The sequence below is a fragment of the Oryza brachyantha genome, chromosome 5 (assembly GCF_000231095.2).
Source record: "Oryza brachyantha chromosome 5, ObraRS2, whole genome shotgun sequence".
NCBI lineage: Eukaryota > Viridiplantae > Streptophyta > Magnoliopsida > Poales > Poaceae > Oryza > Oryza brachyantha.
In genome coordinates this window covers 13,158,747-13,300,852 of record NC_023167.2, presented here as the reverse complement: position 1 = coordinate 13,300,852, position 142,106 = coordinate 13,158,747, and the positions used below count along the sequence as shown (strand labels likewise).

At 39.3% G+C, this 142,106-nt stretch overlaps 13 protein-coding genes, 1 long non-coding RNA gene and 1 other non-coding gene across 17 annotated transcripts; 7 read left to right on the top strand and 8 right to left on the bottom strand.

The window, feature by feature from the left end:
• The first annotated feature begins 4,262 nt into the window (after window positions 1–4,262).
• Window positions 4,263–7,988, top strand: LOC102708058 (uncharacterized hydrolase YugF). The gene is made up of 7 exons (XM_040524369.1): window positions 4,263–4,284; window positions 4,566–5,040; window positions 5,289–5,400; window positions 5,499–5,592; window positions 6,594–6,771; window positions 6,860–6,929; window positions 7,346–7,988. The coding sequence occupies exons 1-7, from the start codon at window positions 4,263–4,265 to the stop codon at window positions 7,688–7,690; spliced, it is 1,296 nt and encodes a 431-aa protein (XP_040380303.1). The 3' UTR covers window positions 7,691–7,988.
• Window positions 7,989–20,724: 12,736 nt separating this feature from the next.
• LOC102720052 (NAC domain-containing protein 35-like) lies at window positions 20,725–23,394 on the top strand. Its single transcript, XM_006655269.3, has 3 exons — window positions 20,725–21,188; window positions 21,340–21,614; window positions 22,463–23,394. The coding sequence occupies exons 1-3, from the start codon at window positions 20,855–20,857 to the stop codon at window positions 23,111–23,113; spliced, it is 1,260 nt and encodes a 419-aa protein (XP_006655332.2). The 5' UTR covers window positions 20,725–20,854; the 3' UTR covers window positions 23,114–23,394.
• Window positions 23,395–30,994: 7,600 nt separating this feature from the next.
• LOC102719772 (pentatricopeptide repeat-containing protein At4g14050, mitochondrial) lies at window positions 30,995–35,740 on the top strand. 3 transcript variants are annotated; one of them, XM_040523785.1, is made up of 4 exons: window positions 30,995–32,895; window positions 33,266–34,356; window positions 34,457–34,689; window positions 35,403–35,740. In XM_040523785.1, the coding sequence occupies exon 1, from the start codon at window positions 30,995–30,997 to the stop codon at window positions 32,819–32,821; it is 1,827 nt and encodes a 608-aa protein (XP_040379719.1). In that variant the 3' UTR covers window positions 32,822–32,895; window positions 33,266–34,356; window positions 34,457–34,689; window positions 35,403–35,740. The 3 variants fall into 3 exon arrangements, with proteins under 3 accessions (XP_040379719.1, XP_040379720.1, XP_006655331.2); XM_040523786.1 differs by having other exon boundaries at window positions 30,995–32,907; window positions 34,457–34,684; XM_006655268.3 differs by having other exon boundaries at window positions 30,995–32,907.
• A 6,354-nt stretch (window positions 35,741–42,094) lies between these two features.
• On the top strand, window positions 42,095–47,661 carry LOC102719493 (MLO-like protein 1). Its single transcript, XM_006655267.3, has 14 exons — window positions 42,095–42,474; window positions 42,566–42,623; window positions 43,227–43,450; window positions 44,386–44,502; window positions 44,596–44,650; window positions 44,861–44,961; window positions 45,162–45,236; window positions 45,311–45,399; window positions 45,501–45,550; window positions 45,672–45,712; window positions 46,201–46,410; window positions 46,502–46,569; window positions 46,786–46,846; window positions 46,949–47,661. The coding sequence occupies exons 1-14, from the start codon at window positions 42,340–42,342 to the stop codon at window positions 47,192–47,194; spliced, it is 1,530 nt and encodes a 509-aa protein (XP_006655330.1). The 5' UTR covers window positions 42,095–42,339; the 3' UTR covers window positions 47,195–47,661.
• A 1,463-nt stretch (window positions 47,662–49,124) lies between these two features.
• LOC102707772 (guanosine nucleotide diphosphate dissociation inhibitor 2) lies at window positions 49,125–54,347 on the bottom strand. The gene is made up of 13 exons (XM_006654349.3): window positions 54,151–54,347; window positions 53,523–53,585; window positions 53,293–53,376; window positions 52,844–52,951; window positions 52,531–52,703; window positions 51,455–51,566; window positions 51,137–51,217; window positions 50,739–50,801; window positions 50,548–50,649; window positions 50,262–50,386; window positions 49,928–50,138; window positions 49,767–49,841; window positions 49,125–49,553 (listed from the first exon to the last, which is right to left on the bottom strand). The coding sequence occupies exons 1-13, from the start codon at window positions 54,235–54,237 to the stop codon at window positions 49,500–49,502; spliced, it is 1,338 nt and encodes a 445-aa protein (XP_006654412.1). The 5' UTR covers window positions 54,238–54,347; the 3' UTR covers window positions 49,125–49,499.
• A 9,518-nt stretch (window positions 54,348–63,865) lies between these two features.
• Window positions 63,866–64,480, bottom strand: LOC107304265. Its single transcript, XM_015837511.1, has one exon. It carries the CDS (start codon window positions 64,395–64,397, stop codon window positions 64,005–64,007), a length of 393 nt encoding a protein of 130 aa, XP_015692997.1. The 5' UTR covers window positions 64,398–64,480; the 3' UTR covers window positions 63,866–64,004.
• A 1,117-nt stretch (window positions 64,481–65,597) lies between these two features.
• On the bottom strand, window positions 65,598–66,406 carry LOC121054538. Its single transcript, XM_040524551.1, has one exon. It carries the CDS (start codon window positions 66,295–66,297, stop codon window positions 65,956–65,958), a length of 342 nt encoding a protein of 113 aa, XP_040380485.1. The 5' UTR covers window positions 66,298–66,406; the 3' UTR covers window positions 65,598–65,955.
• Window positions 66,407–71,043: 4,637 nt separating this feature from the next.
• Window positions 71,044–75,268, bottom strand: LOC102707492 (RPA-interacting protein A). Its single transcript, XM_006654348.3, has 6 exons — window positions 75,003–75,268; window positions 74,485–74,580; window positions 73,628–73,841; window positions 73,310–73,386; window positions 72,205–72,315; window positions 71,044–72,108 (listed from the first exon to the last, which is right to left on the bottom strand). Exons 1-6 carry the CDS (start codon window positions 75,063–75,065, stop codon window positions 71,947–71,949), a joined length of 723 nt encoding a protein of 240 aa, XP_006654411.1. The 5' UTR covers window positions 75,066–75,268; the 3' UTR covers window positions 71,044–71,946.
• A 2,573-nt stretch (window positions 75,269–77,841) lies between these two features.
• On the bottom strand, window positions 77,842–79,935 carry LOC102707214 (thioredoxin-like fold domain-containing protein MRL7L homolog, chloroplastic). Its single transcript, XM_040524205.1, has 4 exons — window positions 79,066–79,935; window positions 78,535–78,616; window positions 78,320–78,431; window positions 77,842–78,220 (listed from the first exon to the last, which is right to left on the bottom strand). The coding sequence occupies exons 1-4, from the start codon at window positions 79,734–79,736 to the stop codon at window positions 78,099–78,101; spliced, it is 987 nt and encodes a 328-aa protein (XP_040380139.1). The 5' UTR covers window positions 79,737–79,935; the 3' UTR covers window positions 77,842–78,098.
• Window positions 79,936–80,665: 730 nt separating this feature from the next.
• LOC102719209 (protease Do-like 10, mitochondrial) lies at window positions 80,666–84,817 on the bottom strand. The gene is made up of 8 exons (XM_015837264.2): window positions 84,313–84,817; window positions 83,701–83,946; window positions 82,947–83,142; window positions 82,612–82,871; window positions 82,244–82,371; window positions 81,636–81,839; window positions 81,439–81,489; window positions 80,666–81,301 (listed from the first exon to the last, which is right to left on the bottom strand). Exons 1-8 carry the CDS (start codon window positions 84,800–84,802, stop codon window positions 81,041–81,043), a joined length of 1,836 nt encoding a protein of 611 aa, XP_015692750.2. The 5' UTR covers window positions 84,803–84,817; the 3' UTR covers window positions 80,666–81,040.
• Window positions 84,818–105,303: 20,486 nt separating this feature from the next.
• LOC102718930 (LOB domain-containing protein 6-like) lies at window positions 105,304–110,075 on the top strand. The gene is made up of 4 exons (XM_040524319.1): window positions 105,304–105,562; window positions 106,214–106,679; window positions 106,787–107,210; window positions 109,799–110,075. The coding sequence occupies exons 2-3, from the start codon at window positions 106,230–106,232 to the stop codon at window positions 107,174–107,176; spliced, it is 840 nt and encodes a 279-aa protein (XP_040380253.1). The 5' UTR covers window positions 105,304–105,562; window positions 106,214–106,229; the 3' UTR covers window positions 107,177–107,210; window positions 109,799–110,075.
• Window positions 110,076–124,185: 14,110 nt separating this feature from the next.
• TRNAV-CAC lies at window positions 124,186–124,259 on the top strand. Its single transcript has one exon. It is a non-coding gene; the product is annotated as a tRNA-Val (tRNA).
• A 1,124-nt stretch (window positions 124,260–125,383) lies between these two features.
• LOC102718653 (G-type lectin S-receptor-like serine/threonine-protein kinase At2g19130) lies at window positions 125,384–129,150 on the bottom strand. Its single transcript, XM_040524368.1, has 2 exons — window positions 128,967–129,150; window positions 125,384–127,729 (listed from the first exon to the last, which is right to left on the bottom strand). Exons 1-2 carry the CDS (start codon window positions 129,148–129,150, stop codon window positions 125,466–125,468), a joined length of 2,448 nt encoding a protein of 815 aa, XP_040380302.1. The 3' UTR covers window positions 125,384–125,465.
• Window positions 129,151–130,303: 1,153 nt separating this feature from the next.
• On the top strand, window positions 130,304–133,973 carry LOC121054397. The gene is made up of 3 exons (XR_005811770.1): window positions 130,304–131,672; window positions 131,765–131,841; window positions 133,712–133,973. It is a non-coding gene; the product is annotated as an uncharacterized LOC121054397 (long non-coding RNA).
• A 2,039-nt stretch (window positions 133,974–136,012) lies between these two features.
• LOC102706941 (obtusifoliol 14-alpha demethylase-like) lies at window positions 136,013–138,496 on the bottom strand. The gene is made up of 2 exons (XM_006654346.2): window positions 138,026–138,496; window positions 136,013–137,216 (listed from the first exon to the last, which is right to left on the bottom strand). The coding sequence occupies exons 1-2, from the start codon at window positions 138,494–138,496 to the stop codon at window positions 136,155–136,157; spliced, it is 1,533 nt and encodes a 510-aa protein (XP_006654409.1). The 3' UTR covers window positions 136,013–136,154.
• Between the last annotated feature and the right edge of the window lie 3,610 nt (window positions 138,497–142,106).

Genomic DNA, 142,106 nt, shown 5'->3' with positions numbered 1-142,106 from the left:
CCTTCGGAAGTTCCGATCAACCTTCAAAACTTCCAACATTCAAAAGTTTTAGTCCCTTCGAAACTTCTAACTGTAGCAGGGCTACTAGCTAAATAATGGAAGTGCAAGCTAGCAAACAACAATCACAAGTCAACAAGCACCATAAGTACAATGCAAGCAACAACTAGAGTACGAGTGACAACAAAAGCAAAGGTAGAGTGAGAAATACAGAGCTTTCACTAAGGTTTTGTACCAAAACTTTTTACCGAAGTTCCAATCCTAGAGGGGATCCTACTCTCTGTTGAAGAGCTCACTCGAGTTGGGTTTCCACAAACCCTAACCTTGGGGTTGCAGAAATGCACCCCCTTTACTTGGTGTGTCTCTTTTATGTCGGAGGTGAGACCCAACCTTCATAAACTTCTCCTTTGGCTCACCACACATATCTCGCTAGCTCAAGGAGTGACGCCTAGTCATCTAGATGTCCTGAACTACCAAGAGTAAAAAAAACTTCCAATGAACTTCTTAGGGATGAATATAGTGCTAAAGAAATTTCTCACGAAGTCAACAACAAACACTCAAATCAACTCAAAACCAACCACTCTCACATTCAAATCCAAACTTTCAAATTTATGAAGAGGAGAAAATCATAGAGCAAAGCTTGAAGTGAATTTTAAGAAATCAAGTCAAGAGCCAAAATGATGAAAAAAGTAGCAACAACCCTAGCTTTAGGGGTGACGGGGATATTTATAGCCCTTTCTCCAAATCTGCCCGTTGGGGACGAATAATGCTTTCTTCGGAACATCTGTCCAGTTGAATTACAACAACCACTAACACTTAGAAATTCAAAATCTCTTTTAAAAAACAGCTCTTTGGAACTTCTAGTGGTGACCACCGAAACTTCCGGGCATTTTACAATATTGAAACTGCCGACCATTTTAGGTTAACTTACAGAATTGAAACCAAGTGACCAGAGCTCTTTGGAACTTTCGGTGGTCACCACCAGATCTTTCATCCATTTTACATAAATGAATATGAGGTTTCCATGTCCTTTGGAACTTCCAGTGGTCACCACCGGAACTTTTGGCATTTTTATAGAATTGAAATTCAAGGGCAAATGATCTGTCTGAAACTTTCGGTCATACTTTCAGAAGCTCCGGTCAAGACAACACAACTTTAAAAAGATTGCATGAATCACATTTCAAAAGGTATTTTCAAGCATCGGGCCCATTCCTAGATTTCATTACAATACCCCTCTTTATAGTATGACATTCCTCGTTGACTCAAGATAAACACACAAACATCTCAACACAATTTTACCCTTTTTCTTTTCTTTTCAACACAGGCAATGCGATGACTTCGTCTTCATGAGTACTAATCTATCATTCACAATCTCATGTAAACATTATTCATTGCCAATTGATTAGCATTAGTCACTAAAACAATTTGGGGGCCTAGAAGCACTTTCATGTCCAGTTGTCCGCATAAATCTTATACCTCTAGCTCATGTTCCCAAATTTCCCCTTATCTCCCCTCTCCCCTCGACACGAGGTTTTTGTTAGTATAGTACAAATTGCTATGGCTTTTTAAAATTATGTGTTTGTGTTGACAATTTTCCCCTTCTTGTTTTCTTATCTTACTACCATATTATATGTGTGTTGCATTAGGATTTTAATTAAATAAAATTATCATTAACCCACTATTACAATCTTTTTTGCATATATAATGTATATATTTCCCCCAAATTATCATTGTTTCTCTTTGCATATAAAGTAGAGACTTGGTGGAGGACGACTGACATGTGTGCCCTCTACCACCTCTTCTATGAAAAGATAAGAGTTGGTAGTGGGGTGTTGGTCGATTTACCAACACCACTGCTCTTTTTTAAAGGAGTATAGTATATACTAGGGATCTTGCTGGTCAGGTCCTTCTTGATGATGTATGCATTGTTGTAGTTGGGTATGGGGCATGTAGTTGCAGGGTTCATATCTCTGTGCCTGATAAAATAATCTAAATACAAACATATTTGCAAAATTTTGTATTTTTAAACTCTTCAGGTATGTGACAAGGTGTGGATCTCAAATCCCCTCCAAACCTAGATCCTCCCAGAAGTTCCACCAAAACCCTTGAGTTCACATCTCAAGTTTGAATTTAAATACAATTTCAAATTCTCAAATATCTCATTACAAATATTCCTTATAAAAAAAATTAGAAAGTCAACTGTTCATTGAAGTCAAATCCTCACCTTTTTTCCTGGCCCGTAAGGCCCCTTCTTCCCCTTTCCTTCTTTTCCCTCACTTATGGCCCACCTAGGTATCCCATCTTGTCGCACTAGCTCAACATGTGTCACCCATGCATCCGCGGATGAGGTGGCTCATCTTTCAGTGCACCAGGCTACGTCGTCATCTTACTCCTCTAGCTCTCCTCCCATATGCCACATTTTCGATTGAAGGCCTAGAAGGCCACGCCAATCAATACCGTGAGCGGTCACACTTCCTCACCTGCACCTATACCTAACACTTGTGTCACACCCAAAGGCCATCCTAGCGTCATTGTTGTCCCCAGGAGCAGCATGCCACACTCCCCTGTTGCGAAGGCCAAAGCTTCACAGGCACTAGCATGCTTGTGATGCTTCTCCATCACATCACATCACTACTTCTCCATCGCTTTGCAAAGCAATTCACGAAATGGATTAAGGTGTGAGCCTCTTTCCAACAACTTATAGAGCACACTTATAACTTCTAAATATTTTCCAAATACTTTGTTTGAAAAATAAAATCAAACTTTCTTTGACAACCCTTCCATACCACATATTTCCCATGACTTGCTAAATACGTCATGTACTCACACTTACTATTATATCCTCTACCCAGAAGTATTTGAGAATGAAGATCCAATCATTGAAGAGTTCCTTCAAGGGCAAGTTGCATACGGATAACTTTAGGGTTTCGGGTTATCCAAGACATGCTTGTGGGTTTAGGTCTAGCTTTTCCTTATGCTACCATATTTTGCTTTATGCTACGTTGCATGCATGAGCTCTCTAATTTATCAAATAAATAAAAATAGGTTTGGCAATGGTCCACTGAGATCTTGTCTATACTAGCTAGATTCCTGGGACTAGCACATATATGCAGGTAAAGACATTCCCGTCATGTTAGCCTACATATTGGTTAACAAGATAGGTCACTGCATCGATAAAAGTCATGTCGTAGTAGTTCGATTCACCAAAAATATAGGTATTGACTATTTACTGTGATAATTATTTTTCCAATGAGTCTTTATATTACACAATGATAGATTTTATGTGATTTTTCTAAGTACACTGCATGGATATAGAACCATAACAATAAAAACTATTCATATTACACCTTTTTTATGTGTATTTAAAATCTATCTCATTCTATGCTTAATTGCAAAGCCAAAAGTCTATGTAGCATTAGCACAAGCATGTTGCTAGACTGCTAGTAGCTTTTAAGTCATTTTTTGTCCATTCTACCCCAAAAAAAAATATCACTCCACCAGCCTCTCACACCGAACGGTCAAATCGCTTAAATAGTTGGTTAATATTGGCCAACCTGCTTCGCTTCCCAAAGCATGGGACATCTCACTGTTCATTCTTTCTCCCACACTCATATATGGTCACCTGGTAGACTATCATCCTCGCGTTGCTGCTGCTTTTGTCGTCCAACTAGAGAGTAGAGAGGAGTGAGTCATGTGGTCGGTCAAGGCTAAAGACTGGCCTGCCTTTCCATGTTTTTGTGGGCAATGGAGGACAGTGGCTAGTGGGCTAGTGGCACAATCGTATGTAGATGATGACAATTGCAGGCAAATGACATCGGTTGCTGATACTCTCCCTGTCTTGTCAACATAAATACACAGATGGTAAAAGGCGAACTATGGTTTTATCTTGTTTAGGCTTTGAGCTGAGTTGAAGGTAATGGTATTGATCGACTATCATTTGCTCGTTATCTTAAAGCATTTTCAAAAACTTGTAGTGAGTTTATCTTAAAAAAATATTAGGCATAAAAATTACACACTTCTCAAACGAAAATATATAAATGAATTACTTGTATTAGGAACACATATGTTTGTCCCAAATTTAGAATACAAATTAGCTAAATTTAGAAATGTGTGAATGTTAGAAATGCATTTGGTAACTTATTGCAAATATATTTTCTAGCTTAAAATTCTCAAAATTTAATTTCAGAGATTAATTTAGACATTTCGAGCTTAAAGATGTTCTTGTATTTGTATGGTTGTATGGCTCTAGCTGAAACCCGATAGCGATGGCTGACGAGCTAAAACAATGTCTTGCCTTGTAAACAATCCTAATGCATCGAGCCGAGCAAGCCAAGATTTTCATGCCCCGCGGATAGGGGTATAAGTGGGCCGACCCGTGCTTATAGGCCAATTAAGTGGGTAATTGTCTATAAGCGGGTTTGCCGGTCGGCCCCTTGTACCCTTACCCGTGAGGCAAATTATAAGAGCCGATCGGACGGCCCAGGTTACACCTGCTATGGGATCTCATGCATTTTGCTTCAGCAAATGCAGAGCAGGAGACGGATCCGTGTACCGTGTCCACCAGTGAGACTGGGTAGAAGAGAGGCACAAATCTCAACACGTACTCCTCTCCATCAATGGTGGATATGAGCGAATCGCGCGGCACCACCAACGCGAGCCGCAGGGGTCGGTCAGGGTGGATATGGCCGCAGCGGCAGCGCTCGCCGCCCACCACCACCACCGCCGCCTCTCCTCCTCCTCCCCGGCGGCGAGGTCAGGAGCACTGCACCACCGCCTACCCTTCTCCTCGCCACCGCCTCCCCGACACGGCTGTTCCTGGGGCGCCCGTGCTCTCAGGTGCGCCGCCGCCGGCGATGGAGGCGCCAGCAGCAGCAGAAGCACGGTGGCCCCGCCACCCGCGCCGCCGTCGTCGCTGGAGGAGCTGTACCGGAGCTGCACGAGCTGGACTTGGAGAGGGATGCGCGTGAACTACCTGGTCCGCGGGGATGGCCCGCCCCTGCTGCTCGTCCACGGCTTCGGCGCCTCCGTCGGCCACTGGCGCAGGTGAGCGTGCGTTCTCACCGGCGATCGTCTTCCCCGGCGGGTGGGTTGATTGCAAAGACGTCGCCTTTGGGTTGGCCTTGCACTGAGTTAGCCACAAAAGACAACCTTTTTTCTTTTCCAAATTTCGAGCTCACCTCAAGATCGATGATGCCGTCGTGCTGTTGCGCACGCAACGTGCTCGACAGATGAACCTGTCAACCTGACAAACATCCAGTGATGAATTCTTATGAAACAACTCAAATTTTCAGGAATATTGGCGTGTTGTCTGAATCCTACACGGTGTACGCGATCGATTTGCTCGGTTTTGGCGCGTCAGAAAAGCCTCCTGGATTCTGCTACACGATGGAGACATGGGCTGAAGTGAGTCCTCGCTTGGCTAACTGATCATGGTCCTTGTGTGCTCCAGTCAGGTTGATGCCGTAGATTTCCTGAAGAATTTGCTTGTATCTCGCGTGCAGCTGATCCTGGACTTCTTGGACGAGGTTGTCAAGAGGCCCACGGTGCTCGTTGGCAACTCTGTCGGAAGCCTTGCATGCGTCATGGCTGCCGCAGGTTAGACATCACCAACCGAGGCAGTTTCTTGCGAGAATTACTCTTCACACTGTGGTTTATTTTTGGTAGCTTATGGTTCCTCAGAAGAAAGCACTGTGCAAATGATGACTGGGAGATGGATTTCCAGGAAATTCATTCATTGATTGCATTCCACATCAAAAAGTTTGAAACAATATGATAAGATGAATCAATATGGGATATATTACTCCACAAGCATGCAAGTTTAAATTCGACTTTTGTAAGTTGTAACACAAATAATAAACCAAATTGGAACTAGTATGCATACATTCAAAGTTAAATTTGTTATTTTTGTCAAAACTTGTAGAAGTCGAATTTAAATTTACATGTTTGTATGGTGATATATCTCATTTTAGTCTATCTTGTTATATTTTTTTAATTTTTTTATAACTATTACGATGACATGTAAGAAAGGAGTAGATATCCAACCGAATAATAAAAACATTTTCCCCTGATGACTGTAGCATATAGCAGATGCTGTTGTTAAGAGTTAAGCTGTTGCTCAATGGATGAACTTAGATGTTCATGAAGTCTAAATTCTAATTAAGAACTTCGCTTGAAACTAATGTAAGAAATATGCTTGAGACAATCCCAAGACATGTTTAAACCACATTATTTGGAACCGACCGACTTGAAAAAACACACATTAGTTGGGTGGCTACAGCTGGTTTGAGAGAGATATTTTGCAGTTGCCAATTACTACTATATACCACCATAAAGAGTACGTAGTTGCATGATGATATTGTAACAATGTTTCAGATAGGAGCTTCTTAAGCTGGTAAGTCAGTAGATGCTAGCCAACTAACCAAGAGAGGTGTACGGATTCCTCACAGCCCAGAATCAAGGAAAAGGAAGCAACTTAGGAACTGTTCTAATCAATTTTAATCTATTGTTTTCTCCAATAGCAAGCAAGCCTAACTATATAAGCTTACTAAGAAAACAAGAAGCGATGAAATTTTGTTTGTTCAACGATGAATCTCCAGAATCCAGCAGAGACCTTGTCCGGGGCATTGTCCTACTGAATTGCTCGGGTGGCATGAACAACAAGGCCATCGTCGATGATTGGAGGATCAAGCTGCTCCTGCCTGTCCTGTGGCTGATCGACTTCTTGCTGAAGCGAAGGCGGATCGCATCAGCGCTGTTCGAGCGTGTAAAAGACAGGCATTGCATCAAGCTCCTCACCACAGCTAGCTTTTCTCCTTACCCCTGATCTTGTAGTGTGCACTGACACCGGCAAGCTCTGAAACAGGAACAATCTGAAGGACATCCTGCTCTCCGTCTACGGGAACAAAGATGCCGTAGATGACGAGCTAGTCGAGGTAATTAACCACATGACTTTCCTCCCCAAATGCCATATACTTCAGAATTTTTTAATTGAGACAGTTGAATTTTAGATTTTATGTTTGACTCTTCGTCTTACTCAAATTCTTTATCGAAATATATAAAATTATAAATAATAGTAATAAATCAAATTATAACAAACTAATCAATTATATAAATTTGGGTTAAACTTACCTCCAAAAATCAGTGGCGTCAATTAAAAAAAACCGAAGTCAGTGCTGTCAATTAAAAAAACCAGAGTCAGTGCCGTCAATTAAAAAAAATATAGTACGATGGTTTGGAAAGATCACGACTTTCCGAACTGCCGCAGCCGAAAAGCTTCAAATTTCACCTGCGTCTCTGAAACTGGGAAGAATCATGGCTGGTGCGTGTTTGTGATGTGGTGGTGGCGCAGATCATCAGGGGGCCGGCGGACGGCGAGGGGGCGCTGGACGCGTTCGTGTCGACGGTGACGGGCCCGCCGGGGCCGAGCCCGATCGCGCTGATGCCGGCGGTGAGGGCGCCGGTGCTGGTGCTGTGGGGGGACCGGGACCCCTTCACGCCGATCGACGGCCCGGTGGGGAGGTACTTCTCCGCCCTCCCAGGCGACCTCCCCAACGTGACGCTCCACATGCTGGAGGGCGTCGGCCACTGCCCCCACGACGACCGCCCCGACCTCGTCCACGCCAAGCTTCTCCCGTGGCTCCACGGCCTCCCCTCCTCCGCCGCCGCGCCGCCGCCGCCGCCGGCGGCGGCTTAATGCGGCATCCGATGAAATATATTGCTGACGTGTACAGGGAAATATATTAGGCCCAACTAAATTTTAGAAATGAAAGGAATAAATTCATTTAAGATTACTTAACTTGTCAACGAATCTGATTTTCATCCTCCGAGAAAAAACTAGATATAATAAGTCCCTCAATTGTTAGAACCGGTACAATATAGGTACCATGACGGTTTGGACAACGATTTTAACTGATGTGGAGTCTACGTAACTAATTTGACTCGGTCTTCATCGCTTATATATCATTTCAATTCAAAACTAATAATAAAACTCATGGGACCCACCTGACAGTTTCACAACATAATGACAATAAATGGTGTATGGGCCCTCCCTGTCATTCTCAGTCCCCTCTTCTTCCTCCTCTCACCCCCATCTCCACTGTCTTCGTCTCTCTCCCGGTCTCCCCTCTTCTCCCTCCTCTCGCCGGCGGAGATAAGGACAGTGTGAAGGGCGCAGCCTCCTCCACTCCTTCCCCCGGGCCTACTGCTGGCGGCTGCTGCCCCTTTACTCGTCGGTCTCCGCGCATGCCTCCACGAGGACGGCATGGGAGTTACATGGGAGTTCCACGACCAGGTTCTGCGTCACGAAGTCGACCAGCGCGAACTCCCCTCACCGCCGCCGCTGCCGTCGGAGTCCGTCGACAGTCGCAATGTCTCCTCGTAGGACAGCGCCGCGGCGAGCGCTACGCCATTCGCGAGGACGTCGAGCGCGCTGGCGAGGCCGAGGCCGACGCCGCGAAGGACACGAGGTGCGTCGCGCCGCGGCGGCAGTACGGTGCGCACCCATGGACGACTACCGGGGCAGGGCTGCCGGCTGCGAGGTGTGGCAGGAGGCGGCAAAGCTTGTCGCGGGGAAGCCGATGAGGAAAGCGGGTGGAGCGACGGCCTCCGCCGCTGCAGCCGGCACCATGGCTTCTTGGTTGAGAATCGCCTCATCGAAACCTCCATGGTAAATCAATGCATTCCAAAAGCAGATTGAGGCCATGAATCCTAGTGAGACGCGACAAGATTTGTTCAAGTAAAAAGCGAGCGACTGCAATTCCACATCACGGGACTTACATGTGGGTTCCATTTTTTTTTTATTTTCTGTTTGCTGCCTAGGACTCCATGTCAGCGAAACCATAGACACATACGTGTTTAGACCCAATCTGTACGGTTTTGTATAATTTAGGGGTGAATATTTCTGGTATTGGGGCATAGGGATGTCTCGTAGACTCGATGCAAAGTTGAAGGATGGAAGGTGAACTTGTTCCCCAATGAAAATAGGTGTTGCTATGGGCCCCCGGATGTGTGGCCCTCTTGGGCCTGGTCCTCAGATAGTGGGCCCGATCCGTTTAGGCCCGCTCTCACTGATTTGGGTCGAGATCCAATTTGGGCCACGTAAAATTTGTATCCAAATTAGCCCATTTTGGAAAGCATTTAAATGAATTGGCCCATTTCACATGTGAAATTAACAGTGTCGTGAAAAACGGAATACGGATGTCGGACGGAGAGGGTGCCGTCAAATGATTAATCGGAATACGGACGATTAATCGAAATTATACGAAAATATAACGTTTATATTAATATATGTATACATTAGTATTACTGTTTCTTTTGGGGATATTTAAATGTCTAAGATCATATAAAATAGATGTATTTATACCATTATTAATTTGAGCAATTATAAAAATAATCATGTCGTGTAAAGGCTAGAATTTCATTCTAAATAATAATATTTTTAGTTTATTTTTATTATAAACTGTAAAAAATATAATGAAATATAAATGGTAGTAAACATAGGCACACATATAAGTATAATTAGTTGCCAATGATAGAAATGTCAAACATACCAAAATAAAATGTATAGAGTTTAGATAGGTTAGCTATTGTGGCGGGTGATTTTTGTATTTGTACAAATTATGCGGACGATTAAATGGAAAAACGGATGATTAATCGCTAAATACGGAAATTTAACGTTCATAAACGTAAAATGACGACCGTATCATCGATACGGGACGGTTTTACTACCGTCACCGATTAAACGGCCGAGTCGACCGTTTTCCACAACACTGGAAATTAAAGATAAACAGATTAAATAGTACATCGTGTTAATGTTAATTTCAAAAAAAAAACGAAGTCCGTCGAAACTCCACAATACCAAAATCCACCAAGGGGTTTGGGGGAGCTTCTCCCAAAAGCTGCTTCTGCCAGAAGCTGGCCTAAACGGTCCACAACTTCTGAGAATCTGTAGTTACAGATTTTGAAAAATGAACTAAGAATCCAGAAGCTGGAGAAGCTAGTTTTAGGAGCTTTTCCAGATTCTTAGAAGCTGGCTACCAAGTAGCTGCTTCTCAGAATCTAAAGCCCCCCAAATAGACCCCAAAGCACAAATAGACGGACATATTCGTACCATTTCCAGACCTGCAGTGTCTATATTGCTAGCCCTATCATTTCGCTTCTATTTTATTTGTAAGCTTAAATGATTTAAATTAAAATTTTAAATTAGAGTTGCTTTTAGAGTGTGTTTATTATATTTATTTTTAGCTTTTGTTTTTAGATAGATAAAAACATGTACATAAAAGATTTATTATATATTTTTTTGTAAATATTTCGTTTGATTTTTTTAAGAAAAAGCAAAACCAGAACCGCCTACTAATAAAAGACACTACCGTTATTGCTTAAATGCGAGGCTATTAATCATTACAACATATACGAATACTCCTTAATAATCTACCATAATCTACTTGCTCTCTTTTATTGTGTAGCTATACAACTCCTTAATAACCTAAGAATGATGTATTTTCCTTACTGCTATTTAAATGCAAGTTTTTTTTTCCCTTTTTTCCTTTTAAACAAAGGATAAACACAAGTCATCTTGTTTCAACCAAACTTAATTTTGCTACTTTCAATAATACACCATGGTAAGTGACGGATCCAAAAGAAATATTAAGAGGGGCTGGACGAGAGAGAATTGCTTCTAGCCCATCCTTCTTTTCAGTAATACTAAAAATTTTATTACGGGCTAAACAGAGGCTTCAATAACACAGAGGGACTAGAGGCTGAGGTGGTGGATCCGCCACTGACCATAGTTATTTAGCTAGTTATACCAATAATGCCAAGAGGTATGCATGAGTTGACCTTGGGGCACATAAAAGTATATATAAATCATCATGAGAACGTACGGACGCGTGAACCTTTTGCTGCAAAGCAGTCGCTCCTGCCAGATCGACACAGGCCCACAGCCTGGGCAGGCGGGCAGCCTCACGAAGCACACACCATGCATCGATCAACGCAAGAGAACATGGATGACACTGGCACAAGTCAGCGCGCGCGCGTCGCACATCCGCCGGCCGGCCTGAGCACCTAATTTACGCATATATTTATAAGTTAAAATTTAAAGTTTTAACTTTAATTTTATTTTATCAAAGTTTATTTTTTTATATTAGATTTTAGATCACTAGAAATATATATATGTAAAACTTTTATTTATAAATTATATTTTTTGCAAATATATTGTACAGTTCAATTAAAGGGAAGCTAGGTGGGGGTCGCTGACCATGCATGCACACGGCGGTCGGCCCCGCTGCCACTGGTAGGTAGTACTAGCGACCACCGCCACCGTACGAACAGGGCGCCAGGCTTGTATACGATCGAGCTAGCGGCCTCACCGCTGGCATTTAAGTAGCTGTTAGAATCTAGTAATTTTTTTGGAAAAATTTCTTACATGTTCTTGAAAATTTGTTCAGTCTTTTATCTACCCCTGAATTTTACCTCATCCCTCATATACTCTTGAGATTTTATTTTGATTCCCTCCATTTCCGTTAGTTGACCATTAGTTGAACGTTAAATATTTTTAAAATGACTATATTACCCCTATTATACATATGTGCTACCTCCTCGATAAATTTTCATGTGCAAAAATAACTTATACTAAAATAAAAGGGATAAATCAGTTAATGCTAAACTTAAAAAATTAAATTTATTTTTTAGAAAAACATTTTTTAAAAAATATGATTAAACCCACACATTAATTTTAAATATGTTTTTTAGTTTATGATGAAATAATTTCATCCCTTTGTTTTTAAATGAATTTTTCACTGCATATTCGTTAAAAAGTAATTTTCAAATTTGATGGAAAGCTTGATTTGTTTCAAATAAATATTTTTAAATTGTTAATGTATATTTTATTTTTAAAAATATTTTAATAATTTATCTCTTATTGTTATTCACGACCTAAATAATTTACACGTCAAACATTTCTAGCTTTAACGATATACCGAGGACACTAAAGTCATTTCTACAATAATTAACGGTCAAACTAACTGTCAACTAACGCGGAATGGGTATGGAAGAGATCAAAATAATAACTCAGAGGTATATAAGAGATCAAGCAAATCTCAGGGGCATAGAAGGGATTGGGAGAAATTACAGGGACATATAGGGAATTGGCCCAATTTTTTTAGTCTCTTGTTATCTTGGATGTTTGAACGTTAATTAAGAGTATTAAATAAGTTAATTAGGAGTATTAAATAACTTAGGGAAACAACAGGGTGTAAGCGCCAGTTTCACCAGTAATTAACTGATGGGACGAGGTACAGTTTGTAAATACAAGGTTATATCCATGTCCACTGACATATGCCAGTGTTTGTATTAGCATTACTATTACGAGAGCCCTAGCTTAATTAGCTTGCTAGCTACAGCAATTACTATCGCGCGGTCATGCAGCGACCGAACAGGTATATGAAGCATGTATTCTATTGCGATGTATAGGTACTAGCTCTCTCTCTCTTCACATCTAAGCGCAAAAACATATTTATATATGTTTTCGTTCTCATCAAGTAAAAAACGCATATTGTATACATAGTTACATCATTTATATAAAATTTAACGGCACATGTGTTTTTGCTAGGTAAAAGTAGAAACATGTTATTTTCTTTATATTAGACATGAAGGGAATAAATACACCTTATGGTAGAAATTATATGAGATATGCACGTGTAACTGATGTAATTATATTAAGAAATAATTGATTTATAGCGCCATTTAATTTTAATGTCCAAAGTAGTAAAAGAAACACAGATGAAGACAACTCTACTTAATTTTTTTATATCTATGTCATATTATTTGTCCCATGTTATATATATCCCCTGTTTGTAAACTTTTTTCATATATGGCAGGCTGGGTGGTAAATAGTTTAATTATATATTGAAACATTTCCCAAAACATAATTTGATGACCAATTTTTATTTCAGCAGTGTCACCAATGCGAAACAGCCTGCTTAATAATATAACGCCCTCGTCTTTTCGATTCTGCTTCTACTTATAAGCCAAAATTTAAAATTTTAACCTTAAATTTAGAGTTGATTTTAAGTTTTTTCCATCAAAGTTTATTTCTAGTTTTTCTTTTATATAACTTACATATATAAAGTTTTTATTCATAAATTATCTTTCGTTTGTAAATATGTTGTTTGACTTTTTCCATAAAAAACAAACAAGCACTCTCTAAATCAAGTATAGACTTATGGCCCATTTGGGAGATCTTCTAGCTGTTACATCTACTCACAAAATCTTTAGAAGTCAGAAGTTATTCTAAACAATACTCAGTTTCTAATAATTTAGAGTTATAGAATTAAAAAATAAACTAGAAGCTAGAAATTAGGAAATCCACCTTTTCTAGATTCTAAGAATTTGGCTTCTCACTAGCTACTTATGATAATATTAAGCTCTCCAAACAGACCCTTAGTTTCAGTACATACAAACGTACCGTTCTAACGCATCTTTTTACTGAAATATACATATTATTTCAGGCATTTCATAAAAATGCACTAAAAACAACACGCCATATAAAACCCATGCAATAGTACTGCCTGTAACTTCCGAAATGATTATTGTCTGCTTGAAAGTATTCGCGAATATCCATGATATATGGAAAATCACGGGGTTGAGTGAGATCTAGAGAGAAACAGCCGGACAAAAGTCAAACGGATCGCCAGCTGGCTAGCATCTCCTCTTATACCTAAACAGAGTCGCATGACATATCGATCGATCGATCGAGCATGCATGTGAATATATATGTGATGTGAATATATATGTCATGTGAATATATATATACACACACTCAAGATCACACTCACACGCTGTCGTACCATGTATCATTTTCCATAGATGTCTAAAATTGAATTTAGAAATGTGCTAGAAAGCATGTTACTAAATACATTTCTTATATTTACACATACCTAAAATTAGCTTTCTATATCCTAAATTTAAAGCAAAAATACCAGTTCCTAAGAGCATCTCCAAGAAATGTCTAAAATTTATCTCTAAAACTGAATTTTAGGAATTGGGTTAGAAAATATATCTCCAACATGTTATTAAATACATTCATAATATTTACACATGCATAAAATTAACAATCTGTATCCTAAATTTGGGGCAAATATGTGTTCATAATATAACTTATTCAGTTTTAGAGTTTTGTTGGAGGAGTGTGTAATTTTTATGCCCAATATTTTTCTGAACAAACCCAATATAAGTTTTTAGAAAGTAAAATATTAGCATTCTTTTGGAGATGATGATCTAATACAAGTTATTCAGTTTCAAGTCTTTTGTTGGATGAATGCATAATTTTTATGTCCAATATTTTTTAATGAACCCAATACACAATTTTGGTAAGTAAAATATTGCCATTCTCTTGAAAATGCTCTTAGTTCCAAAATATGAAATAATTTCATAATATAAGTATTTTTAATCATTGTATATTTAATTTACTGTGCTACATGTCTCATCAATTATTTTTTAGTTAAAACTCTTCCCACCTTATCTCAATCTCAGTGTCCTCCCACCGCCATTTATTTCTTATTTGTTGTTGTGCACACCATAGTATTTTAATTTTAATTCGTATTGAATAACTTAGAATTTTTAAAGTAACTCATAACCCTGGACACATATACACGTGCTAGCAGAGAAAGTGGTTGCATCGTCCATTGACCCGTCAGAGAATTGAAGCATAAGTAAATAATTAAAAGTCTATTCTCACACATCCTCATGGTTCGTGAAAAACTTTGATTTCTGTACTTATCCTCCGGAAAGTAAATATGAGACGTACGTACTACAGTACTTTTCCTACCGAAACATGAAAACTGGTTTTAATGAATATATCCCTCGAGATGTTGTGCCTTAGAGATACAATATGGCACAGCGTGATAAATTAATTGAGCGAATATTCTTGAGATTTTATAGTACCATCTCAACCAACCACTCATTTATTTTTTTACGTAATATCACTTCTGAGGACAATTTTAATAACAGAGATGGTACTTCTAATTTTATTCACGTAAGGAACATATAAAATATACTAATAATATATTCGTGCATTATACCATGTCCATACAACTGATGATGGACGGTACAAAACAATAAAAATAACTAATAATATAATGCACATGTTCATAGAGAAAACAAATGATTTCCTAATTACAGAAGTAACTTGATTTTTTCTGGGTTTTCTAAAAACAACGTTTTTGTATGATATGAGATGAGAAGGAGAACGAACAACTATAGTTTAAAGTAGGAGAGAAAATACGACACATATACACACCACCTTTACACTAGTTCTGATATACTAACTCCAATCATTGGTTGCTCAGTCGACCAGTTCTCTTTTTTTCTCTTAGAGCTTGTGTAGAGGTAGCTCCTCTCTTCTCTTCTTCACCTTAACATCTAATAATTCTATAAGACATCTTGGGGTATTAGCTAAGAGATCCATTACCATCTAATTCTATAAGACATCTTGGTTGTATTTATTAAGAGACTCATAGTACTTGCTTTATCGCACCATTTCATTCCTCAACCAACCTCATTTAACAATTATCATAACAATTATCATAACCATTATTTCCTTCATTTTTGATCCATGCAAAATGTTAGAAATCCTTTTATTTTTGAGACAGAGGAGCCGGATCCAATCTCCACCCGTGCTAGAGTGGGCTTCACGCCGCTGCGCCGATCTCCGTCAGCCCTCTTCCCTCCACCATCTTCGCCCGCACTCCACCACACCCTCCATGCTATCTCGCCACGTGACGCCGATGATACCGGTTGATACCATCCGATTAGGAGGTCATAATTTATCCCGTTTGAACGAGATTCTGTTCTGCCGTTGGCCTGAGTCAAAAGGTTATTTTTCTCCATGGAAGAAAATGAGACGATATATGACATAATCATAAATTATCAATTCTGATAGTAAGTCGGTACAATGATACGTTATTTATACAAAGAAATATTGTACCATGCTCATGCGTTTGTTGATTTCTATGATTAGCTGGGAAGTCACGGGCTTCACTAGCTTCTCTCTCCCCACTTATATATGATACATGAGTCCGTACAAGCATGATGCATCGATCTATGCACGCACAGGATCGATCACTGCCCTAACCTGTACGTTGTTAGCTTGTTAGAACGTTGTCTCTTGCCTAATTTATGCGTTGCTACTGTAACACTAATCCTTGCATGCATGATATGCACATACGTGTGTCGACTTCTTTTGCGATCAAATGATGTCGATCTCTTGCGTTTGTCAATATGTCGGAATAGTTCCATTAGATGCACTATTTTGAAGAGTGTTATTCATTGAGAGTTTAATTTTCATTTGTCATAGCATGGCACGTGCATTAATTATAAGCTAACAATGGTACGGTGGTGAAGTTGTTTGAGCATGAATTCACCCAATAATTTTAAACATAGTGGCACCAATATATTACGCATATGTGGATGCGCTTAATTAATTACAATAGGATTTTTATTGAAACTATAGGGAGTTGCCGCTATTCTCTATTTCTTTGGGCATGTGTTAATTAGCCATGGGTGTATTCGTGGGTGTGATGGCACTGTTCATATACAGTGGTGCGTGTATATATGTCTTGGGATGTGGTTTCATGCTTCACGTGTAAAAACTTGCATGAAAATATTAAAGTGTATCAATGGTTGAGATTAAAAGATAAGCAATATTGTAAAACTTATTACTTAGGGGCAGTTTCGTTCTTAAAAATATGTCTTTAGCCCAACCCAAAAAAGAAGTGCAAAGCTCATGATCTCACCACGCATGTAGTACCGACGCTCCTCTCACGCAGACGGCACCGGTCAACGCTACCTCGTCCTTCCTCCAGCGAGCAGGTTTGCGGACATCGCGCGCCCCCTTCTTCCTCCGGTGAGTAGGCCCGCCGGCGCCATCCTCTTTCTCTGCACCGCCCCCTCCTTCCTCCGGCGGGCAGGCCGCCGCCATCCCCTCGTGCAACTTTTTACACGTGAAGCATAGAAGCACATCTCATTTATTTTAACGCAAAATTATTTGTCGAAATTTCAGACGTTTAACCAAATCTTGTTTTAAATGATAATTATTTCCCACAAAACGAATGTCAACGCACTAGCTCTGAAACCCTGCATGGATAGACCTGTAAATAAGTTCACTCAATACAAGTCTCATATTCCCTCAGTCCCTCTGTTTCGTAATGTAAGTCTTTTTAGCATTGTCTAGATTTATATGGATGCTAATAAATCTAGACACATATATGAATTATACACACTCATCAATGAATAAATTTAGACAAAGTTAAAAAGACTTACAATATAAAACGGAGGCAGTAATTGATTTTTGGCCGCTTAATGGTCACCGGCACTTCACCAGCCACACCGCACGCATCAAGAGGAGCTACGGATCTATCATCGACCCCCCACCATGCAAGCATGGGACACTACATATGCCCTGATGCAGTAGTGATAGCTGCCGTCCGGCCTCTTCAATTCTTTCATGGACCACTCGATCGATCGATCTCTCTCTGCACATATGAGCTAGCTACCTAGCTGCATGACTTCATGCAAATGCATGCACACATGTACCAATTTAGGTGTACAGTTCTGGAACAGAAGCTGGCATCTGGGTTCTCTTGGTTGGTGAAGATAAAACATGAAAAAATATCTTATTCTTTGTACGTATGTAACAGTATAAACGATAAAATTAACTATTGTCAAATTCAAAATCTATGCGCTTTTATATAAAAACTATTTTTTTAAAAAATATATAATTTAATTATTTCGGAAAGTGGTGCACTTAACAACTGAAGTAATTTTTATGGCCCAGCCTTATTGCTGTACACGTCGCTTTGTTGATCTGCTGCCAGCTTATCTTCACTGTGCTGGTATGTTGGTTGGCATGGTTATGTGCAGTGTGACGCCAGTGCTTGGGAATGTCACAGCTAGGATCACAGTGCCAGTGCTGCAGTGCCTTTCTTACCTAGAAACAAATGCATACCAGCAATAGGTCCAATAAAATGTGTGCCAGGGTAAATTTTTGGATCCATCGTCCATGCACCCATGCACCCGGCCATGCACCCAAGTGAATCCAATATAATAAATCGAACCGTAAAATAAAGTTAAAATATATGTATAGTGGTGTTCTATGTATCACTTACTTAGAAAAAAAAGACGCGATGAATATTAGCTGAATTCATCAACGACTACTATCAGACTGTGTTCTTGAAACAAATCTCTGATCCTATCATCTAAAGTCTTCAAATAGATTTGTAATATACGACTGAAAATCTCTTTTTTTAGTTCCTTAATGTTTTGCTCCACCCCTCCGCTTCCTCCTTCCCTTCATGCTTTAACCCCCCCCCCCCTCTTTTTCTTGTAATATTTGTTTCTTATAATTTCGTTAATAATATTTAGGTGGGGCTACTCGCCCCCAGTGACCACTTCAAAAAAAATATTAGCTAAATTCCGCACATAATTTAATCACATTATCACATATAGTTTACTATTAGCTGAATCCTAATATTTTAAGACGGGGTAAGTAGTTTAGTAATTATTGCTTTGATTTATAAAAAAATAGTTGAATTTTCTATAGAATTATAACGATCAGCCAATACTATAATAATTTGGACATGTTGTGGTCGATGGCATACAATCAATGATAGGTAGTGACTTTCCTTTTTCTTCAAGTAATTACTTTGATAATTTCCATAACCTTAAAATTAATGTGGTGACTCCTCTTATCCTTCTCTTAATAATATAGCATATGAGCTTTTATGTTTCCAGATGCATGCAAATGGAGAGAATTTTAGGCAACCTTTGGACAGTCAAGATGACTTCAAGATTCGTGTTGCTACAATAGCGACCACATATCTCCTCCTCTCCATCTCCACGTACGCAGCCGCACCGAATGAGTGTCGGTTCTATCGCCTCCACTGGCACCCACGCCGGCGAGCCCTGCCCCTCCCCATCCTTGCATGCTTCCCTTCCCCGTGCACCGTTGGATTCGTTGCCACAGACCACCGTCTCCTAACCAATGACATATTAGAAAACAATCGGCAAATAAACGATGAACACAATAGATCAAACACAAAAGACACGAGATTTAGTCAACCTTTATACGAGCACAAATGAATTTGGATTATAACTCAACATGACATCCCTCGTTCCTGCTCTCCTGCTCTGCCAACCCCGTTCACCGCTAGCCTAACACCCCCCCCCCCCCGCAACTACTATAGTTTTCTCCTGCTCTGCCAACCCCGTTCACCGCTAGCCTAACCCCCCTCCCCCCGCAACTACTATAGTTTTTTTTCTAAAATATTGATGTTGTTGCCTTCACTGGAGAAGGGGACCTCATCTTTGTTTCCACCACCGTCATCTCGTCGTCATCAGTGGTGAGTCCCTCCCCTCGTCAGTCTCTCCCCAATCCAGTGCATGCTAGGTCGAAGGTGACTGAAATTCCTGGCAATTACAGTCACCTGAAATTTACCAATTCATGTAATAAACATATAAACCGTCGGTCAATTCTGGGCGATATCAGACAACTTCCCTTTCCATAAGCAAGGTGTGAAAGGAGAAGATTTCCTTTTCTTAACGGAAGAGAGGAAGGTTAATCCTGTGAAAAAGACCGCATCATTAAACCATAACGTGACTAGAATGTTCAATTCACAAATTGATGGAAACAAAATATACACACAAGCATCCATTTCAAAGACCTGGAAGCGGCAACCGTCCAAGCTTGTACCCTTCTTGGCCAGTCTCTTTCCCCTCTTTAACTCCACCACTTCTCATCAGTCTCTTTCCTTGCTCTTGGAGGCCGGGGCCATAGGGTCCTCTACAATGATATATGCACGGTCCACCTAGCTAGATGCAACTTCTCATATCAATGTATGGTGTAGCCTTCTGTTGTAGCAATTTCTTCTATATTAACATGTCATTGGTCAGTACATATGTACTGTTTTTTCGCGCCAATCAGATGGTATATTATATATATATATCCAAGCTACCAATTAGGTTTACACCCCCACCATCTTTCCGCTTATATATGCTTCTGCTTATAAACCAAAATTTGGATTTTCTTTCGTCTTATGGTATCCTGAAGAAGTTCTAGTTTTAATTTGTTTGTTAAAAGTGCAACATGGAAAGGGTTGGAGTTCAAGTTGATCTGTTGCGGTTCAATGTGATGGATGACGGCTTAGTTTATCCACCCTTTGGATCTTGCATGGAATACGTTCTTCAAAACCAGAAAACTTTTGCTAAAGCAACAAAGCTACACATCACATCAATGCTTACCACCACCAAAACATTCATTTTCAAATACTCTTTTCAAAGAAATCCTGAACACATGTATTGCTGTTTTATACTACATATTACTAGTTTAAATATATTTGTACCAGGCTACCAGTATCATAATGGATTAGAGGAAAATAAGATCAACAAGACACAATCCATTTACATATCTACACATTTATACACCTCAATTTAATTATATTAATAGTATTGCTACCCTAAAGAAACTCCGGCTAATCATTTACATTTTGCAGAAGACCAACTACAGTGTAGACTGTAGAAATCACCAAAATATAATTGACACAAAAGAAGTACTCCAATTAGTTAACTAATTAAGACTAAAACCAGTGTATCACTAACCAAAGCCTCCACTCCGGTATATATCAAGCGTGCAAACACCAACCTCTTATCCTCTCTTCCCCACCCACCTGCACTTGCTCCCCCCCAAAAATTCTCTTCTTTTCTCCAGCTATAGCTTGCTCCGCGCTGCGCATCGCCGCTCGCGATTGCCCTAGCCACCTCGATCTCCTCCCGCCGCCGGCGCGCGCGCTATGCCGGTGACGACGACATGCGTGGCGGCGAGGGAGAGGGAGCCATGAGCAGGGACGTCGCGATCGACGACGGGGTCGGCGCCGGCAGTGTCGACGTGACGTCGACGGCAGCCGGGACGTCGGGTCCGGGGGAGGAAGCGGGCGGCAGCGCTAGCGGCACGGAGGAGCAGGCGGCCGGCGGCGGCGGCGACTCGCACGAGAACGACCTGGTGATGCCCGGGTTCCGGTTCCACCCGACGGAGGAGGAGCTGATCGAGTTCTACCTCCGGCGGAAGGTGGAGGGCAGGCGCTTCAACATCGAGCTCATCACCTTCCTCGACCTCTACCGCTACGACCCGTGGATGCTCCCCGGTACGCACACGTGCATGGTCTCCGTCTCGGCCGGCCACCGGCCATGCACGAGCTCTCCAAGCTTGCTTGGTTGATTGAATAAGCTAATCAATTGGTTAATTTGGTGATCTATCGATCTGCGCCTCGATCTGTGCGTGCGGGCGTGCGTCAGCAATGGCGACGATTGGGGAGAAGGAGTGGTTCTTCTACGTGCCGCGGGACCGCAAGTACCGGAACGGCGACCGGCCGAACCGGGTGACGGCGTCGGGGTACTGGAAGGCGACGGGCGCCGACCGGATGATCCGCGGCGAGAACAGCCGCCCCATCGGCCTCAAGAAGACGCTCGTCTTCTACTCCGGCAAGGCCCCCAAGGGCGTCCGCAGCAGCTGGATCATGAACGAGTACCGCCTCCCGCCGCCCGCCGCCGACGCCGATCTCTTCTACAAGGTAGCTAGCTATCCAGCCAGCTTGAGGAATTCCGGCCACGAATCTAGCTGGAGTATATTGCAGCTAGCTAGGGTTTTGGAAGAGCTAAATTTCGCAGAGTTCTTGATTACTCTGTAGGGGGATTATTCCAGCCTTAATCTCTTTTTTTTTCACTTTGCAAATTGAGCTCCAGCTTTCCCCATTATTTGTTAGTAATTTGGTATATTTGGTGTGTGGTTAATCATTCGATCGATCTGCCGTATCTTTTTTTGCGCGGTGCTTTTACTTTGGTCGCATGATTTGTGTGAGTGTGTGAGATGGCCGGCCCTTTTTCTTTTCAGATCTATGAACTAGGGTTTGCTTTTTGCCCCCTTTGGTTCTTTTTGGCATACATATGGACATGAGCAGAAGGCAAGAGCTATCCCCATTGAAATTCTCCTAGCTAGATACCACTTCCATGCATGTCCAGTTGGTTCTGCAAAAGTTTCTTGTGGGTTCTGCATGTGCAAAGCTGAATGATTTAGCTCCCCACTTTGGTAATAACTTATTCAGATCTGAACTTAGTTGAAAGCATTAAATTTTATAACCCCTCTTCACTTCGTTTGATCTGTTGCTTCTTCTTAATTGCAATCCTACTAGGCTATAATGCTACACTACAATTATCCGTGAATGCATGTTTCTCTCTCTGATGTCGGTAGGTTTCTTAGAAATGTTGCCGGCAAGAATTAAAGTCACTGCTGATGAATTCTGTTGAACCATTGCTTAATTACCTCAACTTGTAGGACTTTTCAGTATCTTTCTTCTTAATTTATTTGGAAAAGAATTAAATTCCGGGTCGCACATTTTCAAGCTGTGATATGATCATGCAGTCAGAGATCTCGCTCTGCCGCGTCTACAAGCGCTCCGGCATCGACGACGGCCACGGTCACCATCAGCGGCCTTCGGGCAACACTGCCGGCTTGCCGGCTCGCCGGCACAGGTCGTCACCGTCGACGTCGTCAACGCCACTTTCGCCGACGCAGCAGCTGCCCAGCTTCCACCAGCTGCTCCAAGGCGAGTCGTCGTCGTCGTCGTTGCCAGCATCGGCCACGTGCAATGCGTCACAGCTGATGCCGCCCCCTCCGCCAAGGCCTTGCGCCTACACGCCGGCGATGGGCTCGATGACCGCCGTCGCGCCGGCGCCGACCGAGAGCGCCGCCGTCCTCGCCTCCACGTACTCGCTGCTGAACATGGCGCCCCATGCCGCGGTGGCCGGCAGTAGCTCCACGTCCATCGACGAGCTCAGCACGCTGGTCGGCCACCACAGCCATGCTGCCTACGGTAACCACCCTGACGCCGGAAGCCACCACTTCCTCCCCTTGCCGGCGCCGACGTCGCAGTTGATGCCACAGCTCGGCACAACGCTGCCGACATCGCCGCTGCCCGCCGTCTCCGACAAGCTCTGGGATTGGAACTCGGTCCCTGATCACACGACGGACAGAGAGTACAAGTATTCTTCTGGTTTAAGTGATCCCAAGTAAAAAGCTAGCTAAGCAGGCCTGACAGGATGATGCAGATGCTAATCCCAATATATAGCCCTATCTATTCAGAATTAATTTATCAGTGATCAGTTTTCGTAGCAGCCGCTACAATTAATTCACGGTTAATTCTGAAAATTAGCAGTGTGTAGGCTACATATATACCCTTCAGTCACTCTAGAAATATCATATATATCATGCAGTATAGTATATATATGACCAACAAAATGACGATAATATATAGGAGATTGTAAGGCTAAATACTCAGTTTATTAATTAATAATCCTGAGCAACATTTCTTCTCTATTGATTCCATTCGTTTAACAATTAACAATTCCACTATTTTGCATTGGCTCACATTGCTAACACACAATTAGATCGTTAATTCTTGGTAGGATTATATTTTAACAGCTAACCTTAACGGCGCATGAAATAATGTATGAATGATTGGAGGAAGACTAGCAGAAGCAGGGCTTGTTTTTTTCTGCATGATTGGGAGGAAGACTTGCAGGGAATGGATGCATCTGCATGTCAGATAAAAGCATGCAGAATGTGCACACAGGAATTGTGTTTGTGACAGAGAGGTGAGCGTTGGCATTGAGCATATATGCATGTGATTATTGCAGTAGCTTTTGCTCCCTGCCCATTTGCATTGTGTTTGTTCATTGCAAGAAACTAAGCTTGCATTTTTGTCTGCTAATATTGCCTGGAGAAGGGAGATTAAAAATAAAAACCGAATTAATACAAGATGAACAACTCTTCAGGTTGCCATGGTTTGTTAATGCTGAAGTTGGCTACAATGCGTGGGTAAGATTTCATGAGATGACTGCCTATAACTTGTGCCCATACATATGTCTCTATTTGATTGATTGACAAGACAATCTACTGGAAAATGATCTAAGGACTAGCTAGTTTGTTTTATGCATGGGGGTGAATAGAACCGGTCATGCATATGCATTCTGGATGATGCTCTAGATTTTGGTCGTACCGTCTCCTCTCTGCAAGTCTAGGATTCTTATTGTTACATTAGGCTGTACTGCTGGTACCATGTGAGATGCGAGACAGCTATTTGAACACTTAGCTTATACTCCTATAATCCTATCTCAGTTAATTAAAAATTTCAATAGGCTGTATATATATAGTTTATTTTCGGTTAGCTAATTTAAAAGCAAGTTTAATGGAAGAACCAACCGTAGGTCTATTTTCAAGCTAATGTGTAATGTTTGCTCCATTATTTTCCTTGTACCTCTTTCTTTCACTTATATATTTAATGCATATATCTTAAAGCATGTGTAATATTAACTTTTGCATAAGAGTCATATATTCTTTTTTTTTATTTCTCATTTTCTCTATATAGGTTTATAGTTGGCTTATAAGTAATTGTTCTAAGCTACGTACTACCTCCTTCCCATAATAATCTCATTTTTTTTCCATGTCCAACGTTTGACCATTCGTCTTATTTGAAAAATTGGTGCAAAAACCAAAAAAATTTAGTCACGTATAAAGTACTATTCATATTTTATCATCTAGTAATAATAAAAATATTAATCGCAAAAATATTTCAAATAAGACGAATGGTCAAACGTTGGACACGGAAAAACGAAAAATGAGGTTATTATGGGACGGAGGTAGTACTAGGTAGCTGAAGCAATAAAAATCAGAATTATATGTCTAATTATTTAATTAGCTTATAGCTGGTTAATTTCGTACAGCAGGATTATTTTTAGCAGGAAACCAAGGACAAACTGACAAACTGAAACATGGGATATGGAGTAGAAATGTGTAGTAGGAGTACTACTACTGTAGTATATATCGCCGCTCACACACTTACGGAGTACTATTACTCTTTTGTACTCCCACATGTTCTGGAAAACCTGATCCACCGCAGCTCATAATAGCACGCACAGTTAATTAATGCTGCTATATACTCCTACTCCTCAGTGTATCCCCACCCACCAAAAAGAGTCAAAATTTATGTACAGCAATATGGAAAGCAAGGAACAGAAAATAATAAATTATATGATAATGAAAAAAAAGCAAAACCATAGGGTGATGGAAAAAAACCAAACAACATATTTCAAATGAAGAATAATTTATAAATAAAAATTATATATATATATATTATTAGCAATCTAAAAACCAATACTGAAAAATAATCTTCGGTAAAAAAACCTTAAAATCAACTCTAAATTTAATGTAAAATAAATTTTAGCTTATTAGTATAAGCAGATGTGAAAAAATGGGGTGAATGTTTTGTTTACACTGTCAGATCAATATGGGGAAAGAAAATGTGAGTTTTGGCTTGGTTATATATATAGGAGCATATACGTTGCGGTCATGCGGTGCACACAGTGACCATCAGGGTTCCCGGATTTTAAAACTAATGCCTATCATCAACTTTAGGACATTATCTTAACTGTGCGTAGATAACGCATGTGAGGGTCATGTACTGTGTTCAAATGTATTATCTCAGGAAATATATAGAAAATGCAAACAGAATGGTATATATACTGTATGATTTGTTTTCTCATATATAATGTTTACACTCTGTCTCTCTCACTAGTGTCTCCGCAAACAGACCCGGGAACTCTCAACCACAATCATCCTTGCACGCTAATAAATAATAATAAATTGACCCCTTTTATACAGATTGAAAACTACAAGCAAAACTGGTAAATAATTCTAAAACTATGCTCAAAATTCAAAATAGATTTAATTTTTTAATGCGATGATGTGATTTTTCTTAATTCCATAGCAACGTCCATGGCATTTTGTTAGTGAATGAAACGTTTTACACCGATCATTGGAAAGTACGAAGATCATCGCTAGTTTGACGGACCATATATAATTTGTTAGATACTTGGTTTGGTACACGTGGATTATGTTGAAAGTGCTATCTTAATATCATAACTTGTTGATTTTGTAAAATCATTTAAAATAGAACAAGTTGTTAATTTTAAAACTTTGACGTCCTAAATGTTAAATATTTATATAGGACCAAAGGGAGTAAAGTATATATATTCCCCATTCACAACTAAATGATGTTTTTAACTCGTTTAAGTCATACCAGACACATAATTAACCACTATATTCTAATCCAATACTTTGAGAAAGTATGATATTATTATGAGTATTTGCCATGAGAAGCTTAGATCTACGTACGTACCTACACAACATTCTGATCTCTTTATCGTAAAAAGACTTCATTTCCGGTTATTCAATTTTTCCAAAAGAATATTTAATTTCTACCTTCTTTCACCTGTCCTCGGTCCATAAATCGACAAATTTTATTCTTCTAATACTCCTTATTACTTGCATGTTAGTCTGTTACCTCATTACCTGTCACGTACTTCACACAATACTATAATTCTTATTGATGTCTTTTACACTAGCCACTAAATTTGGTAATGCAAATGCATAACCAAAATCGCTTACATTTTAGATCAACTCTGCTATACACACGACTATGCTATACGACGTGTGTACGACGCATGTACGGCGTTAGATAGCCCGTGCACAGGTAACGTCCTTGTTTTCTTTTTGTGCACAGAAAGTATAACGCCGTCGATAGTCGGACGACAGTCAGACACATGGGTCGTATGTGTAGCATTTTCGATTTTGGATAGAGATAGAAAAAAAAGTAGTCATTCGGATAGAAGGAGTAATAGGTAATGGGTTGGCCGAAATCATCATTGCACTTATCTATTATGACGCCATTCAATCAGTCGTTCTTTTTGAATATTTGTTGTAGAAATAAAGTTTTGTAGTTTGATGTAATGCAAAATTAATTATTATACTACATCTTCTTTTTGAATATTTATTTTTCTCAAATCAAAATATGTTTCATTATTGCATCTAATTAATTAATTTTGTATCAATGATAATTAGGCTATAGCCTATAGGAGGAACGGGATACTAAAATGCATTAGTTAGGGTATGTTCAAAGATAAAGCATAGAATTGACTCTGGTCTTATCCATATCAACAACAAGAACTCATCTTATAAGGATATCTATAAATGTAGAGTAGGTATGAATTTTTTATTAATACAACAAAATTATTTTCATTATTTTTCTTTCTTTTTTATCAATCTCATGTAACAAAATTTCCTTAGATAAATTTCCTTTGCCATACATAGTTACTATTTTTCTCTTTCCTTCATATTATCATATTTGCTTACGGGATGATGAGGATAGTCAGCTAATAATCACCTTTATGCATATCTTAGTTGGTCGGTCTAACAGGTGCACTGCTACATGGTATGCAATGGATACCTGGCCAGATATATGTTGAAAAACCAATCATTTTTTATAACAGGAACTCATCCAGGAAAAAAACCAAATGCATGAAAATTCATTTTCAGATCAAAATATTACATACTCATGCGAGCACTTGATGTGTAGATCGAGTTAGCTTGCGAAATTTTCAAGACCGAACTTCACTATGTACTTACAAACAAATAGATAAGAAATAATTCTTTTGCATAAAGAATTCCAAAGTAGGTTACATATATTTGTCTTTCCCATATTTTTGAAATCCATGCGCTTATTCTGTAAATTTGATCTTGGAAAATTGCAAATGAACCCTACCGAGATTAACTATTGTGGATGAATAAGCAACGCGATCTATTTTTTAAAAAGATGTCACAATTAGCCTTTTTTTCCCATATATGTGCATTAATGGACGCAGATTACGCCCTTGATCAAAGGGGGCAGAAAAGCATTGCCTCCATCGATCGATCATGAGCTAGCTCGAAATATTGAACGAACTGGTCCAGCCAACGAACTGATCATGAGCATTTGGCTAACATTACGATGATGATGAGCACCACATTTTCCTTTTAGCTATATATATGGAGCCCACTGATAAAATGATGATCACAGTACTGCATGCACACCAATTAATGGCTGAAAAAAAGGAGGATGATGGCCGCTATCAGATGCTTGAATTCAGGGGATCTGATCGAAACCCATCAATTGGATGTGAATCCCAGGCCCAGATCGAAATTAAGACGATAAACAATTAATTTACAATCAAATCCTGATATAGTGTCTATTTTTATCTGTGGCTGTACTGCTGCACATGAAGAAACTAGCTGCAGTGTTTATGTAAGTTCAGAATTCAGATCACTACAAAAGCTTCCTGAATTAACTTCTTTTGGTATCTGAATTATTTTCTCGTTGTACGTACGTACGTACGTGGTGCAGTTCGTGATGGGCGGCGACAACTTAACTCTGACAGAAACCTCACAAGTCTGCAATGCTGGATCTGCAAGCATCAGGGTGGTCGAGCTCCGGTCCAAAAACTATGCTCACGAGCGTCCACTCTCTGTCTGCTGCTGTGCAGATCCACGTTCAATTCCAATCAGTCTTGTAGTTAGTACGTACTACTGTTCTGCTAATAAATACTCCTCAGCTTCAGGTTTTCCGAAACAACATTACAGCAGAATAATAATGCAAAGTGTTGAACAAGTTAATCTGTAGATCAACCGGCAACATTACACTCCCGAATGACTGAATTTGCCTAGCTGAAAAAAAAAAGTTGTTTTCAGCAAGAGAGCTGGAAGTAGAACTTTCCCTTCAGAGTTCTGTTCCCAAGTTTCTGCAGGAGAAAATGCTACTGTCCTGCGTAGCCTGTTGATTTTTGAGACTAGAACCGAAACAGAACAGGCTCTGCGCTATGTCATTCATATATGCTTTTCGGCGTTATCAGTATTGGTTGAGTTTCTCAAACAAGGTTCACCTCTCTCATGTAAATCCTGTACACTGTTCAATAACAGAGAGAATTTTCATGTTACTGGATATTACAGTACATGCATGAAGACAAGAGAGCATAACAGCACAGATGTACCATCAGTCTTTTCTCACAGCATGTTAATGGATATATGCAGAATTGAAGCATGCATTGTCATCAGATGAAGAAAAAGGTGAGCAGAACACAAGGCGTTATCCTGCTGAGACGACAGAAATATTCTTGGAGCAAACCCCACAGCTTAACAGAGCCAGTGGTAAGCAAAGCACTGTTGTGTGTCTAGATCGAATCCAGACAAGTGCTCTGCTATAGTGATATATAGTCTGCTTGATCGATGCATGACCATGTGCCAAAACTGGAGCTCTTCGCAATCTGGTATATGTATATGGCATTCAGGTTACGAGTACATATAAATTCTCCTCCCTAGCTTCTCATATAATTTGACACGATATTATAGCCTTGGTGAACTTTAGAAATGAGATGAGAAGAGTCGACATATGAGGAGGAAAGTGTTCCTGGCCTAATTGCAAGAATTCACTACCAAATAGATATCAGACCTTGGACTTATCTGATGAACTTATATTCTTGTAGTGAATCTGTCACCCACTATCAGCTCTCTAAAATTCTGACATGTGAACCACGGTATATTTCCTCTCTAGACCAAACCTAGCAATAAAAACATCTAATTAAGCTCTAAAATTTAAAATAGATTTTCTCTTTTGCAATATATCAATGTGATCTTTTTAATTCCATAACCATGTCCGGGTATTTTGCTAGTATAAAAAAACAAACATATAAATTGCAAACACTTTCAATATGATGATCTATAATTCCCTCTCGCAGGAGCTAGCTAAGAGAAGCGTGCTCCTCAAATGAGATTGAGTGTGCCTAGCCACACAACGTGTTTGTCAAGATTTTTCTTGCTTTAATTTAATTTAGGCCTCCTTTGATTGAAGAAAAACATATGAATTTTTAGGATTGCAATCCTATAGAACTTTTTTCCCTAATAGACTGTCGGAAACAAATAATTGAATTCTATTAAATTCCTATGGAATGTCTCATTTTCTACAAGTTTTAAAGTAAAGTTAGCATGAGGTCTAACATCGTAGAAACATTCCTTTTAAGTTTATTTCTTTACGGTTTCCTGTGTTTTTCCTACGGCCTATATATTAAACAGACATTAATGTATTTTTCTATGTTTTTTCAATTGTTTGTTTAACACGTGCATTCATGTCAAATCATATGTCTCTCCTATTCCCACATTTTATGAATCATACATTCAAAATGGGCCCTTAATGTTCCATACCATCTTACTTTGTTGGTCGAGGCTTTTTTGGAAATGTTGGGATGGCTAGAAGGAGCTAGCCATCCAATGAAATTAAGACAAGATGAGCCACGTATTTATTCTAACCCTTCATTTAATCCAGGCGGGCGGAAGGTTAGGGGTTCAGAATTTGAACCCTGGCTTCAGGGTGCACCAACGAACACCTTTGCCAACTACGCTAGAAGTACATCTCAGTGGAGGCTTTTTTATTCCCGGGGAAACAAAATGACGATCTATTGATCTTGAACACAAATCATCTAAAGAAACCTAATGAGCCAGGCACTCACAAGTCAGCTCAAGGATCATCTCAGCGCTAATGAGCTTAGCTACTAGCTCGGCAAGCTCGTTCAGTGACATAGTAAAAAAAAAAAAAAACCACGGTGTTTGCTTAACATGAGGTGAGAAGGAGGACGAACGACTCTGCCTTTAGGCAGTAGAGATATGTTTGAAAATCAAGCCCACCCCACTAATCTGCTCCTTGCTGACAACAAGCAAAACTTCCATGCGGGAGCTGAAAAAAAAAAGTCATCTTTTAGTTTTTTAATGGAAAGGACAAAACTTTGCAGATAAAAAATAATTAAGAAATAAAACTTTTATATATGTGTTTAGCTATTAAAAAAGACTAAAAATAAATCACAACAAAAAAGAAACAAAATTTTTGACTTACCAGCATAAACGTAAACATAAAAAGTGAAAAGAAGAATCGTGTCCGTCCATGGAGAACGAATGGCTCAGATATCGAGGAAGGCAGTAAGGCACCAAGCAGCACGGCTGCACGGGACACGCACGGCGGGGGACTAGCGTGCTCAGATGCTCTCTCCGGCCGCCGCCGCCGCCGTGCGCGCCGCGGCGGGGTCGCCGGCGGCCGTGCGCGGCGCCCACGCGCGCCTCCTAAAGAAGGGGCTGGCTCACCAACGTCCGGCCCCGGAAGCCCTCGTCTCCGCCTACGCAAAGTCCCGCCTCCTCCCCGACGCCCTCCACCTGTTCGACGAAACCCCGCGCCGGAACATCTACTTCTACTCCTCGCTCCTCGCCGCCGTCGCACAGTCTGAATCCCCCGCGCTCGCTGTACCGATCCTCCGCCGCATGATCTCCGCCGACGCCCTCCGCCCCGACCACTTCGTCCTCGCCTCTGTCGCCAGCGCCTCCGCCAGGCTCCGCAGCCTCCGCCTTGGTAGGCAGCTGCACGGCCAGTTCGTGGCCTCCCCGTACAGCGGGGATGACGTCGTCAAGTCGTCGCTGGTCGATATGTATTGCAAGTGTGGCATCCTCGACGATGCCAGGAAGGTTTTCGACAGTATGGGTGCCAAGAACACCGTCGTGTGGACTGCTCTTGTTTCCGGGTATGCGTCGAATGGCTGCAGTGACGAGGCTTTGCAGCTATTCTGGAGCATGCCTGTGCGCAACCTGGTTGCATGGACTGCGCTCATCTCAGGGCTGGTGAAGACTGGTGAGAGTGTCAGCGCGGTGGAGCTGTTTGTTGAGATGAGGCGGGATGATGTCGGGATCGATGATGCATTCGTTATGTCGATTGTCATTGCCGGTGCTGCAGACCTGGCTGCTTTTGTGCTGGGCAGGCAGTTGCATTGTTCCGCCATGAGGCTTGGGTTCCTGTCCAGCACGATTGTTGGGAATGCACTGGTTGACATGTACTCGAAATGCAGTGACATACACTCTGCTAGAGAAGTATTTAAGGGGATCACATTCCATGACATGATTGCATGGACAACAATGGTCGTTGGAGAAGCACAGCATGGTCATGCTAAGGAGGCATTAGCTCTTTATGACAGGATGGTTATTGCAGGAGTGAAGCCCAATGAGGTGACCTTTGTTGGGTTGATCTATGCTTGTAGTCATGCTGGTCTTGTTCAAAAAGGGCGAGAGTTTTTTGAGTCCATGAAGCGTGATTATGGCATCGATCCTGGGTTGCAGCATTACACATGTTATCTCGATCTTCTTAGTCGCTCAGGCCATTTATTGGAAGCTGAAGAGCTCATCACTACGATGCCATATAAGCCTGATGAAGCTGCTTGGGGGGCACTATTGAGTGCATGCAAGAAGTATAATGATGCTGAAATGTGTATCAGGGTTGCTGATAAGCTACTAGAGCTGGGGCCAAAAGATTCTTCCACATATATCTTGTTATCTAATGTCTATGCAGTGAACAGAAAGTGGGATTCTGTAGCCAAGCTTAGGAAATGTATGACTGGACTGAATATAAGAAAAGATCCAGGGTATAGCTGGATTGAAGCTGGAAGAGAATTCCGTCTGTTTCATGCTGGGGAAGTGCCATTTGATGTAAGGGAAGAAATTATGGGTTTTCTTGACGAAATGGTATTGGAGATGCGCAGGAGGGGTTATGTTCCTGATACTAGTTCTGTGATGCATGACTTGGAAGAGAATGAAAAGGAGCTCCATCTCTTCTTGCACAGTGAGAGATTGGCTGTTGCTTTTGGATTAATCAAGTCTCTGCCAGGGTCAGTGATCCGGGTGGTGAAGAACCTTCGGGTCTGTGTGGACTGCCATACAGTAATGAAGTTAATTAGTGAAATAACCCAAAGAAAGATTGTCGTGCGAGATTCTAGTCGTTTTCACCATTTTAAAGGTGGAAAATGCTCTTGTAGTGAATTCTGGTAGGTCTGTGCTCTTGTAGTGAATTATGATAGCAGGTCTGCTGGTGCCAGTTGTGCTTCCAGTCTTCAGGACTCTAGGTATTGCATAAGGTATTTCTTTTGGAGGTCTACTTTGCAATGTCTTCTAACTTATTAAGGTCTTCCACAAGTTGGTTATATAGTCATTTTCTATTTATGAATTATGTGTTGTTTCAGTCCTAAAAAACAATATAGTCAACCTGTTTCAGAAAAGTAGAAACGAAATTAATCCATGTCCTCCTGTTTTCTCCTTGTACATATGCATTACTTCTCCATTCCATACTATAAGATGTTTTGGGTTTGTTATAAGTCAAACATTTTCAAGTTTGACCTAGTTTAAAAAAATGTAGCTGCATTTCCAACACCAAATTAGTTTGATTAAATCCATCATTGAAAATATTTTTTATAATATATTTTTTTGACGTTGTAGATGTTGCTACATTTTCTATAAATTTACTCAAACAAGTTTGGTTAGGAGAAAGCCAAAACATCTAATATGGAGCGGAAGGAGCATATGCTAAGTGATTAATCATGGATCCATCCGCATGGATTTAAGGGAAAGCGTTGGTGGAAATTTTGCAGAGGTGACAATGGCAAGAGTGTTATCTGTAGCTACCTAAGCTCATATTTATATTCAGGCAGACAAACTTTGAAGTTGACAAAGTGATATCTAACATAAAAGATGATTGCATCATGCTTGGAATCTATTTCAGCAGTTGCTACAGTGATAGGAGCAGAAGATGTTAAGCACTTCTCTTTCTGTCGTTCTCTGCTTTTGGGTTTCAGTAGCCTGGAAGGCTGGAACTTATTGTCCCTCGTCCTTCTCTAATGAATTTTTTTGTACACTTCTGCAATATGATCCATTTAATTTTCTTGATTTTACAGGGAAGATCCTTTATCTGGGAAATCTATGTTATCTTCCATGCTTAGCTCTATTGTCACCTTTCACAGTTGCTTGATTATGGCGATACTAGCTTTATAATTAGTGACTTCATTGAACTTGACGCCTTGGTTCCAGCCTTCCAGAAAAATGGTTACAGTACCTATTCATGGTGCTAACTGCCAATTCAAGCTTACAGAGGCCGTTGGAGATGCTCGTATGAGCTTTGTTGGTGCTTGGAATTTGAACTTCATTCTAGCCGAATTGATTATGATAGTTTCTTCTTGCGCTTAACGCTTGCTAGGATGGTATATGATGATTACACTACATATTCGTCCACGTGATCTAATCAACAGAACAGCATGGGATTTATTTTGGCTAGGATATATCATATTATGCACTTATCATGTGTTTTGTTTGAGGTATACACATATATGCTGTGAGATCACATGAAGCAGCATATGGGAACCTCACTCCGGATTATCTGCAGGACCTTCAGTAACGAGGCCTATTGTTACTGAGTGTTGATGCCTTGGAGAGTTGATGTATAACGGAAGGTGAGTTTCTGATTTTTTGGTGATAAAAGCCATTATTAGCAGGGGACCTCTTCCTCTTCCACAACACAGAGCATCCTTACTATGGTATGTTATGTTCTAAAGTCTAGAGAAGTCCCATGTGGAACCATATATTTCATCTGAAAATGATAACATGTTGGCTTGTTTCTGCTATGTTTGAATGCAGAGCTCTTGGATTTTGCTGACTTATTGGAAAGCCTGATTGTTCAGTGTTGGAAATTCACAGCCAACACAGTTGGAGTCGTAATGTCACCCATCGACATACTCATCGACATCGATGTGTTTCTCTTACCGAAACAAACACGCACTGAAAGTCTGAAACGCAGTTCTGGACTTCTGGCCATGACAAAGAATGGCACGGATAGATGAGGTTTCTTGTATTGGAAATAAAACGGTAAGGTAAGAACTTATTTTTCCCTCTTCCTTCTCTGCCCTCCTCCAGTATGATCCATTTTGCTTGATTGTTCAGGACATGCTCCGAGTCAATGTTGGTCTGGCACTATGGCAACTCTCATGCGTCCTATTATCAGCTTTCACATTTCCTTGATTATTGCGTTATTATCTTTATGATTAGGCACTTCTCAGAACTAGATGTCTTGTTCCCAGCCTTCCAGAAAAATTGATTACAGTACATATTTGCCAATTGCCCCATGATCCAATCGACATGATAGGAAACATGAGAATTATTCAGGGTTTTAGTAGGATATTTCATATTATGCTCTTATCTTGTGCTATATGTACGAGTTTAATACATACTCCATTTATTCCAAAATATAAGCATTTCTGGATTTAAATATTGTATCGTAATATTAGCATTCCTGCGGTGATTCTCATTATTGTTATCACATCATTGATTTCCTAACCAATTAGAAGCTTGGAAAGAGAATCTACACCATTCAAATTTTAAAAGTTGACCAATGAAGTGATTAGAAGGGTATCTTTTGACCAAACCTTAATATTTCCTAAACAATATCCAAAATATATAAAATGTTTATATTTTGGAACAATAGAGTATGTTTTTTCTTTTCCTTTTTATTTGTGCGAGGAGTTCTAGACGTATCTATATTTTTTTTCCTTTTTATTTTGGAAACTTCTGATCGGATTGTCTGCAGGGCTATCAGCAAAGAAACCTGCTTAATTTCACTGAGTTTTGATGCCTTGGGGCGTTTCCAAGAACCAAGATGTCAGAGCAGGTCGTTGCACAAGGGAAGGACATTTGCTGGACTTTTGGGTCCTCAAAGCACACAACATGCCTAGCTGATAGCTCAGCGTTGAAAATTCACAGCAAAACAACGTATGGATGGAGTTGTAAACCGTGAACATTTTTCTTGGTAGGCCTTGACTTAAGATCAAGAAGAGACCTTTAAAACATCGTAGCATTTACGACTCGTAGTATTTGGTACTAATAAAACACATAGGCTGCAAGTCCTACCTTATTAACATTGAGGTTGCCCCAATTTTTTTTCTTCTATCTTTATGCTTGTATGCTAAAATTTAAATTTTCGATCTTAAATTTGAAGTTGATATTGGTGTTTTTTTGCTTAAGTTTATTTTCCAGTATTAGCTTTTAGATTGCTAAAAATATGTATATAAAAGTTTTATTCATAAATTATTTTTTATCTGTAAGTATGTCGTTTTGCTTGTTTACAATCACCTCTTACTGGCGGGGTATCTTGTTTCAAGACCTTTGGCCATAAAGACAAGGAGAGTTTCATTATATTAAATAGGGCTTTTATGTCAATGTAGTAACAAGTTAATAGAGAGATGGAATATGTTTTATCTAGAGGAAATCATAGTTACACTATTACAATGTAGCTAAGTAGAATTTCTCTTGCATGTATTGTTTATGAAGCAGCAAAATAAAACTTATGTATTGTAAGAATTATTTCAATCATCAACTAAATATAATGTTACTTATATAACACCATTGGAAATAAGAAAATTAATCCATTTTCTCTCCCAGAAATATAATGGTCTGATACACCATGGAGATAAATGTAAAGGAAAGAAAATGGTACTACATTCATTCTAAAAATATAAAAATTATCAAAACTTTCTATATTTTATGACTGAAACAGTAAGTTGTAAAAATAAGCGAAGGATGCATATACTGCAGTGGAAATCCAGGGGGGTGGTTGATAATGATTTATGAATAAAATTTGTATGTAAATAATCTATAAAAAAACAATAAAATCAACTCTAAATTAAAGATTAAAAATTATACCGTTATTTTTTTCATTTATGCTTATGCTTATAAGTTAAAATTTGAATTTTTAACCTTAAATTTAGAGTTTATTTTGGAGTTTTTTCTCGTAATTTATTTTTCAGTCTTGGCTTTTAGATGGCTAAGAACATAAATATAAAATTTTTATTTATAAATTATTTTTATTTATAAATATATCGTTTCGCTTATTTCTCAAATAAACCAAAAGATAAACACCTTAAATTTTGGTTATGATAGTAACAGAAGAAAAAAAAAAGACGAGTCTGCTAATATATCCATGGGCCACAGCTCCACCTCCACTTGGCTAGCTGTCTGCCACGTCACATGTCTCCAATCCAAACGGCCTATTTGGATATTTTAGTCACTCGTCAGATCCGATATTTAGACGTTAATTATGAGTATTAAATATAGACTGATAACAAAACTAATTATATAATAAAAACTATTTCATTAGATAAATTTTTTAAGCCTAATTAATCACGATTAGCAAATGTTTACGGTAGCATCACATTCGCTAACATAGACTAATTAGGCTCAATAGATTTGTCTCATGAAATAGTTCAAAGTATGAGGTGAGTTTTATTAATAACCTATATTTAATACGTTCAAATATTCGATGTGACATGAAAAAAAAGTTAGAGGAAACAACACCCCCCTAAATTGGACTTTTTTTCAATAAAAAGTTTCTATATAAAATTCATTATCCCATCTTTCTAAAGTAAATTATCAACTTTATATTGATTAATTTCATTGTTTATAATATTAAATATTTATGAAAAAAATAAGCTTTCATCTTCCGTGCTTCGTCCATAAAAAAACGCAGCAGCTAAAACATTGTCTACGTGGCGGCAGGCTGAGACTGACATCATGGCCCCACCCTAGCGACCGACTCACCGTCGTCACCGACCGTCTCCGAATCGCGAGGGAGCCAGAGACTATCGTTGTCGTTTCTCTATAATTCCTTCCTTTTTATAATCTTTTTACTTCCAAGACACGTCTAAATTAAATCAAACCTCACGAAATCGTAGCGTGTTACGCTGTACCGTACCTGCACCGTGTTAAATTATTTCGCTTACGCTCATACTGATGAGGTAGTAACACTGTTTTAAAAACATAGGAGCATCTCCTTTCTCAAAAAGAATAATCAAATGATTTTTTAATATACGTATTCTTAGCTATCTAAAAGTTAAAACTGAAATAAATTTTGGTAAAAAAGTCTAAAAAATCAGCTTTAAATTTAAATTTAAAGTTTAAATTTTAAATTTTAATTTATAAGCATAAGTATAATAAAAAAAGATGGAAATGAATGTGTATGGATAAGGATAAGCATAAGCATAACCGAGCTTATGACCGAATTGTTTATGTGAAATCAGTAATTTCATCAAGCTCATTGCAAAAGGTATTATAATGGATGAGCGTGATACACACCAAAAATTTGTAATACTAACACGAGGAAACGTGGAGCGTGAGTGACATTTTTCTTTTCAGCGTACGTCGGCTATAATTTTGCCGGAGAATGAGTTGTGACGAACTAATTAAACGTCCAGCTACAATCAAATCGAAGTTTGGTGATGTGTGTCTGTGGTCTGATTGTTCTATCCGATAAGATAGCTAATACAAACCTATTTAACATCGTTGACTTTTTAATACATATTTGATCATTCATCTCATTCAAAAAATTTACATAATTACTAATTATTTTTATATCATTTTATTTATTGTTAAGTATACTTTTATGTATATATAACTTTACATATTTTAAAAAAATAATTTGAATAAGACGAATGGTCAAACGTGTATAAAAAAGTTAACGATGTGGGATGGAGGGGGTAATTTCTAAGGGCAGAGTTGACGATCGGGTTACCGATAAGCCTGCTAATGGACTGCAATCTAATCCAAATCCACTCCAATTTTCTCTTTGCTAATTAGTCTATCAAACCAACTGCATCGACCATTCTTCGTTAGAATCCAATTCAAACCAATATAACTTTAATTTTAGCCCAACCCATACTAAATCATTTGGTTAAAATGGATCTCATCTACTCTTGCATAATGGATGTACTCATTTGGTAAGTGTAAACTCAAATATAAAACTTTAAAACTCACGTTCACATTATAAAAATTTATCAAATTTGAATGAAATGGAATGATTTATTATGTATAAAAGCAACTTTGTGTAAATTTTGATCAATTTCTATATGTGGGTCCCACATATGTCTATTCTCTTATCCATTAGCTACCCAGTTAAAGGATCCATTTGCTCTTCACGGGTTAAATCCATTTAGAAACTGAAATCACCTAACCAAATCCAGTCCATACCAATCCATTTGTCTTTATAACACAATCCAATCCAAACCATTTAAATTAACAATCCATTTGCACCTAACAAAAGACAATCCAAATTAAAATCAATCTATTTTATCAATTTTCATCCAACCCACCAGCAGGCCTAGTTACCGATCAGAAAGCCAAGTGGAGCGAGAACTTTTGCTAAGCTCTCCATCCCAAAATGAATATAGATACTTTATATTTGAATTTTATTTAAAATATAACTATCTAAGAAGTGCAAATTAATGGTAACTTTTACTTCCTTTCTCATGAAATAAGATGGTCGTTGGTCAATCTCGTTTGTTTCAAAATAAACTATCTTTGAGCGATTGTTATATCAGAGGTTGTATAATTATAAAGATACAATACACACTAGGAAGTAGGAAACAACAACGCGCTTAAGCACTGTATGACGAGCTAATCTACTAGAAGTTGACTACAAAATTTACCTACTTAAAAGAAACCTAATTGTTTCTATCGTCCTATCGTCCATCACGTAGGATATCACGCGTCCAACGACTTCACCCATTGATTGTGTGTTCATCGTCACACGTCACAAAAGGCAAACGAGTGCTTGTGAATCATGCATGGTCGCACTAATGTTTGAGGAAACTAGAAGAGGTAAGATCGAAGATTTTCTATTTTTTATTTTTTATAGTTGTTTAATGATAGGACCTATAGAATTAATTACTATAAAGTTTAAATATATTTTTAAAAAAAGGATGATGAACTTATTTTTTTTATATACTCAATTCGTTCTATATTATGAGACCTTTTGGATTTTTCTAAATTCATCCATACATCAATGTATTTGTTTTTTATACGTGTCTATATTTATTGGCACATGAATCTAGATAAGACAAAAAAAATCTTATAATATAAAAGAAAGAGAATATTTGTTTATAATTATATTTTGTTTAGTAGTTCGAGATACGTGTGCTCAAAATATACGGGTTGGTAACTAGCAATAGCAATAGAAATAAGCACATATCATTTGTTCTCGAGTACGATGTATCAGGTTGATGTTATTGATTGAGTTCCCTACAACTTTATTATCTTAATAAAAAAAATGTATGTTCTCACGTAGACACCAACAACAAAAACTAAGAATTATTTTGCTAGTCTAATAAAACACCAACAATTGATTTCTCAGGGACGGATACACGGAGTTGACGATCAAGTTACCAATCGGACCGACTGTGGCCATGTTCGTTTGGTGACGTTTAAACCAGATTTTTTTTTTCGACGCGCAAGTTTACTTAAGGCGTTTTTTTAAAAAAAATATTATCAGAAAATTGCATTAAAAAGTGAAATTAATCTATTTTAAAATTTTTATAATCAATAATTAATTAAATATATATTAATCTATTAGTTATTTCCCCTACTACTCCTTATATTGATCGGACCGATAGGACATAAATGATCTGACTACTAAATTCAATTGTACCCGCACAATCGACGGAAATAAGAACAAAGAGTAAAGTGCACCAGCGGAGTGCACCAGCAGTCCCTAAATTTGCGTGTATGTGTCATCTAGGCCCCTGAAGTCTCAAAATGTATTTTTGGGTCCCTGAACTTGTCCGAGGGTATTATATAGGTCCAAACGGGCTCCGACCCACTTCATCCGCTGACGTGACGTGCCACAGTGACGCCTACAAGAAGAGAAGGAAGAAAAGAATAAGGAAGAGAGATACTGACATGTGGGACTCATATGGCACCACCAACACGTAGGCGGCACCGTGACATGCCACGTCAGCGGATAGAGTAGGTCGGAGCCTATTTGGACCTATATGATACCCCCGGACAAGTTTGGGGACCCAAAAATACATTTTAAGAGTTTAGGGATCTAGATGACACATGCACACAAGTTTAGGGATCGCTGGTGCACTTCACTCTAATAACAATGCACCCAATTGACCGATTAAGGCCACGATATTCTTTTCCTACTGCTCACCTAGATGTTCTTATGTTTCGTAGGCATGTTTTTCAAACTACTAAATATTGTTTTTTTAAATTTTATATATAAAAGTTGTTTTAAAAATCATACTAACATATTTTATAAACTTTTACAACTAATAATTAATTAATCATGTACTAATCTCTTATTACATTTTCTGGACCAGATAACAATCTTTAGCTGAACGCAGCCTAAGACCCCAGAATTTATGTCGGAATTTTGTAAAATTTAAATCCTACGAAAACTTTTCCAATATAACTCTTTGAATAGCTGAAGTCCTTCAAATCTATAAAACTCATAATAACTATTGGTGGCGATACGAGAACCAAGGTTACCCGTAAGTTAAGTAAGTAGTTAACTCACGGGCTCACAGTGTAATATAACTTAGGAGAGCCTCACGTCACATCGGATGTTTACATACTTATTATAAATATTAAACGTATACTAATTATAAAACTAAATGAGAGCTAATTTACGTGAAATGATTTGAATTCTCAACCTTAATTTAGAGTTAATTTTTAGATTTTTTATCATAGTTTATTTTTTAGCATTAGCTTTTAGATCACTAATAATTTTATTTATACTTATATATATATATATATGTTTTATTGATATAAATATTTTTCGTTTATAAATGGTTTCGTCTATATGTGAATAAGGTCGCGTTTAGTTTCCAAATGTTTTTGAAAGAGAGATCACATCGACACGTACGGTCACACATTTGAAGTATCAAACATAGTCTAATTATAAAACAAATTTCAGATTCCGCCTGGAAACCCCGAGACGAATCTTTTAAGTCTAATTAATCTATCATTAGTACATATTGGTTACTGTAGCACCTGTGGCTAATCGTATACTCCCTCCGTCTTTCTATTTATAATGTTTGATCATTAGTCTTATTAAAAAAAATTGAAAATATTATTTATTTTGTTTATTATTAAAAATAGTTTAACTATTACTTATAAATTTTTATATTTGCACTAAATTTTTGAATAAGACTAATGGTTAAAAATGACAAGTGAATAGTCATAATTCCATATAATCTACGACTGAGTTGAGTACTAATTAGGCTCAAAGGATTCGTCTCACGATTTTCTCCAGAATTATGTAATTAGTTTTAATGCTTATATGTATGTATTTAATGTTTTATTTAGATGTTAAAAAAATTCGATGTAACGTTTTTGGAAAAAATATTTAGGAACGAAACAGGGCCTAACCGAAAAAGATGGGCATCATTATTACCCCGGTTTACTTTGCCAAGTTCCACCCGGCACATCAGCCGCAACAACACGGCAGCAAAGTTCCAAAAACATCGCAAAAAGAACGGCAAAAACGCATCCTTTCTTCTACTATACCACTACTACTACTGTACCACAGCGAGCAGCCGCGTTTTTTTTTTTTTCCCTAGCGGTTTCCGGTTCGCCTCCGGCCTCCCACCGCCGCGGCGCTCGCGATACGCTAGTAACGTCCTCGCGTCGCGTGCTCTCTTCCCTCTCGTGGCCGGCCGCCGGGAAGGAAGAGGAGGGGACGGACGGAAGCCATGGCGGAGCCCGGCGGGGCGGAGGCGGAGGCGGCGACGCTGGAGTTCACGCCGACGTGGATCGTGGCGGCGGTGTGCTCGCTCATCGTGCTCATCTCCCTCGTCGCCGAGCGTTGCCTCCATTACCTCGGCAAGGTACGCCACTTGCTCGCTCGCCTGCTGGCTGCTTCTTCGCCTCCTTCCCCGCCGTACGTGGGATTTGACGCTTTCTTGGTTGAGAGTGCAGAAGCTGAAGAGGAAGAACCAGAGGCCGCTCTACGAGGCGCTCCTCAAGGTCAAGGAAGGTGAGACGAATGCTTCCATTTCTTGCATCTTTTGGGTGTGAATTGAATTGAAATGGCCAAGAAATTGAGTAAAATTTGGAATCGGGGTTGCCGTTTTTGCAAAGCGTGGGGCAATCTCTGCAGAAAAGCGCGTTTCTTGCTATTGTCCCAGTTTTTGCTTATGCCCGGGGTAAATCCGCAGATGGGTGATGCTTGTCGGATCTATCGTCAAAATGGAAAATGGCTTCTTTGGTGCAAACTTCTGGTTCCTTGTTTTGATCCCATCATGATTCGGTGGGTTTGGTGGTGTATTCCTCGTACTTTTCTTGCTTAGGATTTCAGATTTATCTACAGGGTCAGGATGCGTAGTGCCAAAGTCTAAAGTTGGTTGAGTTTGTTTGTTCTTTCAAAAAAAGAAGAAGTTAGTTTCTTTGTTTTTCTCTTTTCACCCCTGTAATATAGCTTGACTGCAAAATTTTATGAACACCAGTGTTATATATATTGTGCAAAAAGATGGTTTGTTTCAGTTTGTGATAGAGAGTGTATGAATCTACTGAAATACAGATGCACAATACATACAGTGGAAGTACATCTGAACTTTTGTTTTAATTGTTGTGTTTGCAGAGTTGATGCTTCTTGGGTTTATTTCCCTGCTGCTGACGGTGTTCCAGGGTCTGATCCAGAAGACCTGCATTCCTCCTCGCTGGACTATCCACATGCTGCCATGCCACAAGGCTGGTGAAGTGGGCGCCACTAAGGAGCACGTTGCTGCTGCTCAGATCATTGGCAGAATTGGGAGGCGGTTGCTCAGTGAAGGTGGAGCTGGGGCAGAGCTTTGCCATAAGAAGGTGATGATCCATTGGACCATGAATTGGAACAGTATTTATTATTCCTATCTGTATTCTGTAACGTGTTTCATTTTGCTTAAGCCTCGGTGGGATCTGTTCTAGAGGAAAGCTGGTTAGGCACCGTACCTTGACGATTTGTGAACAACTGAACATGCAAGTAACTAATGTTTTGTTAGACTAGATGGCTAATTTGCCCCAAGTTGGATAGACTAAATGAACTTGGGTGGTTTTATTTATTGTTTCAGTGGTCTTTTTCAATCATAAAAACTTGATGCCACCATGCATGTTGGTCTGTTTGTCTTTCACGTACCCATCCACTGGGTACTAATGGCATGATTATTTCAATCTCCTGTGTGGAAAGGGTGTAATGAATTTGACAGGTAGGTAACCGCACTGGCAAGCAAGCATGGTAAATTTATTATCTTTGTTGAAAATTATTCCCGCTTACCTATTAGGCAGGTGATAATCTTATTTAAATCGAATTGCTGATCAAATATCTGTCCTTAAGAACACTAGGAAGGTATATGGGTCTCATCATTTCGCTTCTGCTTATGCTTATAAGTCAAATTTTAAATTTTCAACCTTAAATTTAGAGTTGATTTTGAGGTTTTTTCATCATAATTTATTTTTCAGCATTTGCTTTTATATTGCTAAAAACATGTGTATAAATATTTTATTCACAAATTATTTTTCATTTGCAAACATGACATTTCACTTTTTCCATGAAAAAGCCAACCGATGACCTTGTACTTAAGGTCTTAAACTGATTAAAATATTCAAATAACCCAGTCCTAAGTGTCGCTAAAAGTATTTTGCTTCTTAGCATATTTAGGCAGAAAAAAAAACTATCATTAGGATGTTCTGCTCATGCATGATAAGAAATTTCGAATTTTCTTGATAAAATGTTGTATATGAATTCTAATGTTTTTTAACAGGGGAAAGTTCCATTGCTGTCCATTGAAGCTATACATCAGTTGCACATTTTCATATTTGTTCTGGCTATCACACACGTTATTTTCAGTGTTTCAACTGTGCTTCTAGGAGGTGCTAAGGTAAGCCACTTGTAAGTTGTGACATTCTTGCACCTAAGCCGCTGGACCCTGTTTTCCATTGTTAGCTGATCTCTGCTGTAATCTATTATTTAGATACACCAATGGAAACAATGGGAGAGTGAAATTCAGAAAGGTTCTGCGGGAAATGGTACTACACCATATTTTTCATGTTTGGCTGCACTGATACACTTGAGGGTTGCAGAAATTTTCTTTTCTGTGAGATTTGATGATTTTACATGAAAATTTTATCTTCTTTCAAAATCTGTTTGAAGCTGTGGATGTAATTGTCTTCCTTGTCTAGAATTTTTTTTGAATCCTGTTTATTTTCCAGGCTGATAAAATCATTTGAAAATTGCAGGTCAACCAGGGCCTGTGAGGGTGACCCATGTGCGTCAGTTTGAATTTATCAATGATCATTTTAAGGGCATGGGCAAAGATTCTAAAATATTGAGCTGGCTTGTAAGAAATGCATGCCTTGTGCTTTTTCTACAACTTATGTTATGCTTTGCTCTATGGTGCAAAATTGCATGTATTAGTCAAGTTGGATTACATATTTACATATCACTTTTTATGCATATGTAATTTATGATTATGTTGGTCTAATTCTTAATTAATTACTAACTATTGGGGGAACTTATTGTCCTTTTCTTCTATTTCAGCATTCTTTTGTTAAGCAGTTTTGTGGATCAGTTTCTAAATCAGACTATGCAACAATGCGTCTTGGCTTTATCATGGTAAGCATTTATTCATATAAGTCATTCATGCGAAGTTCTCTTGTTTTTAAATTTGGGATCTTTTTGGATTGCAGACTCATTGCCGTGCAAACCCAAAATTTGATTTTCATAAATATATGATGAGGGTTTTAGAGTCTGACTTCAAGAAAGTGGTTGGCATAAGGTAAGCTAAGAGTGGTACGCATGCCCATATTTTCCTTTTAAATTCAAAACTGGTTTCAATATACTTATTAAACTTATCGATGCTGTGTCTATTCCTTTCAGCTGGTACTTATGGGTATTTGTTGTGATCTTTCTCTTGCTGAATGTCAATGGTATCCTCTCTTGAAAGCACTAGTGCTATTTTCATGCAGACTATTCTTTCCAAATTAGTTTGTCCCTTCTTTGGATTTAGCTTCTCAAAACTATCTTATGCTAGTTTTTGTCAAACTGCAGGTTGGCACACATACTTTTGGATTGCTTTCCTTCCCCTTATTGTAAGTGCATTTGAAATATTTGTTGTTAAATCTGGTTTTTTGTAAAAGTTTTAAAGATCAGTAAAGAGGGACCAATGAATACCCTCTTTTAAGATGTTGCCAGTCACATTTTGACATGCTGTTATGTGAGCCCTTTGAGCTTTCATTTTACCATGGAAATTAAAACTTAAAACTCCATTAATATCTCTCAGTTTTTGGATACTTGTCACCGTTTTGTCCTCCCAAATGCATTATTTCCCTTGCCTTCATTAATTCCTCCCCAACGTTTAAGAAACGTTTTAATCTAGTTGGATAAATACCAATTTTTACCTCGTCAACCTAGCCGTGATCAAGATACAACTACTTACTGATGTTTTGTCCAAATCATTTTGAAGTATCCAGTAGAAATATACAATTATATTAACATAGCCTGAAACAGTGGTCCCTACTCGCCAGAGAAAAACACTCATGGTCTTATGGGGTCTCCTCCATTTTGATACTCATTGCAGCTTCTACTGGCTGTTGGCACTAAGCTGGAGCACGTCATAGCTCAGCTAGCCCATGATGTGGCTGAGAAGAACTCGGCAATTGAGGGTGATTTGGTCGTTAAACCATCAGATGACCACTTCTGGCTTGGGAAGCCCAGGATTGTCCTGTACCTGATCCACTTCATTCTCTTCCAGAACGCTTTTGAGATTGCATTCTTCTTCTGGATACTTGTAAGAACCGTGACACATCATCTCTGAAGTACATCTCGGTTAGATACAATGACTGATCTGTATACATGGCTTACCCTGCTTCCTTTCCTAGACCACATATGGGTTCAACTCCTGTATAATGGGGCAAGTTGGTTTCATCGTGCCAAGGCTTGTTATCGGGTAATTTATACATTCCTTAGGGAAATTTAACTATTTGCCACATTTACATGATGAGTGGCAATAGATTTGCCACTCCTCCCTCACTGTAGCTGTGAGGGGGATTAAGAGGATATGGCAAATAGTGACAAAAAGTTAAAAGTCTCACTTTATTGCCTTAATAAAAATGTCCAGCATCAGTATCTTTCCATAACTCTTGCATCCATCCTTCATTCTCAGGGTCATCATCCAGCTTCTCTGCAGCTACAGCACCATGCCTCTGTATGCGGTTGTCACTCAGGTATTCCACTTTTTCTTTTTTTAAAAAAAAGAAAAGAAAATCAGTGTCCTAAAATGTTCCTAACAGTCACAAGATCAATGAACCTTTTTCTTTTCTCCAAAGATGGGGAGCTTCTACAAGAAGGAGATCTTCAATGATCACATACAGCAGGGCGTGCTGGGCTGGGCACAGAAGGTTAAGATGAGGAAAGGACTCAGGGAGGGCGGCGCCGGTGCCGGTGCCAGTGCCGGCGGGGTGGCCGCCGAACCGTCCGACGGCGACGGCGACTCGGCGGGGCCTTCTGTCAGGATCGAAATGATGAGAAGGGCAGCGCGGGAAGGCAATGATGCCGGTAGAAGCATAGAGTGATGGGGCCATGGGAGCCAGTAATGGTTACAGATAGTGACATTGCTGTGTTCTAGCTTTTGTTTCTCAATGTAGGATGTGTATGCTGTTCTGTTCCGTTGTGATTGGGAACCTGGAATGTTGCTGCGAGTGTTCATGTGCTATCATTTTTATAGGTTAGCCGTTTCACCGTGGTGTTTTCGGGTCTGGATACTCTAAGTCATTGACAGGTGGACTCGGTCCGGTATAACGGATGCTGGGTTTAGATCCTCTACAGTACTGTCTCTATAGTAGTCATTGACAGTAAACCTGGTCCAATATATCAGATGTTGCCATTGTACCGGCGGTAATGCGGAAAATCTGTCAATGACTGCTACTTGTATTAAAGGGGTGAGGTGAAAATATGATTGTACACAACAGCACAAATAGCTTTAAGACCCCACTTGAAAGGCGTTTCAATGAAACAGATTAGTCACTCGATTATTCTTGTACATTGTACGCCGTATAATTATAGAGATAAAATCAAATATTATATATTATATGTAGAATCGAAGGAGTTGAATGAAAGGAAAAACCAATCAACTAAATATTATATATTATATCAGATGCTAAATATTATATATTATATTAGATGCTGGGTTTGAATCCTTTTACAGTATATCTCTGTAGTAGCCATTGACATGTGAACCCAGTCCAATATATCATATGCTGTCATTGTACCAACTTATAATGATCATTGATAAATAGTAGTCATATTTTACACTCAAATTTTGTTAGAATGACAGATACATTACAACTTACGTGTCACCAATCTTTTAGAGTTTTTAAAAATGTTTATATAAGTAGGAAGCAACTTAGATTGATTTGAACATCAATAATTTAAAGTTAAATAGTCATGGAAAAATTGAAAATGTTTTAAAACTTTGATAATATTGTCATATATAGCTCTAAAAAATTTATCTTAAAATTCATATTGTCATATATAGCTCTAAAAAATTTATCTTAAAATTCAACTTGTATCAATAATAGCAACAAATAGAAATATTATTTAGTTAAGTGAACTATTTTCAATAGTTTTAAGTATAAAATAAGCTAAAAATAGCTTAACGGGTTAGGTACTCCAATGAATTAGTTTGAGGATTGTCTTTAAATAACTGTTAAAATTCAATGAACATCATCCCATTTCTACATTTTCGTAGTGCTACATTTCAAGGGGTACCTGACTCCTGACACGTAGAATCGGGAGAACAAACCTATGGCTCGGACACGCTTAAACTACACGTAAAATTTAGGATAGAGGCTATGGCGCACCAATTCCAAACAGGAACATATTCCGAGTAGGAAGTAGAAAGCAAATCCGGTAAAACACATGTTACCAGCTGATGCCAGAAGCACCAGACTGCAAGTTTTTTTTTTTTTTATTTGGTGGGGGGCGGAACTAGAATCTGGAACCTTGAAACGCAAGGTAATAAGAGCCAACAACTCATCATCTTATCCTCAACTCATCATCTTATCCTCTGTTCTGAAAATAGAGGGAGACTACAAACAAAACGGTCATCTAAAAAAAAAATTTTCATATTTGAGTGATCTCTCTCCATCCTCTAAAGAGATATAGAGGATATCATATATAGATGATCTAGTAGAGTACAAAAGAGATATGAAGGATAAAACTAATTTAGATGATCATCCAAATGAAAATATAAATGACTAAATTTAGATAAGCTGAGAGCATTCCTAACAGCTCATCTATCATATCCTCAATTCTGAAAATAAAGACTATAAATTGAGTTTCAACAGAACAGCCATCATATTATCTATTTTTAGATGTCATCCATATTAGGAGACAGAACCTTCATATTTAGATGATCTCTCTATTAGATAATGTCATATATGAATGATTTAGTGAAGTACATAAAGATATGAAGGATAAAACTAATTTAGATGATCATTCAAATAAAGATATAGATGATCAAATTTAGATGAGCTGTTGGGATGATCTAACACAGCATTGCAAAAACAGTCATACAAAAAAAAAATACCGACAGTTATGATACATTAGTCGGAAAGCGCCCCCCAGTCATCACTTCACTGTGCACACTGTTTACACCATTCGATCATTACTGAAGTAGCAAATAAAACCACCATCGTTCAGTCATGTTTTTTAAGCAACAGTTTTGCATATTACTCATAGCAACAAACATGCTACCGCCAGAACACTGAATATAATCTGGAGCTCGAATAACATCCCCAGTCATTCGTTATGGTCTGTTCTGTGGTGCTCACCAAGGAATAGCAGTCTCTTTGAATGATTGAATTTTGATTTTGGAATCTAATATTCTTCAGCGGCACTGGCAGCACTCAAATCGACACTCAGATCAACAGTCTGCAAGGAGGGAAGAATTAGAAAGGAAAGGATAGAATCATAATTGTACAACAAAATAGCCAATGATTGGCATTTAGTATTTATAAGATGACATGTAGGTAGAGCCATTAAAAAGTAGCCTCCAGACATTAGTTTTTCATCCTCAAAATATAGAAAATACTAACAGTGCTAATCAGCTTTAATTTCTAGTTGAAGAGAGGAAGAGTGTCTTGCCTTTCCGGTGATCATTGTATACATGTTAAGAACGTCCGTCACCGTTGTCTCAAAATGTGTGGTGGCATCATAGCTCTGCAGAGAGAATAATCAGAGATGTTTTTGTAGTCCAAAACAACAAAACTTAATGCTCATGTGCAAAATCATATACTGGAACTTACAGTTGAGACAAAACAATTATCAAGAGATGGCTCATTCACAGGTTCATATCTATCATATGTATCAAAGAATAGCTCATCTACTGGACCAAGTAGATCAATTCCGGGCTTTAGCTCAGACTCTGGATTGTCAGTCTCTGCTTCTGTAGACACAAATGCAATGAACTTCCCTTTTGGAGCGACATTGTGTGTGTATGAGCAACAGAAGACATACCTAATACGCGAATAACAATAGAAATGTCATAAATGGGGACATAATAAATTATTAGAAAAGCACTGGGAACGTAAATCTAGTAATACATCAGATGATAATATTTGAGATTGTGAAAGGCCTCACATGTCTGACTTGCGTCCAAGTTGTTTCTGTGGCAAAATAATCTGGACTGAGTGAGACTCATTTGTGCTTCCGATTGGGTGGCTCATAATAGCAATAGCACGTGCAACTCTTCCTATCTTCCTAACCTGTTAACAAATGTATGCATAACATCAAATGAGGTTGTAGTTAATAGAACTTCTCAACAAATGAAAGGGCAGAAGAAAAAAAATAAGTAAATTCTATTGTGGATGTTTTGAGATGAAGTGTCATTTAAATGTCCTAAAAACATATTGAAAGAAAAATTAACCTTGTTGGGTAAGTAGGAAGGGTCACAAACAACTTTCTTGCATTTTGCAGTTTCACCTTCCGATGTAACACCACAGACTTTCCCTTCCATATCAAATTCAACCTAAGAATCATGTATGACATGCCAAAAGAAGTCTTATTTGATTGCCATCCAGATGATGCAGGTCGTGACTAGGTTGATGATAATCGTACCTTGCAGTCTGGCTTATTTAACATGTAAGTGCCACCATAAACAGCACTTAGACGAGCAAAACCCTGTGGAATAAGCATTCTATATAATCATCTTAAAAACATGCAAATCAAGTATACCAGGTACTCCCTCCAGTTCCATTATTCTCGTCGTTTTGAACAAGAGTGTGATCAAACTTTTTAAACTTTGACCATTAATAATCTTTAAAATATTTAGTTTGAAAACACTAGGATACCATGTATATATGAGTCTTAAAAATTACTTTGATAAAAGTAAATATTTATTTATTTTGTATATGTTTTAATAGAAAATCACAACATTTTGAAGACCGTGTCATTGTCCAAAACAACAAGAATTATCAAACAAGAGGGAGTATTTAATTAAAATAAATTTGACTAACCTGTGGCAGCTCACCCAGCCCATACAGTGGATAAATATAAGGTGAACCCCCTTGAAAGCGTGCAAGGGACTCTGCATATAGCTACAGGCAGATAGATAACTAGTAATTAGTAAATGTAACCAACCTCCATGAAGCAAGAATATTCACACGACAGAAGTGACATAGCTAAAAGAGGAACACTAATCACAGCTAAAATAGGGATACTAGTAACAGGGAAATGAATTTGCCAAACTAGTACAGCCTGAAGGTGTTTTAGAGAGACAATAATGTGATAAGAGCAGACTATGAGTCATCTACCAGAATTTGAGCAAGACTTACTTTCATCCTTTTTACAGTATCAATTGCTGGATCATTTAGGTAACGGTCATCTCTATGAAGAGCGAGTGCATGGCCAATGAAATCCACAGTATCATCACTTAACCCATATTTTCTGGAAAAGAAAAGGCAAATGTAAACAGAGTTATTTATGTGTAAAAGGAGGTAACAAAAAGCTATAGATCCTTTCAACATGCAGAAGGTTGAAGGCAAATCAATGATATATTCTGAGGCAGCAAATTTCTCTGCTACTTTCACGAAATAATGCTTTTTGTTTTGGAATGCTATCACTAGAAGACAACTAGAATACCCATCAGGAAGTAATCTTCTTAGAAGTTACAAAAGGAGCCAATCTATATTTAAGTGGGTCCACATTAGGCAAGACACGCGTACACAACACATTAAAAATACCGCAAAATTAATATTTTGTAGCAAGGACCATATTGATGTGACACCCTAGATTCCTCCAACCCATGCCCCAACACTTATGATTCCTCCAACCCATGGTTTCTACATTTCATAAGCAGCACCGAGGAGGCTTGTAATGCAGTATAGCACATGGCAGATAACATAAATGTGTTGTTTAGTTCAATAATGCAACAGCGGTCATAAGTCATAACTTAATGCTACTTTGGTTTCTGCTATGAAGGATTGAAGGTAATTGCATTCAAAGAAATATTTCAGTCGTATCAACAGTTCTATGCTTTGTACGTGCAGACTGCCACGTACGGATGTTGCAAAAGTCCACATATCAGACCCTTCTACAGTTCTACTCGATGGAAAGATGGAACAATGATTGTTCGCTTTGTTATTTCCTATTAACCAAACATCCCATTTATACATTCAAGTATGCATTTTTTTCCCCTTCAAATGAACTTTGGTTTCACATATGCATCGATTCCCACATACCATTGTGATATTTGACATTTCATGTCCGTATTAGTGCATGTATAGCCTACAAAACTACAAAAATACTTCCCATCTAAGTGTGTTCCAAATTTCCCATTTCCTTTAGAAACAGGAGGTATGGACTACTGAGAAAGGATCAAATATGTTGCAATAAGCACCAATGTACTCACGCTATCAGTTCTCTAGTTGTCATTGTAGTAAGATCCAAGCCTTGATGTGTTTTTGGATCAGCTTCATCGTAATCTTGGACGTAAATGAAGAAGTTCCTTGCTCTGCGTTTCTCAAAAAGCCCCATCAAAGGGGACTTCAGAGCCTCCATGTCAGTAGCAGGTACCTTGTGAATCTGATTGACAATGAAAATAGAAAAGGATAAATTACACAGCTAGCATAGGAGTAAGACCAGAATATAGATCTAACAACCGCTTCCAGAAAATATTAGAGGAAATGTGATGCTGATGGTAAGACATAAGCTGAAGATATTACCTTCCCTTTGCTGAAGACATAGCTCCCGTCAACAGCTTTGAATGACAAATACTTTGTTACATCAGTGTGAATGAGGGTCCTAACCAATGTCCCATTTGCCATCATAAACTGTCCAGATAAAAGAACTTTAGATAATCAAGCAACAAATAACATCAGTATGCTATTCATGGAGCCTAGTAGTGTCCACTTGTAACGAACCATCCGCCTATTGACAATCAAGTAATGAACAAAATCTAGATTGTGGACTTCAATTTCCTTTTGACTACACATGGGATTTACATAGTTTCTAAATCAGTGAATCAACACATGTTTCAAGATAAACACACTGCACCATCATGGGGATCTTTTTATGACATCACCACAAATATGGTACCTCATGCCCATTCGCCACATATGTTACATGCTACTAAAGGTAGAATTAAGATTTAGATGGGAAGTGACTGTTGTACCTTTGGGACCATATCCACATTGTAATCTCTGCTTGCACCCAGATGAGCTGGTGGTTTGTCTTCTCCTCTAAACCTCTTCCACAGCTATTCCAAAAATGAATTGAAAACCAATGTCAGTAATAAACAAACAAAGATAGAATTAAAGGATCCATGATAACATAAGAATTCCTTCCATAGTAAACAAATATAAAACCTCTGCTATTCAAAATTAGCTTATTTGAGTTGCTTGCCTGGTTAAGGTTGAGCGAGGTGGAATCTCCCCCATAGTAGTCATTTCTGTCCATGTGCAACACCTGCAAAACCATCACAAGCACATCTGTTAGATCTTGCCGTGAAATCCATGCTATAACTCTGCCGCTATTTTTAAGCGGGATTTCCTGACATAATTATGCCGCTACTTTTGAGCGGGATGCCATAAAAGAGTTTACGGCTACTGATGATAGGTCACTATTTACAGTATTTGCTGAAGCCAGCATATGCTACTCAGGCACGCAACAGAAACTAGATATCAGTATCACTATACGGAGGCAAAACACTCACGATTCATGCCCCAACACAACGGAACCACCACAACCATGGCGCACCTACCTACCGAAATGGGGCGCCCCCAAGCCACGATCTGTAGAGAATTACCATCCCCCTACGCTCGGGGAGCTCGGCAAACCATCGGACTACCAACCAAACAGCCTAGATCAAAAGGGCCCCGATCTACGAGAACAACGGCCTCGCGCTGCCGCGATCCAACCCGCACCGATCGACGCGAGCTACACCCGAGCACCTGATCCGACGAAATCCGAGCACGGAAGCTTACGGATCGGCGGGCAGGGCATCGCCCCCTACCCCCCACCCCCTCCTTACCTTGAGGCCGTCGACGGAGAGGAGGCCGCTGAGGATGCACTCCTTGAGGCCCGTCCCCAGCACGATGACGTCGTACTCCTCATCCATGGCGGCGGCGTAGCGGGCTAAGCTTGGAGTAGAGCGAGCAGCAGCAGCAGCAGCAGAGGGAGCAGGAGCAGGAGGCGGCGGCGAGGAAATGGGGTTGACGCGTGCGGCGAGGCGGAGGAGGAGGAGCGCGGGGTGGTATTTGGGGGGGAGGACTCGATCGAGAGAGAGAGAGAGAGGAGAGGAGGTGCGCCGATGCGATTCCGATCTTCCGGAGCACGGCACGGCCGGCGGTTTTGCGCGCAGGCCCCTGCGGATACCCGCTATTTGCCGCTCTGTTTGGTTCTTCTGCCTTTTTTTTCCTTTTTCTTTTCTTTTCCGCTGGATTAGGGCACGCACGCCGGCGTGCGGCGTGCCACCGCTCACCGGTGATGATGGATGGATTGATGGCCGTGATTTGCTCTCGGGGAGGGGGGGGGGGTGTGTTTTTTCTTCTTTTTGGTGACTTCTTCGTGGAGCCTGGAATGGGATTGCTGGGCTGCGTTTAGCCGGGCCAGAGTTGGTATCCTTCTAGGGCCAGGCTAACTGGGCTGACTCTCCCTCGTGGGATAAATTTGCTGATTTTATATTTTCTTTGTCGTCAAATTGTTTAGGTGGATGCTCGTAAGCATAACATATGAGTCTGTCTGAATCAATTATAATATATCAAAATGTTAAATAATTGAACCCTAATTTAGTCTGTTGGAGGGCATAAACAATGTTGCGTGAGATGTCGGTTTTTCAAGGTAAGAATGACACGGAGCGAGAGAAGGTTGTCTGGGACTACCTATATATAGTATTTGACAAAAATATATCCCATAAATTTTAAATATAATTGAGTATATTATTATCTGTTATTAACTAGTTTTACTTTGTATCATCTTCAAACCTAAATTCTTATCTTGAATTAGATAAATTCACTATTGTTTAGTTTAAGCTGGTTTAAATAACCTATTCAATACATACCAACCGTCTCGAGATCGCATTGACTCCAGTATAGCAACTAGCCCTCCTCATGCAATTAAGATGTTTGTCAAAGGAAGTTTATATATGGATATAAAAGATGGGGCTATTATATAATTGATCCTATTTTGATAGCTAACTACGGATTTGATTTTTTACTTTACAGATTTGACCCCAGTTTTTAAATGCGAAGGAGCCGTCTGACTCTGTTCGGTTAATTAAACATAACGGTGCTAAAATGAGACATAAATGGACATTTATACCTTTACATATTTGACCCTACTTTTTAAATACTTATTGCACATTTGGCATAATTTTATACACCTATCTCTTTTAACAAATAATTTAATTGTAATATTTGGTTCATGTTTAATATTTGAGACAAATTTGTTTGATATTTGACTGAAGTTTGATTAAATTGACAAATTATAATAAAATTTCAGGAATCTCCAATCCATTTCATCAAATTTATAACACTTGACTACTGCAAAGTCATGCAACTTTAAAAATTCACAGACAGCTCAGGAAACTCCGATCCATTTCATCCGGAGCTCCAGATCTGCATATTATGCAAAGACCAGAACTGCAACCAGAGTTTGAACATTATGCAAACAAGACTGATGAGGAGCAGTCAGCTTGTCCATCGATCAACTCCACCACCGCCGATGAGGAGCACGTTGGAGAGGAAGCACACATCCACCGGCTCGCCCAGCCTCGCGTCGACGCCACCCGCAGTCGCCGCTGCCCGCTGCCGCCCGCCGCCGTCGCACGTCGCCCGCCGGCTCGCGCAGCTGCCGAGCCTCGCGCCGCCGCCGCACGTCGCCCCCCCCCCCCCCCCCCGGCTCACGCAGCTGCTGAGCCTCGCGCTGCCGCCGCCGCCGGAACAACCCTCTGCCTCCAAGGATCTGACTCATCTGAAAAGATAAGGGACTAGATGAGAGGGCAATTTTGTCTTTCCGTGCGTCCCTTTCTTTTTTTCTATTTTTTTATTATGTTTTCTCGCGGTGCCCTAACACCAGGGTCAAACGGCTTCTTCGCATTTAAAAATTGAGGTTAAATCTGTAAAGTGAAAAAAATAAGGTCAAATCCATAGTTAGCTTTTAAAATAGGATCAGTTATGCAATAGCCTATAAAAGATAGTTGGATGGTCTAAATAAATAAAAAGTAAATTTTCGAAGTCAGAAGTAAAAAATGATAGATTTATAGATGATCTAAAATGAACTTGGATCATAAAAGATGACATAAAGTCATAAACTGCTATTTACTCGATATAACCACAACTACAACCGTAAATTACAATGTAACTAGAACATACTCATTCCGTTTTATATTATAAGACTTTCTAAGTTTGTTTAATTATATAGTTTGTATATGTGTCTAGATCTATTAGTATATATTTGAATCTAGACGAGTTTAGATAGTCTTATAATAACATGCATCTTGCATGGAGATAATAAGTGTTATGCAAATGTGATCTGTCATGGGATCGACTCCTGCATGCACAACCTTTTTGGAATCTTTATTATCATGCCGTCACCATAAATCTCGACCCATATCTAATCAAGATTGTTAAGACCGTGATCGTGAATCAAAACAACGAGTTATAGTATCATATACAAATCATAAAATCGTATAAACATAGAATAACCTTAATTATTATCGTAAAGTCGTAAGACCGTACTATAGAATCGAGACCGTGACAACCTTAACATCTAATGGTAAAAAAAAAAACACCTCCCAACTCAATCTTTATGCAGCAACTTCCCCACACATAGCACGACTAACCTTGATCTAATGGCCAGCACGAATCTTGGCGCACATCCAACAGCCCAAAAAAGAAACACAGATTTCTCCGGCCGCACGTTAAATAGTAATTCCCGTTAATTAATTGATCCGTTTATTAAACCACTGCTTATTATGTTTTTTTTAATTATATCCATGCCATTATAAATTTGCTAGTTTTAAAATATGACATCACTATTCGACTAATTGTAAGGATGGCATTATAATTTCAGAACGATTCGAAATATGTCACTTTATACCCTTGCGGTGTATTTTTTTTAAATGGATCATATTGTCCTTCTGATGTTCACTGCGCACTTGGTATGTACAAAAGGCAATTTGGTCTAAAAATAATATATCTAAAATAGTTCTAAAATTATAATGGTATGTTTACAATTAGTCGAATAGTAATAATATATTTTAAAACTAATAAATTTATAATGGTATAAATCTAATTAACTTTTTTTTCCATCGTGCGCACTGATTGATCCTCTGATTTTTGATCAGCGAGGGCGAGGCCGGCCTTACCTAACCTCGCGCGCGACCACGTCGTACGAGCCGAACGAGAGATCGAGAGCGACACGGCCCAGTGGCGCCTCGATCGCTACCGACGTCGACACTACCGAGCCATGCTGCGTGCATGCACCTACCTCGTCCCGGGGCCGCCCGGTCCAATCCAACCCTCCAACTTGGCATGCGCCGCTTTTTCATTATGGTTTAGGTGCCGCGTGAAAAACCATGTCTCCTTGTGTGGAGGATACGTTTTCTTCGTCATTTTTTTTTTGCTTTTGTTTAGGAATGGAGCATCCCAACAGTTCATCTATCTCATCCTTCGTCCTAGAAATAGAGGATGAAGAGTAAAATTTGAGCTCCAGCAAAACATCTATCACATCATCTATTTTTGAATGTCATCAATACTAGGAAAAAGAAATTCTATATTTATCTCTTCAATCCTCTAAATAGATATGGAGGATGATATATATATAGATGATCTGCTGAAGTACAAAAGATATAAAAGATGAAAGTGTTTTAGATGATCATCCAAATGAAGATATGGATGACTAAATTTAGATGAGCTGTTAAGGATGCTCTTAGAAGTCAAATTTTGATTTATTTTATTTTATTTTAAATTTGGAGTTGATTTTAGTGTTTTTTATCATAGTTTATTTTTTAGTCTTGAATTTTAGATAGGCACGAATATATATTTTTTAGATAATGGATAAAAGATTCCAGCCTTGACTTCAAATGAAGGTACAACCACTTATTACAAAGTTTATAGTTTCTTAACACACATAAATTTGGCCTATACATAGAGCTAAAAGCCCATCAAGCAAGAGAAAAACAACGAGGATCACTAGAGTAAAGCATTATTCAATTCTAGTTCTAAATCTCCAGCCAAAATGTCCAAACACTTGTATAGCCAAAATCTCTAACTTCTAACATGCAATATAGATAATTTCTTTGTTCTCTTCGTTATTTTGTAGGATTGCCCACCACTGCAGCAAATATATCGCTCTGAAAAGAAACTGCAAATATGTTTTTGCAAGGGATTTATCAAAAACCACCTCATTCCTGCTTAACCAAAGAGCCAAGCAAATTACAGATGCTCCTATTAACATCAGATTTTTAATCTCCATACTCTTTCCACTCAACCAATTCCCTCCTAAATCGTCAAAGCTAAACGGCGCTCTTAACCCTAAAGATATTAAAACACATCTCCATATATTTTGGCATAATTTTATTTAAAAATTATTTTCGTTTGCAATATATTGATTGTTTTTTTTGCTGAAAATGTCAAATGATCCCCCCTTCCCTTTATGTATTCACTAGATCAAGTCGACTTTTATCTTACATAATAATAATTCATTTAGTTTTAAAAGTACTCCTTAGTTATTATAATGCGAATGTCCTACCATCTCGCGCGACGTGACCGGTTCATTGATCATGGTCTTCATGGAGAGGTTGTTTGGTTGTTAAAGATCACGGAGACAGGGTAGTACCCTCCAGCTCTTGCCCTGTCTGGCTGCACGTCCATCGATCGATCTCTTCGAGAAGCCAAAATATTCGGTTCATGCATCGTGGGTACGAATGCGAACACACGCACGTACGCGCCGTGCAAGCTGCTCCAACCAGCCTGCGTCTGGGTAAAATTCCAATAAAATTATTTTATATTATAAAACTTTTTAACATGATCTAAATTCATCAGGTGTAGAGGCCGGTGTCCTATATTAAGTTTATTTTTCAGCAATACTTTGACTCTTCGTCTTATTTGATTTTTTACGATTAATATTTTTATTGTTATTATATTGTAAAATATGAATAATACTTTGTGTGTGGCTAATTTTTTTAATTTTTTAAATTTTTTAAATAAGACGAATGATCAAACATTGGACATATAAATCGAAAAATAAAGTTATTATGGAACAGATGCGGTATATAATTTATATATATGTGTTATTACGGAACGGAGGTGGTATATAATTTATATATATATGTCTGGATTCAATCTAGACAATGGAGAGTAGATGAAACGTTGATAGCGGTAGATCACGAAAGTCGCCCGACCTGCTCGAGAGGTGGCTCCGCCTGCTGGGTGTTGCACGACCGGTACTTATCACTCGTAAGAAGATTGAGAGCATTATTGGAACTACTAATCCTTTGGTAAAGCATTCTCTGGAGACACATACCCGTTTGGTTTGGTTAATTGGACACCATCCGTACGCGCGTGTTTATCTTGTTTACCGCGCTTGTTGTGCACTGAACAACATACTGAAGAGCAAGGCCATCGTGCCACCGATCGACCACATGAGAAAGCAAACAGCCAGCAGCGCAATGAATCGACTGTGCAAAAGCAGTTGTAACGCCACACCACCAACCAGTGTTTGTGTGCGTGCGTAGCTCTGTACATATATGTGGCCATAAATTCCTCGGATACACCGCCCCTTTGCGACAACCTATATTTTCGTGTTTGCTTATACTTATAATTTGAATTTTAAATTTTTATCAGATTTTAAAGATTTTTATCATAAGTTATTTATCATCGTATATTTTTAGATTATATATATATTATAAATTCTTTTTTATTTATAAATATAATGTTTGACTTTTTACACGAACGGTCAGATGATAAGCCTGAATAATACTCACTCTCGTTACACTCCTACTCAGGGGCGGATTTAAGGGGGGCTAGCAGGGTTCTAACCCCCCTACGCGCTGGATTCTATGTGGAAAATAGAGAGGAGGAGAGGGGAAAGAAGAAGGGAGAAAGAAGAAGAGGGAGGGCTAAAGGTGAAAGAAGATAATCAGCCTCTCCAACTTTCGGATCCTATATCCATCACCGCTCCTCCTGGCTGATAGGCTGATACTGCTGTGACACACTGAAGATCAGCTGACACTGGGTGCACTGCACCTGGCCCTCCAAAATCTTGATTGTTTGTTGCCATTTAACTCAACATGTCCAAGTGGGTACGACATACACAGGAGAAGGAATTGGCAGGAGAGAGAGAAACAGAGACATCACTAGTATCTTTCCTTGGCCATTGTACCATACTTCCATATCATATTCAGACATCAAAGATTCAGAAGGCCTTCTTCCTATATGTTCTTTGGGGGAGAGAGCGGGTCGCTCGCGTGGCGTGGAACGTCGGTGACATGGAGGAGAGGAGGGTGAGCGCCTCGCCGGCGGGCGGAGGGGAAGGTGGTGGCGGCGACGAGTGGGAAGCGGCGGCGCGGAGGCGGAGGGAGCCGGCGGCGGGGGCGGGGGCCGGGGCGGCGTACTTCACGGCGGAGCTGACCGTGCTGTTCGCCTGCCTGACCGCGCTGCTGGTGTTCCTGCCGCTGGTGCTGCCGCCGCTCCCGCCGCCGCCGCCGACGCTGCTGCTGGTCCCCGTCGGGCTCATGGCCGTGCTCCTGGCGCTGGCATTCTTGCCGGCCGACGGCCGCCGGAGCAGCATCGCCTCCGACGTCGCCTCGTCGTGCCTGTGAAAAGAGCGGGCGGGCCGGGAGGGATCAGGCTCGAGCTCTTCGATCGATCCTTTGCTGATGATTTGGTTAGCTAGTTTGTGACTTTTGTTTTTTGTTTTTCTTCTTTCGTTTTGCGACTTGTCAAACCCTCATACACATGTAGTGATCCATAGTGACCACGAAAGGTGTAACCTTGTGAGTACTTAATTAGGTGAGGTGACTAATCGATCGAGTTGTACGTAGGGTTCGCGTTCACGCAATTATCACGATGTGTCTTTCGTAAGCCGGTATGGTTTAAAAATTATGTGTGATTTTATAATTTTTGAAAAAAAATTGATAACATCCGAAAAAAAAGTTATGGTCATATATCATACGTTTTTTCACGATTATTGATATTGTCATGCTACCGTAATTATCGGCATATATATCATGATTATCAATATTTTGTGAAAATCGTACTAATTATCGTCAATAATATTGCGATAATCGGCACCGCTCGATTTTCCTTCCAAACCCAGGGCAGTTTCACTCAAGGTCTTAAAATTCAAATTTACATGGTTTTGGGTGATTATCACAATTATCACCATATCATCGTCTCGCAGTTTCAGAAAAAAAAAAAACGATACTGCAAAGCGTAGCTGTAAGCACGTAATCAAGGCATAGAACTAATTTAACGAATTGAGCATGATTCGGTTGGTTAAATTCGTTACAGTTGAACCTACGAAATCCTAGACTTGGTGCTCATATTTTCTTGAGATTTAATCTGAGAACACATTATGTGCATATGTGCATACGTTTAGTAGTAAACGTGTACCTACGCTACATGAGGATAGGCCTCCAAATTTTCATTTCATTTTCACATGTACTAAGGTGCCTAGGATGCTCTCACATGGGGTAATTGTTTAGGTTTTTCATAAAAAAGTCAAACAGTATATTTATAAATAAAAAAATAATGTATGAATATAACTTGTATATATGTATTCTTGACGATTTAACAGCCAATGCTGGAAAATAAACTTCGGTGAGAAAACCTCACAATCAACTCTATATTTAAGGTTAAAAGTTTAAATTTTGTCGCAAAAGCAAAAAATATGAGGGCGGGTCCGAGGGTTTCATGATCGTGCTCCTGGCTCCTGGCACTGCCGTTCTTGCCGGCCGGCCGCCGGAGCAGCATCGCCTCCTCGTTGCCGGAGAGGGACTCTCTTCAGTTTGATTTGCTGTTTTGGTAGCTTTTGCGATCTTTTCTTTTGCATTTGGGATGGACATTAATTGTAGCTTTGTGACTTGATGGATCTTATACATGTGTACTGGCCAAAGGTTTAACTTTACTTAAGTACTCCCTCTAGTTAAAAAATGAGTACAACTCTATCATTTGAAATTCGTCAAGAAAAACGTGAGCATTAATTTTTAACCTACAAATATTTACTGACCCATAAAAATGAGTGTATTTTTAGCACATGAAGAGTACGTACTAGTGCAGCATTTTAAATAGAGGTACCAGTAAATATCACAGGAGTACTAATCTTATACGGTTGTTGCTAAAATTGCACTCTGTTGGAACCGAGTACTTAATCAGGGGTGAGCTCATCAATCCAGCTGCAAGGATCTCTATATCTAACTTTAACGATGAACGCAAGCCCTTGTAAAACGAAAGAATCTGTTTTTCACTTTTGTTTGCGATTATAAGTCAAAATTTAAATTTTTAATCTTACCATTATAGCTAATTTAAGTTTTTTTATTATACTTTATTTTTTTAACCTTTTACAAAGAACATATATATAAAAGTTTCTTTTTTTTCTTTGGAAAAGCCAGGTGATGACCCTAGAAATCGAAAACCACATACTTTATTTTTTAACCTTTTACGAAGAACATATATATAAAAGTTTCTTTTTTTCTTTGGAAAAGCCGAGTGATGACCCTAGAAATCGAAAACTATACTTTATTTTTTAACCTTTTACGAAGAACACATATGTAAAAGTTTATTTTTTTTCTTTGGAAAAGCCGAGTGATGACCCTAGAAATCGAAAACCACATATACAACGAACCAATCTACAAGAATTTGGTTCGTCCTGTGCTCGTTAATTCAACCACCCAATCTTAATCGACGCATGCATCAAATGGGTTTAAATATTACTCGAATTGGATGACCGTATGCATCGATGAGGCTTAACATTTCCTCATCCACGAACATTCGGTCATCCAATCTTAGTTTGTGATACACATGCGTCGAGGGTGCGCATGGGTTTTGCACCTGCAAACATTCAATGCCATCCAATCTTGATATGATATGATTGAATGCTTGCATTTGGGAGTAAACTATCTGGAATTCAAATATCTTGTGAATCGTTCTGCCATCCAATTTCAATCGGATGGTACACACGCACCAGAAAGTCGATACAGGGTTAAAATATATTTCCCGCAAATCATTTAACCGTCCAATCTAAATCGGACGGCACACACACACCAAGAGTCTATACGTGGTTTAAATATCTTTCATGCGAATCATTCTACCATCCAATCTTAATCGGATGGTACACACATCAAGACTATATGTAAGGTTTAAATATCTTTTTCGCGAATCATTCAACCACCCAATCTTAATCGGACGATACACATGCATCAAGAGTTTGCATGGGGTTTGAATATCTTTCCCGCACGCCAATCTTAGTTAGCCGTATGATAAACATGCATCAAGAATCTGCAAGGTTTAAATATCTTTCTCGCAAATCATTCAACCATCTAATCCTAATCATACGATACACTTACATCAAGAGGCTTATATATGAGATTGAAACATTAGTCCCACACTTATTTAGTTGGATCAATCAAATAGCAACATACTCCTCAAGATGAGATGAACCTAAAAAATTGGACCCAAATAGTCACAAATCAAGATCAATAGAAAACCTTTATGCATTAATTAGGAGATCCAAATATAGCGATGACACCTGATAAAGATATTATTTATTATTTTTCAATTCATTATGAACCCTTCAAGATATCATATCATATCATAAACCAAAGAGCACAACATGAGTCTTTTAGAAATCCAGCAATAGTACGCATAGAGATCGGTTCCCATACTAGGAGCTAGCTCGAGAAGCACCACCTTCGTCGTCCTCCTCGACCTGTGGTGGCTCAGATCCTTCCACCTCCTCCATGACGATAGCAGTCTCTACATCTCCTCCCCCCTTCTTCTCAGGGAGGGCAACATCATAGGTAGCTCCCCCGCCACCTCTGCGTGCATAGATCTTTCTCTTCACAAAGGCTCCCATACCGTAGCCAGGTTTGATGGATGCATAACGCCTGACACAGAGCTGGCCAACAGCGACCGAAGCAACCGTGAGGGTTGCGATAATCGCTAGAGCCACGATCACCGATCCGTAAGAACCACCAATGCCCGTGGCAGCACCTCCATTATGCGACACACCTCGTGTCATCATCAATGGTGTTGGAGGCGACAAGAAGGATGCCATCCTATCTCTTCCTTCCTAGGATCCCCAACAAGCTAACAGGGGGAATTAAAGGCTAGGTTTGCACATAAGATGAAGCATGCATATGCTGTTGTGTGTGATGAGATGGGATATGCTTCCCCTGGCTACCCCTTTAAAAAGGAGGCTATAGGGGTATAACAGGAAGGATAGGAAGCTTCTGGACATCATTACAGAATTGCCCTGGCAGTGTAGTAGCACAAAAGCTGGCCCATCGACCATCGTCGGATGAAGATCTAACGGTATCAGCAGCTAGCCTCTTTGCGTGCAAGCATACACTTGATCGATTTCATCTCGATGACCCAAAAAGGAGCAAAAAATTATTAAGCTGAGTAAATTACGCATATAGGGACAAAATAATATAGCTGTGCTCTTTAAGACTTTATTAATACGGTTTTGCATGCAGCGGAATTTGTACTGATCTGGTGGGGCCCACGCGACCATGCCGTTCTCCTCCTCCCTCCCGCACCCTCGCATCGCACGCTGGTCGCTGGTCCCCACCACAGGTGTGCCGCCAGAAGCCCAGATTGGCCCGTCCAGGCCCAACACCCTTGATGGGCCGAACGGGCGGACCAGACCGCTTCGTTGGGCTTCAAATTAGACGGAGCAGTGGAGGCCCATATGTGAATGGACAAATAGATGAGTTCGGGTGGGCCTTATCTGTTTTGGACCAGAAACATGGGCTGGGCCTGCTCTGCTCCACCGGAGTGTGCGACTCGTAATTTGCTCGGTCTTTCTCCGGGTGATCGTGGCAGCGTATTTGCGAATACAGAATAATTTGTAAATAAAAATTTTATACGTACGTTCTGGATAACAAACAGATGTTATGAAATAAACTTTAATTAATAATTTTAAAATTAAATCTAAATTTAAGTTTGAAAATTTAAATTTTAGCTTATAAGGATGGATAGAGACGAAAAGTTGAGGTTGGACCCCTGCCCACGAACGTGCTTAAGCTCATGGCCTCAATATTCAGCAAAATTTTACCAAAATTTCAGCTTTGGCTAGAAAGTTCAGGCCAAAATCATCGCACCGCCGAATTTTACCGAAACTGTGAGAGGAAAAATCCATTCTGATCTTTCCTACCCATGCCATGATTAGCGTAGCGCAGCACAAAGAAAAGCAACTTGTTGACGCAAAAATTGAATCCAACTCCAATCATGCGATGATTACCACACGCTCGAATCATGCTACACGTCTCAAAACCATCAGGAAGCTTGCTTGAGATCAAAGCGAGTGCCAGACAAAATTTCAAAAACCTCTCGCGTATAACAACCAGCTGTAGTTACAGTAGAATTAATAACCACCTTACTAATTAGTTTTTCTATCTGAATTACAAAAAAAAAAGGAGAAGAGAAGAGAGACGAAACACGAAATCGAATCTGCACCTGTTTTAATCGATCGATGGAGGTGGTATTCACAGCGAGTGTTTTCATCGCGATTTGACCACGACGAAGCAACGCAACAGCAGCGCTAATCCTAACCGAGGAGCAGGAGAAGACGACGAACGTGGGGTGACGTACGGCTACCTCCTGCCTCACGCTCACGCGGCGCCGGCGCCGATGCAGGAGAAGACGCGGACGCTGCGGGCCTTGGGGAGCGCCACCCTCAGCCGCCGGTCCGAGGAGAGCCCCACCTCGCCGGCCAGCTCCTCCAGCGACCGGTTCCTCCGGTGCTGCTCCTGCTGCCGCTGGCCCAACGCCGACGCCGACGACGACGCCGCCGCAGAAGGGTGGAGCGGGGACCGCACCTCCTGCTCCAGCCACAGTCGCCTCTGCTCCGCGTCGTAGAGGTCCACGCCGGCGCCTCCCGGGAGGGGCTCGCCGCCGCGGCCGCTCCGGCGGTCCTTGATGGCCCTGTAGAGCAGCGGGATGAGGCCTTCCATGGCGCGCCGCCCGCGTCGTGCAGCGAAGCTGCGAGGTGAGGGTTGGTTGGTTGGTGGGAAATGCGGTGTTTGGCTTGGGTTTGGTCTGGTTGGGTTGGACCAGGTGTGCCGTTTTTATACCAAGGTCCTTATTATTATTTTTCATCCATGTGCAAATTGCTTTTGGCATGCTTATCGAAATGGTACTCCGTAGTAGACGATAAATTTTAAAGGCATTTGTAAATTTATCGCTGGTTTTTTCCTTTCAGTTTTACAGGGATATAATTCGAACGATAATTTCTAATGATATTTTTTTAATTTTTGTGGTAGTTTTGTAACAATAATTTGAATCAGTGGTAAATACATGATTGTTCATTAATATTATTTTTCTTTCGTGTTTGAACTATAGCTTTATGGTAAGCACCAAAATCTAAATTAAGAAACATGAAAAATCTTTGAGTATTTCATGTTCAAACTAATCAATGTCGCGGTGAAAATGTTGAATATATATATATATATATATACACACATTATTTGAATAATCCCCTTTAATTATTAACGGCGTATTTTTGTTATGCACTTCTATATAAATCCTTTTGACTGGGGTTTTTGCTCGCATGTTACGGCTTACTTCTTCTTGGCTTGCTGACGCTGCCCCCATTTGGATCTTTCTGGGATGGCACACTGGGATTGGAGTAAGACATGAATGAATTGAATTGATGGATGCGGTTTCTTAGGTAGAAGGAGCTGAGATTTGGTCCGAGCTGGAAGATGATTAGTTGGACGACTTCTTCGGTTAAAGGATATGGCAATATATTAGGAGACTATTCAAAAAAAAAAAAATCGTTGCTTGCGTACGTCTAATGTAACAGAGGTACATCCATTGCTTGCCGTAGCAGCTTGTAATGTGTAGGACACCTGATCTGGTTTTGTTTTCTGCATTTTTCTTAGTAATTTAGGGGGTGATTGCTTAGCATTTTTTAGAAAAACCAAAAAACATATTTACAAATAAAAAATAATTTATAACTAAAATTTTTATATACGTGTTCTTCGTGATCTACAAGTCAAATCTAAAAAATAAACTACAACGACAAAACCCCAAAATCTACTCCAAATTTTAAGTTGAAAATTTAAATTTTGGCTTATAAACATAAGCATACGCAAAAAGATGTGGCATACAATTGTGCCCATGTACAATCCAACTGCAATATTGGAAAATACTTCATAATATTATCATTTTATCAGGATATTAGATATGGTACACTAGGAAATTAGTTATTAAAATTGAATTTTGAAGACCAAATCGACATCGAAAATAACATGCCTTTTTTAAAATCAGATGGAGTATCTTCTAAAAGGAAAAAAAACTCCACAGAGCTGTTCATCTTTTTCATGAAGAAGACTACTCATTCTACTCATAATTTCAAACAAGAGATTATAAAGCATTATATAGCTTCATCAGCCACTTGGAAGAAAAGAATGATGCGTGGAAGAAGCAACCTAAACCAGGAGCAGAATACGGTAAATACATACATCCTACACAAACACATATACAGAATACAACCGAGCTGAGGTAGGTATACTCAGGGACGTGTGTGAGTTAGTTAGGTGGTCAATCCGATGGATTTGGATCCCATGCAGTCTATACTGTGATTGCAACTTATGCAGTCTGTTTGATCTCAATTCAACGGCCCAAAAAATTTTACGATACTGTTCATGCGAAAACACTGTAGCATAGGCACTGTAGCATAGGTACTGTAGCATCACATAGTGGCCTTTGGTTGAAAAGATGAACGGTTGAGATCCGATGCAGTTCTTAACCTGCAGTTGGTATTTTGACACCGGATCTCAATCCCAATCCGATTTGCATGATGCATGGAAGCTTCTGCAGAGAGCCATTAATAACTACTCCCTCCGTCCCACAAAAAATCAACTTTTCGATTTTTGCGTCGAGCGTTTGACCATCCGTCTTATTTAAAAAAATTTTAAAAAAATTAGTCATACATAAAGTACTATGTATGTTTTATCATCTAATAAAAATAAAATTATTAATTGTAAATTTTTTTAATAAGACGAAGAGTTAAACATTATATCTAAAAACTGAAAAATTGATTTGTTTTGGGACGAAGGGAGTATGAATTAAACCTTTTGTATGGCAGAAGTACATAAGCTGGATACATGTAGGAGTGCTTTGGGGAAGATGGTGGGGGTAGGCTGACGACTGACGACCCGGCTGGCAGGTTGACTGGGAATAGGAGTAGGAAGAACAAGCTGACCAAAAAAAAATGCCAAATTGGCATGCCAAGTGTGGCCGCCATGCATGATTTGGCCTTGACAGTTGACACCTAGTCGTACTACTATTCTTCACCAGGTGGAATAAAATAAAATAATTCTAAAAATTCTCCTATGAAGAGCAGGGATATCATATTATCCTCATTGAAGGCTCCTTTTCTTTTGTTTCTATCCATTCATCATAACTTCTCTGCAGTTCCTTTCTTTGCCTTTTCTTTGCCTAGTGCTAGTGCTGTATGTGAACGTTGGTTACTTCATATATTATTATTATTATTATTATTTTGCCGGACCGGCTAAATAGCGGGCCAAAATTCTTAAGATTGAAAGAAGAATTTACAGAAAGATTATATTTTGGAACAACACATCCCTGCGACACAATTTGTACTTCGCAGATATGTTAAGTGGTTTTGTGTATGAAGGCCTTCCTTTTCTTTCCCTACTGTAGAATTCCAATTGATTGTCAGGACTCCTGTCTCCTGACCATTTTCAAGTTCAAGAGGAAAAGAGAAGAGTTTTTTTATGGGTGCTTCCATCAATATGCCAATATGCTTGAACAGTCTCCTGCTACAAAATGGGAGCATGGAAAAGAACTGGCAGGAAGAATCGTGTAGGGCTCGGACCTGTGTCGTGCTGCTTGCTTTGCTAGTCAATTCTGATAACACTGAAAATTCTGTAGAGATCTTGTTCATTTGCAGTCACTGAACGCACGAGGAAACTGAAGTAGACTGATCTCTGCACATACTCCAAAATCTCCAATAATTAAGTACGTAGGACGGACAGCCTGTCCCTGATGGCATCTTGACTGAGACCAGTGCAAATTAACAGCAACATCGCGATGATCTGATTGATATTTCAGCCGTATTAGCAGCACAATTGTCTGGTCCTGGCTGACTGCCTGGATCTTCAGCATGTGGAAAAAAAACATCTCTCTTCTCTGAAGTGCAGGGACATTAGTGATCAAGACAGAAATCAATTGATAATCCGAAGTTTGGTTCAGAAGCTGATATTAAATTTAAAGAAATTGATTTTAGGATCAGTTTTGGGTTTCTTTTTTTGTTGTCACTTTCATTACCCATCTCTCTTTTCCTGATTGTTAAGGAGGCATGTAAAATTCAACCTAAAATTATTCTTCAAAAACAAAGTTTAAAGATCCAAATCGCTTTGGAATATAAACTCTGCAGCTGAACCAAGCACATGTTATGCTGCTTATGTTCATCTATTTCTTCACTCTAGTAGTAACTGTCACCTTTTTTGAGAAATTCTAAATGTTGGTGCTGCAAGTGCAACTGTGCAAGTGGTGAGTGTTGTCGACCTAGCTAGCTAGTTCCAGATTATTTTTTGGACCAATATACTCTTTTTTTTTCGACGTTTCAAAAGTGATGGTATACTGCTATGTATGATCTCATATTTCACTTGTCTTTGTTGACTGTCTCTTGTGCTCTTTAGTCTTTACCCAAATTGGTTTGAATGATGTCACTATGTTGAAATTGAGTGAGTGAAATTTGCATTGAAAAAAAAAAACATCTCAATGGAGGAATTTTACTAGGAGAGCTAGTTTAGGATGAAGTGAAGAAATCCCCATTTCCACTACTTACATGTAAGATTTTGGCAACGTACTGAAATTTATTCGCAGAATTTCTTAGAAACATATTCAAATGTTTGCACACTATTGGACCCCCACGGACTGAATTTTCTGCCTGGATTTGGATGCATTTTTCCGCTAATGTCACATATGAATCTCTTATTATCCTGACACACGATTGGAGCCCCACTGGTTTTTCACTTTTTTCCTAATCATGAAGTCATAACAGTTAATAGTGGAGCAGTTGTTCCAAAAGAATACTATAATGTTAAACATTATATGGTAAACAGCCATACTATAATCCCAACGAATGCTTCTTCCTCCAAGGAAAAGATTGCTTTTTTTTTCTTTTCCTTTTTGTTTACCCATTCCTCCCTTCCATCATCAGCTAGCAAACTTGACTTTTAATACAGATCTTGACAATGTTGTTTTCTATAACCACAAGGTTAGGTGATTCTCACCAGGGAAAGACAAAAGTAAATGGATAAATTCATCTAGGACATAGTCGTGGATGACTTGGTCGCGTCGCTTTCTCTTTCCCTTGTTTGTTGTAGTGGCATTACACTGTCTACCTAACCCAAATTCATAATCAATTCACTGTGCACCTCCCCTAAATTGAAGCAGTACACTTTGATTCAATCAAAAAAAATAGTTTGTTTTGAATCTTTCAAAAAAAAGGTTTGAATTTGAAAGGATGTATCATGGATGTCTGTTGCTTTGAATGCACAACATACTTATTGATTGATGCTCAAACTAGCTAACTTGTATATCGCATAATTTCACGGCTCAGCTCACAGCTGTATCATGGAACATGGTATGTTGCTAATTGCACAAAAGCTGAAAAAGAAAACCACTATAGATAAGAGTCGAGTCCAAGTGGTGGTAGTTAAGATGTGGCTATCAAGATATATCAAAAAAAAGTTTTCTTGCTGAATTACTCCCTTTCCTTGATACATCAATTACAAGAGGAACATGTAAACAAGACAACTGTATGTACCAAAGGTATCAACAACATGTTCCTAGTTACTTTGGATGCTACTCCATGCTTAAGGTATCCTGCCAAATTTAAAATCGGTTTAGTTGGCATCAGCAAGATTATTATAACTATGCTTTCCTGATCATGTCATTCACCATTCTTCATGTCACCACTAACTCGTGTATGGAAGATGATTCGGTATATTATCTTATAGAGAAACTGCAAAACCTCCAAATCATCAGTTTGAAAGGAAAAAAAATTCCGTCAGCCATGTTTGAGCTCACAACATCGTAGGATAATCTAGTTCATATTACTGACTGTTTCATGTAAGTTAGGCAACAAATTGTTGACCAAGCTCATCTGGCTAATTTACACTGCACTCTTAACTCTTCACGTTAAGAAAAGAATAAAACAAGAAAGACGTACATGGCACTACATATGTATGACTCTTACTTATCGATCACCTTACCACAAAAGGGGTACATCCGGGCCTGTTTGGAGAAGCTTCTCCCAGCTGTAGCTTTTTTCAAAAACTGCTTCTGCCAGAAACTGCCTTAAACGGTTCATAGCTTTTGGGAATCTGTAGTTATAGATTCTAAAAAATGAACTAAGAATCTAGAAGCTGGAGAAGCTGAGTTTATGAGCTTTTCCAGATTCTCAGAAGCTGGCTATCAAGCAGCTGCTTCTCAGAATCTAAAACTCCCCAAGACAGGCTCAGAGTCCTCCCTTGTGAAAGTAAATGAAAAAAAAGGTAATCTTCTGGAAGTATGGACACGCTCCCTACACTCTGTCATATAGTCTTCATCAGCATTGTAGCCATTTATATCACAACATCAAAAGTGTTGCACTCTTCGCACTGTATGTAGAGGGCAGTCAACTCAAACATAGTCTGTAAGCAGAACTTGGGTGCTGATTTGCATCCTCTATCTAAGTGATCCATATGCACATTAGCCAATCTTTCCCGCAAGAATTCCAGGTTAATCTGATCAAACAGTAAGTTATAAATTTTGGTACAATCATGTTATGAAAAACGATCTGAATGTGTTGGAATACAAACAAAGTTGCCAACAGGAACTACCTTATCTTCTCCAAGGTCTAGGCGTAGTTTACATAAAGTACAATATATGAGATTATGTGTTTCTCGAAGCTCTCCTTGTTTGCAAACTGGGCACCAGAGCTTAGGATTTGTCTGGTATTAATATAGCATACATTAAGAATTTGTTCAGAACAAAGGGGGAAAAGACATTATGGAAGAACAATAGATTGATAGGAAACTGAAGGCATGAGACCAACAATGCTGCATATTCTAAACGACAGAACACAGCAACAAACAATACCACCCTGTTCTGACCATGGGATTTTTCCTGTTTTCCATCGGAACTTAAATGTTTCTTGTCAGTTCCTAACATCAAGGGATCCAAATACCAGTTCTAACAGTCCGGACCCTGTGACCGCTACCAGAATAAAATGGCCAGAATATATAAATTCCAAATAAAATAAATTATATCAATTTCTCATGATCTCATGGCATCATCTTCAAATATTACCCTCATGTTTCATCTGTCTCCTTCAAGAAAACCCAGATATATCACATTCAAATCAATGCGTAGGTCCCAATCCTATATGCCTATGCAAACTAACTATAGTAATGATGCAATTTGTGATTACTTTTTCTTATTAACCATAACAATGTTTTTCTTATATACTAAATCTATGAAAATGTAAGCAATAGCCAGACCAAAAGTTGAATCCAAAATTTTAATTAAAAAATCAGCTACTGACCCACACCAGTACTGATAATTGGTCTTTTAATTCAAATATTCAGATTTAGACTTTTGTTTGGTAACCAGTTTTTTTTGGAGGGATCGAAATCTTCTATGACCAGTATTCAAAACCTTGCTACCATCAGCCAAAACCACTTACATTTTCACTGTTCAATCTACCACAATGTTACGTGATATATCAAAATAAGATTACACAAATAAGTACAGAATCATAGAGAAAATATAGATTAGATCAAAGACAAGTTTCAAAGAAAAGGGAATGGCTTGAACCAAGACAAACTCAAGCAAGGAAAGTGATTTTTATTTTTATCTATGAGATATATATATACAGTATAAATGCTATATAGTAAACAAACTTAACTAGCAAAATGTTGAACTAAATGCACAACGAACACATACCTCCTTGTCATTTAATTGCATATGGTCTAAAACAGCCTGAGCTAAGTATTCATCTTCTTCATCGAGGGCCTCCAACTCTACAATAAATAGCAAATGTTTTTAATTGACACGTTTTCTTCATCTGTAAGATATAGGAAATTTGAGCAGGTGTGCAAAATGAATGTGAGACTATTATGTATAGGGTTGTAAAGTATGAAAGAAACAGCTTATTAGATTGTTTTTGCAGTTAAAACTCCAAATAGAAGATGCCAAAACAGATTGGTGACCACTGACCAGTACTTGAGAAGCAAAGCAAAAGCAAAACTATTGAAATTGTACCTTTCTGGATGAATTCTTTTCTGAGATCTTCATAGAGAAGTCTCTCCATTTCGAGCAATATATCCTCACTTTCAGTCTCAACAGGTTTAGTTGTCTGCAGTCCTTTATATTCCCATATCGTATCAGCTTCTTGGTCCTCTTTTCCATCCCCATGCTGTTTTAGTTTCTCTAATTCGACAGAAATAATGTCCCTGACAGCAGATTCGACCTTTATCTGTCAGTCGACATAAGCAGATAAATCAGATGTATAAAACACATAAAATTTTCAACCAACACAAATTATGTTAGCAATTAGTACGAAGATTGCAGAGTAATCATGATATAATAGGAATAATGAATCATATTTATAGACTAGGAATAGTGATAATGTATTCAGTTCTACAATATTGATCATCTTCATGGTATCTATTTTTCAATATGGATCATTTTACAGAGAAGGTGGAAATGCATGGAACCAGAGCCATGTATCAGTTACATTTAATTAATCAATCATTAGTCAGGCAGTAAGCAATCAGGAACCATTCATAAGTGCATTATTTTTTAGTCCTTAGCATTTTTTATTTCAATGGCCACACAGTAATAATGTGATTTAAGTCTGAATGTCAAATTTGAACCAATTAGCTTGATATTTTGCCTCAGTTTGATAAGAAAGATAATGTTAACAATGATAAGTAGCATTATAGGTCACAGTTAACCTTACCAGATGCAAGAAGCATATTGTAAGTATTCAGGAATGATACCAAATCATATGGAGTATTTGCCTTTAAAATGATTAAATTATAGCAAGAACATACATTGGTAATGGTGTCTGTATGAAACTGGATGACATTATATGAAATATAAATAAATTTCGATACCATGTCATCATTAGCAGGCAGCGGCCCATGGATCCTGTTCTTCCAAAGAAACTTGACTCTCTCCTCTTTCACTCTCTTCAGACAGTTGATCCTAAGCTGTGGGCAGCACAATAGGGAATAAGCACAAGTTATTGACAAGCTGGGCAAAACGAATCACATCAATCGACAGAGAGCATTCAAGCAATGCTAGGAGCACAAGTAATTGCATAGGAGCTGCAATGTGCCCATAAATCTTGCTGAAGCAATGGTGAATCTTAACAAATAACAAGAGAGAAGAAAATTATTTTGTGAAGCCGTCTAGGGCACCATCTCACTCGGGCAATCGGCCGAGCACCTTGCGCGCATTATGCCACCAATCGGTAGCTCCCTGCTGGCTCCCAGCCGCTCCTCCCAGCAATCTAACAGTAACAATCACGCCTCCCAACTACTCCCGTCGTGCAAAGTATATCGACCCCGAGAGCCTCCTACTCCGGCGGCGGCCAGATGGGGTGCGGGGATGGACAGACGGACGGACGAACCTCCTCTTTCCAGTCGGGGCGGCGGGACTTGATGGAAACCCTCCTGGGGCGAGCCGAATCCATCGCCTCGCGCGGGGCTAGGCTGCGACCCCGAGAGGCGAGAAGGCTCCGCCCTCCGTATCGCCGGCGGCTGGCCCGAAATCCGAGATCCCCGAGAGGAAGAAGATTTGCGCCGCGCCACTCGTCGTCGGTCGTCGTGCTGCGCCACGCCGGACAATTTCTCTACCCCTCCCTTCGCCTTCAAGTAGCTTCAAGCCTTCAAATGCCGTAGTTTAAGGGCCTATTCGTTTTGACCTTCAAAACCAAAAGATCCAATTTCTAAGCATGGAATTACTTTGAAAGTAATTCGGTTCGTAAGAATGAAAAAAAATTTCTCTTTTCTACAAAACATAGAGAGAATATAGAAAAATTTTCATCCACTTAAACCTCTTGGAAAATTACTACGGATTGGTGTTGCCATACATCTCCATTCCACCACTTTCCTATTCCTATTTCTTTGGGTTGAAATTTCTCCGAACCAAATAAAACCTAAAAAACCACTTATTAATAATTAAAGTAGTAATTTTTGAGCAAATGTTTACAAATGTTCTTAGCGATAGACAAATAAAGGCTAAAAAATAAACACTAATGCAGAATATCCTAAAATCAACTTTAAAATTTAAAAGAAAATGCTGCAAAATAAACTGCGAGAAAAACCCAAAAGTTAACTCCAAAATTATATTTTAACATTTAAATTTCCGCTTATGCTTATAACTGGTTGGCAAAACAATGCGGGTGTAAGACTAAATATTGTGTATCCGTTTAGTGTTGTTTTTAGGTAGTATTGTTACGAGATTGGGGTGGGGAACATAGACCAAAGCTCCTATGATGTAACCTTCCTCTGACTTGGTGGCTGACATGTGGACCTGATAACCATGAAGCCCACATGTTAGGTTTTATGTCAGAGAGAAAATAAAGTCAGAGAATCTCAATCCGAGAAATATAGGATTTGTTATAATTGTCATGGGATTCAAATAAACATTAGCAATTTATTTTCAAAACATCCATTAAATAAAACTATAGCTCCAATATATGATTTACTTTGAAAAATATTTTTATGTTGGTGTGTTCTTATTATTATACTCTATTGTCATACATAATGGTTACATATAATATAAATATTAAATTAAATTATGAAATCTCATAGGATACCAGTATGAGATCCTTTGCACTATATATTTATATTTATGATTTTAACTAGAAGTAGAGAAAAAAATCCTACTAGAAACTACCGTGTTGTGCTCTTTGCTGGAGAACACTGCAAAATCATGTTTTAGTCTAAGGGCACCGTAAAAAGGTGGTAAATAGCCACTAGACACCGACGACATTATTTTATAATTTTTATTGGTTTTGGAAAGAAAAACACGATCAAAGTACCAAAATATCCTTGAGATGGTAGTGCCGGATCAGAAAGAGCGACTCCTCGCTGTCCTCTGCCCCCACCACATAGAGCTCGCCCAGCCTCCTCAGCTCCTGTGAGAGCCCGTTCTTGTCACTGTCCTCTGTCTCTAACGTGAAAGAGACAAGGGTATTTTTTTTTTACTTTCACCATGTTTTCTCTTTCTAAAACCAGTGAAAACTGTAATATAATCTCGTCGATATCTGGTTGCTAATTATCACTTTTTTATGATGCCCTCCAACCAAAATACGATTTTACAGTGTCCTATAGCAAAGAATATAAATTTTCCATGCCCGGTAGCAAATTTGCTTTTTTTTTTTTGCTTCACTCAACATGGTAAAGCAATTCATTGTGTGGTAGTATGCCATGGACATTTCACATTTGCATGGTACTCATCGTTATCAGATTTATAATCTAATGCCAGCAGCAACAGTTTGCATGATTAGAAAATAGTACAAAGGAAAATTGATGACAACAGTTAAGTATTTTCCTATACACAAAATTGTAGAGGTTAATGAATAATCTGAGACTATGAATTTAAGGATTAGCTCTTAACACATTGTTCATGAAACAAAAGATACATATTGTTTTAGCATGTGGCCCAACGAGATACACCACGATAGGTCTAGGAGAGTACTAGGATTATCTAGGGCAATAAATTTGGTTTATTCCAAGTTCCGCGGAATCAATTAGAAGATCAAATGAATACGATTTCATATGGTACAATCCCAATCCCTTACATTTGGGGATGAAGGGCACGTGCTGCAATCATTTGAGAGGGAGATTAGCCATGTCATTAGGAAACTACTTGAATAACTGGCACATATCTCGAGGACTAGTGAATGGCTGATACTACATGTGCACATGGTTTTTTTAAGGAAAATGTGCAGCTTGTCTACCTCTAAAATTACGAAAATAACTGTCCAAACTATGTCTCAGCATTGCCAGTTTGCCATACAATGACTCGTTATCTCCATATTGTTGTTTTGTAACTGTAATGCGATTCACATAAACGTAGCACAATTTTCAGCAGTGTCCTAATCTCATTTCGGGTAAGGATTTCGTAGTTTAACATGCTTCTTTCGGAAGAGGTCTAGATGTAGTCAGACACAAATGTAGCACATCTCTCAATCGGTGGTACATGAGCATGCGATCGGAACATTGGAATGGAACCAATAACACCTCAGCAGCTGTTAGCATCAGGCCAAAAAATACATCACGCCAAACCATCATTAGCCAATTTCCAAGCAAAAACACAAACTTTCTGTACAACTTTCACCCTCCAAATGTTGAATCATAATTGCCGATGATCATCAACATCTCTTTCAAATGCATTGCTAGTCTGTACGCACTGTGAACAGAGATTCCATGTTTTCCGATTTTCTCAAACGTCAAGCAATGTAAGCACAAAACACCTAGGTCAACATGTTGTTGCACAAACATATATCTCAGAAACCATATTCCTACAACACATGAACATTTGTTGCAGTATGAATATACTATACTATGCCACTAACAGATAGAGATGGCAATTCACCATCGCAAGAACATTCTAGTGGATGTATGTGTGAGGACATCTAAGAATCTGAAAATGTGCATTAACTGTAAATTTCTAGCAATGCACACTGATGTTCTACAAGCTACACCTCCACACTTTCTTATGACATAAGAGGGACCTTTTCTTGACCCTGACCATCTGCCTCGCTCAAGCAAGGTGGCCTTACTGCTTTGTAGTAGAAGAATGCCATCATTCTTGACCATTCCTCCCCCGATCGGACAACTAACAAGAGAGAATAAAATTCAGGAAATTTCATGAGAAAATTGGTCAACTGAGGGTCTAAAATAACTGAGCAGTATGCCCCTATGCTCAGACAAATACCTTTGTCACGGTGAATTATCTTCCCTGCATTGGTGAAGAGGACCTCTGGGAAACCAGACACATTCAGGGCCTCCACAAGGTCAGGTTCTGCACAGGCATCTACAGCCACGCACTGAAGATGATACCAAAACAGTCAGCTCGTCAAGTGTTCTGATAAGCGACAAGGAATCCGTTATGAGGTTTATAAAGGTAAAGAAAGTTGACAGAAATAGTACTCTGGGTGAAGGCAGATTGTATTCCCAAAACATCTCGATCGCCTTGACGAGTTGATCCCTTGCCATTTCATTTTCCTGAGGTCTACAAAAGGGACATCCATGCTTCATGAAAAACAAATATTGCATGGAAAAAATATTAAATAAATTACTGAATAGTAAACAAACTTTGTAAGCTATTCTTCAACCAGAGGGGTGTTTGAAGTATAACCATCGTGGAGTTTTTGAACATCATGGCAATACGGTATACAACATATGTATAGTCTTATATTTTATATGTTTTACCAACTATTCCTTGAGGCACTTCCATATTACAAAATAGTTCTACATATTGTTCTTTCTTATTCCATATCTAGAATACAAGTTTATTACGGAAAAACATCTATATGTACAAGTTCATAAAAACATCGTAATTAATTTTGTTCAAATAGTACTAGCATGTCCATAACCTGTAGGGAAGCATGGGTATTTCACTAGTATCCAATGATTTCAGCTTAACTACATGACCATTTTAGTAGGAGTAAGGAATTATACCTCTTGTATCTGTTATGAACAAGCACAATCAACGGACCGAAGTCCGTGAACACAGTGTCATCCCAGTCCGCGGTCTTGACATCCCTGATTGGCTTGATGTAATTGTCGTCCTCCCAAACGATCTCCTTCTCACTTTGATACCCTTTATCGTCGTCCTGATCATCATTCTTCTTCTCGGCCTTGATGGTGATCTTGTCGAAAAACTGGCCGAGGCTGAACCCATTGCCATCGTCAGCGTCCTCCGGCCAGTTTGGGTCCTCCTCCTCGACAACGAGCTGGTACTTGGTCAGCAGCTCCAGCATCTTGGCCTTCCTCTCCGCCGGGTCCGTGAGCTCCCGTGTCTCGGGCACCCGGTCCATCATCTCCCGTATCTTCCTCCGCAGCGTCCTCCTCTGCTCGTCCGTCATCTCCATCGGGCCGTCGTCGTCCTCGTCCTCGTCGTCGCTGGAGTCGGAGTCGGCGTCGCCGCTCGCGCGGCCGCCGAGCACCAACTGAACAGCCTTGGAGTCGCCCTCCCGCGCGCATCCGGCGAGCACGAGCCTCCTCGCGGCGGTGCGCGGGCGAGTGGCCGCACGCGGCACGAAGAGGCCCGCGGGGCGCGCCGCCGCTTCGGCGAGGCAAAGCGCCGAACAGGTCACGGGCAGGGAGGAAGAACAGCCGCGCAGCGCCATCCTGCCGACTCACCTGCGAGACGCCGAGACGCCGCCGTGACTTCCCCTCCTTCCCCCGCCTGGGACCCAAATCTTCAGGAAAGTGGTGGCTGCTGCTGCTGCAACAATTACGCCGGAAAGCGCCGCCGCGCCGGTGATTCTCACGGAGCTCTCGGCGCGGAGCTGACTATTCCCCAACAGCTCAATCTACTTGTGCTTTCACTTTTCAGGCAGGGGAGATATTTTTTGTTCGGCTTAAGCTAAGGTGAAAGAGAGACGAGGAAGCTGGAGGCCCAGCCCAAATTACGTAGGCCCTTGTGGGCCAAGCCAAGTATAAATAGGAGCTGCAAAGCCCCAATGTAGCCCAGATAGACAAATGGGCACCTTCTTACCCGAATGGAAAGCAGCACATGCATCACCAACATTCTGGGAGAAAAAAGTCTTCTTCACATCTCAACTATTAGGATAGGTCTGCTTAACCCCTTAATATATGAAACTGGATATTCCACCCCCTAAACTATAAATACTATATCAAATAACCCTCTGAAGCGGTTTTCTAGGTGATTTTGCTAAGTACATGATGGTGGCCATGTAGAGTATGAAAGAGGCACTGCCATTGTGGTAGTCAGTTCAGTATTTTTTTCTCTTCCACAACTGAACTGGCTTGAGAATGATAAATATTAATGATAATATATAATTTTTAGGATTATTGATCAATGACTGAAAAAACATTTGATTTAACTTAGGTTAATAGGTCAATCTTTGAGACATGCAAGCACGCGCTAGCATCTACATGGACAAAACCACCTACAAAACCGCTTCAGAGGATTATTTGATCTAGTTTTTGCATTTTAGATGGAATATCTAGTTTCATACATTAGGGGTTAAGTAGACTAACCCTAATAGTTCAGGAGGTGTATACTTTTTCTATTCCGAGAGAAAAATTTATCAGTAAAGAGCGTGACAAGCTTGAGACGAACAGCAGTTTTTCACTGTGCTGTAAAAATTGCAACCCATTTTCTTATGCCTTGTTTCGTGATGGTACATCATCTGAAGCTACTTATGGTGAAAGAATGTGAAATACGGGAGTGGGGAAGATAATAAATGTGTGTTTACATATCAGGCTGAAGAACTCGGGGTCTTATTTGCTGAAGGGGAAAAAAACCCCACCTTGCGTCAAAACTGAGACGGCCGAACAGGAGCCGCTGCAACCAGCGCAGCTCCAGGCAGTCCTCGTCTCACTGCATCTGCCTCTGGAAAATGAACCGTGCTAATATCTAGTTCTTCACAGGAGATTTCCTAGCTAAAGCATGCATTGGTAAGTGTTAGCTAGTACATGATGCCTCGATCTCACCATTAGTTGCCTCACCGTCAGTAGCCTGCTCGTCAACAAGGTCAGACGATATGGCTGATGGTATCCTGTGCCGCTTTAAGATCCGGGATGTGGCAAGCTTCGCGTTCTTGTATTTCAGGACGATCACCCGCTCATCGTCCAGATCAAATCTCAAGTTTTCTTCAGTGCAACCTTCCACGAGGCTGCACAGATGCTTCAAATTTTCCACTTCAATACCGTTCACCTTTTTTACCTGACCATATTATGCAGTTTCATCAGTAGTTCAGTACATGTTCTACAGGGCACCACAGATGTATAGCAATGTCTAATGCTGAAGAATTTGCCTGTTCTTGGGTAATGGGGCTAAGGGATTTCTGTATAGCAACGTACCTGCAGTTCAGCGAGCCTTTCATAACCAACATTAATATCATCCATGAGAACCTAAAGACAAAATATCGTTCAAAACAGATAATACTGAAATGTTTAACAGAATGGTGCAATGCAGAATGATTTGAATTCAATGCTCCTAAGACCTGAAGCGGCAAATCTGAAATGTTCTAGAGTAGAGAAGGATGGTGAAATAGTACCTGAGATAAGATAACTAGTTGTTCACCAGCTTTCTTTGGAAGCTCTCTCAGTGCCCGTTCACACAGTCGGCGTGGCGAATTGTTGTACCAGTCTTCTCCAAATTCATGGAGATAAGGCTGGGTTAGTGGGATAAAAACAAAACCAGCAAAGATGTAGTAGCTGGGTAGTTGATCAAATTGGTGAACAGGGACTAAAGGTTGCAACTGCACAAGAAATCATATATAAGATCATTTCCAGTGTATCTATGTGAAAGCACTTGAACAGGTCAAATAAGTGCAAAGAGAAATAATGAATGCAAAGGATAGGCATGGAAGCACGTGTATAAAATAATTGGGTCCAATTTGTTTATCACTATTGGCCTACAGAGATCACTGAGATATCCGATAGCTGATACATCATACATCCTATCACAAAAATCTCCATATAAATAACTCTATTATAAGTTTGGAGAAGGTCGAGTCCATTATCATGCCTAAAACTAGCAAAACTTGGTACAAGGATAAAAGAGAGTAGCAATTGAATCTACTAGTGACGGGCAGCAGAAAAACAAAAAGCACCCTGGTTAATCAGAAATTCAGAATGTATTAAGTAACTTGCAAGTACTCACAGGTCTAACTGTGACATTCAATTCATGCTCGTTGCCATCTCTAAGAACTTTGAGAACCGCTTTTTCCCCAGGCTTCTTCATCGACACCAGATGATCGAAGGTGATTCTCTCCCTATTTCGAAATGGGACTGCAGGCATTTAAAAAGGTGATGTGAGAAAAATATGTACTACATCTATTTTTCAGAACAATGCATACATAGATTTATCTTTATCAATTTGCAGTTTTGCACAAAATCTGATGCGAGAAAAATATGTATAAGGCACACCAAATATCTGTGTCCAGTGATAGTTATGTGGTACAATATACCAGGTAACATAATACAGGAAGAGAAACCAAAATATGTAAAGAACACAGTTGGCAAGCCCACCTGTTCCATCATTTGCTATAGGCACACCGTCAAACTCAAGAAGTATGTCATCTTTCTTTAGAACTCGGTGAGCATCAGATAGAGGATTTATTCTACTCACTAACACTCCAGTCAAATCAGGCCTCATCCCAAAGCACTCTCTTAATTGAATATTCTCTGTGGCCTGGCAAGATATTCCAAGAGTACAAAAACCAGAATATTTACCACTCTCTTCTACTCCAGAGATGAAACGTTTAATTACAGGCACCGGTATAATATACCTGAAAAAGGAGGATTTTGTGGTAAAGCAAGGGGTTCAATTCGTGCATGACTAGAAAGTTAGTTTAGGGACCCACCCAATGTTTTCTGCTCCTGATAAATTTTGAAAAGCAACTCCAGCAACTTTGTCACCCATAATCGCAGGTCCTCCGCTGTTTCCTGGGTTGATAGCTGCATCTATTTGTATGGCCATGAGCTGAGTAGCACCATGTGCATATTGTGTTGGTTCAACTCTAGAGACCACACCCTTGGTGACAGAAATGTTGTCTCCCCCTGAGCAATAGAAAGCCAGAATATAAATGATTCACATTTTGTATGGTTTTCTTTATAAGAAGGAATAGTTACAATGAGAACAGAAAAGACCATATACAGCAAGTCATGCTACCAATAGCACCACAGCCAGAAAAAGCTTCATGAGCAGATTTTAATCTTTCTGAATCCAATGTGATGCATAAATCAGCATGGTATTACTCAACAGAGAGGCCTGTGATGCCTTGTTCCTCATATGTGCTATAACATGAAGCTAGGAAGAATATCTACCACATCAAAAATGCTGGGGCTACTAATAAGAAATAATCTGATGATGATGAATCTAATAGCATGAGAAAGTATGTATATGAATGTCAAAAGTGGGTTACAAACATAGGGTAAATTTCACTTTCTATCAAAATTATGTAAAATTTCATCACTGTATTTCTCTAACAGACCTTTCTGTGCCCGCATAGATTCAATTCAATGCATTCAGTGGATGAGATCATATAACTATCAAGTTTAACATCAAAGCATATAATACTGCCAATCATATAGAACTCTTAGTTTCAAAATTCATACCTTGTGGGTAGCCAACCACAGCGACTGCTTCTTGCAAGAAAGGAATGTCTCCAAGTTCCAAACTGTTCATCCCATCCCAAAACTCCTCACTATCAACTTTCAGAAGAGCCAAGTCGCACTCATGGCCGACGGCTTGGACTTCCGCCTTGTACTTAGTAGGTGATCCATGCTTCCTCACAAGAACAAAGGTATGGTCCGCAACCACATGAGCATTCGTAATAATTCTCCTCCCAGGAATTACAAATCCTAAAACACATGTATGCATTAGCAGATGAAACAAAAATAAACTCTCAACTTCAGTAGGCTTTCTCAGTTTAGTAGATATATCAAACCACAAATGACTAATTAATTTTCAGATTAGCCGGCATTGTGACAGCACGTTTATTTCAAAAGTTCACAAAACATAGTACTATGTAAACTACCATGAAAGTAGAACCACATTTTACCACACTAGCAGAAATACATAAATTGACAGACAAATTAAACAGAATCAACGTCAAGCTAACACTCTGCCTATCCATGAAATCGAACTTGCAGTAGCATGCCCGCCACAGCTATGCGTCTACCGCGGCAGCAGAGATCCAAACGGGTGCCAAGATCGCTAAGTTCTACCTGAGCCCATGCTCTCGCGCTGCGCCTTGTTCTGCCACGGAAGGAAGTAGCTGGGGCTGCTCGACACCGTGAAAACCTTCACCACCGAGTCCAGCGCCAGCTCCACCGCCGCGTACACGTCCGTGTCATGCCTCGCCACCGCCGCCGCAGCGTCGGCCTCACCTCCATCCTCCCCCTCACGCCCCTCCTCCTCGCCCCGCTCCGCCTCGGTTATCGCGGTGGCGCCCGGCGCGCCGCATTCGCGCACGACGCGGAGGAGCGTAGACGAGCAGGACGCGGCGGAGAAGCGGCGGTACCCGGGCCGCGCGGCGACGAGGGGGCGGAGGCCGCGGGCTAGGGTTTGGCCGTATGGGAGAGGAGGCCGGGGGAGCGGGGGCGCCTGGGGCGGCGGGTGGTGGTGGAGGAGGAGGCGGCGTAGCGAGGCGGGGGACAAGGACGAGGGGGACGAGGAGGATGAGAGGCGGCGGAGAGAGCGGGCGGCGGCGAGCATGGCGGGCGGCCTCGCCGGAAGCGGCGCAGGGGGAGGCCTCACCGCGTCAGGGTTTGGGGATTCCAATCCGTGGGGTTTTAGTTGGGTTTGGCCCAAGATTGTTTTGCGTTCAAATTGAGCCCATTTACCTCCATCAACAAACTAATGCAAGTATAAAAAATAATCTTTTTCTTATACGTATGGTTATTTATTTAAATTTAAATTTAATTTTTATTTTAGTTTTTTCATCCTATTTATTTTTTAGACTTTCTCATAAATCACTTACAACACGTATAAAATTTTTACTGATAAATTATTGTTTAATTCAAGCGAAAAGGTTGCGCTGAATATGTTTTAGAAATAACTTTCTCTACACTACTTTAGGTGCTAATTCATTTTTTAATTTTTGTAATGGTGTGCACATAGAGGTTTTTTTTCTCAAGATAAAGCTTGGTCTTTATTTTATTAGTTAAAGTTTTGTCGGGAACTTAAAAAGGATGTTTGCCTCCTTTTTTTTTTTTCTTTTTGCAATGAATGCAAGGCAGATCAATGAATTGTAGGGATGGTTTTCTGTTTTGCATTTGTTGTTCGATGTAAGTTCTGTATTTTTATCATACTTTTCTTCATTGGAGTTGTGTATGCAACGTAAGTTCTCCCTGTGCTGTCGTTGATCTCTTGTTATTTTGCCTGGCCCTTGTAACGACGAACGTGCAAGAGGGAAAATCTAGGCCTAATAAGAAAACCTTGCACACTGGCGTGCAAATGAATGAGCGTGTTCGTAAATTATTTTCCGTTCGTAGATATGCCGTTTGGTCTTTTCTATCAAAAACCGTAGAGATGGTTACGCTCCACGGCACAGTTTCCAGAGCACAAAATTCGTCATGTCCCATGAATGAGGCTATGGCTATTGGTTGTTCTTGTACTTTTATTACTATACGGAGGAAGAAGAAAACCAAAGCCAATCACAAGGAGGGAAGGGGAGGAGGACGTACGTACTTGCGTTACGACACATGGTTTGCTCGAGGTAAATTTCTCCGTCCGTGCGTTGGGCCTTCGGAGCAAGCGAGGCAAGCGTGCATGGGCCGTAGCAGCTAGCTAGGCCCGCGATGGCGATGGCACGGAAGGACGCTTGTTCCGGGATGGGGGTGTGCGCTGTCGTTACTACGTTGCCACCTTTCTGGAAAGGCCATCATTGCCATCATGGAACGGATGCTGCAATTGGTGTGTGTGTGTGTTTTCTTTTTCCTTTTTGGAGTGGTGGAACGATTATTATTTGCTTCGGATGGGCACGGGATTATTAACTTATCCCTCGCACAAAAAATCTAATAATAGATTAGCATATAATTAATTAATTATTAAAAAATATAAAATAGATTAATATGGTTTTTTTAAAACAACTTTTCTATAGAAAATTTCTAAAAAAAATACACAGTTTAACAGTTCGGGAAGCGTGCCTACGGAAAATGAGGAAGATAAGTTAATTCAGAGAGCGCAACTAACATGGCTTTGTAGATGGGGAAAGATAAGTTAACGCGCGGAAAACGAATGACATAAGTTTGGATTGGGTCAAACAATACGTACACTGATCATGCGTATGCTGGCTTGGTATGATGCCGAGTTTGGTGGTTGTCGTTTGATTTTTAAAGAGAGAAAAAATAAAATGATATATTTTTAAAAATAATTTATAAATATATATATTTTTTATTTTTGACGATCTAAAAGTTAATGCTAAAAAATAAATTATAATAAAAAATCATAAAATCAAAGTTTTCTATAAGCATAAATAGAAGGGGAAAAAATGAGGTTGTTTGTTTCGTGTACTCCATTAAGAAAAACAGAAGGTATTGATTCAACACGAACCAAGACTCGAGGCAACTAGCTAATACCTCCTCATTTTGGACAATAACATGGTCTCAGAAAATAACTTTGATTATAATTTTCTATTAATATATATCACTATTTAATAAACTGAGAAACATTCCTCTCTCCCTCTCGTTTAGTAGAACAACAAATGGAAAAAATCGAGGGGTATATAGAAAATCTTAACTTTCCTAAAAAATATTTCATTTTCCCACTACTCTTTCATGAGTACATTTATGTGTTTGCCCATGAATATGGATTAAACGGTTTCAAACTTGTCAAAATTATTGGTTCTAATAACAAGAAATTTAGTTCACTACTTGTGAAACGGTTAATGATTTGAATTTATCAGTAAAAATTATGGATTAATTTGGTTAATTATATATCCTAACCAAGATTGATTATTGGATTAGAATAATTATTTTTATTCTGAGTTTCATTCTTAGATTCCATCTAAGGGGTTTGTGATCGTTGTGTGTGTATATATACCAACAAATATGTAATTTTATTAAAGTATATCTAAATACTGATCTATACATATAGTCTCATGCTTTGAAACTAAATATTTTAAAAGGTTATTTATAGTCAAATGTCTAAAAGTTTAATTTGAGGCTTGTCCAAAACGAAGTATTATGAAATTGGAGTGAGTAGCTAGTGATGAAGCCAGGGATCGATGTGGTAAATGAAGTTGAATGGGTAGCTGTTGCTGGTAAGTTAAAAGTTACAATAATGCGCATTATGATTGTCTTAGTTACAAATGTTTGGATGATTTCGACCTCTCTGCGCTTAGCCAGATAATACATTTAGGAGTGGCAATTTATTTTATGATAATGGATAAAAATATTCAGCCTTTACATGATAAATTACCACAAGTAACCGGTTACCTTTTATAATACAGTATTGATATGTGTTGTCCACGTATATATACACCTCTACACACTCGCACCGTTTATATACTCACATACCGATGACTGTGTCCAGAGAGAGACATAGCACCAACGGCAAATTTCTTAGCTAATTGAATTTCTATTGGAAGTGCATATGCATGTGTAATATCAATGGGCACCAGAATTAATTTAAGCTCTGGTGAATCTAGAGACAGATCTACTGTAGGGGCTGTGGGCTCCAGCCTCCTGCACGTTGGATCCCCATAGAAAATAGAGGAGAGAGAAGGGGAAGACGAGCGGGAGGGAGAAGAAGAGCGAGAATGGAGGATGAAGAAAGTAACTAGCCCTTCAGCCTTTAAATCCTGGATCCGCTAATGGATGAATCAATGAAATCATACACTTGCCATTATAATTAACATTACGCTACCGGTGCATCTTTCCTTTGGTAACTCAGATTTCAAAAGGTAGAATGCTACACGCGATAGGCATAAACCTTCGAGCCATTGTTTGACATAAGAAACCAATATTATTTTAGAGGGTACAACTCAAGACGCACACGAACACAAACCACGCTCACACCACAACACATGCCCACGCGTGCGCGTCCCTAACACACGCTAGGATTTAGATTGGAGGCACTAGGCCTCAGTGCACGGGAAACGTGCAGTACTACTGAACGCGCACGCGTGTGTGTACCCTAATACTTAACCGGGACCAACCGAAATTGATCCGGGGAAATGGGGAAAAATCCCCAGTGAAACACATGAGCTGCGATCCCAGGGATCGAACTCACGTGGGCTGTTCGCATACCCGTGCAGCTAGTCACCCAAGCAACACTCGGTTCTCTAAGATACCAGTATTTAAGTATGTATGTGTTCATCTGTACTGTAGATAGTTCTGGTTAGAGCAAGTTCAATAGTATAGCCAACTACTAGCTCTAATTCATCTATAGTTAATCTAATAGCCAATTCAAACGATAACTACCTACAAAACATATACTACCATGTCCCACATATTATACACATATTGTGTCTTGGAGTCAGTGCTGCAGCTGGCTATAACTCTGTAGCCCACTGCTCTTCTCTTTCTTCTCTTATCTTCTTAAGATATGTTTATAGCTGGCTTATGGCCTGCTATTGTACTTGCTCTTAGACTTTACAAATAATATAGCCAAGCTACTCCTATTAGGCTGAGTTCAGTTTCCAAAATTTTTTTGGAGCGAGGTCACATCGACGCGCAAGGTAACACATTTGAAGTATTAAACGTAGTCTAATTACAAAACAAATTTTAGATTTCGTCTGGAAACTGCGAGACGAATCTTGTGAGTCTAATTAATTCATCATTAGCATATTTTGGTTACTGTAACACTTATGGCTATTATGCACTATTTAGGCTTAAAAGATTCGTCTCACGATTTCCCCCATAACTGTGTAGTTAGTTTTAATGTTCATGTATATTTAATGTTTTATTTAGGTGTCCAAAGATCTGATATGATGTTTTTGAGAAAAGCTTTTGGGAACTAAACATGTCCTTAGTTAGTCTACCTTTGGGATAAACCCAAAGTTCTACCCATCCTATGACTAGTCACACGTTCTTTCCTATATTCCGTTGCAGTGTATACAGACCTCACTGGTTTACATAAATTGAACAAACAGTCTGACTGTACAAGTGAGTGTTTTGGAAGGACAACATTTCTATTCGTCCTCCTCGGTGGCTCTGAAAACAACTAAGGAACGAACCTAAATCATGTGCACGGTACACCGTGCTGACACGTATCTCGAGGTGCATTACATGCACCTCATTCTCTGACCGAGCTATAGAAGTCTAGGGTTGGTAATGGTGCAGATCGAGACCGGGTTGGTCGAGAACGACCCTAACCCTGACGGGTCTCTTTCCTTGATCGAGGTCCCCGTGGGAACGAACGCACGACGGCAACCGCCCGACTGACTAGGGTGACCGACAAAGGCAGGCGCGCGGCGAGGACGACTAGCGAGTGCGCTCGGCAGTGGTCAATGACGCCAGTGCAGGCACAGGAGGGAAGGACGGTGGTGGCATGAGGAGAGGAGGAGGGCAGGAAGCAGGTGAGGAGAGAAGATAGGGTTTGGGGGTAGTTGGGCTTTATATATGAAATTGCTAGTGGGTCAATTGGTCTTTAAAACAAAAAGAAATAATGCCACGCTATTGAGCTTTTGTCATTCTGGGTCCCTGTGAGCGCCAAGGCTGCCGTCCCTGGCCCCATCAGGGGTCCTGACGAATCCCTGATCCTGATGGAAATTTTGCCAACCCTAGCGAAGTCACAGTTGCTGCCATTTCATGGTAATTATATTGTTTGCAGAATTTATATTAGAGCTATTTTAATCTAAACATATATATATATATATATATATATATATATATATATATGTTATTCTGTCTAAGATACGTAAACAAATTCATACTTTTACGATGGGCCAAAACATCACAGGACGCGGAGGGAGCGGCGGTAGTGCGGCCAGTGCGCGGGATGGGACGGCATATCGTCAGCGACATGCAGTCGTAGCAGTACCCAGCAGATGGATGACAACATCCATGATCCGTCCATGAAAGCCATTCATTCATTCCTTCCCATCTGCCCATTCTGCATGCAGCTGCTCTCTCTACTCCCAACAGTGCGAGAGATAGAGAGGGGAGGAGTCAGGGGGGGTGCAAAAGGTAGTCGTCAGAATCACAGGCATATAGCCGGCATCTATCTCATATCGACCGCTAGCTCGCCATCCGTGTGGACCGTGTCTGATCTCGTCTCGGCCGGATGGCCTGCAGCCTGCTAGCGTGCTGCATATACCAATGCCTCCCTCCGTTTTGTCCCACCGGGGCCCTGGAACTCTTTTAAGCTATTATGAGGAATATCACCTCGTTTCTTTTCTATTATTTTAAATAGTTATTAAAACATTTAAAAAAATTAGCCTCATAAATTAATTGGGATATCATCACACTGCATAGAAATCCAATTTGAGGACTTCTATAATACATGTTTATTAATTTGGATTTGCTAAATGCCATGGGGTAGATTTTTGACTATGTTTTTTAGTCAAAGCTATGACCTTTGTACGTGCTTCAAGATTATTGCTGGATTTTGTTTTGGGCTCCGCAGCCCACGTATCTATCCATTCCGGATTATGATCTGGGCTGGTTTGGGACAACATATACACTGTTTACCGCTTATATTTTTCTCCATCCTATTACATAAATTTTATATAAAACTTAGAACATGGCAATTTCCTTTTTATTTTCTATGCCTGTGATGTGCAGATCACTAGTACAATTGATGTGCAGACTACTTGTAGAATTGAACAATAGATAAGAAATGACTCGTATGGTATGTAATTACATAAATTTTATTAGAAATTGACAACAATTTATTTATTACTATATAGGTGAATTGTAATTGGATATATTTGCCCACTATTGGTTTGCTTTATCATTTTAAAACTATTTAATCAGAGTTGTTGGATGTAGATCGTGTGGTAGAAAAAATATGACTGATTTTGCTATAGACTTTCTGTCAAATTCTTTATAGGTAGACTCTTATTAATTTGATTTATTATATATATGCTTAAAGAATCTAGACACATATAATATATATATATATATATATATATATATATTGTATATTGATTAATAGGTAAAATTAGACGTAACGAGGAACGCCATGTTTTGTTCATGGCCGGAGTACGTAAAAAACGAAGGAACCATTTCGGTGTGCAGTGCGTGGCCGCCGGCGCGCGGGCGGGTAGTCACACCGATGATGGCGCCCGCGCGCGCGGCTATTGATTGCTCGCTCGCATTTTCTGGTACGCGCCCGAATCGGTCGCGAGATCACAGCTAGAGCTTGCTGCTACACGGTCAGTGGCTCAGTGCGGCCGCGCGCGCGCGGGCGGGCGGCTGCGATCGATCGATCGATGGGATCAGGACCCCGGAAGGACCGGACTAGCGTAGGACCGCACACGTGCGCCGCGGGCGCACGTACGACTGTACGACGCCAATCCACTGGCCGGCCGGCGCGCGGGCCACACCATGCACGCCACTAGATGCACCATTCACCGCCCGGCCTGCCGCCCACCTGCGTGTAAGCTCGTAATCCAATCCAAATCTATTCCAATTCATTTTTTTTACTAATTAGTCTACCCAATCAACCCGTACCAATTATTCTTCATTAGAATGCAATCCAAACCAATCCAACTTTGATTTTAGCCCACCACGCACCAACTCATTTGGTTAAAATGGATCCAATCTACTCTCGCAAAATGGATGCACCATTTGATATGTATAAACCCGGATCTAAAATTTTAAAACTCGCGTTCACACTATAAAAGTTTATCAAATTTGACTGAAATTTGGTAGGATGATATGTTATGTATAAAAGCAACTTTGTGCAAATTTTGGTCGATTTCTACATGTGGGCCCACGTATGTCTGTTATCTTATCCATTATCTATCTAATTAAAGGATCCATTTACCCTACACGGGTTAAATCCATTTAAAACCTAAAATCACCTGACCAAATCTAATCCATACCAATCCATTTGTCTCTGTAACCCAATCCAATTCAGACCATTTGAAGTTACAATCCATTTGCACCCAAACCAAACACAATCCAAATTAAAACCAACCCATTTAACCAATTTCCATCCAACCCATTAGCAGGCCTACCTGCGTGGCTACTGGCTGGGGTTAAAAAATCCAACCGTATCTGCTGTCGTTTTAGCTTCTTTTTCTCGTTTTAGCCGATAACATTTTTTCAAAAAAAAAACAGAATCGGTAAAATTATCCGAAAACGAAATCAGAGAGATAATACATTTTTGACCTGCATGGCTGCGTGCCCCTCCACTCGTCTGCACGTACGTACGTACCCTGCATACATACATTTCTTTATATGAGCACAGCCTGATCCTAAGACTTACACAACCAACCAAACAAACATTTCTATGTATCTCTCATACGAGCCAGATGTATACAGACCCTAAGAGACCAATTAAGCAACTTAGTTAGCTAGCTTGTTCACTACTACTAGAGTACAAGTACTTGTATTACAGAAAGATGAAGTGTATTGTGTATATAGTGACGGAAAAACACACAGCAACGTAATACTAGTAGCGAGTTAGGCCCAATTTAGTTCCAAAAAATTTTCTTAAAAATATCACATCGAATTTTTGGACATCTAAATAAAGTATTAAATATATATAAACATTAAAACTAATTACACAGTTATGGAGGAAATAGTGAGACGAATCTTTTGAGTCTAATTAGGACGTAATTAGCCATAAGTGCTAAAGTAACCAACATGTGCTAATGACGGATTAATTAGACTCAAAAGATTCGTCTCGTGGTTTGCAGGTGGAATCTGAAATTTATTTTATAATTAGATTACGTTTAATATTTTAAATATGTGTTTAAAGTTTTGATGTGATGTTTTTGCAAAAAAATTTTACAAACTAGGCCTTGTTTACAGCTTGTTTAGTTTTGAAAATTTTTTTGCAAAAACATCAAATCAAGTTTTTGGATACCCATTTGAAGTATTAAACGTACTTTAATTATAAATAAATTTCAGATTCCACCTGGAAACCGCTAGACGAATCTTTTGAGTCTAATTAATCCATCATTAGTACATGTTGGTTACTGTAGCACTTATGACTAATCACATCCTAATTAGGCTTAAAAGATTCGTCTCACGATTTCCCGCATAACTGTGTAATTAGTTTTAATGTTCATATATATTTAATGTTTTATTTAGGTGTCCAAAGATTCGAAGTGATATTTTTGCGAACTACTTTTCGCAAAAACATCGCATCGAATTTTTGGACACCCAAATAAAACATTAAACATAGATGAACCAAAAAAAATAATTATACAGTTATGTAAGAAATCTTGAAACGAATATTTTAAGTCTAATTAGTCCATGATTAGCCATAAGTGATACAGTAACCTAATTAGTCAAGATTGAGAAAATTTTTGGCTAATAATGGACTAATTAGGCTCAAAAGATTCGTCTAAAGATTTCTTACATAACTCTGTAATTAGTTTTTTTCATTTATATTTAATACTTTATTTAGGTGTCAAAAATTCAATATGATATTTTTGAATTTTTTTTTAACTAAACATGGCCTAAACAAGGCCTTAGCGATCGACCGACGAAGCAGCTAGCGGGTCAAAGTTGTGTACTTGAACGCACGCACGTCAACTAGCTAGCCTAGCAAGCTGATGATGGAACACACCGGGTAGCATCGAGCGAGACCTAGCTAGGCGTTTCATGACTGTGGACCACCGCTAGCATATACTCTCATCACATCTAGAATGGTGAGAGTTGTTACAAATTATTTTAACGGGTGTATTTATTATCTATCATAGACAGTACTCTCTATTATTTTAACGAGTATACTTATCGACCATCATAGGCAGTACCAGAGAGTGATGTATTGATGATTTAAAATTTAGATAGTTCAATTTATATAAATTAGTTTAAATATTATAAATGTACCATACCAAATATCAGTACAAGTTTATCACGCATTATTAAGAGAGTATTTCCCTTTTTCTCTTTATAAGAATTATTTTTCCTTTTCCATATATATATATACACACCTTACATTAGAAAAAATTTTGGGTGGTCCGGACCCACCGGGACCAATCCACCCCTGGAGATAGAAGCCCATAGCCGTCACTAATGAGAATATTTACATGTGACGGGTCGTAAGAATGTGTTGTTGCTGATAATTAGTCATACTTTATATACTATACAAACACATCCTCTTTCGTCGTTTGTCCCTTCTTCAGATGGCCTCTCGTCCTGTCCTATCAGTGGCCCTCCTCGTTGAAGCTCCTCAAGATAGCGACGGTGGCTTGGCGAGCCTCAAGACAGTGGCATCATCCATTGGGGAGCATGGATTCAGTGTCGACGAGACTTAATAATGATAGATCCGGCACCAGTAGGGCTTGAGAGTGGCGATTCCGTCGCCTGCTAGCCTCCGGAGTGGGAGATCTTGAGGTGAAGGGTAGTATAATGGTGATGGCAGCAACTACTCGGTGGGAGAGGATTAGAGACTGAGAATAGCGATGACGACGCGGATTAGGGCTAGTCTGATTTTTTCTTCCTTTCTTTTTAGAGTTTTTTTAACATCCTTGAAAAGTACCTCGAGGTACCGCATTTTCTAATGTAAAATGTTAGTACCTTGAGATACTATAATTTTGCGCTAAAATTTTTGGTATCTTAAGGTATTTTTCAGGATGATAAAAAACCCTTCTTTTTAGCTTTGGTTTCCTATCAGTAGCGCCTCATGCCCTCATCCTTTCAAACCATTACAGGTGTGAGAAATTAGTAATGCGTGGGAAGCCGTTACAAATAAGAGATTTTTTACCATTTTTGAAAAAGCAGATTCAGGTACCACACTTTTTAACGTAAAAGTTTGGTATCTTTAAATACTAGTATCTTGAGAAGTATGTAAGGGTGATAAAAAAAACCTACAAATAACTAACCACATCAGTAATGGCCCCTTTGAATCACAGGAATTAAAAAAATAGAGGAATAGGAAAAATATAGGATTCTGACAGGAATGTAAGTGTAAAACAGAGGATTGCAAAACACAGGAAAAACGTAGGAATGACCGTTTGATTGGACCACAGGAAAAACATAGGAATTTGAGGAGAGATAAAGACACAAAAGATTTTTTTCATGAGGTTTTACCTCTTGCTAATTTCCTCCAAAACTTGTATAGGAAGAGGTATTCCATAGGAATTTCATAGGATTTCATAGGGTTCATTTCTTTGATTCAAAGGGAATCAAAGGGCTTCGTAGAAAAAATTTCAATAGAAATAAAATCCTCTAAAATTTTCATAAATTTCCTTTGAATCAAAGATGACCTAACTAATTCTTGGTACCGGCTTCTTATAACAGAGAGTTTGATGCCATTATAGATAACCTTGTTTGTGCTTGTTTGTGTGCTAGTGCACGGTTGCACGCATGGACGTCATGTATGGTAGTTTTTTTTTTTTGGGGGTAAACACATGTATGGTAGTTTACCGACGTTGAAAGGTACTAAAGGCAGAGACTAAACTATATATATATAACCGGCCGCCGGCTGGCCGTTGGCCTTTGGGCGGGGGCCGGCCGGGGCTATGCATGCATGGACGCAAAAGCGATCGATGTTGACGCATTCATGCATCCATCCATCCATGCATGCACGGAACGGATGGGCCGGCCGGGCACTTGACAAACAATCATGCAGGCACGTACCCGGCCACCCCCAGCGCACCCACCTACGTACGACGACACCGGCCGGTGGTGCCCGCCGCATCCATGGACGACGACGGAGGTAGCCGGCCCAATCAACCCGATCGAAACGAGAACGAGAACGAGACTACTGTACCGACTGACCGACCGACCGACAAAATCAATGCCAAGCAGCGCGCAGCTCGCATGTCGGCGTCACTAGCTCGTCGCTCGTTCGTCCGGTCCGTGCCTGCCGGAGTTAATAATCCATGTGTACCCTACATTGAATTGGCCGCAGGGGGCCGGGCGCCGGCGGTCGAGCCGGCCGGCCGGCCACCGTGTGTGTGCGCAGTGCGCGCCGCGGCGGCGATCGAGGCGGAGTAAATTGCAAGAGACGCGCGCGCGTCAAAGTTTATCGGCCGGCCGCCGGTACCACCCTGCAGCACTGCACCCCCCTGAACCCTGAACGAAAACGCGCGCGCGCTGTCATTCTCGCTCGCCATGTGCGAAATCCGGGCCAGATTTATTGCCGATGAAACGAGCGAGCTTGCTTTGATTTGGCAGCGCGCCTGCACCTATCTGCGCGCAGTGAGCTGCGACGATGTGTGCAGAACGGGTGGGGATGGAGGAAATGAAATTCACTTGGGGGCGCTACTGCTGCTGCTGCAGAGGGGCATTCAATTAGTACACTTAAGGATACAATGATTGGGCAGGAGCCAGGAGAACTTAATCGCTTCGTCTTAAACACATGCTAAGCCCCCTTTGATTCAAAAAAAAATTCATAGTAATTTTGAAGAATTTTATTCTTATAGGAATTTTTCCTACAAAACCCTTTGAATCAAAGAAATGAACCATATGAAATCCTATTAAATTCCTATGGAATGCCTCTTCACATATAAGTTTTGTAGGAAATTTAACAAGAGGTAAAACCTCATGGAAAAAAATCCTTTCAGTCTTTATCTCTCATCAAATTCATGTGTTTTTCCTGTGGTCCAATTAAACATTCATTCCTACGTTTTTCCTGTACTTTGCAATCATCTGCTTTACGCTTACATTCCTGTCAGAACTCTATGTTCTTCTATTCCTCTGTTTTTTATTCCTGTGATTCAAATGAGCCCTTTATTCACGTGAGATCGAGCTAGCTTCTGTGTCAGCTAGCTGATCATGAGTTCATGACTAGTTGTCATGATAAAAATGGCATGGACAGGGCCGGGAGACAGTAGTGTGTGCTGTGGCATACTGGCATGAGCTGAGATCGTTCGAGATTTGGAGGAATTTTTTATTTCTTGCTGCTTGGTACTATAGCTTCTCTCCCTCCTATAATATGTGCACTTTTAGTGGTTTTTATGGGGATCAAAGTCAGAACTGAAATTAGATTGGGATAGGCATGATTTGGTTAAGACGATAAAGTAGATAGAGAAATTGTTATATTTTTAGGAAATTTATAAATGCTAGAGGTTGCTATATTTTGCAACAGAGAGAGAGGATGTTAGAGCTTTCTAATGGATATCCCGACTGGGTAACTTATCTTGTCTGAACTCTGAAGTATGTATACATATATAACATAAAAAAAACATGTACAAACACCTTTTATAATCACTATATATGCCGATTGGAAAAGGACTATCAGTGTCGATTCCCTAAGAGCAAGTTTAATAGTATGGTCAACTACTAGCTCCAATTCATCTATAGCGAATTTAATAGCCAACTCATATAATAGCTATCTACAAATCATATACTACCATGTCCCACATATCATACACCTATTGTATATTGGAGTCCGTACTATAGCTGGCTACAAATTAGTAGTCCACTTCTCTTCTCTCTTCTCTCTTATCTCCTTAAAATATGTTTATAGCTAGCTTATAGCTTGCTATTTTACCTGCTCTAACCAGAAGTGTGATCCTAGAAATGAGCTCCTTTATCAATGCCAGATTGGGAACTAGCACTGAGCCACTGATGGGCATGCGCCCTTTGTTTTCCTAAAAACCGAGCTGGCTCGGCTTGGCTCAAGCCGATGCTTGGAGTCATAGAAACCTCGATTTTCATCATAAATACTGAATCCATTTTAACAAAAAAAAACTATAAATGTTGTTCATCGCACAAACGACACTAAACCCTTGTATCCCATAAAGTCCTATATACACAATCAAGGTCATCGACCAAGAACAGAATAAAGCCAATCCAATAAGTCATGGACCAGAGAACATAACATCCACATAATCAAGAACAATTGTTAGCCTACACAGGTTGAACATGCACACTGCCATATGTGCCATGCAATTTTCCTCCATCATATTCATATCTATATGCACATCCTGTGGCGGTCGGCCCAACTGATCGATGGCGCCAGTGAGGACCATGCATGTCCCTCGACCAATACGTGAAAGCAATTGGTGCCTGAGCTCTAGCCCCTATTACATAGTCGATCTCGCCTTCCTCGGTTAAACTGTGCTAGGAGAATGAGAGAGAGAGGGAGGCGGCGTGGATCCGACGGTGCCCAAGCTCTAGCCCTCGTAGGCCGCGTTCCTTGGGGTGAGAGTTAGGATAAGCTATCTGGCGCAAAAAAAAATATAACATTTGTTTAGTACATAATTAATTAATTATTGATTATAAAAAATTGAAAACAGATAATACAATATTTTAAAACAACTTTTATATAGAAAATTTTCTTAAAAAATACACCGTTTAACATTTCGGGGAGCATGCGTATGAAAAACGGGGAAATCTAGATAACTTATCCTTGGTGCCGAACGGGGCCGTAGTCGATCTCCCCATCCCTAGTTAATAACCGGAAGATAGCAATAGAGCAATAGAGGAAGGAGGGGTTAGGTGGTGGCTATGACAAGGAGGGGTGCATACGGGGGTGGGAGGAGAGATGGGAGAAGGATGTGAGAGAGGGGGGAGAGGGAGGTAATTCAATACGTGGACGGAGCACTTAGTTGGATTGGTATACGGTAACTCAGCTCAGGGTCAACAAAAAAAAAACTCAGCTCAGTTTTTGTGCCGGTTTAGCTAAACTACTTGCATTAATGACTACTCTACTAGTTTGCAATAAAAACCGTATTGATGGTACACGTATTCACCAGTGCCAGTTGACAGTTCTTGACCATATTAATATGGGTGGGTGGAAAACCCTTTCCTTGTGATGGGTTTTCACACCCAATATGGAAATTGGACGGTATTTATGGGTTATTTTGTAGTAATATACACTGCAGCTTATATTTATATGAGATGTACATGTAATCATATACAGTCTAGGGCGACCACAATGTAGCTATCATACCATCAATCAACATCCTCATGTGTATATATATACCTCCTCATTTTTTTTATTAATTTATTTTTAGTTTACATGTCGTGTCCGAGAACCTTTTAGAACTTTCAGCACTAATACTTGTTTTGACAGACATACTGCCAAAATCCGAAGTTAGGCCATGTTTAGTTCTAAATCAAAAATTTTTTTACGCCTTCACATCGAATGTTTAGATGCATCATGGAGTATTAAATATAGGCAAAAGACCAATTAAACAGATTCCGAGTAAATTACGAGACGAATCTTTTAAACCAAATTGCGCCATGATCTGATAATGTAGTGCTACAGTAAACATTTGTTAATGACAAATTAATTAGGCTTAATAAATTCGTCTCACATTTTTCTGGCATAATCTGTAATTTGTTTTGTTATTAGACTACGTTTAATACTTTAAATGTGTGTCCATATATTCGATGTGAAAACCAAACCTAAAAATTTTCACCAGCTAAACAAGGCCTTGCAAAAGCTCAAATGTATGAGTGTATATATGCAGTTCAGCTTGAGACGTTTCTACTTGTTTCGAATTAATTAGAAAGTACCAGGGGTTAAAATTTTACCTCTTGTCATGATAAGAGTGGCCACGCAGCATGAGTTGTGACCATCATGGTATTGAATGTTAGATGGCTGAGACCCTGTTTGATACCCAGGGGATTTTTGGACACTAATTAATTAGAAGTATTAAATATAGACTATTAATAAAACCCACCTCATACTCTGGACTATTTCACGAGACGAATCTATTAAGCCTAGTTAGTCCATGATTAGTGAATGTGATGCTACAGTAAACATTTGCTAATCGTGGCTTAATTAGACTTAAAAAATTTGTCTAATAAAATAGTCTTTATTTATGCAATTAGTTTTATTATCAGTCTATATTTAATCTCCTAATTAACGTCCAAACATCCGATGTGACACAGAGAGATGCATCATCAATCATGTATATTCTTGCTACATGCATTAATGACACAATATTGTATTTTGGTCTGGTGACTTTCTATTTACATGAATGTTGAGGTGAGATATGAAGGGCTCTAATTGTGGTGTTAAATAAGAGGGAAGTAGTTGTGTGCCGTACTGTAGATCCTATACATACTATATTGTCTGCTCTTAGCTGGGCTATATGACTGTTGGACAGTACTTCCATCTTTGCACATCTATTTTCATTGAGGCTATGTTTAGTTCCTAAAAACTTTTCTCAAAAACATCATATCGAATCTTTGGACATTTAAATAAAGCATTAAATATATATGAACAATAAAACTAATTACACATTTATAGAGGAAATTGTGAGATGAATCTTTTGAGACTAATTAGGTCGTGATTAGTCATAAGTGCCACAGTAACCAATATGTGCTAATGACAGATTAATTAGACTCAAAAGATTCGTCTCGCGGTTTTTAGGCGGAATCTGAAATATTTAATACTCCAAATATGTGTCCAAAAATTTGATACGATGTTTTTACAAGAAGTAGACAAGGCGTGATTTAAATCAAACCATCTAGGACCATTGAGCCAGAGAAGCTCGGATGGCTAATAGTACCTTTTAGTAGTGATCATTCAGTTTTTACGGACATTGACGGCAATCCACAGTGAAGCCGGCAGCGGAGGAGCCCGGACAGTCGTCTAACCAGCTTGGGAGGGGTTTTCCAGGATAATACATTGATACTGATTTTTATATTTTTTTAAAAAAGTGAATAAATTCAGTATATACTTTCGATTAAAAAACTTAGGACATAATCATTTGAGAACTAAGTAATACAAATATTTTATTGTTAATATGAGGACAGAGGGTTTATATGTATATATAGCCATCATGAACCAAATGTTCTCATGAATTAAATCATATTGAATTCTCATTTCTAAAAGTAAATAACTTTGGCAGTGTCACCAAAAGTAGCACACCGAATACCATGTAACACCATGAAAAGTGGCGCTACATTCATGTTTCATGACGATGTGGCATAACAACTTAAACCATTTTTGGAATTTTAGGAATAGCATATGACTAAAAATAATCTTGAAAAACTCTTATCCAGCTTATTAAATTCTTAAATATAAATCATATCAATGAGATATTAGGTATCTCATATTTCACCAAGACAACACCTACTTTTTCTAGAGTGAGGGGAAACATCTATTAAATACCAACAATGTAGAGAAGTGGAACTATTATATTATATAGGGGGACACGCAATTTCAACAAGGAAAATTTGAAAGTTCATACCCACACAAATGTGAAGATCATTATATGATCATAACTGCAATTAACAAGGGGCAACTTGCTAGACTTAGTCTCCTTTCCCATTTGAAATAAATAATTTACAAAGGGAAAGTTTAACAATGTTGACAACACACTCATGAAACATTGCACACAACAACCATTAAGACATAGCAAACTAATTAATCCCCATATTGACATTACTCACATGCCTGCATGCATCTTCCAACCCAGCAGTCTGCCAGCCCTCTACAGCCATGTTGCGATCGTTGTAGCCAGCTTTCCGACACACCAAGCTTATTATCCACAGTCCCACACCTTGGAGCTCATAACAGAGCTAGCTTGTTATTACACTGATCATTCCCCAAATTAATTTAGTTAATTCCCAACCTTAATACCTCGTTAGCCGATGGTTCCATATATGACTCGACCGAACTCAATTACTCCTAGGCCCTAGCTAAATCTCACACCCTCCATATTCGTTGGAGTTGGCCACACTAGATTATAAATCTAAAGAAATTATTAATTAATCTCATCGACAAAAATGCTGGTGAGAACAACTGTCCAGGTTTACTCTTGCTACCGTGAGGGTGGTAGGGACCTTATGTAAGGCTACAAAGTCACATTTGTTGCTATTGAGCATGTTCAAAGGTAGAGCGGCATGTTTAAAAGTAGAGCCCACTATTAACTCTTGTCCAATCCACACCAGTTATAACAAGATTCTATTTTATAATAGTACGTACAAATGCAAAGTTGTGTATGATTTTTTCATTAATACAATGAAATAATCTTTTATTACACTATTTTCCTTTTTACCACCCTCATACACCAAAATTTCCTTTAATAAATACTAAGACTCGACTCTAAGTCGTTGTGATGCATAACAACTACTTTTCTCTCTTATTCTCTCTTTTCTCCACATCACCAAATTTGTTTATGTGGCGATTAGTAGAGTTAGCTAATAAATACATTTGTATGTGCCCTAACTCTGCTTAACTATCATGCCTTAGTTTATGGTCTTTAGAGAGAGATCACATCCCTAATACCTCTCGTGTGTGTCTCCTCTAGATTGGATTTTCATTGAGCTACACCATTATTATGGGCTGTTGTATTTATGTACATGTGTTCTATATGCCTTGAGTAAGCAATAATTAAGGTTAATTGTGAAAATATGCTTGTGTAGAGCTGAAAAAATGAAAAGAAATTTAACTCACCTCTTCTATTTGCAACCTAAAGCAGGGTTCTTGCACTTTCTACCTTATCCCACATGACCGCAACCACTCTCTCCATTTTTTTCATTGATTTTCCTATCAGATACATATTCAAGTTATGGACATGAAAATCGCTTGAAACCAAGGAAATACTATATCTAGAATAATTTTGTGTGTGTTATTTCCTCTTAAACCGAATCGTTGAATGATTTGTGATAATTGTTTGAGGGCATAATGTGTAAATTAACCATTATGAAGTTAAAAATAAACTTAAAAATTATTCTAAAATGTATATATTCAAAGTTTTAAAGAAATCACACCGTTTAGCCCTTTGAAAATTGCATATGTCATTGAATGGAAGTTTTTTTTAAAAAAAATATATAGAATTTTTTTGAAAAGTATCTAAAACGGGGAAGTGTTTTAACAGCTCGAGTCGGGACATCTAACATGTATTACTAGAGGGAGTATTTCTTTCCTTAGTGCATATTAGAATTGTAGTATATTCTTTGGCCCATAGGAGAAATAATTAGTAAGAAAATCTCAAAAGCCCACCTTATAGCAGGCATGGATGCATGTGAACTTTAGGGTGTGTTTGGTTGGTGGGATATGTCTGGATGGTAGATAGCCGTTCAGGTTTTTGATGTGTTTGGTTCGTGGGCGAAACTGGATATAGTGGCCCAAAAAGGGAATATTCCATGAAGATGCTGGATGGGTGTATCTGGCCAAATTGGCCGGATTAGCTCATCCACCTTCGCGAACCATGATCATTAGTGATTGTTTAATGATAATTAGCTTGTTTTGACATTAATTAGTAATTACCAAGTTTAAATTAGTGTTAATTAATGATAATAGATATATTTAATTGAAAATTTATATTAATTACGATAAAATCTATGATGATTAATTTATATTATTATTTATTAGTAATTCAATATGTCCATCTCATCTATCCTCATCCATCCAACCAAACAAAAAATTGGATCATCCCATCCATTTAACCAAACATAAAACTGGATCACCATATCCCTAAAGATATGGATGGTTATATTCCATTCCACCTTGACCACCAACCAAACGTACCCTTAATCTCTCACATGGCTTAATGTAGAAGATTAGGACATTCTTTTAAGAGAGTATGGCCTTTGAAGCAATGGTGTAAGAAAGAACTAGAGAACCACACACGCATGCTTGCTCGCCTTACCGGACAAGGGTGGCGTGTGGACGCGACATGTATGTCAATAGTCCACTAAAATGGGCTCCTCATGCTTACGCAGACACGACTTCTTTTTGCAGTTTTGTTTTGTTCAAAATCTTATTGATTTAAATAGAGTTTATTTGGTTCTAGTGGTTACATGACTTATCTAATTTGGTTATGAGTTGTAGAGAAACACACACATCCCGATCTCTCTATAAACACTGAGTCTTCATCTCCACGCAACACATGCGAAAACAACTAGGTTTTTGCCACCTTCTATGTACCATGTCATCGCACTCGTCTACTCCGTCACGCTGACTGGCGTGCATCACCATATCCAGAGAGTAGGTCTCCGGAACCATCGCCATCGACATCATGCACCAGGAGAAGATAAATAATGTTTTTTGTGAAGCGCTATGCACGACTGCCAACGTTCACGAAACCGATGGTTTCACCGACACAATTATCGCAATAACCATGATTATCGGGGTGAGAAACCACCCAAAACCACGATTATCATGCTCCGCCGGGCGGCGACTTTGGAGCTTTCCATGGTAAGGTTAACCCTGGCGACCGCTCCCTGTTTGTCCACTACGACATGTCTTCCTTCTTGAGCTGCGGGTTAACATCATTAGAGCAGGTACAATAGTAGGCTATAAGCTAGCTATAAACATATTTTAAGGAGATAAGAGAGGAGAGAAAAGAGCAGTGGGCTATAGATTTGTAGCCAGCTGCAATACGAACTCTAAGACACATTGTGTGTATGACAGATAGGACATGGTAGTATATGTTTTTTTGTAACTATTGTATAAATTGGTTATTAGATTGGCTATAGACGAATGAAGCTAGTAGTTGGCTATACTATTGAACTTGCTCTTAACGTATGCTACTGCACAAAGTTCATGTAAACGCTTCGGTTTGCACAAAGTTCATGTAAACGCTCCGGTTCAGAACCTGCTTTTAAACAGTCGGTACATTGTTATCATGTTACTTATGGTCGATCTATTCATATGCAGTGCTTTTGTTTATATGTCTAGATCATATCCATATGAGATGGTTCTATTACTTTACATATTCAATGTCATGATTTATTTATAGAATAAATTAATCTACATATGCTTATATTTTCAAGCGTGCCAACTTTACAAAACAAAAAGGGACCGTCTGGTGATCAAATGTTTGAAAATTTTAATTTCATCAATCAAATCATGTCACTGCCATTAGATGATAATCTGAAGGCATGTATGCAAGTCAAAAATCTCATAAACGCCCTCCCCAGCACTGAGCGCATGTTTGACAAAAGAATAAAAAATCAAACGTATGATAAATAGCAAAAGTGAGATGAAAATACCTTCTCGTCAGCTCGTAGTTAGACCAAAATGATTAAACAAAAGATCACAAAAATCAACGCGTATGATCCTTGGAACACCAAACCCTGAATCCATCCCTCCATTGTTTCCTCAATTATGATCCGTGCGCCATCTAATAATGAAGGCCGATAATGATTTGTTTTCGACACTCCATCCCCAAATTCTCGCCCCATCCCTCTCAACATATACCACACACCTCACCATCTTTTTGGTCGTCACTTTCATACTCCATTCTCTCTCTTCTCTCTCTCTAAAACAACCATCCAACCAGAACCAATTAGGTACTAGTAGCTAGCTAGCTACAGCAAAAGAAACAAACGATCGAGAGAGAGAGAGAGAGGGAGAGAGGGAAGAGCAGCAGCAGCAGCAGAGGCCAAGGAGCGAGGAAGAGGCTCGCCGACGCAGCAGAGAGAGAGGAGGAAGAAGGCGGAGGCAGCGGCACGAAGAGGGCAGCCGAAAGCTTCGTCTCGTCCCACGGAAAGGGTGCGTCTGTACCTTGGCCTCCTCGCCGTACTGTATACCACCTCGCTAGCTGCATGCGTCGGATCCAATGGGCCGGCTCTTCGATCTCTTTTCTTTTCTTTTTATTTGATTTGATTTAATTTCGCCCCGTGTTCTTGCTGCCTTTTCTTTCTCATCCTCTCGATCGATCCGTGCTGTTTAATTTTGTATATCATGACGCGATAGCTTCTTCGTTTTTGTAGTCCAAGAAAAAATATTTTTTTGTACTCCACTACTGTTCATGTATGTAGCACACATGTACGCAGCCTCACTGACATGTCTCTCTTGAGAAGTTTTGCAGACAGGAAAAGGGAATAAATATCATCTGCGATAGTTGGAACAAATCAAACGAACCACAACTTTTCTTTTTTTTTTCTCGTGTCCCTTTTGAAGGAGATTTGCTTCCTTATTTTTGTAGAGAGAGGGGGTGCCACAGATCGATTAGAATATGTATTTTACGACTGTGCATATGCAGATTGCTAGCTACGAGTAGTTGTTCAGATTTAGCAGGAAGAAAATTTACGATTCATTTCCTTGTAGTTTTCGTGGATTTCTTGTATACACTAAATTTGCCATAAATGCAAAACCCTCACCGACCGTCTCTTTGCTTTTGGGATTTCGGATCTCGCGTAGGAAGTCGGATCGATCGATGGCCTCGTCGTCGGCGTCGTCGGTGCCGCTGTCGTCGGGCTCCGTGATCACGGTGTCGTCGTCGTCGGCGGTGGGAGGGAGCTCCGGAAGCACGGGAGGCGCGGCGGGCGGCGGCGGCGGCGGCACGGGGTCGCCGTGCGCGGCGTGCAAGTTCCTGCGGCGCAAGTGCCAGCCGGACTGCGTGTTCGCGCCCTACTTCCCGCCGGACAACCCGCAGAAGTTCGTCCACGTGCACCGCGTGTTCGGCGCCAGCAACGTCACCAAGCTGCTCAACGAGCTGAGCCCCTACCAGCGGGAGGACGCCGTCAACTCGCTCGCCTACGAGGCCGACATGCGCCTCCGCGACCCCGTCTACGGCTGCGTCGGCGTTATCTCCGTCCTCCAGCACCAGCTCCGCCAGCTCCAGCAAGACCTCACTCGCGCCCGCTACGAGCTCTCCAAATACCAGGTTAATTACATCTCATAGGATCGACTACTTTGCTAGCTGCTGCTATATATATAGCATATATGTGCCTCGGCTGATGCTGTACACTATCTGTGCACCGGCGACACCAGGCGGCGGCGGCGGCGGCGGTGGTCTCGTCGTCGAACGGGCCGCCGGCGATGGCGGACTTCATCGGCAGCACGGTGCCGAACTGCACGCAGAACTTCATCAACGTCGGCCACACCGCAGCGGCGGCGATCGGCGGGGCGGCGGCCGGTGGTGGGTTCGTGCACGACCAGTTCGCCACCGTGCAGACGATGCTGACAAGGACCTACGACGGCGGGGAGAGCGCGGTGGCGAGGCTCGGCGTGAACGGGAGCGGCGGCGGCTACGAGTTCGGGTACTCGTCCGCCATGAACGCCGGCGGGCCGATGTCCGGCCTCGGGCCGCTCGGCGGCGGTACGTTCCTGAAGCCCGGCACCGCCGCCGGCAGAGGCGAGCGGCCCACCGCCGCGCAGTAGCGCCGCGGCCTGTTCAACTTCGATCCGTGGGCAGGTTTGTTTCTATTAATTCGGCTTAATTTGCACCCAAAGAATGCGCGCATTAGGTTTTCTTAATTCTGTGATTATATGCATACTAGATTTTTTCTCTGTACCTCAATACCTCTCTTACTATGCATGTAGATATGGAGATGGGTTTTCATCATTTAGTTGGATATCCACAAATTATTTACATGTCATATAAATAATTATTTAGAACTTTTTAAAGAAAGGATAAGATAGATTAACATACTATCTCTACAAACATGCAAGTTCAAATTCGACATGTACAAGTCGTAACAAAAACAATTTAAAATAAAACTAGCAGAAGTCGAATTTAAACTTGTGTGGAGTGATATATCTTATATTAATTTATCTTATCAATTTTTTTAAAAAATAATGACTATTTAGGTGACTTTGCAAGAAAGGAGTGGATATCCTAACAGAGTAATAAAATACCTTTCCATGTAGATATATTATGTATCCGCGGATATTTTACTTTTCATTCATATTTGTGAACTTTTGTTAATTAATGAAATGAAATGCTAATCAAGTTAGCTATGTGAAATTTAGCTAGCTAGATTGCTAAACTATGTGATGCATGCATGCTTGCCTTCATAGATACTACTATTAATTCCCTACAGTGGAGGAGAGAAAAACATTGGCATACCGTTTGGATGCCCTAGGTAGGATATACATAAAAAGGGTGTGTGTGTATATCCCCCATCTACATATCTTTGAATTAGTATCCAGGTTCACTTTTGGTACAATATCAAAACCAGTCATTTTTCAATAAAAAGACGGTCACCGTACATGCCTCAGCACGTGTAGCAAACGAAAAATAATTTATAAATAAAATTTTTATCTATGTGTTTTTATGATCTAAAAATCAAATGAAGAAAAATAAAATACGATGAGAAAACTCTAAAATTAACAGTAAATGTAAGATTAAAAATTTAAAATTTAGTTTATAAACATAGGCAGAAGTGAAAAATAAGAGTGGTGAGCCTTGGCATGACTACATATATTTTAATTGGTGGCTAGTGTCATTAGTCATTACGTATAAACAGTACACTGTTTGCATGATTTTAGAACAGGTCACTACAAAGTGAATTTTAATTTGGAACAATGAATGTGTAAGAGCGTATTCTAATAGTACTCTGCGCGGTGGACAAACTAAATTAATTACTACGGAATTCTGATATGCTTACTCGGCATTTCATGCCACACAGTGCACGTACGTACAGTTGATGTCTATATATGTATGTTACAGAAAATGTATAGATATACGTAGGGGGTGTTTGGATACTATCAACTTTTTTTTTAAAAGTACTTGTCACATGAATGTTCGAATGTTTAGACACTAATTAGAAATATTAAATATAGTCTATTAGTAAAATCCACTTTATATTCTGGACTATTTCATGAGACAAATCTATTAAGCCTAATTAGTCCATAATTAGCGAATGTGATGCTACAGTAAACATTTACTAATCGTGGATTAATTAGGCTTAAACAATTTGTCTAATAAAATAGTCTTTATTTATATAATTAGTTTTGTTATCAATCTAAATTTAATACTCCTAATTAATAAGTGACTGTCACTGGATTCAAACAGCGCCGTAGCCGTCTCTTCTTCATAACATTTGTTTCAAGAAAGAAAAAAAACTGTTTGCTGCAGAGCTGCACTGTACGTGGAATTGATAGAAAATAGTACTACATTTTGATATGTACGCTACTTACCTATGAGCCAACGTACGGCTGGTCATGGCCGGCCGGTTGGCCACCTTTTTTTTATAGATATGATACCCTCGTGTAGTGTGGAACATCAATTAAACGCTTAAAACATTGTCCAGTTCCATAATTTTTATCCTTTTGGATAAGAATATGATCAAACTTTAGAAGTTTAACAATTAACAATTTTTAAATATTTAGTTAAAAAACACTAGGACAATGAGTGTATATGAGTTATAAAGAGTACTTTCATAAAATCAAACATTTATTTATTATATATATTAATAGAAAATCACAGTTAAATGTATATTTAAAATGACCATATTGTTGTTTAAAATAATAAGAATTATCAAATTAGAGGGAATATTGTCCAAACATAGTACTAGTGACATAATTATTCCTCTAGTCTTAAATATTTGATGTTTATGATAATTTTATTCAGTCAAAATCTTATATATAGTTATGACCATTATGTTTATATTATAATAAGTTTATAAAATCTTATAAGTTTATGTCCTAAACATTAAAATATCCATGCATGCGGGAGTAAAGACTATATAGCTCTCAGTATTTTATATATATATATATATATATATATATATATATATATATATATATATATATATATATATATATATATATATATATATATATATTCATGCTTCTATACATTTTGCCAAAAGTGTAATATTTAGTTCTAGTGATTTATTCTTCATGAATACATATGTATAGAGGCATATAAAGTTTCAGTATATATAATATTCTCCAAATAATTCAGGAGAAACATTTTAATTAGCTAGCGATTAATTATTTTGATCCATTTTTCTGACACCCTATTAATATTGTAACTTTCTGACACTTATAACCCAGGTAAATGAATTGAGGGCAAATAACCAAGAGCTGAAGACTAAATTGGTGAATTATTAATATCCTAAAGACCCTTAGCTAGGAGGGCTTATGTTTACCACTTACCACCACTTTACATGCAGAAGAAAATGTGTTGTTAGCAATACTGCTTGTTTAAATTTGTTCATGTTTATCTCTTTTTTTTCCTCCATTGACAGAGACGAACCATGCATATGTACTATCCTTAATTAGTTTGTGGCTTGCTACATTTGAGTGTGAATTTAGACCGTTTGCAAGCATAGTCCCTAACTTAATTTTTATATGCTACTCACTCCGATTAAGTAAAATTATTAAAGTTTAACCATCAATAATTTCACAAATATAATTATATATGTATGTATACCATGAATAATATTAAAGGACAGTTAAGTAAAACCTTTTCTAAACCTCAAGTACGTCCATGCATGGTACTTCCTTTTATTATGTAATGAATAAAACACAAATAGATATAGGTTAATTTGGATCCATATGCACGTTTATTATTCCCCTAAGAATGCTTGTATTTCGGGAGGGAGGTACTAATTCATTAATTTTGTTAAGTTAAAGTAATAGCTCGTCTAGGTGCATAAAAAAATTACTTATATTTGAGAAGGGACGTGAAACTCATTAATTTTGTTAAGAACGAGTGTAAATAAGCATGCTATAAGAGATTAAGAGTTGCCACATCAGACTTTTGCTATAACACGAGATCCAACAAACTTTGCAATAGAAAAGGGATGAGCCATGTACTCCCTCCACCCAAAAATATTCAAATTCTAGGATTCAAAATTTATCAAAAAAAAAAACTAAGTTCTACCTTCTTGTCTATTCTTAGCTCACAAATCAAGGATATTTATATCTTTTATAACCCTTCTATACCTACTCACAAATACTTGCTTCATATTAATGAGGGGTAATTTTTTATTTTTTTCCTCCCTCCGATTTGATAATTCTGGTCATTTTGAACAAGCTTAAAGTCAAACTTTTAAAATTTTGATAATTAATAACTTTAAAAAATATTTACTTACAAGACATATGTATAAATAAGCCTTAAAATTAATTTTATAAAAGTAAAAAATGTGTTTATTATATATATATATATATATATATGTTATAATAGAAAGTCATAGTCAAAAATGAATTTTTAGAGACCGTAGCATTATCCAAAACGACAAGTATTATTAAACTGGGGAGAGTATCTACATAGGGTGCAGCCGACACAGAGTGATAGGGTGAAAAACCCCATTTGTTTCATAAACTACTAAATGATTTTTTTAAAAAAAATTCTATCTAAAGTTTTTTTAAAAAAATAATCATTTCAGTCATTTTTCGAGTTTCCAATAACTAATACTTCATCATTCATTCACTAATGAGATGTGTCATTTTGCACGATCATCATCACCTTCTCTTTCATTCAAGCTCACCCTAAATGTTTCTTAGCCTCTTAGGATTATGAGAATCTTTTTTAGACGAAGTATAGTATTAAATGGACTATAGATGATGTGTTCGTTTTTATAGTTAGAAAGCGGGAGGACTAGAGAAGTTGTCTCTAGCTTGTGGGGAAAAAAGTTAGTTACTTATTTCGCCCCCAAATAATAGCTACATAGCACGCGATTGAATATATTCTATGAATCTAAGCAGAGACATGCCCAGATTAGATGGCCAGTCATATACTGAGTAGCTATATTTTTGTAAACAATGGAGTTAAAAAAAAGGTACATGCTCATTAGTCACACGATCAATTGTAGTATTATATATATGCAGATAGCTACAGTATACGCAGGATGCTTCCATCGAGATAAAATATAAATCCTGAGAAGTGAGTACTGTATATGCATGGCTATTGACTTTCTGCAGAAGAAGAAAAGGTCGATCTAGAAGCAGAGCTAAACAAGCACTACACTGCACACACATGTAATGCTTCCTGCACACTCCTGCTAATAGCAGACTATAGGCTAACTAAATGCTGAGATAGAGAAGAGAGAAGGAGAGAAGAGAAGCGGGCTATAAACATATAGTCATCTCTAGCATAAGAACTAAAAAATTATGTGAGAGAGACACGTGTACTATACATTAATTATAAACAACTAACTAATATATGAGTTAGCTAAGAGAGACTACATGGATTATTATAGCGAACAAGTTAGCTATATTATTAGCCTTGCTCTAAGCATGTACTCCCATTATTTATATCGATCTTACCCCACCCTGAACAGCATGCACTTTGCTTGTACCAGAGAGCTATGTGTGCATGCATGCCTCATACAGAGTGAAATGAACGCACGGCTGGGGCACTGCAGTAGCAGCTGCTGAGTGATAGCATCAGGGCCAGCCTCTCGTTTGCCTGCAAGAGCCTAGGGCAAGTGACATGAGGTAGCTTGCTAGCTGTGCTGTAGTATGTGTCATGCATGCACAGCTAGCTGATTACTGTAGATCGATTTTCTCTTAATACTAGACATGTCAGTGTAGAATTGTAGATTTGGTAGTAGTACCGCTCCTAGCAATATATATGGGGAAATCTTACAAATCACAGCTCTTATATAGAAACACAGCTCTTACTATATCCGCCCCGTAATAAGAGAATTTGACTATACATTATCAAAATCACTTGTTTTGGAGGACAGAGGCAGTACTTGTATAGAAACAATGACTTCCGTCGTGTTTTTGCAAAAACAAAAAAATTGTAGGTAAACTTTTATATATGTGTCCATCACAACTTAAAAGCAAAAGCTGTAAATTATAGCAAGATAAACACATAAAATTAAGTCTAAATTTAAATTCAAATTTAAATTACAATTGTGAAACGATGGAAGCCAATATCATTGTCTATCTCTATATATAGTAGTGTAAATGTATTTAGAAAATATATTTATACAAGTTTCAGTGCTAAATATATAGTAGGTAGCACGGTGGCTGCACAGGTACTTAACTATTATCCTCATTATTTTATATTATAAGATTATTATTCTCATTCTATATTATAAGGCTTTTTATCTAATTCATATAGATTCTAACTAGTGAATCTGAACATTATGCAAAACATATAAACTGATTAATCCTAAATGAATCTAAGTAGCGACAAATAGTTTATAATATAGAACGGTAAGAGTAGTGATCATATACATATATATTGTCCATGCATGCACAACACGGCTAGCTAGGAGTATCACTAGTTTGAACACATCTTGATAAAAGATTATTTTATTTTTTAGCTATCTAATAATATAAATGAACAAATTAACTACTACAAAGTTTAAAATCTACTCTATAAAGATAAGATGATAAACTTCTGTCTAGAAACTTTTCATAAAATATACACAATTAAACAGTTTAGGAAAACTATCGTCCTGAAAAGTGAGAATAAATTGGGAACTGAATAATCCAGTAAATGAACGCAGCCCAGCTCTTCTCTAGTATCCCTTCAAGATAGTCATATATTAGTAGTTCATGTATATTTTTACTTTTGAGGAGGCAGAAGGCATTTTGCAGAGGGTGACAGACGACAGAACATGAGCAAGAGGCACAGCCTTGAATGAAGGCAGGTGAGCAGGACTCTCCCAAAAATGCCGTTCGTTGTGCAGGACATATATTCAATGCTAGCTATACGTCCTCGCTGCATTCATGGTCGCATACCAAACGAAAGCACCTAGCTACAATATCCTATCCCTATCCTTCTTGTCTCTCTACCGGCCTTGCTACCAGCTAACAATGCCCACTATGGGCCTGTTTAGTTTGTAAAATTTTTTTGCAAAAACATTACATCAAGTTTTTAACACATATTTGAAGTATTAAACGTAGTCTAATTATAAAATAAATTTTAGATTTCGCCTGAAAACCGCGAGACGAATCTTTTGAGTCTAATTAATCCGTGATTAGCATATGTTGGTTACTGTAACACTTATGGCTAATCACATCTTAATTAGGCTCAAAAGATTCGTCTTATGATTTTTCCCATGATTGTGTAATTAGTTTTAATGTTCATGTATGTTTAGTATTTTATTTAGATGTCTAAAGATTCGATGTGATGTTTTTGAAGAAAAAAATTGAAAACTAAACATGGCCTATATATGTGTGGTATCTCACTGTTAACTGCTTCTCAGCTTTGTCCATGCATAGTCCATAACCATCAGTGTGATTATGAATACTGTGGACAAAAGGAGTACTTGTGTGGATCTCACTGTCGTTTATTGTCCATATTTTTTTTAAAAAAAACATAGCTGAAGTGATTTGCGTTTATATGCATGCTCATGCTTCCCCTGTGCTTCTACATGCACATAAATTTTGTCTATATAAGCACCTCCAAGAAACTAGGGCTGGTATATCTTAAAATTAACGAAGTTACAATAGACGTATCTATGGAAACAAATAAGTCGTATATACACACATATATATTATTTAAAGAATAATTAGCTATGAATATGTGTATTTAATATGACTTAAATTTGCATGGGTAGGTGACCACTATGAGGAAACTAAGTGAGCTACTCTCAGTTCACTGTTGCAGTTTTGATATAGTACGCCGTTATAACCGTAAGTTAAGTGAGGCCACTCACAATGCTGTAAATAGCTAGGGAGAAGGAACAAAATTGTATAGACCTAGTCCACTTTTACTGTGCATATATCATGCGATCAGTAAATGTGAATTGCATAATTAGGGACCCACATATAATTAATACACTAGCAAGTGTGTTAATTCCACGGGAGTTATTTTCAGTTCCTAGTGAGATCTTTAGATGTTTTTCTTATCTATTTTTGGATAACTATTTGAGATATAGACAATGGAAACAACTAAACTAAATACTATGAAGTAAAAAATTTTACTTTAGAAAAATTAGAGATAAACTTGTATAAAGAACTTTATTTACAAAATACAAACTTAAAAAACGTGCCAGCGAAAACACAAAATCCACCAACAAAACAAAAAACAACGGGGCATATTGGTAAGGAATATTAGCAGAGAGCTCAAATTAACCTGGGTGTTTGGTCAGCGGTCACAATTAGTTGTCTCATCGTGACATCGTGCCATACCTGTTCTTTTAAGTCAGGTAAGTTTTAATTAGCCGAGATACACGTAAATTAACTCGTTTGTAGGTATATTTAAAATAATTTTTCTTACCTTAGCTTCACACATCAATCATAAAAGAAATACATTATCGTCTGACAATCTTAACTTTTAGATGTTCGACCGTTTGTCTTATTTAAAACATTTATTTAAATATGTAAAATTATAAGTCATGCTAAAATATCTTTAGTAATAAAATGAATGATCAAAACCCAAAAGTCAACTATATTAAAGAAAATGGAAAGAGTAGCAACCTTAAACAAGTTGACGTATCTCGGCCCAATCGAACAATACAGACGTATAGGTCTGAATCTACTGTTTGGTGTGGCACCCGCTTTCCTTGGTAACACACATGCGTATGTATTCATACCATTTGTGTAACAACAGTGCCATAATTGTAGGGTTTGGATTTACCCCAAGTGATACCCTACCGATCAATATAGCTAATTTCTATCATATGTTGGAAATTAAGACTTGTTGGCTAAGGCCTGTGTGCCTTATGGAAGAGATTGACGATGTAAAATATTTTTGCTTTCTAGATAAATATAGAAATTAAAAGTTTGTTTTAGTACATCATTGGTCAAATCAAATTTTAAGCATTTTACTACCTATATAGTTTCTTCATGATAGACACGTTATCATAGTATCATAATTTTGTTTCTTTTGTGAATATATTAAGATAAATATCACCGATCATTAATGTTATTCGCCCTAAATATAAGAATTTTAGGCACCGGTACTAAGAAAGACGGTGAAATTATTAAATGAGTAAATGTTGCGATTGGTTAAGAAAAGATAGTAGATGAAAACTTTAGTAATGAGAGTACGTGGTTGGTTAAAAAGAGAACTCAACATTATATTTTGAAACAAAATTTGAAGTGCTAACCATGGTATATTTTGAGGCATATAAGGAGTAAGTATTTTTGTAGAGAAAGACATGGTAAAAAAGTAACTAGTACCCTACATTTTATTATAAAAAGCGAAGAATACCCTAAATACCTCTTATTAAATGATAAGTTTGGGAGCAAGAAGGATAGTTGAGAATAAAATAGGACGGAATTTTAATAAAAAATAATCATTGAGATAATCATTATTATCGTTTACCAATATACTTGTTATACAAGAAGGATTAAGTAGTAGAAATACTCAAGTAGTAGAAATACACGTATTCTAGAAAAAATATTTTTTGAGAACAAGAACAAAAATATTATAAAGTAGCACAAGCAACACTACGATTAATAATAAAAAAAAAGACCCAAAGGCATGAGGAGGAGAAGATACTCCCAAATCCGCATTCCATCCATCTCCCGTACTCCAGGCTGATGAGAGCGCGCATCTCGAGGAGACGCAGCCAGGCCCGCACATATACCCACGTTGCGTCAAATCAGGGGCGCTGCAGGTCCGGCTGTGATTTAACAGGGTATGATCCACCACCGTACGTAGGTGAATGAATTCACTCCACTTTGCGCCCAGCGTCCGCGTCGGAAGCCGTGCTCACGTATAACCCATGTGGAGCCAGATCAGTATGGGTCCGTTTAGTTTGGAAAAATTTTGGAAAAAATGTCACGTTAAATGTTTGACCGGGTGTCGGAAGGGGTTTTCGAATACGAATAAAAAACGAATTTCACGGCTAGCCTGAAAACCGCGAGACGAATTTTTTGAGCCTAATTAATTCGTCATTAGCACATGTTAGTTATTGTAACACTTATGACTAATTATGTACTAATTAGACTCAAAAGATTCATCTCAATATTTCTTCCGTAACAGTGCAATTAGTTTTTTGGTTTATCTATGTTTAATGTTTTATTTAGATGTCTAAAGATTTGAGGTGATGTTTTTGAAAAAAAAAATTGGAAACTAAATAAGGCCTATATATAGCTGAGGATGGATGATAAAAATGTGTTTGGGAGGTAATCTATTTTGTCCATTATAAATACATAGTATGTCTTTATCAGCCAAAGATGAGTTTATTTTTTCCTGGACTATTCTCGGTTTTGCTCACCCGGTTTTCAAACCACTAGACCCGTATTTATTTTGCAAAAGTTGTTTATATAGAAGTTGATTATCTTATATTTTTATAATAGATTTATAACTTTGAAGTGGTTCATTTTATCATTGAATAAAGTATATGGTCAGTCCTTAAACTTGTGGTGTGGTACCACTTAAGTCCATAAACTTAGAAAATGCACGTCTAGATCGACGATCTCGTTTTAATGTACAACCCCGGGTCCAATCCGCACTTGCCCGCATCTAACCGCCAGTGTGGCATGCCACGTAGCAATACATTTGCATCTGCCCCCTATGTAAAATGTAGTAGGCACTGTGTCGTATTGTAGCATATCAGAACCCTAAAATTCCCAAATCGGCTAGGATTTGGACGATAGTCGGTGGCGAGGTCATGGCAGAACGTGGCCTAGTGCGGCGTCAAGGGCGTAGAGACGGCCTAGTGGGGCGGCGAGGTCGTGGAGGGAGACGGCCAACTGCACGACATGCCCCATGGCTTCTAGCTCAGCCTCCTCTTGCAGTCGACAGAAGAATGTACAAGTGTTGTTGATCCTCTGCCCATTATGCAAGGAACCCCTAGAAAAAAAAACTTAACTAGAGTTTATCAATTTGTACCATATACGTATCCTCTCAATTTAAATTTAGCACCCATAGTAGCCTAAACCTATTTTAAAGTATAAAAAATAAATGAGTGATACCCATTTATTTCGCTCTAGCCCCGCCAAGCCGTTATGGTTTATAATAGGCGCATAAATAAGACGATTACACAGGAGTACAATCGTGCTCAATGAAAGTTAGGGGTTGTTTGGTTGCTAAATTTTTTTCCAAAAACATCACATCAAATCTTTAGACATCTAAATAAAGCATTAAATATATATAAACATTAAAACTAATTACACAGTTATGGAAGAAATAATGAGACGAATCTTTTGAGTCTAATTAGGAGGTGATTAGCCATAAGTGCTACAGTAACCAACATGTGCTAATGATGGATTAATTAGACTCAAAAGATTTGTCTCATGGTTTCCAGGCGGAATCTAAAATTTGTTTTGTAATTAGACTAAGTTTAACATTTCAAATGTATGTTTAAAGTTTTGATGTGATGTTTTTCAAACTAAACAACCCCTTAGACGGATATATATAGTGAAGCCGCATGGATGCGGCCGGCCAGGCCAGAGGACGATGCAAATGCGTTTGGGGAGGGCGCATTGATTGATTAGACAGTGGCAAGAGCATATGCTGATCTGAAGAATGGGGTGGATATGATGCAGGTCAGGCGGCCAGTCGATCAGCAGAGTGTCTCTCCCTCCCAGGCTTTGCACGATGAATGATGGATCATCCCATCTGCGTCACTTGACCATTCCTTGTTGGAGCGATCACGTACTGTACCTACGTACGTTTCGTTTCGTCGCCGGTGTGTACTGTACGAGTACATTGCAAGCAAGCCCCCCGTTTCTTTCGTCCTTTCGCATGCAGGGGAGTAATGGCGCCTGGACAGGGAACAAGGCAGACCGGACCGGACCAGACCCCGCCCCGGCCCCTACCAGCAAAATCCCATTCATGCAGCCTTTTCATTGCGTCAACTCTGTCAAATCCTCGTCTCTTCAATTCACACGCACAGACATGTCACATGCATGGTTATATTTACAAATAAGAAATAATTTATAAATATATATATATATATGTGTATTTTTAATGATCTAAAATAAAAAAAACTAAAATTGAAAAATAAATTTCGATAAACAAACACAAAAATCAACTCTAATTTCAAGGATGAAAATTTAAATTTTAGCCTATAAACATAAGCAAAAGAAGAAAAAATATGGTTGACAGAGTAGTGACCCGGGGAGAAACTAAGGACCGCAGAAGATTACAATGAGACACACCCACCGAGAGAGACTGGCTAGGGTGAGAATTAAGAAGATTACAAGGAGGATAAGATTTACTCCTACTAGCATCGTCCGCAGAGAGGCACGAGGATATTTAGGCAGCAGGATGCATGCATGCACGGCGTTGCACTAACCCTTGTATCACCGTCGCTAAGCTCGGGCGCATGCAGCAGCTAGCACAGCAGCTGCAAGTAGGGCTCAAAACGGAGCGGATAGTTTCCGTTCGCTCTGGAAAAAAACGGATATAGAGGTAGCTCGGAGCAGATATATTTTGGATAATTCGAATACGGTATAACAGTTTTCGACAAATACGGATATTCCGATGGATATCCGCAGATTGTAATGAGCGGATATCCGCGAACGCCTAAAATCAGTTCAGTCCGCTTGATTCCAGGTTTGGCCCATCAAGGCATCAATCAATTTACTACAAATTGCTTTTGTGCTATTAGACTATTAGACTATCAGTATTTGTTGAACTCATTATATGCTATGGGGTGGACTTATGTCACTTATCTGTTACCCATAAAACTAAATGTAACGTGTTTAATCTATGATGAGGCCTAAATTGACCACTATCTCGATTAAGTTAGCTATACATATGTGGTGTTATTTGTCTTTACAAACGGTTTCACTGGTTTGTATGTTCCGAGAACTATTTGTTTTCGTATTCGTGTTCGACTGCATCCGATCCTTATTCGTATTCGACATAATTCGTATTTGTTTCCGTATCCGAGATATTCTTATCCGTTTCCGTATCCACCTAAAAATATAAAAACAAATACTGTACTTATATTATCCGTCTATATTCACTCCGTTTCTGTTTTCAGCCTAGCTGCAAGGTCGAGCGTTTGGCTATCGTGATCGATCGATGATCGACATGATGCCAGTGAGAGTACTCACGCACGTACTTTTGCGCCTGACTCCATCCACGTGTTCCTGTCTACTACTAGTAGCTAGCTTGGCGACAGCCTTATATATTTTAGTTTATAACAGAGGGTAGGTGAAAAATTATATGATTTGTAATATCTATTTAATAATATATTATATAAATGATAAGATTAACTGCTATAAATTTAAAATTTTCATGTAAAAATTTAGGATGATGAACTTATATATAGAAATACATTATTTAAATAATTCAAAAAATATACACACATACTAAGAATAATCTAACTAAAAGAACGCAGCCTAAATCTACTTGCATTGGCATTGAGCCAGGAGAGGAGCTCCATGGACTGTGTAGTGACAGTTAATCACCTGAATTATTCATCTATTAATCAGAGGGAGCAAGAGCACTGCCGGCACATGTTCGGTACTGATCGGTTCATCAGGAGGAGGAGTACATGGACGACAGTCGTAATAATGCAGATAGTAACGCAGCAGTTTGGTCGATCACTCACAGAAGCTAATTAAACGTACGTACCTACTGTTTTTTTCTGGCGACTGCAGCAGCATAATCGATCATGTCTAATGTGTACATGCATCTGCATGACTGCGCTATCGCCATACAGCAGGAGCAGAGAAGCACATGAATTTATACTTACTCACACCTGCATGCAAGTCCTTGCGTTGTTAATTGCAGGATATATATACTCCTTATCGTTCCATTGATTAATTAATGTGAGCTCGAGCTATCAGCCTATCAGGCTCAATCAGTACTGCTTCTTGTTGCTAATGCTACATCCCCAACTGATCATCTAAATTTAGACATCTATATCTTTATTTGGATGATCATCGAAAATAATTTCATCTTTCATATCTCTTTGTACTCCAGCGGATCATCTCTCCATATTTCTTTGGAGAATGGAGAGAAAACATCCAAATATAGAATTTCTCTCTCCAAATATGGATGACATCCAAAAATAGAGGATGTGATGGATGTTCTGCTAGTGCTCAACTTTACCTCTCATCCTCTTTTTTCAGGATGAGATAGATGAACCGTTGGGGATGCTCTAAGTTTTAGGGGCCTTCCGGCCAGTCAGTCGCAAAGGAGTAGTCGCATCTTTTCGCTCTCTCGATGAAAAGACTATACGATACATTTACAAATGAAATAACAATTTATAAATAAAACACACACACATATATATATATATATGTGTGTGTGTTTTTAGCGATTTAAAAGGCAAGACGGAAAAATAAACTGTAATAGAAACCCAAATTAATTTTAAATTTAAGATAAAATTTTAAATTTTGGTTTATAAGTACGAGTAAAGCGAAAAGATGGAGCTCCAGCGGTCAGGCCTTCGGTGACATGGGCACATTAATGGCATCGCGCGTGCTCTTGCATGGAGCGCGCGTGCGGGAGGTAGACGAAGACGACAGAGGGGTGGGCATGGGCTGATGGGCCTGGTTGGGAGTAAGCATGACCCTGATGGGCTGATTGGCCCATGGGTCACATGCGCCTATGCTGCGTTTGGGCCGAGAAGCCCAGATGGAGCAAAAGATTTATATCGATTTAGAAAATGCTCCAGAGATTATTTTGGTTCTACAAAAAAAATGGAATGCTTTTGTGCAGATGCAAAATAATTCATACGAGCGTCTTCAAGTCATGCGTGCCCTTCAGATTTTTTTTAGGAAAATAAAATTACTTTAGAAATTCTACGTAGAACTTAAAACTAATTTCAGATGCCGATCTCGTTTGCATAAGCTAAGCTAGCTAGGGGGAATTTGGGAGTAGGGACCGTGGATATATATTGGGCTAGCTCGACTCGGCTTAATATTATTGGATAATGATAATGAGCTAGCTTGGCTCGACTCGGCTCAATATTATCCAGACGAGCTAGAAGGTTGACACGCGTGTAAGGAGAAAATTCTCGGGTGAGACGCGCGAGTTGCGATCCTAGGGATCGAACTCGCATGGGCTGCTCATGTGCTCGCGTGGCTAGTCATCCAAGCAATGCTCGGTTCTCACTCGTTTGTTAGGTTATTTATCTCGTGAGCCAGCAATGGGGATGGACGAAAGAGTGGGATGTGTGGAGAGGGTGGAGACCGATGAGGAAAGTGGAGACAACTGACAGGTACTAGCGCCGCAAGACCTTGCAACGGCCGGTGACAACCAATGCTGGGGGTAGAAGGCAAAGTTGGCATAGTGCGAGATGGCGAGACGAGGTGGCAAAGATCGAGATGGGGCAGCATTGGGGAGTAATTAGGGAAAGGATTGATGCCCTCTTAGTCTTGTGCCATGGTTAGAATGTACTCCCTCTGATTTTAAATAATTATCACTAACCAATGATAATTAACTGAAGACTAAGTGGATATATCTATACTCCTAAAAAAAATAGTGGCGATGAATCAGCCACCTACCCCACGACCAAAGAAAAAATATGGTAATTATTTTTTCCCCATATTTTCTTGTTTTTCTCAAAGAAAAAATATGTAAAATCTGTATATCAAATCACTTTTATTAATTTTAGTTTGATGACATGTTACTAATTTTTAAAATAAAATCTCGTTGCAACGCTAGTATTTGTTTTAGAAATGATTAGGAAAAGGTTAGCAGAAAATATGGGCCAGATGGTTGATGGGCCTAGTTGGGCTGAAATACAATCCTCAATCCTAGAGTGTTGGCTTTTCTATGGCTCATTTGGGTCACGAGCCAGTTTGAGCTAAACCCCTAGCTTTGAGCCCAATTAGCAAACCTCAACGAGCCATGCCAAGCTAATCTGAGTTGATCATGAGCTGAACGAGGCAACGAGCTAAACAGTAATGAGTTTTCTATCATAACCCTACGTGCATCCAGGACGGTGTCGACACGAGGCCGATGATAACAGAGGTGGCGCATGCCCTCGAAAGGGCTAAGTTGACTTGACGCCGGCGCCAATATACCTTGATGCTAGAGATGGCGACAGGACACATGACCCGAGATTTGATGGGTCGATTAAGTGTATTGTAAATAGGTATTTAATCGGATAAATACTTTCATCCAACGAGCTCTTAGGGGCTTGGCTCAAGCTCAGTTCAACTCGCGAGCTTGACCTGAGTATATGATATAATATATTTTGATGATATTTTTATAAAAGTAATAACTTTAAGTCAATCATATTAAATAAATTATAAATATATAATACAACACATATTAGTTTATAAATTTATTATTAATCTATTGTCTCATTAAATAAAAAATAATATATATAGCTAAGCTCACAAGAAGCTCGAGCTCAGTTTAAGAAAGCTCGCAAACTTTGTATCAGGATCAGGGAACCGAGCTCAAATTGAGCCTGAGACGAGTTAAGCCCGATCAGCTCATGAGTTTTGAGCTTTTTTAACGGCCGTAGTTGCAAGTGCCACGTAGACTAAAACTAGGGTAGGTTTGGTTGAAGGACGTGAAGTGAACGGTTTGAAGAGTTCTAAGATGAATAGTAATGGTCCAAATTTTAGAGACAAATTTAGACTTTGTAAAGTCGAGGGACGTAATTAAACGAATCTCAGTTTTTATCACTAAGACAACTAGCTAGATTGCTCGTGCTAATATTATCTTAGCAAAACTTTTTGTGGATGAGTTCATTTTTATTGTCCGCATGGTCAATGAGATATATCGAGGGAGGAAAAAAAAAATCAAACTGCCCAATTCAACACAGTTATGATGGCGTTTTCTGCTGGGTTTGAAGAAAAAAGGAGGCCATTTTGCTGTCTCAAAATGCTTGATTGGATCACTTAAACCACGAAATTATTTAAAATTGTTCTGTTTACTCCCTAATAAAATTTCTCTTTTTTATTTCTCTCTATATATTTTTTATTGTATCAGACGATTTGTAGAGGTATAGATAACAGCATTATCAAATTAAAAAATATTTACATGACTATTTGTTCGAACTTTAAAATCTTGATGATTAATAAATCTATTTTTTAAGTGATTCCAACTTATGTAAACAATGGTGAAAATTCCAAAGAAGTTAAGACATACTAAGGTTGCGTTCGGTAAGGAGGTGATAAGTTAACTTACCCAGAGTGAAAAACATAATAATATATTAGTATATGATTAATTAACTATTAATTATTAAAAAATATAAATAGATTAATATAATTTTTAAAACAACTTTTCTAAAAAAAATTTTTGCAAAAAAATATACCTTTTAGCAATTCGGGAAACGTTCGCGTGGAAAACGAGGGGGCTAACTTACGGCCGGGGGCGAACGCGACCTAAGTTGTAATACATCTATTATCATGCTATCAAATCTTTGGTGCAAATATGACCTGTACACAGAGGGAAAAAAATCAAAATGGCATTAGTAGTAAAGTGCATTGTTCTCAATAATTTAGAGTGTAGAATGTGGTAAAAGCTAAACTGTTGAATGCTTCGATGAAATAGTCTGAGAGCAAAATACATTTTGTCCTGAAAAAAACTCTAAATGATAGCCAGCTGAAGTCAAACTGTGAGGACCAGTCAAAAAGGTTTTGTAGTAACGACTAAACAACATGTCTGGGTGGTGTAGTCGGTTATCACGCTAGTCTCACACACTAGAGGTCCCCAGTTCGAACCTGGGCTCAGACAAATTTATATATATTTTTTACATGTCTGGGTAGCTGCATTTTTACTCTTTTAGTCTCTTTCTCTGTTTTTGAAAGATGAACAAATATTTTTACCAGTTAAAATTAAAATGATGTAGCTGCATTTTTGCTCTTTTAGTCTCTTTCTCTGTTTTTTAAAGATGGACAAATAGATATGGAGCTGCATTGCTCTGGAGTTTCTTTCTTTTACCAGTTGAAGTGAAATTATGTAGCTGCATTGCTCTTTTAGTCTCTTTCTCGGTTTTGTTTCTTTAAAGATGAAGAAATAGACAGGTGGCTGCATTGCTCTGTTAGTTTCTTTCTCTCTTTTTTTAAATAAGAATTATTTAATGTAGCTGTATTGCTCTTTTAGTCTATTTCTTTTTTTGTTTTTTTAAATGAACGATTTACCGTGCTACATTTCTTTATTTTAGCAAAATAAAAGGTGAAAAAAGGGCAGCGATATGCAGCTATTGCATTCTGCATTCCCCTTTCTTTTTTTAAGCACTTGAAGTGAAATCATGAACAAATAGATATGTAGCTGCATTGCTCTTTTAGCCTATTTTTCCTTTTCGTTTTCAGAAAATGAACGATTTAGCGTGCTACATTCATCTTTTAGAAAAATGAAAATGAAATAGTGAGAAAAGGTAGGTAGAATGCTACATTGCTCTTTTAGTCTTTTTTTAATTAAAAAAAAGTGAACTATAAAGATAATATACTGAATCTTCAATTCAATAGTGGAAAAGGAAGACATTGCACGCTCTAGTACAAATATAAGCACATTTCTAGTATTTCGATTTATATATATTGCAGGCATCTTTATTTTCTATTCAGCTACATTGCTTTTTTTTTTTGCCGGGATGGCCAGAAGTTGACCACCCAATTTCATTAAGATTAGAATTCACACGTTACAAGGGTTTGGGAAATTTCCCAAAAACCCAGAAAAGAAAAGATCAGGAAGCTGTTAAAGGAACAGCAAACAAATCGAGTAGAGAAAGTTCAGGGACACCCTCAGCCTATCCCTTCAGGTACTCTGACGAAGCCTGCGGCTGTCCAAACTGAAACCTCCTCTTTAATTTTACAAAAGATAAAACGGTGAACGTAAACATGATATATTGAACCGCCAAATCAATACTCGAAACATAATATATTTCACAGTCCAGTCATACCAATATAACATTGTGTTTCCATGTATGTTCATCGCTATTGCCTACTCACTTACAGAAATCTCAGCATGGTCTGCACTTTCTGCAAGAACATGGAGATATCTTGGAATGGGAGGAATACCAACATCCACAAACCCTTCTAAAATCTGAACAATTTCACCCATCGACGGCCTGGAGCTTTCTGCGTCCTGAACACACCAGCATGCAACCTTACAAGCCCTCTCAAGCTCCTCCAAGTCTATTTCATCCACCGATTCAGGGTCCAAAAATAGCAGCAGATCACCTTCTAGAAGTTTCTTCGCTGTTAGTACCGGGAAGAACATGCTTGCACCGGCCTGTTCACCTTTCTCGACATTTCTCCTTTGTGATATGATCTCAAAAAGCAGCATGCCGTAGCTAAATACATCTGCTTTCGATGTTATGGCCATGCCACTTATCCACTCAGGTGCAAGGTATCCTATGGTGCCTCTCATTGATGTGAGCACCCTGCTGAAATCTCGACCCAGGAGTTTTGCCAGCCCAAAATCTGCGACTTTGGGAACAAACGACGCATCGAGCAGTATATTTTCTGGCTTGATGTCACAGTGAATGATGCAATCTCTGCACTTCTCATGTAGATAGGCTAACCCCTTGGCGACTCCTACGGCAATTTGGTATCTTCTGCTCCAGCTCAAACCTCCAGCATTTTTCGCAAACAAATGGTGATCCAGGGAACCGTTTTGCATATGTTCATAGACGAGCAAACGCTGCACACCATGGGAGCAGAAGCCCAGCAACCGGACCAAGTTGATGTGGTGGATGGTTCCGATGGTGCTCATTTCTGCTCGGAATTGCTTCTCACCCTGACGAAGGCCTTCCAACTTCTTGACTGCCACAACAGTTTTATCCGGTAGAACCCCCTTAAACACAGAGCCAAATGATCCTGACCCCAGTTTCTCTGAGAAGCCCTTTGTTATAAGCTGCAAATCACTGTACTTGAAGGTGGCTAAACGGCCATCAGCTGTACTAGGTAGCACTGCCTGCATAGCTCTCTTCCTGAGGAAACATATACAAGCAGTGACTCCACAAGCCAGAGCGACGAGCCCACCAACGATGATGGAAACCACTCGCCATTTCTTGATCTTTGAGTCAGGCAACTCAGACGCAGCCAGCCTGATAAAAATGCTGTCACCAGAGCCATCAAGGCTGTCTTGAAGATTCACCAGATCAGTGTACCACAGCAAGCAGGTGCCATTGTAAGAGTATGCCGAGCACGAGCAGTTGTCTAGGCAAGCAGCCTTGCAGTCACCAACACTCTCAGCAGGCACACCACGTGACCAATCAGGCAGCCGCACATTGTTCATCATGTAAAACTTGTCCTCCCTTGTCTTCTTCGGTGCCGAGCTGTTGCTGCGACACTGCAGATCCACGTTTCTCACACAACCTTTAGCATAATTCCCTGAGATCCAGCTGCTTGGGCTCTGCTCATGGAAGCCCTTGAGGCAGCTACAGGGAGGGAGAGCACTCTCTGCGCACCTGCTGAACAGACCACACATCGAGTACACGGCACACTTAGCCTTAGGCTGGAGGAAGAAGAGCATCCACTCCTTCCTATCCTCCATCCAGACCGTCGACCTTGTCTGGCCAGATGCGTCAATGGTGAGACGGAAGAAGATGCTGTCGTCCTTGATCGTGACCATGAAGTAGGCCTCCCTGTCATTGTCCACATACTGGAATGTGTACATGGAATTCGATATCATTGGTGTCATCTCTGGAATGCCACTGAAAGCACCGGTGTTTCGGTCATACTTCCCACCGGTGAAGTAGGGTATGGAGTTGTTCCACAGGAAGACATACTGACTATTGTCGCCGGGGTCCATCTCGACGGAGAAGAGGCCCGGGGATGGGTCATAGTGGTTTCTCCACGACACAAGTCGTGTGCTTGCACCCGTAGCCTTGTTCCAGCCAATCTTCATGTTGGGAAGCTGTGTGTCAGTGAGGTGGTCGAAGCTTTGCCACAGCACATGTGAGGCGTTAGACGCATCTGAAAGCACAAGGTTACCCGTGTTAAGTAGCACAGCAACCGTAGTCATGGCCTCCTTGCTGGAATTATTAACATGGGGCAAGGTGGCATTGTGGACATTATTGCTCGACCAGACTACTGATTTAGACTGGTTAAGCAAGATCAAGGCGCCATCTTGAGAGATGGTGAGCTGGGACTCATCTGGGTTGGAGATTGGTGCCTCTCTGTTTGCTATCCACACGGCAGTCTGGATGGAGACCTTGTTGTACCAAATTGCTATATACCAGTTGCTAAGAGGTCCACCAGCTGCATGCTCATGAAAAATTGAAAACTATGATTCAGTCCATAGTCTGTTTGAATGTGTGGGATTCCTCATACATGTGCAATATTCTTAAACCATTTTATAGTGCCATTTACTGTTACTGTTACTGGTGTTCAGATCAAATATTTAGGTAGTTTCGAAATTGTGCAATGTATTAACCAGATATTCGTGTACTTAGAGTTGGAAGCATAACCATATTAAGAAACTTTTAGTGTCAAACTACAACAAATGAAACGAATTGTGTTGAGCATAGTCCCATCACTTGTAACAGTTGAGGTTGAGGACCATGTACCGTAAATATGTGCTGATAACAAGTTTAAGGCAAACAATACTAGACCAGATTGCAGCAAATATGTGTTGCAATGCTTTCAAAAGTCAAAACCATGTCATGGGATTGAACTGGTTAGCCCTTCACTAAGTTTCATAAACAACTTTCATATAAACATTTTTAGCCAAAAATATATCATTTACTAGTTTGAAAAATATGCACACGGAAAAATAGGGAGAGATTAGCCCGGTGAGCCTCCTGCGAACGCGCCCTATGTGCTTCACTTCCAGCGCATACGATGGATGATTTTTATTTCTCATTCAGTGCCCTTTTTCAATGGTCTCGTTCATAGAAATTTTGTATTTTTATCTATGGAGTATGGAGTCATAAATGAGGTCATGGTAAATCCACGAATTTTATTTAATTAGATTTTTTTCTTATACGAAAGGAATAAACATTGGAATTCATGATTATTTCATGATTCCTATTTCCAAGAAAACCTATCTTATAAGGGAAAAATGAAAAAAATAACCCCTTGCTCTCTATTGCATGGTGTACGAACAAAAATAGGACTAGATTAAAAGGTTTCATTGGAACGGCTTATTAGTAGTTAAAAATACTTTACGGATAAACTTTTTTCATACATGCTTTTAGTAATCTAAAAGTAAATGCAGACAAAACTATAATGAAAAACCACTGAAATTACCTCCGAAATCAAGTTTTTAAATTTAAATTTTTGCTTATGATTGAAATCGTACTCAAGCAATTCACGGTTGGTTTAGTCTAAATTTATCTTTCTCATGATTTTAGTTTTGACAATGATTTGGTAGGGCGCCAAAAGAAAGAAAACAGTAATTAATTAAGATCCTTCGCGTAATCGAAGAACATCTTACGATTGAAAAAAACAGATGAATCAACTAATTCACAAACGCTTAACTAGTTAGTTAATTAGCTACCTGGCCGGTAGAATCCTAAGGCGAACTTGTCACCCTGGGACACCAACTTCTGGTTGCCGGAGAGCGGCCGGCTCGCCGTGATCGTGTCGGCAGCATCAGCTGTGCGTCGCGAGAGGGATCCATGGAGCAGAAGAAACAGCAGGAGCGCAGCCCAAGAAGAAGCATCAGGCGTGGTCGCCATGGACCTTGCTTCTGAAGAAATTCCACCGAGGAACAAATGCCCCTAGTTTTGTAGTATTTCGGTCCACCGATCTCGGAGTAAATTTATTACTGCCATGAGCATTTATTGATTTATATGACCAAAAAAAAACATTTTACTTCTGCAGGTTAGAGAGAACACTCGTCTGACTTGACCGTAATATATGGTCGTTAGTTTTTTCTTTTTTCCCTTTTCAAAGCTTGAATTAATCAAAGTTCTAGATTTTCTAATTCTCCCACGTTGATGGTCGGGAAAGTGACTTCACTGTCCATTCAGTTTTGCATCCGAATTCTTTGGTCAGTGCCAGAAATGCAACGGGCTTCGAACGCTACCATCGAAACAGTTCGCCACACGACTTGAATGTCACGTCCTCTTCTTTTTTTCGCGTTCTGTTTTTTTCGTTTAATTGCGAAAATTCATGTTGTGTTTATTCGCCTAAAATAGATAAATGAAAATTTCACAATTGAAAGGATTTAAAATTTTCAAAATAAATTAATTATGCCACTATTTTATTTTTTATTTGTTAATCGGACTTATTCGATACTCCTTCCATTTTTTATATGATGTCATTTACTTTTTGAATCCATGTTTGACCGTTTATCTTATTCGAAAATTTTATTCAAATATACAAAATTATAAGTCATACTTAAAATTTTTATAATAATAAATCAAATTATAACAAAATAATTAATAATTATATATATATATATATATATATATATTTTAAATAACACGAACGATCAAACGTGAACATAAAAGTCAATAACATCATAAAAAAACTAGAGGGAGTATTTTGGAAGTGGAGATCACTTTCTATTCGAATCCTATGGATTTATCCAATCTCCTAAAGCCCTACAAAGTTACTAAATATTCCATTTATGCAACTTTTCCGAGAAATTAGTTGCCCTTCCCTTCTTTTTTTTTTCGCGTTCTCTCTTCCTCGTTCCTTCTTCTTCGGGAGGCAGGCTAGGCTAAGCGAACGCTGCTTCCCTGTTTCGATTATATGTTTCTTTTCCTGTTCCTGCCAGGTGCCATCGCTTTATTCATCAACTTTCCTGATGGGTCGCTCGTGCTCCGTCTCACTAGCACAAACGACATGTCTCTGTTTATATCGACGTGTCCGTTTATTCTCACGTTCCTTGGTCAGCTCAGCTTCTTCTTGACCGGTGTACAGGGAACGTTCATGTATAGGCAAGCAAAAATCCCCATTTCTTTCTACAGAGCCTCAAGGCCCCAAATTCCCCAATCTATTAGTAGCTATGCTGCCAGCCAACATCATGCCCTCGGCCAGCAGCGATGACGGCTGCAGCGGCGACGGTGACGGGGGCAACTACAGCAGCAGTGGCGTCGACGGCGGCAGCGGCGCCGACGCCGACGCCAGCGACGGTGGCGGGTTCAATCCAAGACCACCGAGAACAAGCAGCGTTGTCATCGCCCACTACGCTAGCATAGCATGAGCGTATCAATCACGGTCAAGCTGCAGCAAGCTCAAGATGTTGGAGCTTGTAGGTACCTATTGTGTTTAATACTAACTTGCCCAATAAAGTGGATCCACTCGACCTGCTATTAGCATTTGTTTGGTGATGACTCCATACATATGTTCTTTTGTTGCTTTGCTCTAGATATGCCAGCATAAATATGTATTTACAAGTTACAACCACAAATCTCTGTAGTGCATAATTCAGTAACAGTAACCTGCAAATATAAATCGTTTTAGCACTAAATAGAAATGAATAGACAAGAAATTCAACTAAACATATAGTGAAAATCATTGTCAAATTGTTGGATTGGCTGCCCATGATGCCATCCTTCATTTTCTGGAGTCATTAACGCAGGAGCATGAACTGAACTATGTATCGATGCATGTAAAGCCGCATTGTACTCTGATATGTGTAAAAAGGATTGGTTATTGGGAACCTCAAAATGACCCTGTTACAAGAAAATTTAATGGAAAAAGGTCAGCGGCAATAATCAAACCATGCAGTTTTTTCTGATTAAATTATGTGTTGAATATACCATTACTGTAGTATGTTGTTCCGGCTGCATCTCCATCATTGGTTGAGGTTGTAGTGAAGTGGTTGAGACATCCTCGTTCGTCTTCTTCTTCTTTCTCCGTGATTGTGCTTTATCTATGCCACTAATAGGTCTTGCTGACCCACGTATTTGTTTTTTCTTGAGCTTAATGCCTACTGGCTTACTAGGCTTCTGAATTTCTTTTGTAACTACACAAATAAATTTGGCATGCATAGTCAGATTAGGATAGGACAAATAATTACTATATGGAACTGATATACAAACCTTGTGGAGAAAAGGAGCTCTCTAAGTCTGGATCACATCTAATTTTCAAGCATTTCTCTATATCTTCTGCCAATTTTTCTGCACAACTAGCAGATATGGAATATGTTTCTTCAGATTTTGCAGCTCGAGAAGCAATTCTAACAAACATTCTGCATAGTGAGGAGTACCGGTCTGATAATTTTATTCTAGGATCATCATGCATATTGGTATTTCCACTTATATGAAGTACTTTTGCATCAATTGTCCATCTTTTCAGTATATACTGTTGAGGAACTGATTTGATGTTATTGATGTCAAGTACCTTCAATGCATGAGAGCACAGAATGCCAACAAATTCAAACTTCTTGCAGCTGCATTTGACACTAGACTCCAATGGTGAGAATTTAACAACATGTTCCAGATGCTTGCCATGAGATTTTATTTTGTACACATTTTCTGTATCAATATCATCACAATAAAATATGTCACAATTCAAAGTCTGCATTACCTCTTCCTCAAATAGTTTATATACTGCTGGAGTATAAACTTGTACTACATCCTGTAGTATTCTCAACTCTGCCTTTAGCTTTGGTGTACTTTGTGTTGCTCTGAAGTCATACTTTCCCTCCTCATACCTTTTATCTCCTACCAACCTATCAAAGTGCCCAAAAAAGGTAAGCATATCATATTTCACACTAATATAACCTTTTAGTTCATTATTCAAGCTCTCATTTCTTTGGGTAGAAACCATATCAGCAGAGAATGTGTTTTGACCATATACTAGTGCCCATTGATGCCTTTTCTCGAAAAGCCGCTGCAACCATTTGTTTTCTTCTAGTTTATATTCAGCCAGCAATTTGTGCCATGCTTTTATAAATTCTTCTTCCTCCTCTTGATCATATATGCATGTTTGAAAGTCACTATTAAATTTCTTATAGTCCTTAACACACCCGGCAAGATGCTTGCATGCATTTTGATTCATATGCCATACACAGATCCGGTGATGAGTTTCTGGAAGAACTATTTTGATTGCTTTAGCCATAGCTGCATCTTCATCTGTCAAAATTGTTTTTGGCTTCTTTCCTGACATAGCATTTAGAAATGTGTTAAATAGCCAAACAAAACTATCAGTTGTTTCATCGTATAGGAGTGCAGCACCAAAAACAGTAGTCTTCTTATGATTATTCACTCCTACAAGCAAACCAAAAGGACGCCCGTCATCCAATTTTCTGTATGCTGTGTCAAAGCCAACAACATCACCAAAATCTTCATAGTCCGCAACCATTTTAGAGTCGGCCCAAAAAATATTGGTTACTAAACCATCTTCATCAACCTGAATAGAATAGAAAAATCTGGCATCTTCTGATGCTTTCTTCTCCATATATTCCAAAACTCCTCCCGTGTCACCTTGTTTTGTCTGCAGTGACCTCTTTGAGTACAATTTATTCTTCATGTCGACACGCGTGAAGCCAAGATTTTCAAATCCGCAAGCTTGTTTTGCCAGAGGTCAACGGCTGCTTTAGTGGAGATGCCTACAGATTTTGCAACTTGAGCTTCAGTTATCTTCCTTTGTGACCTTAACTGGTGAGCTTGGCTTCTAGTGGCGAGAGCATGGTTATGTTGAGGCACAAAGTGGTAGACAGAATATAATCTATCTATAAGACTTATCTTCATAGATGCTTGGCACTTGCATCGAGTTTCTGGTCGACTAAAACTATTATCGTAGCCTGAAGTTTCTGCTCTTTTGTCAATGCCTCTAGTTCCTATTAATCCAATAAATTGTTTGTAATCTAATATAACCAATGTAACATATCATCAAACCAAAAACAAATAAATAAAATACCTTCACGAGAACAACAAAATGTCCTGTTCTTTATAATTTTGGAATCCCCAAAATTATGATAGCTGCTTCTTCTAATGCTGAAACCCTTCTCACGGGCATATGCATTGTAATAGTCATAAGCTTCTTGTTCAGAGTGAAATTTCATTCCGACTTTTGGCGTCATGTCTTCAGGAGCTTCTGTTGTTTGTGAATATGCATTTCTTCCATGATCCTAATTTTATTTGTTGTATTTACCATGAAAAATTGTAAAAAGAAGGGGGGAATGATCAATACAGTTTCATTTTACTTGTTTTCATATGCACACATGCATGCCCATAACTATGAAAATTGATCCATGAAGCAATTCAACTCAGATTCAACTTATCTAAGAAAATTTAAGTGACAATATATTATTCTTACCTTCGGTATTTGCTCTGTTCCCAGGCTAGCAAATGGATCATGGGGTTCGTGAGATCTGGAAATGACTCTGTTATGGAAGAATCGTGGTGTTGTCTTCCATGGTGACAGGATTTTGGATGATGCCAGGGGTTTGATATGAGATAGATTAGTTTTCCACGATGGATATGTATTGTACAAAGAAGGCAGCGGTGCCTGTAACTTTGTTTCCCGCCACCAATTCTCTCTGTTTGGCGCCACAATTATGTTAGCTAAATTAATTGGTGTTTCCATTTACCATGGTATTTCCATTTACTGGGTGTACGGTGTAACACGTTTACATAAACGGAGACAGATAAAGCGACGACACCTGGTAGAAACAGGGAAGGAAACAGATAGTCGAAACAGGGAAGCCGCGTTCAGGCTAAGCTGCACTTGACCCATATCCCAACCGGCACGCTCCACGACGTCGTGTTGGCCTAGCCGGCCCATGCCGCAGCCAATTCCAACAGCCGCCACCAAATCCTGCATCGTTGCGCCCAAAAACCTGTCATCCCCATTAATGGTGCGCAAAACTAAATCCGTCACTGAACCGTATCGTTTTAATTGATTAGGTGGCTCTTTGGATCCAGTAACTTTTTTTTTGTCTCTTGTCATATCGGATGTTTAGATGTTAGTTAGGAGTATTAAATATAAACCGATAACAAAACTAATTGCATAAATAAATACTATTTTATTAGACAAATTTTTAAGCCTAATTAAGCCATGATTAGCAAATGTTTTACTGTAGCATCACATTCGCTAATCACTCAATAGATTCGTCTCGCGAAATAGTCCAGAGTATGCGATGGGTTTTATTAATAGTCTATATTTAATACTTCTAATTACTATCTAAACATTTGATGTGACAGGGACTTGAAAAAAGTCTGTGGAAACAAACCGGCCCTATGTTTGCCTTTTATGTTACTCCTTGCTCCATGCATTCTTTGCTCCCTGCGCCATACATATATGAAGTTTCTCTTGTTCGGTATAAAACCGAACCGATTTTCTTCGAATTCTTTTATTTAGTTTTGTTTTTTTAACAAATCCAGTTTTTATTTTACATAAACCGATATTAACTTAAACCAAAGAAACCAAACTAAGCAAAATCGAAAGAATCGAACACCCACCCCCAATCGCCATGGCTCCTTGTTGAGCATGTTTGTACTTGCCACTCCTTCCCCCTTCCCTAGGATGGTGTAGTTCCCAGCTGCTACATGTGTTGTTGAGAGTTAGCTCATCTAAGTGTATGCTTCTCAACGATCAAAGCAAGAAGTGGCCTTCGTTCAAATTGATTTTTCTCTAATTTTTGCAGTGCTCCTCGAGTTGGCCTTCAGATTGGTTCTACAACTTCTTAGATTCCTTGAGTCATATTGCCGTCGACATCCTTTCACTTTCATGGACTTCCATAATCCTACTATCCTAGATAATCGATTCATCTCCACACTAGATTTCCCAAACCATAACGTCTTTTCTTAAAGATGGTTAAATACACTAAGAATCAGCTCACATCCACCCATGACCATGAGAAGGACTATTACAAATAGTTTGTTAACCTCTGCATAGAGGTACACTTTATCCATATGACACAACTTACTATAGACAACAACATATGTTGTACGGACAAAGCCAACGAATTATGAGATTTTTGTGACAAGACTTTCCCAAGCCACCCCAGGATCACCCCAAGCCAACGAGAGAGATCCTAAAGCCAACCACAGGGTATAGGTCCTAGATCATGGTGTTCTTGAAAGCTTGAGATGCTTTCCCCACCTCCCCTCCTGATGAATTCAATTCTTCTAGCATGAAAGATTTCCCTAGACGGATTAGTCATCATGGTAGGGGTATACTATTTCATCCATGTAGTTGCACTATTCTATGCTTGGATGAAATTCCCTAGAAATCTTTAAGGGAACTGCATAGGCGTCACATGACCTTGCGCCGCGAGTTTCTCTTTTGAAACTCATTTCCATCAAAAGGTACCAATTAAAGATATCGAGTTTGATGGTCTTTTTTATCATCCTTAAAAAATACCTTAATGTACCAAGAATTTTATTCTAAATTTTTGGTACCTCAAGGTATCATATTTTCTACACTAAAGAGATTTGCTTCGGTCCATCAAAAAGTATATAAAGGTACCGGTATCTCGAGGTGCCAAATCGTTTTCCATAATTGAATCTAGCTAAGTAGGATGTGCACTGTTACATCCAACGATTAGAAATGATTTGGTACCGCAAGGTATCAGTATCCAAGGTACTTTTTGTTGGATCAAAGTAAATCGCTTAGACTAAAAAGTGTGGTACCTTAAGATATTTTTTTTCGAGGATGGTAAAAAAGATTGAGTTTGACACATAAAAGAATATAAAAACATATATTACATCCCGATGCTACCGGTAAGGAGCCTCTACATATATATCGATGCATACAGGTATATATGTGCATAGGCTAGCTATTAAGTGGTAGACAGTTGCCTTCTCTTGTAGCTCACCATCACCTTCCCTTTGGGCTCCGGCACTAGCTTACTCCAATCTGTCTTGGGGAACGGAGACACCAACCTGAGCTCGAAATTCCTCAGCAAATGGCTCCAGATCGCTTTGATCTGCAGGTAAGCGTACCCCTCGCCGACGCAGCTGTTCCTCCCGCCACCGAACGACGTGTAGGAGAATTTCCCGCCAACCTTGTCCTCCTCTCTCCCCGGACCAAACCGGCCTGGATCATACAGGTGGGGATCCTTGTAGATGTAGGCCACACGGTTGCTGATCACTATGGGGCTCGCGATGGTGTGCCCTGCCGGGACGCGGTACTCGTGGCCTTCTCTCGTCCGGACGGCGAACTGCTTCAGCGCCGTCCTGACCATCGTCGGCGCCGGAGGGTGCAGCCGCAGCGCTTCCTTGATGCAGCGGTGCAGCGTGGGCATGTCCGTCAGGAACCCGTAGTGGTCCGTGATTGTGCCTGTGCCGTCGGCGGCGGCGGCGGCGTGTTTCCTGACGAGGTGCTCCTGCTCGTCGACGGCGGCGGCGAGGAACTCGCGGTGGCTGAGCAGGCGAGCGCCCGTCCAGACGCTGGCGTGGGTGCTCGTGTGCTTCGCGGCGAAGAGCAGGCTGATGACGAGCCCGGCGACCTCCGCCTCCGCCGCGGCGCGCCCGTCGTCCCTGTACCTGGAGTCGATCAGGCTCTGGAGCACGTCGTGCTTGCCATTACCGGCGGCCTCCTGGTGGTCGTGGTGGTGGTCTCCCTGCAGCTTGCGGGATCTCACGATGTCGGAGATGATGGCGTGGAGCTTCTCGCGCGCCGCGTCGCGGCGGCGGTTGGAGGGGATGACCCGGGAGTAGGGGAAGAAGACGCTCATCAGGTTTAAGCCGTTCTCGATGTCGCGGAATAGTCTGCAGACCTCGTCGAACCTCGCCATCACCTCTCGGCCGAGTAGGCATCGGCCTGAGATCAGCAGGAGTAGCTGCTCTAGCTCATGTTTCAGATCAACCGTGCCGTCTTGCCCCCATTTTGCGAAGTAGTTCTGCACAAACATGAATCGATCGTACATAGGCTGTGTTCGACGAAGAAAGAAAGATTATCTGATTTTTTAAATATCTTTATGATGGTATAAAAGATAAAATTAACTATTCTAAAGTTTAAAAACTAATATAGAAAAATGAGATGATAAACTTTTTTAAAAGAAACATATTGTTTAGTAATTTAGAGAGCTGTACCAAAGCCGAGAAAAAACAGAATAATATAATATGACATAAAGAACGCAAAAATGCCACGATAAGTTGAAGATTCTGCTGGTTGGGTGCTGTATATATAAATCCTAGTCTAATTTATCATCTCAAATAGAAATTACAATCTCGAATAGAAATTAAAATGCTCCTTTTCTTAAACTTGTTCATTGTTCTCATTCCGGTCCCTAATATTTGAAATTGCAAGTTTAAATATTTGATTTCGTTAAATATATCACCTAAGGTCCAAAATTGCCACGGTCGCAACGCGGTTGACCACGTGGCAAGACAAAATCGGCTCGACTTCGCAACCATACCAATTGTACACCTCAAGTGGCGCATCTAACAAGATCAAGGGTTGAAATGTGCAATTTCAAAGATTAGAGACCATGACAAGAACACAAAACAAATTCAAGTACCCGCAATGTAATTTACTCTTATCTAAAAATGGTTTTTTATCATGCTTAAAAAATATCTCATATACCAAAAAGTTTTAATAAATTTTACATAGAAAACGTTGGTACTTTATAGTACCTCGAGATGTTTAACCAAAATGGTAAAAAAGTTTTTTTTTTTAAAAAAAAGTGGTAACTGCCGCGATACTTACCTCAACCTCCTGAACCATGGGGTCGACATGGATCCTCAGCCTGTTCGGCTTCAGGGCCTCAACGAAGAAGCGGCCCTGCTCCATCCGGGTGGCGTCGTCCACGCCATGGCCGACCTCTCGGCCAAACATGGGCACCGTGAACTCGAACAGCCTGCCATGGCCGACCTCCGACTCCAGCCCCTGGAAGAAGTGCGCCGACGCCTCTGGCCCGACCAGGAAGGTCACCCTCAGCACGCCCACGGTGAACACGCTGCCGAACTCCGTGTACAGCCGGCGCATCATCGCCGGTACATCGCCTCTGAGGAGAGCGGGCAAGAGCCCCAGGAGAGCAGTGCAGTTCACTACCGGCGGCGGCGGCGGCGTTTCGCAGGCGACTCCTCGTCGTCGTCGTCTTGCGATCTCGGTGACAGCTGCAGTGATGGCCAGGGCGGCTATGGCGAGCAGCACGGCGCCGGTGCTTGTTATCTCCATGTTGTTAGTGTAATCTGCAGCCTCGATCGATCGATTCATGGATGAAAGCACATGAGAGAGGTTTTATAGAAAATTCTTAAAGATAATTAAATATTCGGTATAAAATTTTGGTACATGTAGGTACATATTATCTTGAGATATTAAGTTTTTACCAAAAAAAAAAATTGATGCCTACGGATAACTCCTCGAGAATGGTTAAAAAAAAACTCATTTCGTTAACCATTACTACAGCTAATAACCACCAAAGAATTAACTCCTCCAAATAGAGAAACTAAAAAGAACAGAGCGTACCTGAATAGAAAGTACTTTCTCTCTTCAACCTCGTAGAACTGTAACCTGCAATTCTGCATGTAAGCAGAAAATACGCTCCCTCTCCTCTGAACTGAACTACACTTGCAGCTAGCATCTCCAGGTTCCAGAAAACGCATCGGAGATTATAGATGAATATGATGGGAGATGAGATTAATATAATATAATGGTCAATCCCTTCTGGCTGCTACTATTAGTACAAGTCAACAGCAACCAAACTATATTAGCTTGCGTGCCACATGCCCACAAGAATATTACAGGCTGCTACATGGAATAGATCATACTGGAGTGTACATCAATTAGAGTTAGGCTCTGTTTAGTTCTTAAAAACTTTTCCCAGAAACATCACATCGAATTTTTAGACATCTAAATAAAACATTAAATATACATAAATATTAAAACTAATTACACAGTTATGAGGGAAATCGTAAGATGAATCTTTTAAGCCTAATTAGTATATGATTAGCCATAAGTGCTACGGTAACCAACATGTGCTAATGATGAATTAATTAGACTCAAAAGATTCGTCCTGTGGTTTCCAGGCGAAATCTAAAATTTATTTTATAATTAAATTACATTTAATACTTCAAATATATGACTGTACGCGTCGATATAACCTGTATTCTAAAAAATTTTTGAGAACTAAACGCAGCCATAGCTAAGTCACCGATCGAAGCATAAAAATATGTCGTATTGGTTACTTAAGTAAATGGGCACAATCAGGTGGGAACAAGCTCAGTACTAACCACTCTCTCAGTTCTTGTCAACTTATCGCCCATTTAATACACATGTTTGGTCATTATCTTTTTTTTCAATAGTACTTTGGAAATTAATTAATGGTCCAACGAACAAAGCCACTGTATACTTTCATGGGTAGATGCAGAAAATACGGGAAACCGGATCGAGACGCTAAAACAGTCAACGCGCTAGGGCGCTAATGGATTCGTTATGATCAGGTTTAGCTTATACTACTTCGATTGATACGCTCTTGATGTCGATGGTTATCTTATTTAATTATTCTTTTATAAATATAAAATTATAAGTCATTCTTAAAATTTCTTTAGTAATAAATCAAATCATAATAAAATAATTATATATTTTTAAAATAAAATAAAATAAATAATTAAATACAGACTAAAAATCAACGGTGTTAACGGATAGGAATATATTATAATTACTAGCGTAATGACGGACAATGCAACGTGATCAGACTGCATATCATCCAATTTGGAATTGAAGGTGGCGGTGGTGGGATCTCGAAGCTCACTGCTCACACTAGTCGTGGGGGTTTTGGTTTAGGTCGACTTGAAGACTTGAAACATATGAAGGATTAGGTTGGCACAGTAAAACCCACGTTTGCTGAGGTTGGATTATTCGGTATGTGCCGACTCCCTCAACTTAGTCTGATGTTGCATTGGAAGAGAATGACCATGAAAATGACAAGTTAATTTTATAAGAAAATATTATAGAGCAATTTTATTGTACTTGAGTAGTACCGAGAGATACCAAAATTTTAGTATAAAATTTGGTACCTCCTAATACATGAGGTACCAAAGTTTGAGATTTGCTCCAATCCAACAAAAAAGTATATCGAGTTACTACTGGTATCTCACGGTACCAAATTGTTTTAGACCGTGCTCAGCTAGATCCAATGGTGGAAAACGATTTAGCATCGTGAGGTATTTTTTGTTGGACCGAATCAAAACTTCTAAAATTTATATAGGAAAAGTGATATCTTCTAGAACCTTCTCGAGAAATATAAAATAGCTCAAGATTGTATTGTAATATTAGCATACGTGAGAGATAGGTGACAACCTGCATATCAATCAGAGGTGGGAGAGTACATGTGACCTAGCGTGAACTTGGTATACTGAGAGAGTCCATGAAGATTGACAGTAGTGATTGATCAGCTCGATCACATGCATGCATGGCTACGATTGACTCGCACGTTAGAGTGCTCAAATCCAGAGGAGTTAGCATTAATACATATGCATGCATGCGGCATACGAATGTGGCGTGCGGACAGGTGAGTGCACCAGCGAAACGAGTTGGCACACGGCAATCAATCCTGAATAAATAGCTTGCGCCCTCAACGAAACGGAGCGGAGCATGCACGGCAATCCTGAATATATAGCTTATTCACGAAGAGAGACGATGACAGGAGACGGTCAGCAGTGAGGTTTTGGTGGATGAGTCGTTTGATCTTTTAAGTGAACTTCACAAAACTACAGTTACTCAAATTATCGTAAAACTATAGATTTAAGCTTATCTAACATAAAACTACAGATTTAGAACAATTTTACTATCCTTAAGGAGGTACCAAGAGGTACCACTGTTTTCTATGTAAAATTTGGTACCTCTTAATACCTTAGATAATCTAAGTGGGTACCAAATTTTGTAAGAAAATAGTGGTACCTTCTGGAAAAAATGCTCATAGATTTAACACCAAATTTATCGACAATACAGATTTATATCTCAAAAGTACAAAATTAGTTGTGAAACTATCAAAGAAGTACATGTTTTAGAGTTTCACTGTTCTCTTTTTTTTTTACAAAAGTTGTAGTTTTGTAATACGATTGATATTAAATCAATATTTTTGGGATACAATAACTTAAATAAATGAGCATTTTTTCTATCCTTAAGGAGGTACCATGATATACTACTGTTTTTTTATATAAAATTTAGTACCTTCTAGTATCTAAGGTACCAAGAGGTATTAAATTTTACATAAAAAACAGTGATATCTCATGGTACCTCTTTAAGGATGGGAAAAATGCTCTAAATATATAGTTCTATGAAAAAATAGTTGTGTAATGAACACCTTTTAATACATATATTTTTTTATTTTGACCAAACTATTTGTAATTCTGTAAAATTTAAGTGGTGTGGAGTGGAGATGTGTAAATAAAATCAGAAGAGAAAATAGAGCACCACAGGTTGTGCTGGAGATGCACAGGGTTCGAGTAGTTTGGCAGCCACATGACATGAACCGGCTAGCCATGGGCTTTGGCCCAGGAGACAGCCTAGCGTGGAAGTTGACCTGGGGTTGCAGGTAGGGCTGAAAACGGAGCGAAAACGGACGGATATTATACATACTGTATTTGTTTTCATATTTTTAGGCGGATATGAAAACGGATACGAATATCTCGGATACGGAAACAAATACGAATTATCTCGAATACGAATAAGGATCGGATGTAGTCGAACACGAATACGAGAACAAATATTTCTCGAAGTATATAAACAACTCAAACCGTTCGTAGAGACAAATAGCACATATATATATAGCTAACTTAATCGA

Coding starts and splice junctions, on each gene's coding strand:
- LOC102707772 (XM_006654349.3), bottom strand. CDS start 54,237: ATGGATGAGGAGTACGACGTCATCGTGCTGGGGACGGGCCTCAAGGAG. Junction 52,704..52,843: donor ATGTCTTCAGCAAAGGGAAG/GTAATATCTTCA, acceptor ATTGTCAATCAG/ATTCACAAGGTACCTGCTAC. Junction 51,567..52,530: donor ACAACTAGAGAACTGATAGC/GTGAGTACATTG, acceptor TTTCTTTTCCAG/AAAATATGGGTTAAGTGATG.
- LOC102719493 (XM_006655267.3), top strand. CDS start 42,340: ATGGCGGAGCCCGGCGGGGCGGAGGCGGAGGCGGCGACGCTGGAGTTC. Junction 44,651..44,860: donor GAAAGGTTCTGCGGGAAATG/GTACTACACCAT, acceptor TGAAAATTGCAG/GTCAACCAGGGCCTGTGAGG. Junction 45,237..45,310: donor TGCGTCTTGGCTTTATCATG/GTAAGCATTTAT, acceptor TTTGGATTGCAG/ACTCATTGCCGTGCAAACCC.
- LOC121054538 (XM_040524551.1), bottom strand. CDS start 66,297: ATGGAAGGCCTCATCCCGCTGCTCTACAGGGCCATCAAGGACCGCCGG.
- LOC102719772 (XM_040523785.1), top strand. CDS start 30,995: ATGCTCTCTCCGGCCGCCGCCGCCGCCGTGCGCGCCGCGGCGGGGTCG.
- LOC102707492 (XM_006654348.3), bottom strand. CDS start 75,065: ATGGATTCGGCTCGCCCCAGGAGGGTTTCCATCAAGTCCCGCCGCCCC. Junction 73,842..74,484: donor TGCCTGCTAATGATGACATG/GTATCGAAATTT, acceptor GTCGACTGACAG/ATAAAGGTCGAATCTGCTGT. Junction 73,387..73,627: donor AAAAGAATTCATCCAGAAAG/GTACAATTTCAA, acceptor TATTTATTGTAG/AGTTGGAGGCCCTCGATGAA.
- LOC102720052 (XM_006655269.3), top strand. CDS start 20,855: ATGCGTGGCGGCGAGGGAGAGGGAGCCATGAGCAGGGACGTCGCGATC. Junction 21,189..21,339: donor CGACCCGTGGATGCTCCCCG/GTACGCACACGT, acceptor GGCGTGCGTCAG/CAATGGCGACGATTGGGGAG. Junction 21,615..22,462: donor ACGCCGATCTCTTCTACAAG/GTAGCTAGCTAT, acceptor ATGATCATGCAG/TCAGAGATCTCGCTCTGCCG.
- LOC102707214 (XM_040524205.1), bottom strand. CDS start 79,736: ATGGCGCTGCGCGGCTGTTCTTCCTCCCTGCCCGTGACCTGTTCGGCG. Junction 78,432..78,534: donor ACAATCTGCCTTCACCCAGA/GTACTATTTCTG, acceptor TATCATCTTCAG/TGCGTGGCTGTAGATGCCTG. Junction 78,221..78,319: donor GATAATTCACCGTGACAAAG/GTATTTGTCTGA, acceptor CTCTCTTGTTAG/TTGTCCGATCGGGGGAGGAA.
- LOC102706941 (XM_006654346.2), bottom strand. CDS start 138,496: ATGGAGATAACAAGCACCGGCGCCGTGCTGCTCGCCATAGCCGCCCTG. Junction 137,217..138,025: donor CCATGGTTCAGGAGGTTGAG/GTAAGTATCGCG, acceptor ATGTTTGTGCAG/AACTACTTCGCAAAATGGGG.
- LOC102708058 (XM_040524369.1), top strand. CDS start 4,263: ATGGCTGACGAGCTAAAACAAT. Junction 5,593..6,593: donor ATGCGTCATGGCTGCCGCAG/GTTAGACATCAC, acceptor ATGAATCTCCAG/AATCCAGCAGAGACCTTGTC. Junction 6,772..6,859: donor TTCGAGCGTGTAAAAGACAG/GCATTGCATCAA, acceptor GCTCTGAAACAG/GAACAATCTGAAGGACATCC.
- LOC102718930 (XM_040524319.1), top strand. CDS start 106,230: ATGGCCTCGTCGTCGGCGTCGTCGGTGCCGCTGTCGTCGGGCTCCGTG. Junction 106,680..106,786: donor ACGAGCTCTCCAAATACCAG/GTTAATTACATC, acceptor CGGCGACACCAG/GCGGCGGCGGCGGCGGCGGT.
- LOC102719209 (XM_015837264.2), bottom strand. CDS start 84,802: ATGCTCGCCGCCGCCCGCTCTCTCCGCCGCCTCTCATCCTCCTCGTCC. Junction 82,372..82,611: donor TATAGCAAATGATGGAACAG/GTGGGCTTGCCA, acceptor AAATGCCTGCAG/TCCCATTTCGAAATAGGGAG. Junction 81,490..81,635: donor AACTAGTTATCTTATCTCAG/GTACTATTTCAC, acceptor TTTTGTCTTTAG/GTTCTCATGGATGATATTAA.
- LOC102718653 (XM_040524368.1), bottom strand. CDS start 129,150: ATGGCGACCACGCCTGATGCTTCTTCTTGGGCTGCGCTCCTGCTGTTT. Junction 127,730..128,966: donor AGGATTCTACCGGCCAGGTA/GCTAATTAACTA, acceptor ATGAGCATGCAG/CTGGTGGACCTCTTAGCAAC.
- LOC107304265 (XM_015837511.1), bottom strand. CDS start 64,397: ATGGCATCCTTCTTGTCGCCTCCAACACCATTGATGATGACACGAGGT.